General features: G+C 47.0%; 5 protein-coding genes across 8 annotated transcripts; 3 read left to right on the top strand and 2 right to left on the bottom strand.

The window, feature by feature from the left end:
- Window positions 1-8684: 8684 nt before the first annotated feature.
- Window positions 8685-27230, top strand: prickle1a (prickle homolog 1a). 2 transcript variants are annotated; one of them, XM_029153610.3, is made up of 8 exons: window positions 8685-8888; window positions 20965-21168; window positions 22674-22787; window positions 23656-23793; window positions 23962-24165; window positions 24489-24675; window positions 24761-25630; window positions 25742-27230. In XM_029153610.3, exons 2-8 carry the CDS (start codon window positions 20980-20982, stop codon window positions 26608-26610), a joined length of 2571 nt encoding a protein of 856 aa, XP_029009443.1. In that variant the 5' UTR covers window positions 8685-8888; window positions 20965-20979; the 3' UTR covers window positions 26611-27230. The 2 variants fall into 2 exon arrangements, with proteins under 2 accessions (XP_029009443.1, XP_029009444.1); XM_029153611.3 differs by lacking the exon at window positions 8685-8888 and adding an exon at window positions 16872-17144.
- A 43-nt stretch (window positions 27231-27273) lies between these two features.
- On the bottom strand, window positions 27274-37552 carry LOC114857272 (periphilin-1). Its single transcript, XM_029153612.2, has 10 exons — window positions 37398-37552; window positions 36947-36999; window positions 36526-36599; window positions 35981-36211; window positions 35755-35816; window positions 33971-34054; window positions 33586-33737; window positions 32334-32410; window positions 31884-32018; window positions 27274-28134 (listed from the first exon to the last, which is right to left on the bottom strand). Coding segments are annotated over exons 2-10 (1041 nt in total). The 5' UTR covers window positions 36948-36999; window positions 37398-37552; the 3' UTR covers window positions 27274-27909.
- Window positions 37553-38066: 514 nt separating this feature from the next.
- On the top strand, window positions 38067-40943 carry LOC114857349 (YY1-associated factor 2-like). Its single transcript, XM_029153737.3, has 4 exons — window positions 38067-38328; window positions 38605-38730; window positions 39758-39907; window positions 40016-40943. Exons 1-4 carry the CDS (start codon window positions 38303-38305, stop codon window positions 40254-40256), a joined length of 543 nt encoding a protein of 180 aa, XP_029009570.1. The 5' UTR covers window positions 38067-38302; the 3' UTR covers window positions 40257-40943.
- A 561-nt stretch (window positions 40944-41504) lies between these two features.
- LOC114857347 (glucoside xylosyltransferase 1-like) lies at window positions 41505-60543 on the top strand. Of its 3 annotated transcripts, none has more exons than XM_029153735.3 (9): window positions 41505-41852; window positions 42300-42386; window positions 43718-43901; window positions 44003-44134; window positions 44213-44464; window positions 44781-44904; window positions 45057-45229; window positions 47294-47459; window positions 60380-60543. In XM_029153735.3, exons 1-8 carry the CDS (start codon window positions 41638-41640, stop codon window positions 47453-47455), a joined length of 1329 nt encoding a protein of 442 aa, XP_029009568.1. In that variant the 5' UTR covers window positions 41505-41637; the 3' UTR covers window positions 47456-47459; window positions 60380-60543. The 3 variants fall into 3 exon arrangements, with proteins under 3 accessions (XP_029009568.1, XP_029009567.1, XP_029009569.1); XM_029153734.3 differs by lacking the exon at window positions 60380-60543 and adding an exon at window positions 58700-59269; XM_029153736.3 differs by lacking the exons at window positions 42300-42386; window positions 60380-60543 and having other exon boundaries at window positions 41508-41852; window positions 47294-48263.
- Window positions 60544-68732: 8189 nt separating this feature from the next.
- On the bottom strand, window positions 68733-101711 carry LOC114857291 (PDZ domain-containing RING finger protein 4-like). The gene is made up of 8 exons (XM_029153646.3): window positions 101333-101711; window positions 83157-83410; window positions 80766-80868; window positions 75879-75977; window positions 74421-74483; window positions 73252-73353; window positions 72348-72476; window positions 68733-71712 (listed from the first exon to the last, which is right to left on the bottom strand). Exons 1-8 carry the CDS (start codon window positions 101399-101401, stop codon window positions 70303-70305), a joined length of 2229 nt encoding a protein of 742 aa, XP_029009479.1. The 5' UTR covers window positions 101402-101711; the 3' UTR covers window positions 68733-70302.
- Between the last annotated feature and the right edge of the window lie 7821 nt (window positions 101712-109532).

The raw sequence follows: 109532 nt of genomic DNA, 5'->3' as shown, positions 1-109532 counted from the left end.
CGTATCTGTATCTCCTATGACATAATGATGTGAGTCACTGTTGCCTCTGCACGGCTGCAGTCAGATGGTGGAATTAAGTAAATACGGCTTAAGTTACGCTCTCGATAAGGAGCGATAGCATCTGTTTCCGCTGGGTAGAGTGAGGGGGAAGCGTGATGGTGCAGTAGCAGCCAGTTCAGGGGATTTCACGTCAAAGCCCCCCTTGTTTGCTTTGCTGCTGTTGGGATCGCTGCGCTGCTTCCCACCACAACAAAGCTCCCTGGAGCCTCCTGCTCAAAGGCACAAAGCGCAGCCAGCGCACATCCGCCGGAGACGGAGCCGCGGATCGTGTCAGGGTCCCGCAGGAAGCGAGTGCGTCCGGGCCTTCGGCGCTGGAAGAGTGGCCGGGCTGAGAAAGGCAGCAGGGTCCGTGGGAGGAGACGCACGTCATGTGATTCTTCAGTGGCACCCGTCGCTCCGTCACTGAGGAGGAGAGCTGCTGGAAGCGTCTCCAGAACAGCGCATCTCCGCGGCATGAGGTCGTCCAGGTGTCATAGGGGCAACAGGGCAGACGCCGTGCACGCTCCTGGCAGTCGCAGGCGGAGGCGTTTATGCAGAGAATAAACAAGCGAGCTCATGTGACGCGGCCACACTGTCCTGACATGCTCATCTGGCCCCTAATAGATACACAAACACACTTATCCTCCACTGTCCACGCTCACGGTTTTCTCTGTGGCTGCGCTGGCAATCGAACTTCAAATCAACGTTTATCTTATCTGATTCTATTGCATCACACTGAACTGACCCATGAATCACCCATCATGACTGTGATCTAAACCTTTAACAGCCCTGACAGACTTTCAGTCTCCTATTCGTGGACCTACTGACGACTCACCCGCATGTTCATCCAGCTCTTAGTTCCCAGTTACAGCATAAAGGCGGTTCGTGTGGTTCTAAGTCACTGACGGCCCTGAACGAGTTTTTCATTGACCTGATTAAACAGACCCAGATCTGCGATAGGCATCGCTGTAGACCGTTAATAAGCAAGGAAGGATCAGATTGAGGCTAAGTCCTAATGAAAAGCTAATAAACCATCACGTACGGGAGGAAGTCTCCGATCAGGAATGTGCGTTCCCGTCCTTACCTTTGGTATCTGACTGTAATTATGAGTGTGTGTGTGTGTGTGTGTGTGTGTGTGTGTGTGTGTGTGTGTGTGTGTGTGTGTGTGTGTGTGTGTGTGTGTGATCTGAGAAACTGACTTCACTGACTGTTTGTCTGCAGACGCGATTCAGTGCCAAACAGCAAACGATGCACATGTGCAACAGAACACCGTTGGCATCCAAATGAACAGCCACAATCCAGGTGTGCCACAGCCAAAGCTCAGGTTTTTCAGTTTTTTTCTTTTTTTTTTTGCTGGAATGCAGCGACTTGAGAAAACATTTCTTGTGCACCTCGCGAAGGTGGGGGAATAAAAACAACACGGCATGAATGCAGGGCCTCAGCGCTGACGAGAGCCAGAGACCGGACCTAATGCCCCCTCCGCTCAGACGAACGCCAGCACACGCACCAGCAAGAGACAGAGGAGCAGCTGATTACGCTGACACATCAGTACCTGAGCGCACAAACTACACTCCCACCAGTACAAGTCTCAATTAAAACGGGATCCTCTATTGACTGGTGACACCTGGTGACGGCTTTGGATGAAGTCGTGAAGCTCCCTCTGCTTCACCGAGCACCAGCACCACTTTCACCAACGCAGCCTGTCGTTAAGCGGCAGCGCTGGAGCCCTTTTGATAATAGCAGTCAGGCTGTGTGGAAAAAAGCTACAGGGCCGCGGTGCTTGACTCCAGAGCCGAGAGCACCAGAGGCCGTAAAGCATCCCCTCCATTCGTTACAGCAGGCCGTCCTGGGGTACGGGTGGGAGCTCCGGCTGCACTGGCCTTAACTCATGCGTCCTCCTCCCTCAACGTCCACTCGTGCATTTTCCTTTGCACAGTTGAAAATCGCTCCCCCCGCTTCGCTCCAGCGCCTCCCGTTCAGCAAATGAAGCGCTCACAGTCGCGCCTCGCTGTCAGAGCGAGCCGACCCAGCCCATTCCGATCACCGGGCAGTTCGTTACGAACCCTCCCTCGCACGGACACGCAGGGAATTCCTCTCCTGAGCTCCGTTGTGACCTAAATAGAAGACCACACCTACGAGGGTGGAAACAGGAGCCGTATGGAGCACGGAGGACAGTACGGGGGTCAAAGTGAAACCATATGACTCAATGCTCTACTGTGTTTTGAGCTTTTCGGGAGTGAAGGTGTTGAACCCTTTCCTAGTTTGGCTGGAGTTTTGTCCGTTGCTGCGTTTCCATAGTTACGACGACGCTGAAAGATTCCTGCTGAATGTGGTCGAGGGCCATTTTTCATTTTTCATTTAGGTTCATGAGTTTAGAAGCATCGTCAGCAGTAACAGCAGTTAAAGCAGGATACAGTACAGAACGTATTCTCCCCTCACGACTGAAACAACAGTAAATAAATGACAACATGGAAGGAATTCGGCGCTCAGCGTTTAAGAACATCCCTCCTCTATTATTGTGCAAATGCTCCAGTGCATTTGGAAACAATTGAGTCTATAGTTTCCTGTCACGGCCTCTCTCTCAGCGATTTTCTTGCCATTACTCATTGGTGGCATCCAATTTGTCAACCAAGCATTCGCAGTCATCTATTAATGTCTGGCTGCAGACGCGGCTGCGCGTCGTCTGTGCTCCGTCGCAGCTCACTGGGCTCGCGTCGATGATCTCTGCTTTGTGCTGAGAGGGAGTGGAGCTCTTTGTGAAACAGTGCTTTGAGAGACTCCACTGGTCAAAAGCAGACGCTGACCTCGTGCCTCTCACTGTAACAGCAGCTCAGCACAGAGAAACTGGGTTTGACGGTTCTGACTGTGTGTATCACGACTTTCTGGCACTTTTCCTCCATGAAGCATTTAAAGCAGCAGCTGAGGAGGATGTTCCATAAATTCACGCCGCCGTCTTGCATCCCTTGAGGTGGCACTAACCGCTCGAGGGTTTGGGCCATTTTGGGTTATTTCAGCTGCGGCTTGTGCTCAGGCAAAGGGTGTAAATCCTCAGAGCATGACGCTAACGTGATTCCGTGCAGGCGGCCCGAGCGGGTTCGGCCTCGTGACACCTTCCACTTTGTGTTTGGCGTTCGACTGTGCAGCTGGGCTCATTTTACATCGCACCAAAGCATAGACTGTGGCACAACACGTCATTAATGCAGAGTAATACAGACACACACAGGAATTTGGGGTGGTTTAACGGATGACAATGAACACTGCCGCATTCATTAACACACAATCACCTCTATTGTGTATGTGAACGGACACACACGCACACACACGCTTCTGTGCGACGCTCGACACCTCCTTCACAGGCATGAAGTCAGTCAGATGAGTGTGTGAAAGCACAGCGAGCCTCCAGTCTGCAGTGACTCACGTCTCTCAAACCGAGGGCACTCATGACAGCGCTTCGCTCCACTCATCGCCGCGTCTCAGTCCCAGTGGCTTCGCGCCATTGTTCTGTGGTCCCAGCATAATAACATGCTGGTGCGCGGCTCGTTTCCCTCCGATGCCGTATTGTAGAGTTCAGCAGCGCTTTGGGGGAGAAGCCGTGTTTCACAATAACTCACCTTCCTGCACTGTACGTTCGCTTTAGAGGAAGACATAGTTCTTTTCCATGCGTTTGATTGACCGCGTGTGATTATTGCTCCGCGCTGGCTGCGTTGGACGTGAACTCCTTCGCGTGAGGAAGCGTGCTTTCTGAGCCGCTGTCGTGCTGCGACGTGAGGCTGCTTGGCCTGCGCTCGCGCTCCGGGAGCAGCGATTGCCTAATGTAACCCAGAACAAAATGCAAACCCTGACAGTGAGTGATGATCCCAGTTTACCATCCATTCAAATCTTGGTGCCGGCCCGATCGGCTCCATTGTCTGCTCAACAACTCATCCGCTGCGTTGGTGATTGAGAGAGGATCATTTGTCTGCTGGGAAAGTGAGCACTTCATCGGGGCTTTTCCAATCCCATCCCATTATTACGGTGACAGACTATTTCCACAGTGATGGACGCAGCTCTGACGCGACGAGGGGCACCTCACTGACCCGAGTGTGTGTCTGAGCGGCTCCGACAGTGATGCACAGCCGGTGACACACCCCGATGGGCGCCCGCGTGTTGGTATCACTCCACGCCAGCGTGACGGCTGCAGAGACGGCCCGTCGGGTTAAATTGATGGATAAGCACCTCACAGAGAGAAGTAGAGCAGTTGACAGAGATGGATACGCAGACCGTGTGTTACCGCACCTGAGTAGCAACACCTTTTGTTCCCCTGAGAGCGTCTCAAAGCAAACTCCAAGTGGTTGCTGTCAAAGGAGGGTTTGAAGCGTGCACCTACAGCGAAGCAGGATTTGGCGCTGGCCGCTCCCTTGCAGACACAATATTGGCTGCAATGATCAGCGGAGCAACACACAGGCACACACGCAGTTGCAGAGTTAATGACTGCTTCTTTGGATCTGAGGTTCAAGTAATCCCCCGCCAGGCACAGGTGTTGGATCGCTCACCATATTTTCAAAGGGTCAAGTGTATGTTTTCAGGAGCCGGTCTCAGGAGAAAGCGCTCCCTTTGTCTAATTAGACAGATCCGTCCCCCGAAGGCCGCGGCTCGGCTCGTTCCAGGCGTGAGGAGGGAGTTCTCTCCTCGACCGCATCTAATGGGAGCCGCACAGAGCAAATGATAATGACGCGCGGCGACAGTAGTGATGGCGTGATCATTAAAAGCGGCGCGGAGGCCGTGCACATGCTGCCGCTTCCTGCCACCGTCCCCTTCCTCATTAAATCGGAACAAAGTGAGAGGTGCAGACGGTTTTGTAGGCAAAGCAGACGACATTCACAGAGACCGCGTGTCTAATTAGAGAAGAGCTGGTGGACAGTTGTTGTGAGGAGACGTTCATCCTCATCCATCGTGAGAGAGTCACAGAACAGACCATAGGAGACGGTCGCCCTGTGCGTTGCTGTCATCCACAGCCACATTAAAAGGTCCGGTCAGGACCGGGTTCATAGGTTCAGCCTGAGTGGAGAAGCAGGACGACAGCACCCACAAATCCCTCATCCTGGCTCAGCGCGTGCTCTGTGAAATAAAACAAAGGCCCACTGCGAGCCTGTGCAGGGATGTTTGTGCTGATAGAGATCTGTCTATGGCGCATTTCCACGGGACACGGGCTTGGAGGGAGAGAAGGGATTGGGGGGGGGGGAATTTGGGGAATGGGTCAGATTCCTGCGCGAGGCTGCTTTTTGAGAGACTACCTTTCCAAGACCCCCCCACCCCCCCACCCCACACACACAAAAAACACATTCCTCCATAAACCCGTCTCGTGGAGGTGCGGACAGAGTTGTACTGGCGCAGCCCCAGGTTGAGGATCCTCAGGATACTGATCTACAACAGCTCCAAAAAGCCCCGCGTGGAAAGGCACCTTTCAGCGGCGCGGATTCCACAATCACGGTGCCACAAGTTCAGGGAAAACGCACAACGCTGTGCCTGCGAGCGCCGATAGCACAGGCACGGCTGTAAATGTGCTTATCGGGGCCTTTTTCTGCCGCTAACAAGTCTGTAAAAAGTAATGTGTTACAGTTAAAGTGCAGTTCATAAGTGCGGCTGACCTCGTTTTCCTAATGTACTTTTTTGTGGTGGAACAAAGCTGTTGATGGTATTTTACTGGAAGCAATGTGACCCACTGCCGAATTCCACAGGCGCACATTAAATTACAGCCCTGCGCCGCTGGAACCTGCGCTGGGAGACGTTCGGCCGCTGTCCCGAGCGAAGCGGACGCGACGCGGAGGTCCAGCCCGTCGCGAATGGTTCCCACCGCCAAGTAAAGAGAGGATAATGCAGAAAGGGGATTATGTGCAGGCAGGGCAGGAATCTCCACAAACAGCTTCCAGGCAACATCTCCCCACCGCAGCGGCCCAGCCAGAAACATGGGGGGGGGGGGTCGCACACCATGAGCGTATCTGCACCGTCCTGCACAGAATCAGAATCGTACGTGGCAAATTATTGTAACGAGAAGAAGTCGGCGGCTGAGGGAGAAAAAGCCCGGAGGAGGAGGAGGAGGTCCGCAGAACCACCGGCAGTGATAGAGAAACCAAACACCGCAGCCAGCGCGGATGTTGGACCATCGGACACGGTCTGAAAGCTCAGACAGGGAGAAGCAGTGAAGTGGACCTGGTCCAGGAGACGTTACAGAGGCAAAAATAAAGCAGAGGTCCGCTTATCTGGGCAACGCGAGGGGTCTCTGTTGATGCAGGAAACTCACAGGCGACAGCATGCAGCATGTTTGAAGACGCCTCAACCCGCTGCTGAGGAGAGAATGGCAGAACGCCGGGGATGAGAGTGGAAGGAGGACGGCGGGAGAGGAAATCAACATGTGAGGCGGAGCATTAGGAAACTTATCAGCAGGTGAACGTGAGCAAAGACGCAGGAGGACGACTCAAAACGTGACCAATGACAGCAAGAAAACACGAGATTTAGGAGCTCATCCCTGAACTAAAGGCAAGAAGAAACCGCCTCAGTCTTCTATCCAATTAAGCTGTTAGTTTGAGCAACGAGACCCCATTCAGCGTCCCATCTGTGACGCGCTGTCCAGAAACACACCAACAGTGAGCAGAGTCCAGCCCTTTGGGGCTCCTGGCTGACCGGTGGCCTCTAATTGGTCACTGGTGTTTGAGGATTAACAGCAGCCGGGACGCTGCTCAAGAGGTCCAGCTGTTCCGCTGACTAGACCCCCCCCCCCCCCCCCACCCCCCTATGCCGTCCGCCACCGGCCTCGGCCCCAGCCACTTGTTTGTTTTCCTGCCTTTGTTTGGATGGGAGATTTCCTGTGTAAACAGAGACCCCCCCCCTTGAACGTATCCCAGTGTGGATTTATTGTAAAGGAAAACCACCAGCAATGAGCAGTCGCCTGACATCGAGATAAAGCGTGCACAGTGTCTCATTTGTTTCCCCCAAATCTTCCATCGGGCTCCAGAACATCGTGTCTTGCAAAATTAATGATGAGGACGGGCTAGTTCCTGTCATGAGACCGGTCCAGGGTTGAAACCCGAGACTGCAGCTGAAAACAGATCCATCTCCTCTGATTGACGCACGCGTATTTGCTGATGGGCTTCTGCTGCTTTCGGTGACGCGACCGACGCGTTCATCACTAATCTGTCAGACAGCAGGACAAATGTGAAGCAGCTGTGATGGAGGAGGTTTGGGTCTGTTCGTTGAGCAGCTGATCTCCTGGTTCTCGTCTGACCAGGATCCACCAGAATCCAGTGAACGCGAGGGAACAGATTCAAGCGCCGCCTGAGCAGCGGCTCGCTGGAAGCACGACGGCATCTTTACGGCTCACAGTCGTCCCGGAGATGCTGCTCTTTTACAGCACCGGCGTAAATCTTCCCTTAAATGAGCCGGGGGTCAACTCTGAGGAGAGATGAGCTAAATGGCTTCAGCTCCAGAGCTAAACATTCAGGTTCACCCAGTCCGACCTCCAAAAACAGCCGACTCGTCTCGTTTGTTTATGACTCTCATCCTCTCACACGTCCTGTTAACCTACGGCCCCTGAACTCCACATGAAGCTGCCGTCGTTTCATTGCATTCGTCCACGTCCTTTCTGTCTAATTTAGGCTTCTTTTCAGCATCTATTAAAATGCACCGGGTAAATATAGAACTGGGTCAGATCTCTCCACACACATCTAAACTCTGTCAAATGCTAAAATTAGAGCTGTGGCATTTACGAGACAAAGACGTTCAGGCTGGTTCACTGTCTGCACTGACAGACTGACAATCGGATGCTGCAACAGCCCACGATGAACCTGTTCTCCCTTCAGACGCATTCACACCTGATGTTTAACAACCTGGGTCGACTGGATGAGCAGCGTCTCCTGCAGTTAGTGATAAAAGTGGTTGTGTAGTTTGGGTTCATGTCACTCACGTGATTTAATGCAAAGGACTCATCGGGACCACGGCAGGACGGTGACGGTGCCTTCAGGGTCCGTCTGTACAAAGAAGTCGCACCTTTTGTCTGCAGCGATGCCATTAAATGAACACATTGTGCTGATTCAGCGCAATAATAGAGCATCTTCCACACAAACACCCCGAATGCAACGCAAACCGGAGTGGTGGCTGCATTATTGGCTTCAGAGCTTTGATCATCCCAGGACACTTTGTGCCGCTCCGGACAGCAGGGGAATAGCCTCTTTTCAGTGTTTGCATATAGGCTTACCGTTCCCGGCCCACTGTAAATAGGAGTAGTGTTACAAACTGGGGGACACAACAAAAAAGACCTTGTGAAAAAAAGATCACATTTCTTTACCTGGTGAAAAAAGGTGATGGTAAAGAGCCTTTCTTAGTTGTTTACAGAATATTTAGAGCCACTTTGGAATTTAAAGCCTCTAAACATTTTCCACTGGTTTATTTATAGAACCAGATCCAGGCAAACGTTCGTTTACAAAGACTGCCAGGTAGAATCACGTTAATAGCAGTCCAACGTTTAATTGGGCCACACACTTTCCCCTGAACGCCGCGTGGGTTCGGCCGCGGCGCTCCGGACCGGCCCGGCCCGGCCCGGCCCGGCCCGTCTCTCCAGGATTGGTGGGGGCTTCCTGCTCGAACCAATCGGCGCAGAGCAGCGCCGAGCGCAGCGCCGCGTGCGCCTCAGAGGCGACGGAGATGCGGTGACGGCGGGCGAAGTCAGACGAGCCGCGCAGCTCGAGGCTTTTCACTGCTCTGGGTTCAGCGTCGCATCTTCGCCTCACGCCAATGCGGCGCGGCGGGAGTCGCTTTGCTTTCATCGGGAATACCGCTTCTGGATACTCAATTCACCGCGACTCAACACTTTGGAGGTGAGTTCTTTTTAGTTGCCCTTGGAAACTTAGTGCTGTTTAAAAGATTTGAGGGAAATTTTACTTTACGCGGTGAAACTAAATCTGCTCTATTGATGTGATGCGGACAAAAAGTGTGACCTAGTTTTGTCATTAATTAAAATAAGAACCTGTGTCTTGAGCACAGTGGTAAAGTTTATGTCATCCATCAGTCGAACTGAAACCTTCACGCCTTAAACGCTTCTTGCGACGAATCTGGCTCCGTCGCTTTGCGCGTTTACGCAGCGACGTCTCCAAAGGGACACTTTTCACTTTCTGGAAGCTCGCCTCGCTCTCGCCCGGAGAACTCGGGCCGTGCGGACGCGTGGACCCCCGCGGGCCTCCAGATGCACGGACTCAGCTGTCGCCTGTCACGTCGGTGACAAGTGGTCCGCGCTCCCGGACGCCACCGCGGGTTCCGACGCTGTCAGAAGCGCACAGACTGCGGCTTATGATGAACGTAAATGCGTGTGAAGTAGAGGACGTGTTACGGATCTGACAGTCCGAACTGTGCTTCAGATTGACCCCATCAGCTTCCGAGGCTTCTTGAATTGCGCCTCTGCGTAATGTTGTGGTTGTGTGCGCTATTCTGACTCCATTAAGTCGCGAGCGTGCTTAAAAAGCAGTGACCGAGAAACAGACACTTTCCTACTTTTTTATAGACTTCTCGGAACCACACGTGCCATAAAGTGGTTCCGTTGGAGAACAATGACTCGCCCGAGCGTTGCAGGCATTTCCATCCTCAGCTTTCAGTGATAGAAAGTGTTAAACCTGCAAGACACATGAGAGCACTTCGTGTTATATTTAACCAAGGCCGTTTGACGCCGCGCCGTCAGCACCGCTCAGTAGACGTCACCATCAGCCATTACAATGACAGAGCCACTTGGACCGGACCGACCTGAAATCTGTCAGTGTGGCCGCAGCTGAGCCACGGGGCGCTCCTGATCCCAGGTCAGTTCAGACAAAGCACCCAGGGCGTGTCTCCGTCTGGTAAAAAGCACTGGATCAGTCTCACAGTTGTGTGAGAAGCGGCCGTGGACGGCAGCTTCTCCACCTGTGACTGCGACGCTTCCGAAGCGCGTCCACGGCCGTGCCCGTGTCAGCGTCGGCCACGGAGACGGAGACGGAGACGGAGAGGCCGAGCGCTCAGAGCCAGGGCGCTGGTGGCACCTAGTGGCCGGAGAAGAGGCTGACGACCGCACCGGAGACGCCGAAGCGCAGACGCAGCAAGTTCCGCGTGAAAAGCGCAACAAGAGCAGCTGTTTTATTCCCAGCGCGTCACAGACCCAGAATCAGATAACCCACAAAAGACGCAGGCGTGGACGGGAAGTTTATCATTTAATAAATGCGGATTATGGTTTATTTTGGTAGCAGAGCGTATTGGTACAAACTGGAGGATTTGGCTGCATTCTTCAGCTGAAGAGGAGGTTTTGTGTTCAAGCAGAAGGTGTGGAGGTGGAGACAAATCACAGACATGATCCAGCCTCAGACATAAATAGTGGTGCATGTTGTGGTGTTTGTGTGTGTGTGTGTGTGTGTGTGTGTTTGTCTGAGCTGAACAAAGACAAAGTGTGCGTGTGTGTGTGTGTGTGTGTGTGTGTGTGTGTGTGTGTGTGTGTGTGTGTGTGTGTGTGTGTGTGTGTGTGTGTGTGTGTGTGTGTGTGTGTGTGTGTGTGTGTGGCAGAATGCAGGTCCCAGTACCCGAGTGGACACGTCTCCCGGTGTTGATTTAAAAGCCCAGCACCAGTCAAGCGCACACAGAGGGCTGTTTGTGCGCAGCCAGAATGAATCACGCCTGCGTCCGTGTAAATCGCCTGCGAGCCAAACACTCTGGCAGCCTTTTATCCCCAGACGCGGTCCAGCTCACCACCGGGCACAGGGCCGCGTGTTGTGAAGGAGCTGTCAGGAGGCCGGTCCCGGCGCGGACGCAGAGCCGCAGACAAACTCCAGAGAGCGGAGCCCGCTCACTGTAAACTGTTAGTGGGAGGTTGGCAGGAGGCGGGTGAAATACGGCTTGTTTGAACGCCGGTGGTCCCTGAGCCTGTGGTCACTGGGCCCGGACCAGCGGACGGTGGCCCGGACGCTCGGATGTGCTCCCTGGAGCGTGGGTGCCGCTGTCTGCTAGCTCCCAAACAGCATCGGGCACGGGAGTGGGGGCCCGAAGCAGCGGCACACGCTGGATGCACGTGCCGAGCGCTGTTCAGAAGTGATTAAAGGTGATTTAGCGCTTCCAGGCACCGCTCCGTTCATTAGGAGCTGCAGGGGGACGTTGGAGGGAAACGGCTTTGGCTCCGGCTCGTCTCCGCTAACAGCACGGACCACCGCCGTGATGAAAGTCCTGCTCCACACGTGCCCCACTGTCGCCGCCGTGTGCAGGCGCGGCGCTTAATCGGCCGGTAATTATCCACATGTCTGCGATCTGGAAAGAGAATGCGTCAGCAGGTCGGAGCCGAGACGATCGCGGCGTCACATGACTGGAAGCGAAAGAGAACACGTGACCCCGAGACAGTCATTAAAACAAGCCCCGCTCGCTTCCCGCCGCACGACGGGGATTCGGTTAAAGCTTTCCGGACCCCCAGCTGGAAATATGCAAAACACCCCCTCCCCCCAGTTCCTGCTGCCGCCCTGCTGGCATCATCACAGAGTGTGGGTGACATGGAAAAGGTCACCAGCGTCGAGCATGGGGGGGGGGGTTTGAGAAAACCTCTCTCAGGACATTTACTCATTAATTGTTTTTTTAAGGCCTTTAATCAGATTTGGAAAATAAAGTTTGGCCCAATTACTAAATCAGCCGCAGTCATTATAATTAGTTTAAAAAAACTCCTGAAATTCATGATTAGAAAATGAACGGCAGCAAAAAGAAATACGTCAGTCCGTCGCTGGCTCGGGGGAAAATGCTGCTGTAAACTCGCCTATAATCTGAGTCAGCGCAGACTTTTAATGAGGCTCAGCTTTTCATACACATTTTAATTTGTGCTGGTAAACGTTCTACGGCGTCGCAGTGAAGTGACTGTTCTCCTGCTCACATTCTAACAACTGTCTCAGCAGGAGGCGCGCTTCGCCTTCGGTGCCACTTTAATCTATATTATTATGTTTCACAAAGAGGAAATCTATTATTACCTGTTGAAAGCACCCATGCATCACTGTGAATGTGGACATTGTCAGATAAGATGCACATGAGTCAATATTGACAAAGGCCGACTGAGGACGTGTCTTGTGGAGCCGCAGCCTGAGGCCCACAATGAGCTGACACAGGATCAGTTGGTTTGGCTCCCGGTGAGCGGCCGCTTCAAAGAGTCAGGCTTGTGTTCGCCGCGGCCCGCCAGATGTGCACATCTGCGCACATCTGCGCAGGCGTCACCTGTCCGCTGCCACGGACCGGCTCGCTCACGCTCGTCCTTCACGCAAATAGCGCGGTGCTGCTGACAGAAGGAGGCGCGCTCAAGGCGGAGCGGCTAAGAATAGGCCGCCCTGGGGAGCGGTATCGGAGCCGGGCGATAAGGCGACCAGTCCATTCCACGCAGGCCCTGCGCCAACGCACACACAGCGACACCCACAGCAGATCCAGGCCTCTGTGGAGGAAGCCACCTCCGGGCTTCACCTCCCTGCAGCCGCTGCTTTCACACCCTTCGAACCGTCTGCTAGTGATGCACAGCAAAGAAAATCTGCCCCGCAGACAATAGATCAGAAACGTCTGAACATCCACGTTGAAGCCACAACTGAGGCGACTCAATGTGGCGCGCAGATGAGCGGATAAAAGGTCGCCTCCTATGATGAGAGACCTCCAAATAGGACCGCACTGGAGATGCAGGTCGCCGGCACCGGAGCGGCCGACGGGAAGCGGCGCGTTTTAATCTGCTGGTTGAAGGAGTCACATGAGAGGGCGCCGGGGTCACAGGGCCTCGCAGGGACGGCGGCTGGGCCTCTCCCCGGCCGCTGCCGCTTTTACTGCCTCCCTAATGACTTAAGTTGCGTCCAATTAAGCGGAGCTGGGGAGACGCGTCCCGGCCCCTCGGCCCTGCGCCGCGGCGCTGGAGCATGGGTTTAATTAGACCAGGCTAAAAGCAGTGCAACGCAGTGTTTCTCCAGGAATGTTAATAATTAGTGGGATCCTGACTGCGCAGCTCGTAGCGTTTTAGTGTATTGTTGGATTCCACGGTTTGCCTTTTGAAGCCGCGCGCCTCAGGAAAAACGCTTCCACGTGTGGGAATTGCCTCCTTCTCCTTCCCTTTCAACTGCGTCCACCTCGGCTTCTTCTTCTTCTCCTCCTCCTCCTCCTCCTCGCGCCCGAGTGTCGGCTGTGTTGTCGCGGCGGCCTCATTCATGCGTCCGCTGCAGCCCCGGGGCTGGACGCACACAGGAAATGGCTCTGTTGCCGTACGCAACGGCTAATGTTTGAACTCGGAGCAAAAAGTCCACATGTGTGAGGCTGCAGCGGCGTGAGCGCAGGGAGGGAGGTCACGAACGGTGAACCTGGATGAGTTCTGGTTCAACAGGAGCGAGGCATGCGACGGCCAGAACTTGGAAATGATGGTGGAACCGCTCTCAGAGCTTTCGTTCACGCCCTCTGCTGACTTCGAGCTTTTGTCAGTGCGAGTGTGTAGCGTAATTCATCCTCAAACCGCTCTGTGTGTAGACGGCCACAGGCTTTTGTTGAATTATAGTGTCCTCAAATAAGAGGGCTTCCTCCCTTTAACAGCTCTGTCGCTCCACTTCCCATTGTCCCCAATGAGGTCCTGCTTTTACAACTAGGTGAGAGGGTGTCGGGTTGAGGGTGAAATACGACCCGGCCCGATTGTACACGGCTGCAATGTTTGGAAAAACAGTTAGACGGACGCGTATGTATGATAAAGTGAAGCAACAGCTGTTGTTTGTGCTACGTCATGAAAACTGGACATTCGTTGTATTACATCACCCACGATGCAAGAGAAATGAAACAAAGTAGAAATAAATGGGCAGGTCAGTGTTTCTTTCATTTCAATGAAATCAGGACCGTTCAAGCTGACATCATCTGTTTAACAAGTTGGGGTTTGTTTTATACAATAGCATTACACGCTGTAGTGTCATAATTAAACACAGCCGCCCCGTTGCTGTTAAACAGTCCAGAAGTTCAAAGTGTCGTCCGGGACGTTTCTCTGTTTTCCATTTAGCTTCAACGCGCGACCTTTAGTCAGGTCAAGTGTCAAGCGAGTCGATATTTCTCCTTAAGTTTTACAAATGTCTCATGTCAGAAACTAAGCTTAGATCTAAGCCTTGCCCTCAGCTGCCTCCAGTGTGTCGTGGAGGGACAGTAAAAGGGGTTATGTGAGGGTTATAGGGCTAACAAGCCCACAGTCTGACCTGGGTTTGTCAGCACCAATCTGGCTAAGTCAATATCAATGCGCTGCCTGCTCCACCGGTTGACCTTTTCCTCCTACTTTCGAGGCGTAAAAAGGATTGTTGTTACAGTAGAGTGATAGGCTTTTATTGGCCTGTATAACGGAGGCTTTTGTTGGGCCTGTGTCCTGCTAATACCCGTTGGAAAGTCATTGAAACCTTGAGAATGCCTGGTTTTTATAAGGTAGTCCCAACAATGACAGTAAGTTAGAGACTGACCTTCCCTTTGCCCCTTTTGAAGCCCGCTTTATGACGGGGCTGAAGTTATTGCTGCTTTTAGTTATTGCTAGTCCTCACAGCAGGGGAGGAGCGCGCGTGAAGTGACATAAAACAGCGTTCGGATCTGATTAGACGCTCCGCTTTACGGGCCGTTTCGCCTGGGACGTGTTCGGACCAGAGAAGAATGCAGCGTCAGCGCCGGGCGTGGGTTCTGACGGGATCTTCCCTGACCTCGTTGTCGGGACACGCTGGTCGTGGGCGACCTCGCCGCCAGCACTGGGTGTTTCTCCTGGTTTTTATAGCGGTGAGAAGGTGCGGACCAGGTGTGAGGTGCTGTTCAGGTCGTTGGAGCTATGACGGGGGATTGGCCGTAAAGGCCCCGGGGCCGTGGATTTATTGGGCCACTGGTGCTCTCTCAGGTCAAAGGTCAGGCATACGCAACTTGTCCGACTTTAGATTATTCAGCTATCTGAGGTGAACCTTGAACTGCGCTGCCGGCTAATTATAACTACAGTCGGTGAAGCGCTGTGACTTTCAGGAGAACTAAAAACAGTCACACATTAGCATTAGTTCACTGTCAAATGTCACTGCTTCTCACATTTGAACTTCAGAACCATTCATTAAAGCCTCAGACCGGTCACAGAGTTGAATCAGTGGACACTGTAGGTCTGTGTTGGACAAGCGCGTTACCTCGTGCTGGATCTGCAGGCACGTCGCTCCAACCTCTTCACAGCTCGGCTTTCCTTGAGAATCTCCCCGTCGTAGAACGCGACGCCCTCCCCTCTAAGACTTGCTAATGGAGCAGGGTGCTGAGCCTTTGGGTCGACACAAAGGCTCGAGGTCGGCTGTGAAAGGCTGCTTCTCCTCCCTGGCCTTGGCTGCAACAATGGCTTTGCCCATTCATCTTCACGTAGACGCTGTCAACAGGGAGAAGGAGCAAACAGGGTTTAATCAATTCATTCAGCAGTGTTTGTAGGTGTTTCGGATGAGACCTGACTGTCGGCACTGACAGGAACATCCACGCGCCCGGGCTGCGTTTGGAAAATGTAAATGGCAGTTAATGACATACACCACCCACACAGTGGGATCTTCACACATGCTGAAGTGCTGTGAATGGGATGGAAGAAGTGTAACTCTGTCACTGCCTGCTCTGCTGTCAGTCATGTGTTTGTGAGCTGGAATCAGAGGCTGATGTTCTGATGTAACAATGCATGTTAATCCGCTTTAATTACCAGTTTGTATGTAGAACAGTGTTCTACATATATATCAGGTTTCATGCTGTTACAGATGCATGTACATATATATACATACATGTGGTAAATATATACTGAATGTGCCGTTTCACAAATTCTTCCATGTGTTCAAGTTCACAGAATTGCATCCTGATGTCACCTCCTCAAAATTAAACAGCTGTAATTTTTATAAAGAAAGCGGCTCTCGCTGTTTAATAGATTTCCTGCATCCCAGTAAAACCTTCCTCTGCTTCGTTTCACAGTCTTAAAACGCGGTAACTTTCTGTAAACGCACACAGCAGAGAATAAACTTGTAGTTGCTCAAGTATATAATCAGACATTCCCATTTGAGCACAAGCAACACTGGGACAGTACAACACGGCCACGTCACTTTTGTTTTCTGAGGCAACAGCAAGACAATCGGGCCGTGGCCGTCCTGCAGGGGTGAAGGAGAGGCAGAGGTCAGCTGTGTCCTCCATTGGAAGCTTCACTGGACGGGCCCTCAGGTTTTATGGAGCACGTCCATAGTTTGTCCAGTACGTGACGTGACGTCAGTAACTGAAGCACAACACACATCCATATTCTCTTAATTCAAGCCAGAAAAGTAGAGTCCCATCAAAAAAAGCTGAGCTGTATATTTTGAACCTCACTCGGTCAGCGTTGAGCTGCTAACAACAGCTCGCTTTCTTTAGGACTATTGTCCTTCTTGTGTTGGAGCCTGATTTAGACTTGCTGACATCATGCTCACGTGGTGGGAAGGGTCGCGTGGAGCTGAGCCAGGAGGCTGCCGGATGTGCAGCAGTTTTTCATTGAGCGGGATAAATAAAGCATCTTTTGTTCACTCCAGCCATTAATCATTCTGTAATCACAAGTTGGCAAACGTTTTTTCTTGTGTCGCTTAGTGACATTCGCCACCTGCAGCGCATCTTTGAGCGCCTCTCGAGGAGCCGATGCCATAGTTGTTCTCCTTCTGAAACGTGTTTGAAGTGCAAGGGGAGGGTCAGCGGAGGACCGACGCCTCGCTCCTCCAGACCCCGGCCCTGACTGGCTCTGGGGTTAAGGGGCTGGGCTGAGGTTAAGAGGGCTGGGATGGGGGAAGGGGGAGGAGGAGGAGTGGGTGAGAGAGAGAGAGAGAGAGAGAGGGTGGGATGACCATCTGGTTGAGCTCCTCATGCATGCGCACACACCCCTCTCCAACACTCTCTCCCACTCACTCGGGCTCACGGTTTTACAGTCTCAGCTTTGATATGGGCTGTGACTGCGCCGACAGCTCGCCGCTTCTGTACTGGAATTAGAGCTCGGAGGATCCTGCAGAGACATGAAGGCCAGAGGCTGCTGAAGAATCTAGGACAGGACATAGCGGCGATAAGAACCTTGTTCCTCCACCTTGGGACGGCCGGGCTCCACTGAGGTAAGACTGGCAGGATGAAAGTGTGCGGAGAGTGCGTGACTTTCCATCTACTGGCTGAATGCGAACGCTTTCGGGGTCCCGGCTGTGGATTCTCACGTCTCCTGTTCCGCTGGAACGGCAGCGTGTTTGATGTCTGCTGTGTGACGGCAACATCTGTGCGTGAGGTCTCTATTCACCGCGGCCGGCGATCGCAGGTGGTCTCGCCAGCGCTGGGCTCTGTGGGGACGGCCCTCACGTCCATTTGGCCTCTGAAAACAGGGCCCCGGCCGTGACAGAGGCCTCCACAAGCTGAGCAAACGCCAGCCACGGGGCTTCAGGCGTCTCTGTGGTGAAGCGGGATGTTTTCAAATGGGTTGCATTCAAATCTTATGCAGAACGACGCTAGGAAGCTGTTGCTTTTATGATGCTCACTTCACTAAGAGTTTATTGCATCGGTTGATCACACCCTGTGAGAATCTTTCCTGCAGTTGTAGTTACAGCTTTTCTTCATTAGGGATCCAACATAGTAAGTGCTGTAAAATTCTGTAACTTGCTGCTGAGTTCAGTCTGAAGCGAGCAGGGAATCTGAACAGAACATCTTGTTTTCCTCTTGAACTCGCATCTATGCTGCAATGCTGCGTTCACGGGGGCCAAGCTAAACATGTCGGGCCAGTCCAGACCGACAGAGAGCAGCGTGTTGAGTTGTGTGCACGTCCATCATCCGCCTCCTGAAGGAGTATAGACAGTAATTCAGAGCTCAAACTGCTTATTTTTCCTACGCACCCTTTCGAGGGCTGTTGATCCACAGCTCCAGTGTCTGGATTCGGGTGACTTTGGTCAAAATGTTGAATACTTTTTAAATGGTCGCTGGCAGCTGCCTTAGCTGGTCAGTCTCAACATGCGGTGCAGTTTTAAGTTCGTGCTTGACTCTTTTGAGCAGAGCCAATAAAGAGGCGTGAGTGTTTTGTCTGCAATAAATCAAGCTTGCACCCCCTCGTGCATTGAGCTGCTGTCATAATGACCCCCGTGTCGTTGGGAACTTTTTTTTTTTTTACAACACAACGTCTCTTCACAGATTCTAAAAGACAAGTGGGACGTTTTCTTCGCTTCAAAGAACCGGCGTGTTTGAGCATCTCTCTAACTTCTCCCCCTTTTGTGAGACAAGACATTAATATTTTCATACATGTGGGTCCCAGTCTGGTGGCACCCACCACCACCACCCTCTGGCCTCTGTGGGCAGATCAGTCAGAAACGCAGGCCTGGAGCTCACCCATGTTAACAAGCACCTCTACAAAAGACTGAGTAGCTGTTAAACATTCTGGACTGCAGGGGTCTGGCAAGTGTGGGAGGAGGGCAGGGCAGAGGGGGCTGGGGGTTCAGGAACACTAACCATAGATCCCTTGTTAGGAAAAACGTTAAAGGCATAATAGTGAGTCAGTGAGCGGGCTCGTCAGCGTAAGCTTAGTTAGCTTAGTTGGCACAGCGCTTCCGTGGTTCACACAGGTTCAGGAGGCGTTCTGGGTAGAATCAGAGGAAATTAACTGCATGACTTCTAAGGGGGAAATTTGCATGCAAACAGATGTGGTCGTGTTAGGGACGCTGAGGCATATACATCCTGCATCGGGCTCCTCTGGCCTGGCCAACGTTCAAGCCTGACATTCCTGTGAGTCAGGTCTGCCTGTGTGAGACATCCCTTCAAAAACTTGGCCGGCACGTGAAAGCAAACATCTTTGGAGCAAATGTGAGGATGTAAAGGCTGAGTCTCCGGGCTCCTGACCCAACCTGCCTATAGTTAGCGATCTCCCCCGTGAAACCCAAGCTACGCTCAAACAAGGCCACATTTTTGCAGGTTATTTTGGTCTCATTTGCAATTCAATTGATGCAAACAGAACAAGAGTGTGTCTTATATCCTGCCGCGCTCTCGCGTCTGAGGACAGGTTATCTGGGTTTAAGGGCTTTAACTGTCACATACGTATGTGGGGAGAACACATCACATCTGTGAGATAAACAGAGTCGTGATGGAACAAGCCTTTGGTGAATTGTTTCACAAAGGCACCATTGTTCCGGACATTAAAGGTGCAATAATGGGACATGCCATTAGCAAATGTGCTTGGCTTGAAGCTTCAGTACAATGCAGTCACAAATTCACCCCAGGAAAGTCCACTATCAATCATTCAGAGTTCCTAATTGGCCTGGCTAGAGATGGACGTGTGTTTAATGCAGGGTGAAGACATGGAGGCTGACCTGTACTTGTGGAGGGTGACTAACAGCCTCCTGGGCTATGAGCATGCGGCTTATGGGCACTTAAGCAGCCAGAGAGTCTGCTTTGCTGCTATCAGAGAAAGAGTTGTCACTGAACAAGAACCAGTGTGGAGCACGCATTTGTACAATCTCAGCCCGTCTGCAAGGCTGCAGGCCGGCGTCCATGTTGGCTCAGGCGTGAGCTCCATTCTCGCAGGCCCAGGCAGGCACGTATTTCACTCTAGTAGAGAGCGCAGATTCTCAGGCCCCTTTGCTGTCGTGCCTGTGTTCAAAGGCTGTGTTCAAGTGTGTCTGGTTTTCTCAGCTGTTTATCCGCGGCCCCCGGTGCCCCTGCCAGCCATGGGGGGTGCAGACTCAGGGTGGGGGGGCTGGTGTAAGGGCCAGCCTGCTGAACGCTGGCCGGGCTCCCATTTGATCTCAGCTAGAGACCCCCGGCCGGTGAGCAATGACCACAACTGGACACACATTCATTATCTCCGTCCTGCTTGGTCCCTACTGCAGCTCCGGAATGAAACATAGGAGTAACTTGGCTGGTGACTAAACATTATTCATGATCAAACAGCGGAGTCATAACCATTTTCTAACTTACAGGGCTACAGTAAATGAGTTATGTATAACATTTGTGGCTAAGGCTTCCACACGCTGTGCCAGTCTTTGATCTCCTGGCAGAGTCCAACTGAAGAACACTCAAGCCCATTCGTCCATGTCTCCTCCTCATCCCGCTACATCACCTGTCTGGCATTGTTTTCTTCATCTAAAAGATGAAAGGCCGATCAACACTGCAGCAGGTTGGAAAACAAACAGTCCAAGGGAAGAAGGGGAGATGAATAGAGACGTTACCCACATGGTGGCCCTGTCTTAAGACCAGGTCTTTGTTTATACAGACCTCAGGCTCAACTGATCAAACCAGGATCAGGTCCCATGTGGTCAGAGTGTGAGGCAGCACATCAGGCTCAGATGATGACTCATTCAGTCCTAAGCTCTGCAGATAAGGTGAAATCTGTTCTTCTCTTGTGTTGATGGAAAACTGAATTACAGTACGGGAAAGGAATGCAGGTCTGTGCTTCACTGTCCAAGACCAACGCGTCCAAGCGTATCATCCATACAACTCCAATCTCACTGTGTGTTTGTGAATTGCTAACTGCTCGTTTGTGTCCCTGCAATAAGAGCGGACGTCACCTCACAAATCTTTGGGAATTTCCTAATGGTCGCTACATCCAGAAGCCACACGAGGAGGGCACATGTTTTACTGCAACCACAGTAGTAGCGAAAGGGCGCAGTTCTTTAGTGCCTTCATGATGGAGACTCATCACCAGAAGAAAAGCTTTCTCAAATACCATAATGGGGTTTTGAGGGAGACTATGGGCCTCATTAAAGACCCAGTCATGATGTGATTCAGCTGGTGGTTAGCATTAAGTGGAACAACACTGACATGAGAGAACCGGATTAGACGGAGTGAGGATAGCATGATGTGGGGATCGGATAAGTGATGGCTTGTTAACCAACCTTTTATTATTGTCTTTGTCTACTTCCTGGTCTCAACCTCCTCCCTCTCTTCCGCTTCTTGTTGCTTTTCTAGTACAAGCAGCGTTTGATGAGCCTGGCGGGTGCAGCATCGTCAGCGGCCGCCGTCCAGGGTGCGGCGCGCCACCGAGACCTGATGATGGAGCAGAAAGTCAGCAAGCTGACCTCCGGCTTCCAGCGCAGCTCCACCTCGGACGACGACTCGGGCTGTGCACTGGAGGAGTACGCCTGGGTCCCACCTGGCGTTAGGCCTGAGCAGGTGAGTACTGCCTCAACTGGATGTGCTCTGTCATAAAGGTGATCCAGTCTTAGCTTAAACAAGCCTGACTAGCTGGGACATGGGCTTTTTAACTATAAGAGCGACTGTCGTCTTTGGTTCATTGACTCACCACTATGAAAATAGTTTATCCTCTTGACAGAGAATAAAAACAGCTCTGACCTAATTCTAACTCCCTTCGAGCGCGTTTGCTTGGCCCAGATGGATGCTAATCAGCACATTACCCAATAACATACAGTATCAAATACAGCGTCTGGTTAATAGAACCCATGAGACTCACGGCATACTTCAATACATTTGTGCCTGGTCCTATTGTTGTCAGGCTCCACCAGGCAGCCATTTACCGCCAGGATGTGGGTCCAGGACTTTACAAACTGTGGCATAGAGTCTTGTAGTGATTATCAGAGTTTGGAGCAGGCCTCGGTGGGACGGGCCTGCTGCTTCTGGCAGGATCAGGAATCAAGGGGCCACTTTTTAACAAGCTTTCTCCACAAACAGGCAGCTGTAGCTGTATCCGCTGGGCAGCCAGCGTTGTCTGGCACCTATCCATTTGACTTCCCACGTCTCCCCTTACTCCTCTGTTTTCTTGCTGTGGCTCTCTTCCCCTCTCACTCCACTCCTTGTCTCAAACAATACACACAGAAGTATAAGGGGCGATAATATAAGGGGCCAGAGGAGATGGCTTTATAACAACAGTGACCCTTAAACCTCAAACATGCAGGGCCTTTTGTTTAAGAAATGCAACTGTAATGCCTTTACTGCAGCTATTGCCCTGAATAGGCCATGCATTATGGGTCATCATTACAGTGTAGACACACATAGGGCTGACCCTAAGGAGCTGGATGAGGGGTAATAGCAGGACCAAAACGTGCATAATTTATGGTGGGTGGCAAACGTTGGGTTGATTGTCAGGGTAAATTGTTGACCCCCCCCTCCCCTCCCCACCAGACAGTCAAAGCTGCAGGAAGTCCCCCAAAAAACACAGGACAAGCACATCCCATCTCTTTATCTGGCTGGCTGTAATGGCCCCCTTCCTCATAAACTTTAGTTTTCAGTGGTCAGGCCCAAGGGTCAAAATGCCACCGCAACAGGCTGCTTTGTCCTTGAAAAGCATATGACTGGGAGAATACAACCTTTTAATTGATCTGACCTCTTGACCTGTGCTGGCTTGGTTAGTATAGATTTATGGAGAAAATGATTCCTCCAGCGCCATCATCAAAGAGCATCGCTGCTCGGTGTCTGCTTGAAATAAGCCTAAACCAAAGCTTGGATCCCACAAAGTCAGGCTTCAATACCTGAGATGTCCCAGAATGTGGCCGATAGCCAACTAATGTGTTGTTTCTAGTTCCTTGAGAAGGAATTTGATAAATATGGGTTGTTCTATCCAAGATCATAACAATGACATAAGTAGGTTTTTAGCCTTCATTCTTCATAACTTTCCTTCTCAATGTGCCAGATCCCATTACTCATTGCCATGACATCCCCAGGTCCAGTTATACTTCTCCTGTCTGCCGGAGGATAAGATCCCCTACGTCAACAGTCCGGGAGAGAAGGTCAGAATCAAGCAGCTCCTCTACCAACTGCCGCCGCATGACAATGAGGTGAGAGGATCGTGCGCGAATTTGCTTAAATCTGGGTATTTTATTCCAGCGCAGGATTTTGGATTTATGCCACAGCTGCAGAAGGGGTTTCGTCTTCATTATCTCATAGTAGCTCTATGTGTTGCTGCTGCTGAGCCTCGTGTTAACAGCCGTAGCATCTCAGTGCCATGTGAGCCCTTGGCATTCACGTTGACATCGCACTGGGGTATTTTTGTTTGGGCCTGTAGACATGTAGTGTGGGCACAATGTGACTTTTGACTTGATGATTTTATAATGTTTGCTGGGAGCCCCCACCAGCAGGATTCCTGTCATAGCAACGGTTTTTACAAGGGCCGCTCGGCAGGAGAGTGGGATGCTGTTTGAAAGGGGCTTTATGTGATGCCACCACCACAGTGGCACCGCAGCTCGACTTGGCCGTCTCTCGTCCTTTGTTGCCCGTCCTCTTGATTTCACTCTAAACACAGGCCTTGTTTGTGTAAACGTCTGCTTTCCCTCTTGTTAAGGCTTTGGAAAACATCAAAAAGGCCGTTGTAAAAATGAGGTTCTCAATCAGGGCCTATGGGAGGAGAGACATAGGGGGTGTAGGAAGGGCAGACTGGGGTCAAGAGCCGCCTTTGTTCAGCAGGCTGTGGTATGCGCTCTGTCCCCTCAGCCTTACCTAGGTTTATAACCGTCATTAGTAAACAGGAGCCCTGCAACTGGATCTTTCAGGGGATTTATTGAGAAGGTGATGTATGTGTCTTGAGCAAACCTCATTACTCTGAGTCCACTTAGCAGGGTTGGGACTCGAGTTTGGACTATTGTTTGATGCAAAACTGTGCGATTGCATTTGTCCTTGAAAACCATAATTTATCACTTCTCTCACCAGGTGCGTTATTGCCAGTCCCTCAGCGAGGAGGAGAAGAAGGAGCTACACATGTTCAGCGTTCAGAGGAAGAAGGAATCGCTGGGGAGGGGCACAATCAAACTGCTGCCCCGCAACCCCCTTAACAATGTTTGTGAGCACGTAAGTTCTCTGTCTTGTGTATTAGTGTGAGGGCATCTTATCGTGTTTAGCACAAAACACTGGCAAACACGTACAATCCTATCACAGAACCATTTAGAACTACTGTGCTATATTGGATTATTTCAAAATGTTCTAATAACTGATGTAATGTGTGTGTGTACATTGCAGTGTGGTGAAAACATCAGCGGTGGAGAAATGGCAGTGTTTGCCTCGAGGGCAGGCCCCAGGCTGTGCTGGCACCCCGCATGCTTTGCCTGCTCCACATGTAATGAACTGCTGGTGGACTTGATCTACTTTTACCATGATGGAAAGATCCACTGTGGAAGGCACCATGCTGAGCTACTCAAACCTCGCTGCTCAGCCTGTGATGAGGTAAAACCACACATCTGAACTACTGCAAGAAAACATCCACATCCTGAGACTTAGGGCCTTTTAAAATTCCTTCATTGTAGAAATAACATTTATTTTAGATCTCTTCTGTGACATCAGTCACAGAGGAGGGTGGGGGGTTGATGGCCAATGATGGAAGGAATCTCCTGCAGGGGCTCAGAACACTTGACATTGGTCCGTGTAGTGTGTGGGAGGGATTGTCCAGGTTTGGGCAGAGAATCTGTCACTAAGCCACGTAGAGCGTTCAGTTCCAAACGCAGTGTTCACTTTCCTTGATCTCATCCAACGTTCACCTTCGTCTACAGATTATCTTTGCAGATGAGTGCACGGAGGCAGAAGGCCGCCATTGGCACATGAAGCACTTTGCCTGTTTTGAATGTGAGACCATTCTGGGAGGCCAGCGCTATATCATGAAGGACGGCAGACCATACTGTTGTGGCTGCTTTGAGTCTCTCTATGCAGAGTACTGCGAGGCCTGTGGAGAGCACATTGGTAAATGTATTACTTGTTATAGTAAACATGGTTATTTCTAGACTTTACAGCATTGCTGAACATCTCAACATCTCCGCCTCTTCAGGGGTTGATCACGCTCAGATGACATATGATGGGCTCCACTGGCATGCCACCGACAGCTGCTTCAGCTGTGCCCAGTGCAAGCGCCCCCTGCTGGGCTGCCCCTTCCTGCCCCACCACGGTCGTATCTACTGTTCCAAGGCCTGCAGCCTTGGGGAAGACGTGCATGCCTCTGACTCCTCAGACTCTGCCTTCCAGTCGGCCCGTTCACGAGAGTCCCGCCGCAGCGTGCGCATGGGCAAGAGCAGTCGCTCAGCCGACCAGTGTAGACAATCGCTCCTCTTCTCACCCTCCGTGAACTATAAGTTCCCCGGCTTCAGCGGAAACACGGAGGACACTCTGACCAACAAGCTGGCTCACATGAACTTATCAGATGAGCATTTCTGGCGAGGTCGAGGCGAGGAAACCGAGGCACCAGAGAACCAGGAGGAGGAGTGGGCTGAGCATGAAGATTACATGACTCAGCTGCTATTAAAGTTTGGAGAGCATGGTGTCTTCCAGCAAGCCAGCGACTCCAGACCAACAGATTTCTGGATCGCAGAACAGGATGTCAAGTTGAAGCAGGAGTCTTCTAAGGCTGTTAGTGGTAGTGGGGAAGTAAGGGGGAGTCTTGTCAGTAAAAAATACCAGGCTGACATGTACTGGACTCAGTCACAGGACGGTCTAGGGGACTCTGCCTATGGTAGCCACCCAGGACCAGCAAGTAGTAGAAAGATCCAGGAGCTGGAGCTGGATCATGGGGCTGGAGGAGGCTTCCAGGGAGAGGAGCCTCAGTGGTATAATGACTCTTTGGAGTGTATCACAGATGAGTTCAAGAAAACAGAACAGAATGTCAGAGACTCCATGGACTCACTGGCTCTGTCCAATATTACTGGTGAGTCAACATAACATGATACTTCATACCATATCGAATTGGTTAATTTATGCCTGTCTAGAGATTAGTGGTTTAAAATCTCACATTTGTTTCTCACATTTACTCTTCCAGGTGCCTCAGTAGATGGTGATAGCAAAGACAGACCCTTGATATATTCCCTGCAAGGTTTCCATGACCTGGAGACAGAAGACTGTGAGAAAACCAGTAATATGGGAACACTCAACTCCTCTCTGCTACACAGAAGTACAAACTCTCTGAAGAGTCTCGTATCTGAGCAGGAGGAAGAGGTAGAAGTGAATGTTCCAGTAGTGGAGCAGGTGGCTCTGCAGGAGGATGGGCCCAAAGCTCACGTCCCCGTCCTCAGAAGGACGCGGTCACAGTCCAGGCCTCAGCAAGTCAAATTCTCTGATGACGTGGTGGACAACGGCCATTATGGCAACCTGCCAGTGCGCCAGGCCCCTATGAGCGAAAGGACTCGTCGGAGAGTGTACCACTTTGAGGAAAAGGGTCAAGAACTGCACTCTGGTCACCGCCATCATCATCACAGGAGGCGTCGCAGTCGTATCTCACGCTCTGATAATGCTCTCAACCTTTTACCTAAGGAGAGGGCAAAAATGTCCTATAGAATGGACCAAAGAGGAAATGACCGCAACCCCAACGGGCACCAAGCCTTTCATGGACAACGCAGTCCCGCAGCTATGTCTGAGTATGGGCTACAGGGTGCAGCCATGGGGAGGTTCTTGGGGATATATGGGGATGAAGATGATGACTGGTGCTCTACATGCTCTTCTTCCTCCTCTGATTCTGAGGAAGAGGGCTTTTTCTTGGGTCAGCCCATTCCCCAGCCCAGGACCCACAGACACTTCTACACTGATGATCTGCCCAGCCCTGCAGCAGGCATGTCTTCTCCTCCTTATGGTCAAAGGACTAAGTCTAAAAAGAAGAAAGGGCACAAGGGGAAAAACTGTATAATTTCCTAGACCTAGACTTTCATTAACTGCTTATCTTTGGCTTTGGGTTATGCTTTATCACTGACTTCTGCCTTTTGTTCACCATTTAAAATGCAACACCAACTGCTTGCTATTGAATCCTTTACAGAACTCAATTTACTGAGGTATTTGTGTAAGACACAAGTCCATATTCCAATTAGTTGTAGATGCTGCACAGCAAACTACCATTTGGTAATAATGGTAGTTTCAAAAAAAAGTTTTTGAGTGATGCATATTTATAAAACACCACCTAAACTGTGCTTATTTAACGTTGCAGATATTAATGTATATATTGTAGAATTAAAAACAAAATGGCTATTTTTATACCCTTGAGTTGCTGATATACCGTGTACCACAACATTTAACTATTGGCATTTGGTACCAAACCATTTCTCTATTAGAGGTGAAATTTGTTGTGACCCAAGCTCTTCAACTGTGTTTCCTTTTTGGCTTGTGCACCTCACACACTAATTTTAAAAAACACATTGTGTATTACGATGTATTTATAGATTACTAAACTGTAAGCAAATCATTGTAACCTGTATAAATGTACAAACTGGTATATAAAGGTCGAAATAGATTACAAATGTAATAAAAATATCTATATATCATGATTTGTGTTTATTCACAAAATGATTTACAGTAATGCAGATATAAAGTTCAGGATAAATCACCTCAGTTTTTATTTACAGAAATACACCAGAATATATTTAGAAGCTATTTGGTTACAACGCTAAATAAGACAAAAGTGTGATACTTTATAGAGTAGTTCTGTACTGAAAAACTTTGAGAGTTATGCCCTTTGATACTGGTTGGTTTACACATAGTTTTTATAATAGTTGCACAATACATTAAATTAGTAAGACTACATGGTTGTGTCACAATGGATTTGTTATTGGGTTCAGTCACTTTCAACCAAACAAAATCCAACCTTGCTTTGAAATAGAAATAACTACATGTAATAATATTTAGATAATAAAAGCATGACTTACAAATTGGCTGCAGCTTTTCATAAAAATGGCATCATGGACGTTTCGTTCCACATGGTCCTCTATTATTATGGTTTTATTCATAATACTGAAGGTATTTTGTTATAATGAATCAATGATTGTGTCTTCAGTATTATTTATGCCCATGGCAGTGGAACTACGGCCAGGGCTGATAACCCGACTTTGCTTATAGAACATATAAATATCTTGTGACTGAGACAAGACACGACAAATTGAAACAGGTAAATAATTCGTCGTCACTTTTTCATTTTTCCGCCTTTAGAAGTAAAATAGAATAGAATCATGGCAGCACGTTGTGACCTGTGGCCTGCGTTGAGCTGCTGTCCGGCTGCTCTAACACTTCGTCGAGCTCCTTGACAAAATGCCTGAGGGAATCTAGGCAGCGCTCTTTGAGCTCCAGCAGGTTCTTATGCAACGGGGCCTGCAGCAGATCCTCCAAAGTGGGCTCCTTGACTACCAACATCTTCACCACTGTGCGAAATGTCTCACAGTCCTTCCTGTAATCCTGCACAGAAAAGAATCAAGTCAAGAGCTGACGTCCCTGAAAATGATGCAATAAAGTATACAGGGTGAAAGGTAAAAGGCATGTTAGTGGTGCAATGACATTCTTTCACACCACATTGTAACAAGCTCTCCCAACCTGCTAACATTTTACTACAGACCCAAAACTGCAGTTAAGTCTTTATTGGAGGCCCAGGTGCAAGAGCACATCTTTATCACCTGAAGAGAAATGCTCTCAGAGAGGTTTAGGGCCACAGTAGCTATCCAAGGAGTCTGGGACAAAGAGGTCCTCTAGGGTTAATCCAAGCTAATGCAGGAAAGATCACTTTTCAACAGAGTCATTAGTGTAAAAACAGTCGGGCGAGTAAGAGTAAGTATTAAAATCGGACGTGTCTACAAACGCATCTCATCTATTTAATATCTTTGTTTTGGATGAGCTAAAGGAATGTGGGCAGTAAAGGCCTAAATCAACAGCTCTTTATCTAATCTAGCATTAACTGTTTGATAAACACAATAAAACAAATTACAGCTTTGTTCATTTTTACAAGAAAAAAGCAGGCAGTCGTCTTAAATCAGGGTCGAGTCTATAGCAGAATGTGAAGTTGGCCGGTTAAACAGCCTTGTTCCAAGGTTGTGTCAGTTTTGGGAAAACTTGAAACACCAAGTGCTGTTTCTTCGCCTAGATACACATTATGTGATGTGTATCTAGGCAAACTCATGATCATGTATCCATCATCAGCACTGTAATAAATGTTGAGCATTGCTCTGTGTTTATTACAGAGCCCCACAATCACAGATTGACTTCAAAAAAGTCTGCTAAGCTTGCCTTTGTGATCAGAGGTCTTGTAAATTCACTTTGCCCAAACCTTGATTAGAATTTGTTGAAGGTTTTGAGAAAAAAGAAATCACAATATGGAACTACAGTAGATGGCCCAAAGGAGTACAGGATTACAGCAACAAAACATGTTGTAAAGTAAAATATTTAAAAAAATTTCCCACAGTTGGGATGAAGCTGGTCTTTACCATTGAAACATAGAGAAAAGGTTAAAGAAACAATAACATGACATTTAGTTTGGAACAATAGGATGGAAATGCTGACCGCATGGGAACCACTTTCTAAGGTGTTTAAAAGAAAGGCACTGTGTTTAAAAAGGAACAAGCTGGGGAGCATATTAAGAGACAGGTACACAACTGGTTGTTGCATTGACATGCATTCATTTAGATGCTGTTAAAAATTATACAGAAATACTGGTTATTATTGCTATATTACAATGTGTTTTGCACATACACATAGGAAAGGATTGAAACAGAAATATCCCAGACTGTGGGAGATGTTTGGACCTAGGCAGATGCTTTAATGTCTGCAGATCATGTCAAGAGAATTCGTGGTCCCACATAATGACAGTCCTCACCGCCAACCACAAAGAAGTGAGAGACTCACGACACGTGTGGTCAGGGTCAGCTTCGTTCAACAGCACAGGTTCCCTCTGTGTGCATTCAGTTTGGGCTCTCCCTTAATATGCTGTGTGGAACCTTTTCCATGAATCCTAACTAATGATTAACATCAGACCATCATTCAATACCTCATAAGTGAAATGTTCTCCTCAGTTAAACATTTTCAATAAATGAGCTTTATTTGGAAGGAGCAAGAATTGGTTCCTTGTTTGAAGATGTGAGGAAACAAAGGCTAAATGAGATACAAACATGTGGTCCATGTCCCACAAACCAGTCTTCCTCTAATCAATTAGGTATGATTATGTCTGCCATGTTCCAGAACAAAACCTTCCCAAGCTAGTCTTTGTTGACAGTGACTGCATTTAACTTTGTCCTGCGTTTATGTAAAGGCTTCGAAATCAGATGATTGGGAAAAAGTGGCCTCACAATGACCTGAAACGAAGAGAATGACTCATGCTGGAGCAAACGTGTATGTGACTTTGTGTGTAAATCCGCTTGAGATGAAGAGCATCACTCTGTGGTTATTACAGTACTGAACAATCACAGAGTGGCTTCAAACAAATTGCTATTTTAGTCAGAACTGCTCCCATATTACTTGAAGAAAACAGGAAGGGTGCGTTTGACCTGCTCACGCTCCTCATGTTGTGAGAAAAGGCTGCAGGGAGGTCCTGCCCGAGTTCCTTCCCTCTAGTGGGAGCCATGAGCTGATCTTCATGCCTGATACTAAGGGGCCACACAGAATGGTTTGAAGCCCCAAGAGGAATAAAACAATCAAGAGCCATGAGGAGGAGCCCTAAAAAGTGGGCATGTGACCATGTTGGATGTTTGTGGAGGTCCAAATTGTGAACATACTGACATGAGTATAAGCTGGGGTACCAGGTGGGGGTGGGGAAGTTAAGGGCTTCAGTAAGATTATATATACGGCACTCACATGGACATTTAGCGAGGCTCTGTTCAAATGAAAAGTGATGCAGGCAGGGGTCCTGCATAATAAGGGAAGTAGGGTAATGACTTGAGGCCTGGTACACATTAGGGGATATTAAAAGAGCCATTTTAATCACTCAAGCTGCAAACCGGACCTCTGGATGGAGGGGCTAATAGTTGAAATGGATATGTTTCATTTGCACTGATTGAGATGATGAATGGACTGCTCTGAAAATCACTCCCAGGCACTTTGCTACATCGCAAATAGATATTTTCCAAGTTCCTATGTAGTGTAATTTGACAAGCTCTGATCTGTCCTGTGGTCACTGCAACGAGTGATGCAATGCTTCATCTGTTCATCCAATAAGAGAAAGGCGCATTGTGATGAAAGCTGTGACACACTAGTCAAGTAGTTCCTGCAATGAACAAATGAATGATGAGATGTGCCAGGACAGAGTCATAGGAAGGATGCTTACTGTGGCAATGAGTCAATCCTAAAAGTTTTAGGTTTCTGATGTTCTTTATAACCCTAAAACACCCTCAAACGGAATGCATTACAACAACCTCTTGGTCAGAAAACAATAAGTTTTGCTGGTATGACAAATGCATCCTAAAATGAACCACCCTATGATAACAGGGCTGTTTACACCATATAGGGTTTGCTGAAATGAGCCCAAAAGTACAAGCAAAGGTAAAAAAGACTGAGTTGCTGGTGTATGTGACATGCTAGGCTAACGCTGCTGTTGATTGGAGTGGCCCATTCAAACCAGTTCAAGGACGTCTCACACTGGTGTATATTGGAGTGGCTGGTGCAAAACAGTTCAGGGTCTGAGGTCGGTTCTGCCCACTACCTCATCTGCTCGGTTTGAAAAACCACAGCCATGATGGATCAGTGTGTGTTTAACTAAGCCCAGGGCAGATGTTACAGTAAAGACACAGCAGAGGTTTCTGCCACTCACCACGTCTGCATTAGCAGTGGGAAATGGCAGGGTGAGCATGTGTGTGCACGCTAATGCCAAGAGACGTGCCACGCTGTGGGTGGGCCGCCTGCAACCTGCGGGGCAATTCCTGTCCTGCTTTAACGGGAACACATAAGTGGTACTGTAGTGGAGAGCGATGACGGGAGGGAGAGAGTGTAACTCCAAACCAGCCAACCAGAAAAGGCGTCACATCCTGAGGTGCTAAAACCTTTCTGCTGATTCAGCCCCTTTCCTTACACCAAAAAAAAATACAGCGTGTGACAAATACTACATGTGACAAATTAGAGTAAAGTAAGATAAGCAAGAAATGTGGTCCCCGTGGCTTCGAGAGATTTGGTATCTAGGAATCTCAGTATCTAAATCTTGAGCCTTTTCATAGAGAAAATCTTACTACCTTCTCAATTTCCAGAGCCTTCACCCTAATGGCCTCCGAGCGGCGAGCCTTGAAGACTTCATCTGGTGTCGGCTTTGGCTCCATGCTGGCAGTCACCACCTCCTCTGACGCCACTACAGATGCAGGAGGTTTTTCCTGGCGGGTCAAAGGTTAAGGGTTAGAGTCGAGGTCACCAGGTTTAGAAACAGCTTCTGATTTCAAAGTGTTTCAGATACAGACATCTCTGCACTCCTATGAGTGTTGAGCTCTTGTTTTCATAAACTACTCATTATGCATGCCACATGTCAACGGTGACAGGAATGTAGACAGTACAATCGGTCTGTACATTCTTCTTTAAAAAGGTTGTTTATAGATAATTAATGTAATGTGATACAACAGCAGCTGATATTATGTTACAGCATGTTTCACCCTAGAAGAGTCCATGAAACTGCACTCAGATGTGTATTTTACCTTTGAGGATGCTGAACTGTGAGGGGAAGCTTCCACAGAGCTGCTGGGAGTCTGGCTTGTCAACAGATTGGGCTTAACTGCAGGAAAATATCACGACACAAGGAAATTGAAGGAAACATGAGCAGATTGTTGTCCTTAGATAAAAATACTAAATAAAAAGCTATGGCAAAGAGCAGATGACTATAAAAAATGTTTCACATGCAACAATTTCACTGATGGGTCACTGGTCTGGGAAGCAGCGTATTTGCACCAAACTTTGCTGTATTTATTTACCTCTCTCTGATCACATTCCTTAGCTTTCACTGTGCTGTGTAATAACAAAAAAATCGCACAAGACATAAAAATAAACATCAGGGAACAATTCCTTCCTTCCTAATGCGAGACATCCGATTATTACTCTCTATCTTTGTACTATGAGCTGAAAAGTAAAATTTGTGGTTGTCCTTAATGCTCCCATGTTGGGGCCTCCCACGCGACTGCGGTTGAGAAGTTCAGCTGTGCCCAAAGTGAAATATTGTCTTCTGCTAGCTTACATGTGTGCAGAAGAAAACAAATAGAGCCATTCTGTTTGTTTTTACAAAAATGATGTACTGGTTCAAACGCTAAAACCTCAGTCCCGGTACAGACAGAAGAAACAGCTTCTGACAGTGTGCCAGGTTAATTAAACGACTGATGAAATTATATTGTGAGATAGTGACAACAATTGTGATGTTGAAAAGTATGTGAAAAAGCTCTGGATTTCATACCCTATTACTAAAACCCTTTTTTATGCCTCCCTAATTAGGATCCCAGATGGGAGGGGCGGCTGGAGGTACAACGGCTCTCTCACTGTTTTACGGCATCTTCAAAGGGTGGTACAACAGAAAGCCAAACTGGCTACACATTACATTTTTTATAAATGGAATAAACCACAACATGGCTTATACATAACTTACAAACTAACCTTTGTAAGCTGTGAAGCTACTGTATAAACGTCATTAGTGCAGAATTTTTAAACTCATAAAGCTTGTGAAGGCACAAGGACAAAGCCAAAGTGACTTTGAAGATGTCAAGCCAGCACATGGACTTATTTCTTGCAGAAGAGGAGGTCAAGCGCTCATTCCCCAGCTGCATTACCCTAATAAACCAAGGGTGTCCTTTTTCACATCCTCACAAACGTGTGCTGTTAGCCTCACTGATACGTTAACACCATGAGCCCTCACATCACACGTTTGTGACTGCTTACTATGCGATGCTGTGATATGAGACTTACTCTGTTGGGCCTGCTGATAAGTGACTTTGTCCCTGTTAGGAGAGAACTTGCTGTTGGTGTTCAACCCAGAGCAGCCAGAGGGCTGGGCTTCCCCTTTTACAGGAGAGTGATCCCGCTTGAATGTTACAGGCGCAGAGATCCTGTAGCCTTCTCTGCAAAAGAACAAATGTGGAAGTTCAGGAATCCACTGAAAATGAAACATTAAAATCTATAGCTTGTGCACTTCTGCATCTTTTAGGACTTTAAAATCTAAATCAATCAATAGGGACTCATTAGAAATAGAATGCTACTTCCAAACCACAAACTAGACAACTTTCAATCCATGCTTTTCTTATAGGACTGGTTGTTTTGTTAGTGTATAGAAATGAACACTGAGAACACTGACTTGAGTTTTCTATCTGATGTTGACTTCGAACCAGGGGCTTCTGCGCCTCTTTGACGGTAATAGGGACGAGTTCTGCGATTTTTCCTAGAAAAAAAAAAGTGCGGGCAAAACAGTCTTATATTCAAGCAATAAATACAAGATTAAATGATTAATTAAGTAATAATCATTTGAGCTTAAATCTAGTCTGGGTTTGCAGCAGTGACACTTGACTTGTGCATCTAGTATTTGCCAGATTCAAAGCTTCTGTCTGAACAGCCTTTGGGTCCAGTGGCATGAATGACCCAAAGGCACCTGGTTGTCATGGCCTCTGCCTGAACCCGAGCCACATGTCAAACAAAGAGCAGGTCTAACAAGCTCCCAAACTTTTACGACTTACCTTCTGTTTGAAGTAGCCATGACTCAGCCTGCCATTTGCCAAGCACTGTATTGCTATGCATTCAGTGCAAACATTAACGGGTGCAGCAGTCTGGTGTGAATCAGGCTTTTATCAAGGAGGCATGATACACATTTAATTGGCTTTGTGGTTTTGCTGTGACTAAACTACAGGACAAATGCAACAATTTGGTGAAGCCTAAAAATGACCTCTGAAGTAGAACAAACTAATGAGAAATGCGAAGAATATTTAAGCAGCTTTATTTTATTTGATTTCTTACTACACAAGACATGAAACACTCCGGCTTGTTTTTAACAGTGAGCAAAAAAAAAAAAAAAAGAGTGCTGTTCGTTATGTGAGTGACTCATGTCTTGAAGCAACACCAACTCATTTCATTATTTGTGAGCAAAAATCCCGCGAGTGTTTGGTTACTGCAGAACTGTATTACTTTAAAATGGGCTTCTTGGCTCTGTCCAATATCACCTCATCCTGATTTACACATGTAGTACTATAAGGTGTAATGGAGTAGTTATGGGTTTACAGAGGCTAAAAGCCTGGAGGCTTACGTTAAAATGTTTGCTGTTGTTATCACCTGACTCTTGATGGTTTTTAAACTTCTATTAGGGTGTAAAATAATTTAGCTAGAACCTTACTAAATAATTGTTTTAGACACTGCTCTTCATGAATGCATATTTGAAGTATGATAGTATCTAGTATCTATCTTCTCTTAAATTGTTTTTGTAACTACTGTTAAATTATGAACCTGAAATTATCTAATGTGAAGTTTGTTTTGATGCAGGGATATAATTAAGACAAAACACATGTTGCTGAGAATATGAGATGTGTGTGGGTGTTTGAGGAGGGAGCAGTCCAGCTGTTTTTCTTGCAGTGTAGGGCACAGGGTGGAGGTGGGGATTTTTGGCTGAGTGAATAGACACTAGTGCCCTTTGTCCCGTCTCTAGCCTAGAATGATTTCTGGAAAAGGGGACGCTGGCCTGTAAACTCTTGGTATGCCGAGTGGTCAACAGGAGTGTGATAAATTCAGACTGGTTCTGACTGGGCGTTAAACTCACCAGCTTACTTGAAGTATGCTCTTAAAGTTAATTAGTAAAAAAATAGTTTACTAAAGCTGCATTTTCTCAGACACTTAAAATGTAAAAGTTTTTAATGACAGATGTTATAGTTTTATTTGTTACATAATATTGAGTGTTTACTGTATTATCAAGACATAGAATGCAAACTATGTCATTAACCCAGAAGGTAAAAAAACCTATCGGGACATTTTCACAGACCTCTGTTTCCACCCAGAGGCTTTTTTATGCATTACACAGCAAATTCACTGACACAATTGACAAGCAACACTAATTAGGATGCCAGCAAAAAATCCATAAGTGGAATAAACTTTTATTACCTTGACGCTAGCTGATGACGCAAATCATCATTGCTATAGTATGGCTGGGAGTACTGGGCCTCCTGAAAACAAAATCACAATCATGACATATCTTTGTAGGAAAAGCAAAGAATCATGACATTGTTAAGGCCTGAAAAACGTTAATCGAATGCCATGTTGCGTTCTGGTCTTAACATTTTGCTGCTAATTCTAACACTTGATCATAAACTGGTTCATCATGTCTTACGTGTCGTGGAGGTGTGGGATTCCTGCAAAAATTCCCAAAGTTAGGGTTTTCCTCAAAAAATCGACAATGGGTCTGTGGGTAATTGCCATCTTGACGGAATTCTCTTTCATTCTGGAAATTTGGAGGACCACTGTACCACTGGTCATCATGAAAATCTCGGCCATAATCCAGCTCCTGCCGAGGCACAGTGCTCCTCTTGTCAACAATATTAACAACTCGACGAACTGTCACCTAGAATGACACATCATAGTTGTTAAATATTTCTAAATATATTTGCACATGTACTGTGTTACAAAGACACATTAGCCACTTCTGCCTACTCATTTACCCTGAAAAAAATCATAGTGACAAAGTAAAACCATGTTGTTTTTTTAAACACAAAAACCCCCTTTATTTTAGAGCTTTAGAAGTCTCCTGCAGAACCAGGCACTGGTCTGGTCTGAGTGTCCCAGTAGAACAGTAGAAGCCTCTTACCATCACCAGTTACTGTAACAAGTAAACTAGGGTAATTTGTCAGTCAAGGCATTCTTAGAAACACGCCTTACCTCTCTTCCATCTATTGGTGCAAAGTGATCTTCATAGACATCTCTAATTGATCTTCGACCATGACGATAAGCCACTGAAGAAAGAATAGAATTTTATGTGTCAAATATTTTTTTTTCTATTGAATCAGATCCGACAGAAACACAAAGGTTAGACAAAACAAAGGTTAGAGTTTATTTCCTTATTGAAGGACTTCTGCTCCACCTTTAGAGAATTCTGACCAGACAGAGATCAAGGCACCACAATCTTTAAACTAATATAACCTAAATACTAGTATTCAGCTTTGCTCTAGTTTGTGTCATGTTAAGGTGGAAATCTTGATTTGGTTGGTATGATATCTGAGTTTTTGGAGAGTAGATGATGGCTGACTGACGAAATAGATATTTAGTCCTAGTACAAGCAAATAATGGTACTTTCACTTACTGTCGAAAGAACGTCCTTGGTTCTGTCTCTGGTTCGCTCAGGAAACAACAAACCTGCAGCAATTAAATGGGTAAAGCGTTGTTGCCTGATATAAGATTTATGCTGAACAACTTGGACTCAAAATCCAGAAACACTTCGAACAAAGTCATAATAACAATACCAAACATATACATGTTTGTATAGTTTCCCATGTGGACCATTATTTGTGCCGATCAAAAAGACAACAAACGAACATTAAGCCGGCATTGAGCCTCTTCTTAACATCTTATAACCACCGCTGTCAAATAGCACAAACTGAGGCTTTAAATGGTTTGGTGATGTTATGTTCGTTGTTAGCAATTGAAGCTAGTCACGTTAGCATTAAAGAAAGCTACAAGCCTCCCGCCAACCTAGTTATAATAAAATCCGTTCCCACAAAATGCATTTTACAATTAGATTAAAGAACACTTACAGTGAGAGAAACCACAGTATTCTCATTGAGGGCATGCGTGGGTGAATCCAAAACAAGCATATAAACATACACCACACAATATTAAACACAAATTTCCTGTTTTCCTTCTTCTTCTGGTCTTCTGGTAGAGAGGGGGATGTTGTTGGAGCGCTACAACCCCTAGTGGTCGGAGTAAGAAATGACTAAACTTTATTTTGTTCGCATTTAAAATTCTAGTATTTTACCTAGGTAGAAAATATATACGCGGGCGTATTACTATATTATTACTTTATTACTATTACTACTATTACTTTTTTATTTTTTGACGTTTAATAAATCAATAATAGTATTCATATATCCATTATAATCCATTAACCGAAAACATCGTTAAATTGTAGATAATCAGTTTTGTCAGGGTAGCTCTTTAATTCTTAGGGAAACCCTTCAATAGACTGGACGGATTGATATTGATACATCGAACTGGACAGAACAAGATAAAATAGTAATTAAAACTGTTTATACTAACCCGTCTTGATAAAAAAAGAGCTGAATTGGCACATGTGGACCTGAACATTTTAACTTGACTAACGTTTAAGTTTTGTCGCTGTGCTGTGATTGGGTGAAATTGGCAAAGCTCGCGCACTGCACGCGCAGGATTTCGGAGTATTTGTTGCAGCACTTGTGCACACACCGCGTCCCCGCCTACGTGCAGCGCTACTTACTCAAACACTCGCTGGGCGCCTCGCGCCGTGCTTTCACGTTTCTAACTGCCCTCTGTTGTGATTACATCAAAGGTTATTGGACGAGCCCGCGTCACGTGCTCATCCTTCGACAGGAGTTTCCACGACAGCTGAGAAGCAGCTAAATGCGTTTTTTCACCTGTAACATTGAACATTTTAAAGTCCACCGAGTCGAAGCTTCGCAAAATGGGAGACAAGAAGAGCCCCACGAGGTAAAAGTGTCGCTAGGAGCTCCGGGGGAAGACTTTACTGGGCCATTCGCAAACAGAAAGCTCGGTCAATGGATGGAGCTGTTTAACCGGAGTGTTCATGGCGGCCGGCGGCTGCTTGTGCGCCTGAAAACTGAAAGCTGCCCCTCACTGGCTGACGTCTGAGCACAATTATCGCCGCTACTGACGTTTCTTCTCTGTTCTGGCATCAGTATCTAACAGGTTGTCTTCGGAAGCCTTGTCCTCACTCAAACTGTGCCATTTTGTTTTTGTCTGAAGGCCGAAGCGGCAACCCAAGCCCTCCTGCGACGATGGCTACTGGGACTGTAGCGTGTGCACGTTCAGGAACAGCGCTGAGGCGTTTAAGTGCATGATGTGTGATGTCAGGAAGGGGACGTCGACGCGGTAAGTGGCTCTAGCTGCTGACTTAACTATTACAGCACGGCTGGACAACGTAATTGGCGTCGTTAAGGGGTCGTGACTTCAACGTTAAGTGCACAAGCAAGAAAAGCACGCGCGCAGCGTGGGTTTGTTAGATACAGAACGTAACAAACTTTATGCCCTCATTGGGTTTGTCAAGTTTTGTTGTCGCTGCAGTTTATGGTCTGGCTCTGTGTATTTGACATCAAACCAATCTACAAAGTGGCTCATTAGTTGAATCAACGAGAGAAAAAGCACATAACGTTAAACTGAGAAGGTTGATTGTGTTATGCGATTCAAGTAAGGGTTCGGACACGGTCAGCACAGGTGCAGCAAAAGACTGGACGAGTTATGTAATGCTGAAAAACATATCTGACGGTTAATGAACTTGAGAACGTCACAAAGTAGGAAAAGTGGGATAAGGTTGATCATTTTGTGGATAATTGAATGTCGAATATCTTCAGGAAAATATGGTAAAACAATTTGGGTCTTTCTTCATCTACATCACATTAAATCCCTGTAGAAAAGGGGACATTGACTGTGTTGTATATTGATTTCTTTATTTATATCTGGAGCTGCATATGATGCAATGCACATTACATATATTTTAAATAAATCTAACAATGCCAAATCACATTCAGGTCTTACTGCAACAGCATACTGTAGTTGTGTAGTAAACTAGTACTAAACTGACCCCAACTGCAGTTCAGACCTGTCACTCACCAAAAAAAAAAAAAACATCTCCTGATAGGGCCCTGAACTACCCTGTTATCTTATTTTAAGCAGGACGCAAAACTATAACACAATACACACAGTTTCTCCAGAACTGCTGAGCCTGAGCTCCACAGGTTGCAGATATAAAACAACTTTTTCTATGTACCCAATATCGTCTCAGAACCAAGTTTAAGGCAATTTTTTGGCTTACAAAATGTGTTTATTAGTAAGGTACAGTTCAGCTCGTTCTCCCTACAAGTTCAGTGATAGCAGATCAATAACGTGTTGTCTCTTTCAGAAAACCTCGGCCTGTTTCACAACTGGTTGCGCAGCAAGTAAATCAGCAGTTTGCATCACCTACACACCCCAAAAAGAAGAAAGAAAAATCAGAGAAGGACAAAAGTGATAAGGAGACAGGACTGAAAAGAAAAAGTCATAAAAAGATGAGGTAAATAATTAATGATTTGAAAGAAAAAACAGAATATTACATCACTTTTGATCTTGTTGCTGGAATAGTGTCCTTCAGATCCTGTTTTTGTTTTTCTCTCTGCACCAGGCCCAGGTTAAAAAACATAGACCGGAGCAGTGCCCAGCATCTAGAGGTCACAGTTGGAGACTTGACTGTAATAATCACAGACTTTAAGGAGAAAGCCAAACCCACATCCACTTCAACAAGTGCTGCCTCAGCAGACCAACTCAGTCAAAGCGGCTCAAGTTCTGATAACACTGAAAGAGGGGTCTCCAGGTGCTCGTCGCCTCATGGGGAAGGCTCACCTGTCAATGGAGAGGCTCACTAACCTTTACACTCTGCCATCACATCTCACTTTCCTGCACTCTGCAAAGCCTCAACCAGAGATTAAACTTCAACATGCAAGGTTTTTTTACAAAAATAATAATAGAAATGCAAGCATTCACCTCCATTAGGGGTTGTACTTTTCACTGCCTTTGAATGATGTTAAAGAATTCATGAGTCAGGACATATTTCAACTCGATGGACTGCTGAAGCAAAATCTGTTATGAACTGAAAAGAGAGAAAGTAGCATTAAATAGTGGATGTTGGTGGAAGTGTGCTACAGTACATGTCGTGGTGACTTGTGTTTTGCACCTTAGTGTCACGTCAGCCTCACACTCAGGTGGCCGTTTCTGCACACAATTCACGAAAGGACACGTGAAGTCATCTCAGAATTGTAGTTTATCTTTCAATTTTGTTACTGTGATTTGCACTTACTGGCATCCTATTTTTCACGATAACAGGTTTAGCATTATTTCCACTTTGCTGTTATCAGTAAATCATAACACTGTTGCTAATTGGCCTTATCCAGCTCCCTTCTTTGTTCTGGGATGCAATAATAGTTATATTGTCTAACATTTGAGTAAATATTGTTATTCTATGTATGCTTGTCCTTCATTTGGTAGAGCTGAGCATGATTTATTCTATAGAATGGTTTATAAAGTAATTAAAGTTAAATAAAATAAGTTGTAGATCCCTGGCTTTGTTTATTATAATGAGGAACAGGTTGCAACACATGTTTCTTGAAAGTAAACAATTGTGTTCATAATTTGATTTAGCTTCTTTTATAGGGAAAGGTTTGTACATTTATTCTCATGCCAGTTTAATGGCTGCACCTTTTATTGTTCATGCATAATTTATCTTTTTAATTATTTTAATTAGTTATTTTTTTAAATTATGGACTATTTGCCTTGTTTTAGTTTGGCAGTAAATCTCTGCAAATTGGATTAAAGACAGTAAAAGAAGGGTCATAAAGCTACAAATACTTGTCTGTGTTTTCGCCTGTGACATAAAAGTGCTTCCTTTAAGTGTTACTTTCACAACCACAAACTTCCGATACTCAATTTTCAGTGTTGTTATAGGTTAAACAATCCACCAGTTACAATGTTGTTTACATATCACTATTTATAATAAGAAAACATTTTGGCTAGGTATTAAGAGGCACGCATGCACGATGACATGGCAAATCTGAGAAATCAGCTGTCACCTGAACACAGATTGCGAGTCACTGGCCAACGTGTGTGCGGCCGAACACGTGTGATAGAAGTGGGCGGGGCTGAGAACTGTAAACACCACCCATGTCACTGCACAACTTAGCGGCTACAAGTCAGATGGTAGCAAAAAGTCAATGAAAATGGCTCATTAGCGTCGAAAAGTTGAAACGCAAGATGCGATGCTATCTTCACGCATTTCTGCTGTGCGTGGTTTTGACCTTCGTTTCCCTGCTGTATGTGTTCAGCCAACTAACGTCCACCTTGGAGGACAGGGACGGGCGCAGCGTCAGCGAGCAGGACGTGCCCGACAGGCGCCGTCACGACACCGGGCACCTGCGAAGGAAAAGGCCAGGACTCGCAGGCCTTCGAGAACGCGAGCGGCTTGACAGGTAAGTTAGCTTGCTTCATCGCCTGGTGTCATTTCATTGGCGATAGTTGACTGTAGCAACGAGTGCAGTTGCTATTCAGTTAGCATGGTGGGACAACAGTTAGCTTTACAGGTGCCGTTGAAGCGTTGGCATTAGCCGCTTTGCTACGGTTACGCTAAACCCTTGCTCACAGTAACTAGCTTATGTTAGCCACCGGGCTGAGATACCTAAGATAACAGGATTTAGCATTTTATTTTGCTAGTTTCAACCACAGCGTATAATATTATGGGTATAGGTTTTCTATTGTCATCTTGTAGAAATCTAACACCACCCGAGTTTGTGGCTAATTAATTAACGTTTATTTGACCTTTTTGCCAGCTAACCAACAGATTTAACACCAGAGCAGATGATGTGCTACAGACTAATTTAACTTTGAGAACCGCAAAGCTCATGTTTTCATTCCGTCAGGTGTAAATCACAGTCAGTTTCTTACTGGAATCCCTTTTGGAGACTGCCTGCTGGTGTTTGTGGAGTGAACTGCTTGTTGGATTCTAGGTATGAATGATTTTGTGCATCTATATGAAATGTACCGATGACCCATAATCATCCTTAGACTTCAAACTACAACTCTCACCTACTTCACCGTTTCACGGTTCAAAGGAAAGCCTGATGCAATAGCTGCAGTCTCGGTGCGCCCTGTGATTACTGGTGAGATTTTAAAGCCATAAATCAAATATACTGACAAGTCTGTTGGTGATAACACGTTATGTGTTTAGGGTAAATCCATTTCATGGCCATGACTTCTTGTGCAGGCTAATCTGGGGGGAAAACTCCTTCTAGTTGACTCCATAATTGCAAGAAAAAGTAATAGCACTGGTTCTGGTTGCAGCATTCAGTTTTTTGTTTCTACATCACAAAATGTAATCTGATCAAAGAACACAAAACTTCTAAGATAACTGTCACGGTCATATCTGCATCAAACACACCCATTAAATATATCAACATAGGAATGTCATCAGTGGCATTGCTAGTTTTTTTAAAATCGCTAAACATCAGCCAGTCTATAATTAGTCCCAATAATTAAATAAAACCACATCCTGGATCAACCTACTTTGACTAATAGAAACGCCCACGTATTACGGACGTAACCAGACACACACAGATACTATGGAATAACCGTTCACACCTCACTTCCTTATGATAATGGCAGAAGTGAAGCACTACTGAAATGAAATAGCTCTTGCTTCAAGTTGTGGCTGCCAGTTATTGAAATACTGTCACAAGTTTTCCATCACTCTGTATAGATGTGTTTAGTAGACATGAAAGAACACAACTTTAGTTTTTTAGCAGCTTTAGAATTCTGTTTGGATAAGATAAAATCAGAATCATGAATATTCATGCATAAACAAAAGATAAAAAATGTTACATTATATATTGTTATAAAAAAGTACCATTAGTAGTTCTTGAAACTGTTATATGACAAACAATGGCATTTGTATATACTGTATGTATATAAGTACCTACAAGTACAACTATGTTCATCATTAATGGTTTTATAACCATTATGTTCAGCATTCAAAGTCTCTTTGCCAAACCTTGAACAACAGGTTGAGCAAAGACAAGATATAACACAGACTGTCAGACATGGTTTTTATGGTTACAAAATCTGACGTTATTAGTTTACAGGAGCACCTGGAGGCAGCAAATAGCATGCGTTATAATCTCATGCTTTTATCTGTATTTACTGCAGGGCTATGTATAAGACACCTGAACCTGCTGAGAACATCCTTATTTGTTCTCCCTTGCATTTTATTGCGTGTGTTTGTGGATATATAAAAGCCAAAGGTGAAGTACTGATTGTTATTTAATTTTGTTTTTGCTTGTAGGGAGAGAAAAAGCTCTGTTGGCAAAGGAATTAGAGATGAGAGGAGTCACCTGGCTGTGGTAGCCTGTGGCCCCAGGCTAGAGGAGACCCTCACCATGTTAAAGTCCAGCATTCTCTTCAGCAAAAAACCTCTGCACTTTTACATCTTTGCTGAGGATGACCTGCATGACAGCTTCAGAAATGTTGTATGTGTCATGTACTTGACTGTTCATTGATTGATTAATTAGTGTGTCAAGACTCTATTATCCCCTGATAATTATGTCTATGTGCTTATCTCTTCCCAAAGCTCGAGTCTTGGCCCACCACTGTGCAAGCCAAGTTTACCTTTGCTATATATCCCATCACTTTCCCCAAGGAAAATGTAAATGAGTGGAAGAAGCTCTTCAAACCCTGTGCTTCTCAGCGGCTCTTTCTGCCGGTAAGCATACATACAAAAAAAACCCACAAACAGTTGGGATCATTTGCTTACAATATATATTTCTTTGTTTTTCTTCAGCTGATCCTGAAGGAGGTGGATTCATTGCTTTACGTGGACACAGACATCCTTTTTCTGCAGCCAGTAGAACACATCTGGTCACTTCTTTCTCAGTTCAACACGACCCATTTAGCTGCCATGGCTCCAGAGCACGAGGAGCCAAGGATCGGCTGGTACAACCGTTTTGCCCGTCACCCTTATTATGGCAAAACTGGGATTAACTCGGGTGTCATGCTAATGAACATGACACGACTCAGGGAGAAATCTTTCAAGGTAAAGTACTGGTGGAGTTTTGTAAAAGCGAAATGTAGCAATAACTAAGCAGGTGTTAAAAATAAATGTCATTTTTTCATGTGAGATTTTTTTTCTTCATTTTATTATGTTTTAGTTGTTTTAATTCAGTTTGTTTGCTCAATAGTTGTGGTTCCAAGTTTTAACCAGTTGAGGTCACTGTTGTAATTCTTTCTGAACGAGCACATTTCTTTTTCAGTTGGCATGAAGTTTTGACAATAGAATTATTTTCTGGAATCATTGTTTCCTGATGCAAAATGTTATGGATTCCTTTTGAATTCTGTATTGATCTTTTTAGAATGATATGACGGCAGTTGCACTGCGGTGGGAGGAGATTCTAATGCCTCTTCTTCAGAAGTATAAGCTGAATATCACTTGGGGAGACCAGGATCTTCTTAATATAATATTTCACCATAACCCAGGTTTATTTAATTATTCATGTATTACAATTTTAAAAAACCTGTCTTCCAGTTTGACATGACTACATTTAACTTTGCTGAGATTGGTTCATATTGAATAAACCCCCATCACATACAATTCTCGTCATCTTAGCTTGTGTCTTGGTGTGTTACAGAAAGCTTATATGTCTTCCCCTGCCAGTGGAACTACCGTCCAGACCACTGTATATATGGCAGCAACTGTCAACCGGCTGAACAGCAAGGTGTCTTCATTCTCCATGGTAACAGAGGAGTGTACCATGATGACAAGCAGCCAGCGTTTCGAGCTGTTTATCAGGCCATCCAAAAGGTACACACAGAGAAATCTATGGTGTTTTCAACAGCTTTGAGGATATTTATTCTTATACCTAATAATAACAACAGTTTGAAAGCCCTTTTTTTTTTAATTAGGAGTGATCATTCTTTCTGGTGCCTCTGTGTCTTTAGAGGGCAGCTGTGTAGACAAGACAGACTATTTGGAGAAACATTGACTAGTCATTATATTATCAATCAGATACTCCAAGCCTTTCTCTTATGGATGCCTCTGTCTACTAGTGTTTAATCAATACCCTGTTAAACATTTCCGTCATCCTGTGGTCGCGCTCTTAAACCAGGAAAATCACAAATCTCCGCAAAGCTTCGACCAGTAAAATTGTTACTTGTGATGGCTAATATTGATGGGTTTTGTGGAGCAGTCGATGTGCCCTTTAGTATATTTATTTTATTATATTTATGCATTATTCTTTTTTTCATATATATATATATATATATATATATATATATATATATATATATTAGTACTTTATACATCGGACACCTATATATAAATATAGTTTGGTGTTGGCACCTGTTTGTGTTGGCACCTTTTATAAAAACACGCATTTTTTCAGAATCCTTGAATGGCTGGCTAAAATCTGACTGATTCTGGATTAAAAAAAACTGACATCTGGCTGCTTAACTTTAAATGATTTTCAGCTTTTAGGGCTTAAATGTCCACCAACCATCCATCATCGGTGGGCTCTCACTGCTGTGCTGGCAGCTCGCCTTCGATCTGCTCTTGTTGATTTCAGCACGCTGGTCAACATGCAGGCAGCAATTGAGGGAGCAAGAGAAGCTTCATTAGCTGGTCTCCATCCATTACCACCACAGGGCCGACCCTGGCCACTATCAGTGCAGGCAGTGTTCTCAGCCATTAAGTAAACGAGCAGGCTTCATTATGGGGCACTCTGCCTTCATGCTTCCATCAGTCTCCCGACAGCACAAATGCACACTTTATTTTAGAAGGTGGAGCAGTGCTGAAGCTTTTTAGAAGTAAGCATAAAATGTTGGGTAGATGGCTGTAAGATATATATATATATAAAACAAAGTCAAATTCTAGTGGTAATTGACGAGGGTCTTAGTCTTTGTTGTTATATTCTGAAACTTGAGTTGCTTCAGTTCCACAGTTTTCCCCATCCACTTTGTTCTTTGTGTTACATAGTCTTTTGAAAACTTCATTAAGCCCAGAGCAGCCACTTTTGGAAGAAACTCTCATTTCTATCCCACCAAGAGGTTTTAAGTAAGCCCGCCTCCCAAGGCAGGCTCTTCCCAGCCAGCTAAGGAGCTTGCAATAAAAGGGCAGTACCATTACGCAGCCAAGCCCACAGAAGAGTTGTAAAAATTTTAGTGCTGATGCTAGTTTGAGATCTCATGATGGCCGTGTGGACAACACACCAGCAGCAGCCACATAAAAATCGATAGAAGGCCGTTAATGGTGCTTTATTGTCTGCTGCAGTATATGAAAGATCATAAAAAAGCACACTTTGAGTAACCAAAGTGGAGTCAAATGACATGTGAAATACATATTTTATATATGCTAGAGTGGTAAAAGAGTGGCTTACCTTGCAGGTAAAACAAAAGCTCAGTAGGTGGGAAATTCTGTGCTTGTCTTTTCTTTACTTTCTTCTTGGCAACACAAAACCATGCAATAATGAAACATATCTGGAACGCTACTGCTAAAGCTTTCACCAATGGTTTCACGCCTCACCGAGCTCAGGCTTGTGTAGTTGTGGTAACAGATATTCATCATCCTAACACCCTCTGAATTGACACGTATGAATCAAATGCAGAATATTATAGTCTTGAACTGACGGTGATAGATGTGGCATTTAATTCATGCAGTAGGAATGCAGTCCCATCATGCCTGTTACTGGAGCAAACAGGTGCTGGAACACCCACTTCTGCTTGATCTCTAAAAAGCACGTCTTGAGTTTTCTTGAGTAATGACATGAGGTAGAGAACAGATGGAAATTAAATGGATGAAGCAAACAGTGTCACACAGTGATTTTTTTAATATCTCTGAAATATAATAGATGCACATATTTGTCATCCTCAGTACTCGTTTGGTGAAGGCATGGAGACCTCTCTGCTTCAGCCACTCGAAGCATCACTGCAGGCCACCACACATACCTACTGTGGACGAACCAGCCACCTGTTCACCAAAAGGTTAAAACAGAGCATCATGTCTGTTGAGCAGGACATCACACAGAGGAAATAACCAGGTCAGCACTGCAGTGCCTTCTAACACTGTGTCTCAGTGTTTCAAACACCTCTGGACATGGCAAACAAACTCAGGTCCTTACTGAACCACAATCTGTTTAGAAGCAACATATCAAGGACGTGGAAATGGACAAAGATAATCCGTTGAACAGCTGTGATGCCATTTTTGGCACAATCAGTCCAGTGAACATAGCTGTAACCAGGTCACACATGCTATCTCACCTTGGTTGGAACAGCACTGAATCTATCATAGCTGATTAGAAAGACGTTTTCTATATTTTAGACAATCAGGTTATGTTTTATCAGAAAAATCTTACTATTATTAAGTACTGTTAAGACTATTGTAAAACATACACAGCTGGGTACCTCAACAGGCTTTTAAGAGTTTTTTTATGGAATTATTTTTGTGACTTTGCATATGGGCAATTGCTATTAATATCCTTGTCACTGCAGTACGGAATGTAAGCAGTTGTGAATGTGAGGTGCTTTCCACCTATACTGTTTTTACTAAAACAAGCTCTGTAGGAATATTTCAAACCTGTATACTCTGATCAGTATTTATTATGGTCTGGCGTCCATAACAGGAAGCACCATTTCAAAAGTCCTGCTGTAAGACCATAAGTCTTATAATGAAAAAGTTGCACTATTAATGTTAAATGATTGTAACAGAAAATCTGTGGTGGCAGTGCTGTACTGAAATGAACATTGAATTCATTGTTAAAAAAGAAAAAAGTTTTCAAATGTTGTCTATGTATTATCACAAATAGTTGCAATGCATTAAATGTGTCATTTGAGACCTATTACAATATGTCTTATAATATCATAATTATGTGATGCAATGAAATAATTTTCATGCCAAGCTGAATTTCTGCAAGGTTTAATTTGGAACTTTAGGAGCATTTGCAGGTTCTTGTGTTTTATTTAGATGCCTCAAGTCTTTGCATCAGCTAAAATTACCAATTTGCATAAACTGTACTTGTTGGTTCCTCGTTCAGAAACTCAAAGACTACGAGCGGTTCGGGTCCTAGAAGGCAGAAACAAGATTAATATAAGAAATTAATGTGAGTGTGAAGACTTCAGAAAGTGTTGTTACATGACCAAAAAGGAAGTGATGCGTCTGGGTCAGTAGCCTCTGGCTCATCATTTCACAGCCAGATTGACAGACGTGCCTGGAATAGACTGCAGCTCTGCATGATGAATTTTAAACGGTTTCACTACTAAAAAGCTGGTTGATATATTCACTTTCCTGTCAAGGAATTGCAACATGTGCAGTGAGAATGAAAAATACTGGATTTCATTTAGTAATGGTTGGATGGATTTGTAAGTTACTGGGCAAAAGCAGAGTTTCGGGTCTTGTTTATTTCTTTAGGAACAGTTGTGGTCAAATGGTGGATTCTTCCAGTCAGAGAAGAGAGAGACTTTTACAGAAACTCTTAAGATGAGTCATGATAGTACTACTTTTCCTCCCACTTACACCAACATCGTTAAAAGGGACAGAGGCATGTATCCAATACACAATGAAATACAAGGTTAATGTATTTCTCCTAGAAAGCCATTCTACATTTGTAGAGAAATCCTTTAGTGATTTAATTTCAGGCATAAGTCTTTGAGATAGAGGTTTACACTTTTAGGGGGAAAGGCTAATGTTGCTCCTGCCTGGTTTTGCTCCCCGAGTTTAATAGTTATTGAGGCCCATTCTCTTTCAGTCTAACAGGAACTACCAATGGATTATTCATGTTATTGCTTACAACGCTTGACCTCCGTGATGTTCAATAGCTATTGTAGTCCAGGCATAAATTGAAACAGTCTGAGGCGAATGGTCAAACGCAGAGTGAACATTGGACCATCAAAAGTCTTCAACCCCCTCTTGTCTAAAGGAGTGAAGGGCTGACATTAACAACAGTTACTGAAAGTGCAAAGGACCGTTAAAGTTATGAAATGACAGGATATGTTTGTCACTGTGGCGTTCATTACTTTATTGCAGAAATGATGCATAGTCACAAAAACTGTGCACACAGTTTTCCACTAAGCTTGAATTTATAATGAAACAGATGTTCTTTTTTGGGGGATACAGTGTATCTGGCATGATTCGAGGACACCAGAAAGACAATTAAGAAGACATTTTAGGACTGTTGAAGCTTTCATAGATCAAAGAATTCACTCAGCACTTGACGTAACACGCAAGGCGTTTTTGATCAATCGTGAGGTACTTGTAAGGCATGTCTGCTCTTCAGTCTGCTCATTTTGCAAAAAAGCACTTCTCAGCGAGGTTCAGACTCCAGTTAGTCAAGACAGGAACCTGACAGTGAGCCGTGTATCTTGTCAGTTTGATAAAATGATTGAGGAGACAAACCAGAACCAGGGAGGAAAATAAGAGGTTCTTTGCATCTGAACAGGGCTCAGTAGAACATTGTTGTCTTCCCTGTGCACCCCCCCCCCCCCCCCCGCTCCGACCTCTCTAACCACAGACAGTTATCATTTAACTATTGTACGTTTTGATCAATAACACATTTGCCTACACTGCTGAGACAGGTATAATTGTGCTGATATGTCAGGGTTTAAAACAATTAATGTAATTTGCTGTTGAGCATTAGCTGTGCATGGATCATTTGGTTGAGAGGTGAATCTGCTACTATAAGCGGGACAAGATGAGAAATATGCATATGGAAATCACATTACATCACTTGTTCAATGTTTGTAGTATATGAATATCACCTTTTTCAATGCTTTATCGACAAAAAGTCGTGTCTTTAGTACAGCAATCACTACAGCGATTGGACGGAGAATTGATAATCTGTCTAATTTCACTTAAGATGTTTGTTGGAATTACATGTAGGACCTTTCTCTGTAAGATTGCTTGGTCAGGTCTCTCCAGCTGCTGTCTTACTCCCGCAGTGCAAAGACGTGCAGTCAGGTTCATTGGAGATGCTATATAGCCTGTCTGTCTGACTATATGTGGTTCTGTGATGGAGTTTTATGGTTGATACAAATTTGTCCTCACCAAATGTCCTGGCCATCTACCTAATGTACACATCTTACTCATGAAGAAGTCAGATTGTCACCCAGAGTTGTGACTGAACTGACCACCGATTCTGGCTTCACTGAAGAAATGCAAAGTCATCTACTGCCCTTACATTTCAACTTCTCCTACTTTCAGTTCTAATCATATTCCAGCAAATTCATTAAATTTATTCGCCGAAACAACAAAATGTGACCTAAATTAATGACACATGCTTCCCACGGCTACACTACTGTATGGATCGATGTCTCACCAATCCATGCTGCATGGTGGCAGCCCGGCGTCTCACACTCAGCAGCCATAAACCACCGCTCAAAGAGCATCCACATTGACCCCAAGGGCTCGCACCTCCACTGCTTCCACTGCTAGAGGATGGCGTGGCATGTTTATGGATACACAACATTCAAACACGCAAAAATAAGAATGTTATTACTCACTCTCACTCTTATATTGGCTTTTTATGACCCAGCTGCAGCAAATGTCATTGAGATTGAGCATTCAGAATGTACAAGTAATATAATCTGTATTACCACTCATAAAAGTGGATATCACTCACTTCAACTGACCTTTTTTTCCTCCGATAAAATCTCTCATCAACGAGCCACATCCCCATGCTTGAGGCCTGAAGACTGTTGGCTGAAATCAATGCCATGCCAAGTATTGTTAGTGAACAACATGCCCCGTGATTCAATGCTCTGCACTTTCTTGATTGCACTGTAGACACTACTGACAAGCAGCATTAATGGACTGTGCATGTGATTCATGGTAACGGATGGTCTGCACAGACTGTTATAGGCATCCACGACCCTGACAGCAGCATCAGTAGCGATAAACTGTCTGGAATTTGGCCGAATGCCCAAAATGTTTATGTTGTCTGCAAAATAACGTGGTTACATGTGTGACTTGATTTTTGGGCGACGTGTCAAAGATAGGCTGTTTGATTCTCTCACCACAGTGACACAAGTTGCTTTAATTGCTGAATAATTAGTGGGAAAACTTGGTCCTGTGCTGTTTTTCCCTTCTTTTCTCTTACTCCCGAGTCCTCAACCTCATTTGCTGCAGGTCATTTAATTGTCTTCCCCATTCTTTCCTCTTTCACTGACATTTTCTAATGAATGTTTCCTCGGCCCAAACACAGTGGTTACATTATTGACTATTGGAGCAGCTCGACCTGTGTGTGGAACCTTTAATTGTTTTCCTGCAGTCTGACAGCCACCAGCACATGATGGATCTACCAGAACACTTATCTCTGACATGGAAAAGGACAATCTGAGTACATCTTCACGGTTAAATGAAACATTTTGAAAAATGCAGGAAAGTCAGTGCAAACAGTTTAATGACCGGATCTTCAAGCTTGGGATTCAGACCAGAGAAGTGTCTAATTTGGAGTTGAAAGAACATTTAAAAGAAATCCCCCATAGACTGCTCAACAAAGCCCACAATTTACCACAAATCTCTCTCCACCCAATGAACTACTGGTTGTGATGGAAGTGTTAAATGAGCTGGGGTCTGTGGAAGAGTGTAGACATGCCCCTCATGTGAAACCTATTATAAAAATCTAATCTCAGACTAATTTATCTTTCTATTTCTTGCACTCTGAGGCATTTGTAACACTGAAATACATTAATCAGACACATTACAGCAACAATGCAATTCAGGGTTACCTAGCTGAAAAGTGTATAATGAGCTGTTTGAGTTCAACTACGGAATAGAGCACAAATTGCTCCAAGAAAGCCATTTTTCACTTCGCCTTATTACTTTCAAGGGCACTTTGACCACCAGAACACAGGGAGGGTTCCTCATCAAAGCTCTTACAAGTCATTATCATTATTTATGCACGTCTGGAGCATTAACAGGCCTGATGTTTCAGTGATATGAGCAATAGTCGTTGAATTTAAGCTACACTATGCTTAGAGACAATACGTCTCAAGAAAATCTCCTTCTGACTGAAGCAGGAGCCATTTTGTAGTGTAAATTACACCAAACTCAAAGGGCATCTTTTGCCTCCTCCAAAAAGAGGTTTTGTTGGAAGCTTTGCATACGTTTTACATATGCAAGGCTTCAGCAACTTCTCTGAGGAAGTAGTCAATGGGATCATCTTCAAAGACTTATGAATGCTGGGAAAAACCTTTTAATGCAAAATAACATCTAGTCACAGATCACCATCAAGTCTGTAATCCAGTGTGGAAGAGGCATTAAAATCATTGACTGTAATGTAGTTTGGGAAAGTATTCAAAGACCTACAGTTTTAGAAATATGATTAACTAAATGGATTCTGATGTCACTCAGACTTACATGTTTTCTTATAACTGACATGATGACATTTTTTGGTACATTGGGTATAAATTTTGGAAAAAATTGAAGCAAATTGATTTAAAGCTTAATGCCACCAATAGTCAGTTCATCGTATCAGAAGAGTCAAAATATTATTACTTATATAATAAAAAACAATACTTTATCACTCAGATTTCAGTGCCTGTCCAGGGACAAGGAACAGGGAGTGGAAGCATCCATCCTGTTCGACCCAGCCAAACTATGATCGTTCTAAAATGTCGTTTGTATCATCTTTAATATTAAGAGCTCAACTTCACAGACATGAACTCCGAGGACTTTAACATCAAGCTGTCATTACTGTGAGAGGAATGAACATAAAGAAAGGAGACACTGCTTTTATTTAAAACTTGTCCATCAGGACTAGAGAATAATCAGATTTCAATTAAAGGGGACAATCTTTATTGTCATGGGACCCAGAGCAAGTCACTGGAATGTGCTTTAAGGCTCTGACTTCACTGTTTCATTATCTGTCTCCTGCATGCATGGATTTCCTTTTCCTCTCACCCTCGAGCCATTCAAGCTTTCACTCACTCAATATTTTACCTTTAGTGAGGAGAAATCCATCAGATGCTGTGATGTGGAGTGACTTTTAAACAAAGTGAAATGCTTTCACCATTTTGTTGGCTGCAGCTTTGTGCTGTTATTCCTTAAAATTGAAATATCAACAAATGAAATGTTTAACCCTAAGCCCATAAGAAAATGAATTCATTACACTTTTATACAAAATCAATTTGTGGCAGTTTTCATTTTCATGTAGAATGCAGTTGACATTTGACATTTCAAATAAAGATTTCATTTATTTTGCTGAATATCTGGGAGTCTATATAAAGATGTGAATGACAATTTAATAAGAAGATTAAGTTCTAATCCTGTTTGCAGATCACCCAGGTCTAACGCATGACACTGGAGAATAATCTGCCTGGCTTCTCAAATCATTATCATGACAGAAAACAAATGCTGGTGTAATAATCTAGTTGATTTTTTATTAAAGGTGTTTAAATGCAAAGTTATACTAACAGAATATCTCACACAGGCTAAAAGATTATAGTTTGTGTATGAATGGAAGAGAACAGGAAGTTTCTGTGGGTTGAAGTTCTAAGACACCAGGAGCTTTTGAGAAACTGTTGTATTTTAAACCCAGTGAATGTGAAAAGATTTTGTTTTAGCAGCTTACGATTACACTCTAAAGCAGAACAGCAGAAGTTTCACAGGTTCACACCAGAGGAGGAAAAGTTACCAACATAAATAAAGAACCTCTCTACCGCTGCTTTAAGCTTTCGCATTTGTGATATTCACCTCTGGACGACCTGAGGGCACCAGAATGTGTCCAAAAGACTGGGATGTTCAGGTCAGAGCAGACGCTGATCTCTGGTCAAAAGTTTTGTTTTCAGCCAAGCAGAAATATTGTTTCTACTGTATATTTCTACTGCATTCATGTTGGATTATTTCCTACACATTGCATGAAAGATAATTATTATAAACGCAGTCCAATCTGAATACCAATGAATAATCAGTGAGGACATCCAATCACAAAGTCAGGATGGTGAATCAAAAAAACTCAAAATTGACAGAGCTACAAGAGATAAAAGTGGATTAGTTTTTATATAGAAAATCAAAGTGGTAGGGTAATTGTAGGAGTCTGAATAAAAATGAGGAGGTACCTGTTGACAGCCGCTTTCTTAAAGCTTTGACACTGATGGCTTTGTGGCAGGAAAGAAATTCTATTGCCAAGACCTTTCTTATTCGGTTCTTCTCATCTAATTATGCCCCGGAGCAGGCTGCAGATGGGCTCAAATTGCAGTGTGACCTTAGTTTCCCTGATTTGGGATGAAAACCCCATAATAGCTTTACTTTCCTTTATTTGGGTACAACTTATAATAGGTTTCATTTCATTATTACATTACACATCCTGGTGTTATTTTGTGAAACCCTGTTCATAAAAGGATAGATTCTTTTATTTGGGTGCTACAATACCAGCATGTTCACTTTTTGTGTGAGTTAAGAAAATTGTCAGTGTCAGTGTGTTCAGCACAGCAGTTTTATTATGTGCTGGTTCGTTTGTGTAAAGCTGATTAGTCTGAACATGAGAATTTTTCAAACAAAAGTCTGAAATGCAAATTCATTATTATGAGCAAATATTATTTAAAAACCTGCAGCGGATTCTTGGTGGGTGTGTTGGCATCAGATTATACTCCTAACAAAGCAGAAATGGATATAATCAGGCTTACAGGTGAGAAACAGCTCGCAATTAAAAGAGGAAACCTGACAGAAGCTTTGTACATTAAATACACATGAACTAAAATTTAGATTAAAGATGCAGTCACCATCCAGATGCCCACATAGATGAGCTCATCATGCGTTATGAAATGGTGGCATGATCACTGATGATATATAATAATAATAAAGCACTTTGTCTGTAATGATTTGTACTGCAGTCTCTCTTGTTCTGCTTTCTAATGAGAAACGCCAGAGCTGAAAGTCATGAAAGCATAATTTGGCCTCATGCTAACAGCCCTTTATGCTACAGCACTTACTGTTAATTTGATTACAAAGTCTGTAAATGCAAAGAAATGGGAGTATTTCATAATTAAATTAATCATAATTAAATGCTCTGGGATTTAAATGTCTTGTCTGCAATGAGCACCGTTTCTTTTATCTTTCACTGCATCATCATCCTGATGGTTCCCTGACTACAAGCAATAGCTGTAACAACAGTGTGAAAGGCATACAATACATACAGTGCATGTAACAGAAGATAAACCAGCTTTGTGATCGTCTATGAACACAGTCAAATAGAAGAGGAAAACTGTGAGTAAGTGAGCAATTTTTTTTTGTTTTATTTTTCATTGTTGCTGAAATCTCCCGTTATTGTAGAGCATCTTTATCTTGGCTAACACAGCAAATCTTTTTTGGTGCATTGTTGTGGTCACAGTACAAATCATTACATAGAAGGAAAGTACAGAGTATTCTAATGCTCCATCTGTCCTGAAGGATTTTGTAGTATGACATAAAATGCTAACTACAACTTGCACGAGTCATAAGAATCCCAACAGTCTGTCAGTCCCTACGTAGTAACTTAAAACTGTGCATATTGTTCAATTCAGTTTTATGTCATTTGCATTGACTTAAATACACCACATTCCTAAACTCATCTAAGATTTACACTACACACCATACATTTTGCTGCAAAAAAACTATTTGCTCTACTGTTAATCAATAACAAACTGCCCTGCAGCAAAAAGCAAAGTCAAACTCTAAACTTGTGACTTTTTCAACAAAAACACATTTTTCTTTCAGATACACTCAGCAAGTGCTACTAGCATTCAAGGCAGAGATAGAAAGTAGTTATTGCTGAACAAATGCCTCCAAGCCAGAAAACCTTTTGTACTTCCAGTTGCTCGTCCTCAGTCAAGCTCCAATGGGGATAAAAGTGTGGTGAATGAATTTTAGAAGAAAATCTCAGCTTCAGCCAAAGCTGACATATTAAAAGACAGAACAATTTAATCTATGTGCAGAATATATATGAAATGTGCATAAACCATCAAATAAACCATAAATCAAGAAGAGTACATATATTATCTATATACTCCTCTTGTTAAAGCAAAGCTGTCCATCACAATATGGCATTCAGCGTAAGATATGCAGCTTGCTAAACTGCTGGACAGAACAAAAAAAATAAAATAAAAATTGGTAGTTGTGATGTAATTTGTGCATGTTGTACTGCCATCTGTTGGATCTCAATAAGTTTCTGTTCATTTGTATGAAATGCTAGTCATTTCTAGTCTTCTTTGTCACCAATTATCTCCTTTCCACAGCTTGGAGTATGATCATGTGCTTTCTAGTGTAATGACATGGAGTCAGACTAAAAGTAATAATTCAATTTTTTTAATGATGGGGGATTATCAGCAGCTCTCTGATCTGAGCTTAATCGGAGATGCTGTCGACCTGATGACGTGAGCCACTTCTCGAAAAGTTAACATCATTTCACCTGTGGGGATTAACTGGGATCAATATTAATTTGCACTTGAAAATTGGAAATTTCAGTATGTTTACTGAGCCTCTGAGAAAGTGTCAAGTGAAAATGGTTCTTTAGAGGCACGGTTATTGTTAGACTACAATTATTGTTGAATATTTAGCCTTTGGCCGATGCTGTAGTTTAATTAGGCAAAACATTTAACTGGCAGAGAAAATCAATTTCTCTACATATAGTGAACAGTAATTACCCTTTGCTTAGATATGTTTATATTAGCAGAACTGGGATCACAACAACAGAGAGGTCACAAAAGGTTAAAGCCTCTTATTGACTGGCAGGGTAATTAACTTGAATGGGTTTGGATGAGTACCTTAACCAACTGCAGACGTGGCCAAATGAGAGAGAAAACTCATTTCAATGGCCAGACGTGAATATCCAGTAATTACAAAGCAGCTTTTAACAAATGAGGCTCCAAGTCGCACTCCAGCCTTCTCCTGGAGCCATTGCTCTCAGCAGCGAGGCTGCTTGTTCCATTCAGCTGTAACACTTATCCAGGAGTTTCATCTCACTAGGTGGTAAAATGAACAGCTTGTATAACAATCAACAGATTATTATGGTAAAACTATACTGTGGCATAAGGACAGGTGTTTCTTGTTCATGTTACAGTATAGCTATGTATTATTAATAGTTCTGGCATTTTTCATGTATGATTTCAAAATGATGCAGTTTCTAAGTTTGAAGTAAGATTTAATGGTATATTTTTTATTGCTATAACTGAATTCAAGAATAATGATGTGAACTTCACCTCTTGACATTATTTCCACACAGTTACCTGGTTACTGAGTTGGTTTGGGTCGAAAAAGAAGATGCTGTCCTGACAGCTTGACAATTTTGTCAGTGTTTAGCGTAATGAGGGCCTGTATATCATTAGTGAAATAAGCACTGCTGGAATGGAGGTTTTATGTCCATTTGAAGCCTGTCATGCTACAATTATGCCCTAACAGACTGCCATATAGCCAAAATGTGATGGTTAACTTACACACTGACACTCAGCTGGCATAATGTGACATAGCTACAGTAGCTTGTGCGTTTATAAAATTTTTTAAACACGTCCGTGCATTACAGAACCTGTGGTTTGCTTATACTGTTGGGTTGCAATAATGGTTACCTAGACCATGGGAGACCCATGATCATTTAGTCTGTCTTGATGCTGTTATCTCAACAACACGAAGGACTCCAATTACTCTCCTGTGCAATAACCCTTTTCACCTACTACATTCCCCTCAAAACCCCCACGGCCAGAATTACAACAAAATCAGACAGTGATTTGCATTTAGATTGTACGTCCACAATAAAGCATGTGAATATGCTTCTATGGAAAGACTGTAGTCCTCTTCTCACCTCCAATGAGGTGTGTGGGTACTATTGAGTTGTAAACATTCAAGGGAATGTTCAACTGATCCAAGGCCTTAATAAATTGAAAGATTTTGCCTGCGGGGTAGTAGACAAGGTTAATTTTCTTAAAATAATTGAATGAATATTTTATTATGAATTATTTGCCACTGGGTAAAAATTGAACAAGTAGTTGCTATTTTTCTTGCTGTAGTTGAGAAATTAATTTTGGTAAGGCATAAAGTCTCTCTTTATAAAGTCCACTCTTTACTGTACTTGTCATGTGACTCAGTGATGCATCTAGATAACCTGCGTCATAATATCTCAAAAGTGTTAAAAAGTATTGTGCTGCAAATGGGTAAGAATGGAGGGAAGAGCCTTCATTGTTACTGTAGAACAGGTCTATTCTGTCCCACTTGGAGGTGTGACTGTTTTATCAGATGTATTGATGAAAGCAGCTGCTGTGGCAATCGAGCTGACTGGGCCTGGCCATTTATTTTCATTAACCTTTCGTATTTCTTTAGGCTTCACAAGGATGATGGCGAGGAGCAGATCACCTGTGAGGCTCACAGCGGATGAGGAGTGCTGCCTTTCGAAGGATTACTATTCAGTTTACAGGCCAACCCTCGGCTCTGCTCATTTTATCTGATGCATGTTTTTTGCAATACACACTGCTATCAACGCAGCAAGAGTTTGTTGTTCTGCAAGTCTCAGACTATCAATGTTTTCATATTACCATATTGACTCAGGCGAACCTACCTGGGTGTCAGATGTGACTTGTTTGTTGTCCGAGCTTTAATGCAATGCCTATCTGTTTCATTGCATTCTGATATCAGAGTAATTTGGCAGAAAATGCATTTGAAAAAGATAAGCTTCTTGCAGACAATGATGCTCCTGAATATTATACTTAATACACGTGTTCCCTGGTCTTTTCGCCTGCTGGGTCTTATGAATATGAATAGACAGGTTGAATGAAATGATGATATCTCTGAATGCTGCCCGAGTCTAAGGGCTACAGCTGACAACAAATGATAGCGTACGCCTGCATCAAAGGACTCATTATCGCGGACAATTTCAGTACCTTTATTATTTGCAGCGTTTCTTCATTCTCTCGCTTATTCCTCATGTAAAGGATGCCGTTCGGATGTCTTGCAGGTAAAATAGTAGCAGATCTATTCATGAGGGTCTTAATATTTCTCTTTCAACAACAGTCAACAAACCCAGCAGAGCCGCTTGCTAATGGTGACTAGTACTGCTGTTGTAACTAGGCTCACCCACAGGGTAGTGTCTGTGTATTATTCTGACGGAGATTGAATAACAACATGGGAAGAGGATCTACATGAACTACAGTAGAAATGCTCCACGTGAAACCTTATTAAACAACACGTGCATGTAAATAAAGCAGGAAAGAGTTTGCATAGTTCAAGGTTGGAGTCACAGTATGTTACAAATGTAACTGCCAGACACATCAACAATGTTCAGATAAAGTACTGATGGCAAAATTTGAAAAATCTAGTTTAAACTGTAAAATGCTAAAATAACCACATTTGGTCACATATGGTACAGAGAGATCTAAACTGTGTAACATCACGCAGGTCGCTGATTATCCTTGTCCTAATAACTCAACCCATCAGCTTTTTCACCGCTTGATCAATTAAATCACTTAAAGCTTGATTAAATCATGTACTTTTTCGGGTAAATAGCAAGGTAATTATAAACAAACTCAGTGGCGGGTCGCCTTCAGGGACGTCTCACGTTAGTATTCACCATTGGTTGAATTGTAACGAAGCAAAATGGTAAAAATGTTCATAAACATTGCTTAAACTTACCGACACAGATCTCATCCACAGCTGTTTATTGAAAAGCACAGCGGCTAGCTTCTCACAAGATACAGCTTTTCGTGAAAGCTTCGCCTTAAAAACTGTTGTGTTGCACCGCAGCAATACCCATTGTTACAAAAAAAAATGCGTCTCGTGCTTCAGCCACGTTAAAATATAGCGATGGCTTTTGGATGCTAACGAATCTCCGTGTTTAGTGGGTTTAGTTCAGACATTTTGTAAAGTCCCGCCTTACAGGCTCGCGCGAGTGCTTATCCAATCTCAGGACACGCACATGTCACATTGACCTCTCAGCGGCCTTGGTGACGCAGACTCGAAGTCTGATTGGCTACTACCAACTGATTGACTGTTTCCATTCACTTACAGGGAACCGAGCCGGCTCTGTTGATTCTGAAGCCTCAGGCAGATTCCGTGGGACCTGATAAACTGACAGCACAACAAACACCATTAATATGAAACGAAGGGAAGAGTAGGACAGGTGATGACTGGAGGTTGGCCAAAGAATAAATAAATAGATTTTTTCTGTTTAATGTTCACCAGGTGTGATTTACAATAACTAAGCATGGTTCAGAGTACATGAAACATGGACTTATTCTGCCTACAGGCAAATGATTTTTGTTGGACATGGTAATGCCAGTATGGTCTGCATGCTGTTCCTGAATATCAACAAGGATTTATACCAGGTGTGTGTAAAAACAGATGAACTATAAAGACCCTCCTCGTGCCCATGATCACTTTGACCCACCGTACAAACTTCATCTCGGAGATCCATGCGGCACGCAGTAATGCTGTGTGTTGTGGTGTTTCCAGCAGTCTCCATCTGCTGCGAGGTTGTTTGTGGAGCTGCTGAAGCTGCATGTATAATTCTGACAGGTGCCTTTCCTCATCCCACATGCAGCTGCCAATGAGTCTGTCAGCAAACAAAGGAGGAGCTGGCATATAATAAAGAACAGCTGGTGAGTGCTAATATACAGGCTCGCAGAAGTGCCAAGGCCTCTGTGGTGCACACATGGACTCAGGCATGCTCGGATTCCGCTCCTTTTAGGACCTCCACACTGCCTAATCCTCAATCTGGGTTCATATCACCACCACCTGCACTGTCTTCCGAAGGCCGATTTAGGCAAAACATACAGTGACAGAAATATGGTTTGTGTTCTAATGGGCTGCGTGTGCGGCAGTAGTGTCTCCAGCCAAGTTTGGAAATGATTAAATGGGGCGAGCGTGGTCAGGGTGAGCTAATGTTTCCCTGGGATTAGTAAAACAAACGCGATAGCTGTGAATAATTTCTCTGTTGGATAGTTATTATCTGCTCCCATAGAGAAGTGGATGGAATAAATGGATTTGTTTTAAGACCTATTCCATCTTATTTTGGGGAATGAAAAGGATAATTATAAGTCTCTCCAACTTTAGCCTTAATGGAAGAGACTGTGAATTATTGGAGCTGTGCAGGTTAGTATATTCTGCAGTGTGTAAAGAGCAAAGTGCTCAATAAAGGAATGAATGAGAACAAGCAGTGAGGCTTTAAACATGATTGTACACAGCATCCTAAAGTGGAGAATATTAGAATTTTCTTTCTAAATAAACCTTTCAAAAAGCCAAGCAACACAACAACATTCAAACAACTGCCTGTTTGAACATTGTGTATCTACCTCCTCCCTCCTCCCCTTCTGGTTTTCTCAGCCTCAACCAGTGATTACCAGATAAATTGCACAAAAAAAACAGGCAAACTGTCAGGATCCATCTGTATTCATTCCAGTTGGGGGGGGGGGGGGGGGGGGGGGGGGGGGGGGGGGGCGTCCAGGTACACAAGCCTGTGATGTCACATTAAAGCTGGCAGAGTCTGGGGATCTGGGAAAAAAGATGAGGAGGGGGTTGTAGGAAGTAGGACATATAACAAGAGGGTAAAATCAGCTTAGAACATTTCCTCTAGGGGCTCTGAAGGTACCTTCACACAAGCCCCCCCACACACACACAGACACACATACGTAGATACAAGGCACAATGGCTGTTGTGAACCATTAGAGGAACGATAAGACGGGGCGTGTGTCAGAGGCAAGACTGTAGATCTCAATGCAAATTCTCCGTCTCCTGACAGAATGAAAAGACTATTCTTCAGGGGGACGTGTGGCGCGGCGGCGGCGCCGGGCTGCGAGAGGAAGACTGGTAAACAAGCATTAAACGATGCCGAGTGTGCACAGAGGCTGCCGCCATGACATTTCTGCTCTGTGAGATTAATAATGAAAGAGATTACAGGCCCCCCGATTGGGGACACACAAATGAGACAAAACCCGGGAAGATTATTGGAAGGTTGACGGCTCTCGTCAAATAGCCCCAGACAGCTGTTGTAAAATTAATATTTCATGGCCTTCCATCAAAGCTCGCTGGGAGAGATCTTGCTGCTCATGATGTGGTTGACTTAATATGGACAAAACTGGGGTGTCCATGTAGTGAAAGAATGTCACTGCTACTGTATAACTAAGGACACTGTGACTATAGAGGGGTGGAATAATGAGCGCAAGAATCAGAGGTTGTATTGATTTTGCAAACCTCACTGCTTACACTTATTGGTGTGGGGGTCAAACAGGACACGCAACACAACAGCAGGCATGTAGAGCCCAGAAGACGTTACACATAGAGCTTGTTTTCCAAGGCGGTTACGTCGCCACGTGCCTTTTACAGTCTATCTAGATGTGGCCTGACAGTAAGACAGGATCAGACAGATGCAGAGATTGACAGGTGAATTTAATTTGCAAGTTTTAGCTCTGAGTGCCGAGTTTGATTTGACAGACTCGGCAGCAGTCGCTCGCTACTCCCCCCCCCCCGTTCCAAAGAGGGTGGGGTGGTCGCGGTGAAAGATGTCTGATAGACTTGTTTTATCTCAGGCAACGCGTGTGTTTAAAGTCCAGAACTAGTCGTGATAGAGCAGGAGAACGTGTTTGTTTTTCCTCAGGGGCTGAAATGTGCGTTAGACGCAGAGCAGGGTCCCCCCTTAACTAAACAGTCACCTCAGGAAATTAATTGCCTCCATTGCAGACTTAGTGAATGTGGGTGACAGGGCCTGGTGATATATAAGCCATTACAGTATAACATCCTGGCATTTGAGCGTGAGGACAAATGTAAATATCCAGTGATGAGTGGCGGTGCGCAGTCACGTGGGTCCTGAAGGTCATTCAGCTTTGGAGGAGCTGTTCATCATCGGCTCTGTTCACATTGGAGCAGTGCAATGAATGCAGTGCTTTTATTTGCCAAATGAGTTTTATTTTGAAACCAGAGGATTAGTGTAGATGTTCTAATCGCAGTGTGGATTTACGCAAATATTTTAGTGCAAAAGGTTTAAATTTAATGAATAAACATAAACAACCTGTGTTTGTGTATAGTTTGCTGACTCGGTTTAGGTTGAATAGTGTGTGTCACTTGTCCCACGATCCTCTTGTGTCCAGAGACACAGACATAAGCATGACGAATGTGAGCATCATGTCATATGACAAGTCCTCATGAAGATGGAAAAGAATCATTGATTCAGAGGCGCAGTTAGAAAAGAAGGATTTGAGAAGATGATGTTCAAGACAAGATGCTTAGAACCAGACACACAGACAAATGGTTTGTTATATCACAGAAGTAAATAGTCTCCAAACCACCAGTGCATTGCTTTCTTACCTTATCCACAATAGTGAATGACCAACTTCTTAACATTAACAGAATTTCTGGTGCTATGGACAGAAAAATCAATAAATCAATAAAAACAACTGTATTGCCCCCAAGGGGGCGGTTGTTTATGTAGCAGTAGCGTAAGACACAGTCAACATGAAGGAGACATGCTAACACTTTCATCAGTGGATTCGCTTTAAGGATGTAGGATTTAAAGCACAGTTGGATCATGGGTAGAATTATTATAATCTATTCGGCCAACAATATGATGAGACATAAATGGCTGTCAAGTGCTTTGCTTCTCTCATAATAATGTGGATTATTAGCCAAACTACTCAGCTTCCACTCAGTGGCCAAAATGCCTTGTGTAGTAATATGAGGTGGTCGTGTGTGTGAGGCAGAGCTGGGTGTGTGCAAGGTGAATCAAAGGAAATATTAGAGAGCACCTCCATTCATATGCAGAAAATAATACGATGCCAGGGAGTGAAAAAGCAATCTGTGCCGTAAAGCCGGCTATAGCACACCCACGTCTCTTTGTCTAGAAGCACTGAATTGTGCCTGACAATAACACATAGCGGCTACTTTTGAGCGTTCCAGTTTAGTATTCAGCAGAGAGCAGGCAGCCATTGTCTGGACAGGGGAGCGAATGGCCAAAATCAATACAAACGCTCGCGTTTTCACCGGGAGAGAAAGTTCATTGCTCTTTGCGCTTTGATTTCACTTCATCAGATGTTCCATGCAGACGCGCATCATTTATGGATGATCGGCGGCAGAGGTTGACCTTGCGGCGAGAAACCCTCACCTCCGCTCAACGCTCTTGAATAAAACACAAAGGCAAACCTCGGTGGTGATCTTTAAATTAGGCAACAGCGTGAAATCTGCCGTATCAATGCGCGAGCGGTGTCGAGTCATCGATAACCGCTCATGTTTTAGTGTTATTACTGGATACGTAACAGCTGTTCAAATGGCAGCACCACAAATGTGCGAATCTAGCAAGTCTCCTCCCGCTACGAGCAGAGCTGCAGCGCATGTATTTGTGTTTGTACTGTGGCCGGGCCTTATTGTTTCATCATTCCTCTCTATGCTCAGACACTTTTACGACGAGCAGACTCCGCATGCGGAGCGTGAAGCCTCAGCCGCGCCTCGTCCCGACAGCGCGCTGGCTAACGCAGCATCTGAGTTGACTGAAATCTCCACCGCAGCAGATGGACGCGTCAGCGCAAATAAAATCCTCATCTCCTTGAAAGCAGCTAACAGAAGGCGGTGTCGGACTGAATAATGCGCTGGTAATGAAAGCGACTCTCGGTCTAAATATTAGGCCCGCGCTGTACGTAGTCAACGGACAACAGATTGTTTATACGCTGACATCCTTGTGTGGGGAGGAAACCGGGCTTTTAGAGACCAGTCCAGCAGCCAGAGATGCTCAGTCTGACTCATCTTTGTAGATGCTCTTATTAGCAGAGTGGATTTCACTTCTTTGGAAGATGCCAAGCTGCACTACTACTACTACTACTACTAAAATTAGAACAGAGAAAAGTTTCATACACTTATTATGGACTATTAACTGAAACAATCACTGTACCGTAGCTGCTGGAATCCTGAGTTCTATACAGTAGTTACCCTGGGACAATGAAGCAATCCACAGGAGACACATTCTTTCATTCATTCGCCGTGCAGATAGGATATTCAAAGCAGGAGGCTGGCTTTGACACTGATGTATGGCCTGTTTGCTGTGGGGAGCGTTGGTACATTCTGTGGGATGCACGTTTCCAAATGAGAATCCTCCCGCACCACGGTGGAATCTGGACTATATGTGTTTGAGCAGGAGCCTGACTGAGATGTGGATATACGGCCCAACAAAAGCGAAGGAAATGGTGTAAAAGCAATTTAATACAAAAACAATTATCCCAGTGGCTGCTGGTTTACCGGTTCTAAACATCAAACCCGATGCTGCCTGAAAGTCTGCGAAGCCGCAGAAATCCACCAATCAGGACGCCTGCGCGGACTTCTGCAACCTGCTGTAATAGCGTGTAATGATGCTCTCCTGCATTAAGGTCGGGCACTGGGAGACACTCTGCTGTGCATGAACTACATCAGCCCTTTTGTATTCATCCAGTCCCTCTGTTGTTCAGCGTCGCTACGGGAGCTGAAGCCAACGCCTCCCTCTGTGGTCAATGATGGTGCAATGGTGGCTTTAAAGCTAGCAAACTTCCAAAATGGATGCTGGTGAACCATATTCACCAAATCTCAGTGGAGCTTTAAAATCACGTCATACCTTCCTCATACATTGACTCTGGGAGCATTACGTCCCTATGAACAAGTCCTGTTAAGATGTGTATATATTATTTATATTATATATATATAATATATATATTATTAATATTTATATATTATTATTATGTATTATATTATGTAATAATGTGAACCAGACCCCACGCACTCACTGGCAGAACCTATTTATTAATTCTCAGGCTCAATGACGGATTGGACTCTGCTTCAGCTGGATCCGGGCTGTGACCCACAGCTCATGAATAAGAAAGAGAGAAACTTTACAGGAATGTTAATAGGCTCCATCCTGTAGAGATGAATGAACAAAAGGCCAAGTGGTGCACTTGTATACGCCGTAGCGTTTGCAGGGTTCACCATACATGTCAGTCACTTCTCACGCTGGAGCAAAACTTCACTTTGTCCGTTGAGGCTTCGGTGGAACAATGTGATTCAGGCAGGATTTAAGACCCATGAAAGGTTCTCTGCATGTGGGCTGAGTTTCAGGGCGATTTCATTTAATACCTGAAGCCTTTAAAGCCCAGTAAAAGTAGCCTGGCAATGAATAATATAATGTACAGCCTATTTCTGTTTATGGCTAAGAGCATTACAGGCTATTTAAGGAGTATTATACATAGTATTATACACAGTCAGTTGCAATCCAAACATTACATGTATGAGAGTTTGCAGTATGTAGTTTGGTGAAGTCATTTTATGAATAATGAATTGTAATTAGGCCTCTAATTATGTTCTGAAATATTCACAGGTTTTTGCTTAATAGGTCCCTTAATGCATTTGGTTTGGGGGAGATCAAAACAACAAATGACACATAAAACAGGGGGTGGAAAGAAAAAAATGTCCAAATGGTCCACAGAAGCAACAAAAGACCTGTGCCAATAAACAAGCACACATCCAACAGAGAGTTTTATTACACAGAGCTGTGCTGAAGCAAATGGTGAGACAACAGAAGATCAGACGCTTCATCTAATCCTTAAAACTATTAACTTGTGTAGCGTTTCCATTGTATTCACAGTTGGCTGCGAACACTTGGCCATCGACCAGCGTTTCTGCACCGTGTTGCGACGCTCATTGTAAAAGAACAAAGCACTGGAACAGCTTTGTGTCGAGAGGCTGTTCAGTTGTGGGGAGAAGTAAGTTTAGCTCATGGTTAATGTTTAAGAATTCCAGAGGAGATGTTCAGTGATTTCATGCGCCATAACCTCCCATCAACAGACTCACGATGGTCTTCTGCTTGATTAAGGCATATAAATTCACAACAGCTGGCTCAGCAGTAGCAGCGCTCCTGCATATACAGAGCCACATCTGGCACCATAGGACCAATTACCATTACGCAGCAGCCATGATATCAAGGATCAAAGCGGCCGTTAATTTCCAAAGTGACATTGAGCAAAGAGTGATCTGAGTCAATTAGCGGTTTGTTACAGTACACACCTTCAGATTAGGTTGGAGTGGGAGCATCCTGAAGTAGGCTGCGTCGAGTGGATCTGCGTGTCAATAAATATGTGACTCCTCGGATGAATGAGAGATAATTTGTAGTTTTCTCAGTGCAGGGATTCCTAAAGGTTATCGGCAAACATTCATAACGCCGGGAGAGTGAGTGCTGAAGAGGAGCTGAGCCGCCGCTATCTGTCTGACATTTCTGGCAGTACTGGTATTTGAACTGCTGGCGAGCGCTGACAAATGCCATGCTGTCACAGGCTCCACTTTAATTATACCTGACTGGGTCCTTCAGGGGCTCACAGATGAACTTAATTAGCTCCAAGCAGCTCCTTTTACTTCTGTTGTTGTTTGGCTCAACTCGCAGCCTCTTATTCTGTGGTCTGTCATGGTGTTTGGGCCGGAGGGACAAGAGACCACTTTAAAATCGACCTAGTTGTTAACGTTCAGACGCTGCATCCAGTGAATGAAGGCGCCACGGACTGCGATGATAAAGTAAGATGCTGAACATGAAGCACAAAGTCAGAATCGCACCCGTCAGACTATGAAAATGTGCTGTATGGACATAAAGCAGGGAGCAGCATCGACCAGCACTGGTGATGACAGTCTGGACAGTGGCGCTGTAAATTCTAAAGTAACCCAATGACAACCATTAATAAAGAACTCTCCTCAAACACTTTCTCCTACGATTACGTCAAATGGGAAAAACTAGCTCGTCCTCAATTAACACAATATCAGACATTTTAATTTCAGTTTTAGCAAACTGACAACTTAAGATAATCCAGGGAGCAGAGGATCCACCTTGCACATGACAAGGCCATAGAGATGATTAAGTGCAGTTTAATGAACATAAAGTCATTCAAGTGGAATATGACTTAATTGAAATCTCCTTCTGTTTGATCATTTAACATTCTCAGAGGACGGAATAAGTGACTGACTCTTAAAGAGTGAGTGTGTTCATTGAACAAGTAAATCTGTTTCACTTCACAAGACTAATCTTTAGCCAGAAGTGACTTTTGTTCCTTTTTGCTGTAGACAGACAACATTTGGGTGTGATATCAAAGCGTGAGTCCAGGGATCAACATTTCAGCTTCACTGTTTACTTTCCAGGGGAAACCACTCTGGTGTTTATTCAGCTGTTCAAATCCAAATCATTTCCAATTTTCTCGCGTTTATGACTTTGCTGCAGTTTTTCTTGCATCTGGTAGAAAGTCGTTGAGTCACGTGTTTATTTCATCACGTGTGACTTTCAACTTTACACGTTTACATTTTAATTTAAACGTAAGAGATGTTCATTATTTCAAAAAAAGTCTATAATAAAGATGATTTAAAAAGACACAATCCAGTGTGATGTTATACCAAAACAATTTATTATCTTTTCTTTTGCAAAGGTCAACATTATCACACATTTTACCTGGCTACAAATGGGCCAACTATGCATTACTGGAAATTATACTATCAGACATCGACTCAAAACAAATACAGGAGTGAGTTTAAAATTTCAGATTTACAATATTTCAGTTACAAATGAGGCATTTTTAATAAGTATGCTGTACAAGTAAGGTATTTATAAAGTCTGATAAATGGAAAACCAGTTTAGAATTTTAATAATGCACAAATAAGCTGTGTTCTGAGTCCCGCTCAGCGGCAATCATCCCAACACTGTGACTGCGACAACTATACAATGAGTCTCTCCAAGGTTAACACAAACTTAAATTATAAGGTATAAATAAGGCGGATTCTTACAGCTGTGTTGCACAGTTTATTGGTGTATAAAGCCAGGCCGTTGATTAGGCTGTCGTAAGGCTCTGCTGAGTAAAGGTGTATGTGGTGAATAAAGGTTATGTAAAAATACTGGTAAGTAAAGGCTATGAGCAGGTCCGTCACTCATGTAGAAAAAATATGTCATAAAAGACACAACAACATATTTTCCACCCAGAGCTGCAGCATTGACTTGAACCAGGACTTAGTCGAACGTAACGCAAGATGATTTCAATGAAACCAGGATATTCCTTCTATTATTGGTAGCTTTGTAAGCGATGATCCCGTGTAATCCCATAACTGTTTAGATACTTAACAGACATTTAAGCTTAAAGAGGCCTTTTCCTTCGAGTTCAGTGGAAAATAGAAAATCGTGTCTTTGCTTCATGAGCTGCAATACATTCATTGATGCTAAAGATGCTTTTAACAGCAGTAACAACCGGGTAAAAAGTGAGTTGTTACAGCACATAAACATTTTAGAAATGCAATTCCCTAAATTTGTTTGCATAAAAACATTTGTTCTACGAAACCTCAGTCAAAATGACAATGTCACTCGTTACATTGAGGGAATTTACACATTCTTACCATACTTCAATGTGTCTTTGTATCAGGGGGAGCTGTACAGTACTGTGATTTGTGCCCTTAAAGCTGCTCGTTTAAAACCAAAACAATCATGTATTTATATATATTTTCATGATGTGAAGTTCATTGCCACTCATTTGACCACGCTACATCAAGAACGCATGTGAACGTTGATATGCTGGTGCACACGTAGCCACTCATTCGTTGGTTTCCAAACTGGAGGAGGTGCATACTGGTTTACGCTATCGGAGATGCTCATACGACTATCTGGAATTGTGGTTACAACAGAAATATGAAAATATAGAATAAAAAAGTTTGAAAGGATAAACATATTCAAAGAGAAGTAATAAAATAATGATTTCCTACAGTAACTTCATAGAAAAATGTTTTTTCCTGCGGAGTGGCGTGAAGACTGGAAAACATGAAGGAAATGCTGTGACACCACTGATAAAATTTTTTACAAAATGCTTTTTCTGGTTACAAAGTGTGAAAAATATTCCTTTTGTCCTCATAAAAATGCCACATTGAACGAGGCAAGTAGATTATACCACATGGGGTAGAATGCGCTTGTGTTCTCATACCGTCGTCACTGACAGGAAGGCGTTGTGCACCTCGGATCCCTCGGGGGCCTTGGCGCCGTGAGTCATCAGCTCCTGGATGGTCATCCAGTTGTCCAGGATCTTCTTGTTGCGCTTCTTCATCATCTTCTTGTGGCTCAGCTCTATGATGCTCACTTCCTTCCGACCCTCGCTGCTGCTCTGGGGATTCTCCCGCAGGCTCTCCAGCCGACTGCGCTGCATGAACTCCCGTCGCTTCCTCTGCTCCTTCGCCCGAACCAGGTGCTGCTTCCTCTCCTCCTTGCTCCAGTACCTCCCCATCTTCATTTCGCTCATCGCGTCGTCGTCTGTAGTCATGCCCCCGCTGCGCTCCTCTTTAATCTTCAGGGCCCGCTCCCTCAGGATCTTGTCCCTCACAGGCCTCTTGGTGATGTAGCGGGTGCCGTCGCTGCGGATCTTGACCTTCCACTCCATCTTGGGCTCATTAATGGGCCTCTGGGGCTCTTTGCACACGCTCAGCAGGCTGAGCTGGCTCTGGGCGTACTCCACAGCGGAGCGCTGCTGGATCAGCTGCATGTAGCTCTGGTAGTGGCGAGCGTGCGCTGGGATGCTGGCCTGCCGTTGCTGGGAACTGTGGGACGGGGAGAAGTAAGGAATCTGCGACGCGCGAGGCCTCACTTTCCTCCCGCTCTCCTCCTCAGCCTGAGGCGTCTGGTCGGACTCCGAGGGGTTGCTGTGGTCCGGGCTGCTGCTCCTGGCCGGGGCCGGGACGCGGCAAGCCAGGATGGGGCTGGAGCCAAGGGAGTGGCCGGTAGCCAGGCCGCTGCAGAGGTTCCTCTGGTTGGTGAGGCTCACCATCCGCTGCAGCGAGTGCTCCGGCGAGCGGTCCATGGCCAGAGGCGTGCTCCGCGAGCTCTCCGCCGTGTTGTAGGCGCTGGAGCTGTCCTTGTCCGACTTCTCCAGCCGCTCCGTGGTCTCGGCCAGCGCCGGGCGCTCCCGGGCCGCGGGCGGCGGGCCCCTGCGCAGCTTGTGGGCCTGCATGATGTTCTGGCACTCGAGCTCGATGCTGCGCAGCTCCTCGTTGAGCAGGCGCAGCTCGCGCTGCACGCCGCTCTGCTCCGCCGCGCTGCACTCGATGGTGCTGCGGCGGCTGTAGAACAGGTCGTACTCGCCGCTGTTGCGGATCTGACACTTGAGCTCCAGGAGCTGCTGGAAGCGGTCGCCGTCGGCCTCGCCGGCGTCCTCGCCGTGCCTGTCGTCCGGCCGCGCGCAGCGTGGCGGCTGGCTGTCTCTCAGGCACTGGGACAAGCGCCTCTGGATGTGGGCCAGGACGTGGTGCTCCGAGCTCTCCATCCGCTCCTTCATGCTCCGAACGCTGTCCTTATAAAGGGGCAGCGTGGAGCAGGTGGGTTTGTCATCATCAGCTCTCTGAAACAAAGACAAGCACTGAAATGCACCACGCTAACTCAACATTCTACTGTATGTTTCTGCAGTGTGTTATGCTAATAGACCTAAACGCACTCTAGTTCTTCTAATGTGTTCCTGGTTTACTTTGCTCTTTTGCTAATGAGCACAAAGGCAGCAGAAGTCACTGGAAGCTTTTAAGAGCTGATCAAGTGCAGGTCTTCTCCTCGTTCTCCTGCAGGAGCGTGTGCTGCTACGTTCTGTGTGTAACTCTGTTATACAGCTCTGTTACTTCAGGGATTGTTTGCTCGCTGCTCTGCCCTTTGAAGTTCTATTTATATGGATTTTTGTGTTATGTTATCCTAAAACAGAATTTTAAATGATGATTATTAATATTTAGAATTTAAATGGCCCAATGCCTCCGCTTCATAAATATTCATAGTCGTTTTATGATATTCGTATTTCAAAAGGCACAGCTTGTTTTCCGAGTTGAGAGTTATGTCAAGAAAATTAGATTCCGTCCTTTTCTTGTATTCATTGCACTTATTGCTCTAATACTGTCAAAACTGTCTTTGTGATGATGTCACGCTGTGAGTCCAGGGATCACTGGCTTTTTGGAGGCTCTAACCCTAAAAAGCTAAACTTGGCTGATGTCTGACCTGCTCATTCTCCTGCTCCTCCTGAAGGGCAGCTAATTCCATCTCCTCCCGCTGCTGCTCCTCCAGCATTTCCATCTTCAGCTGCTCCAGGAACTCGCTGTGCTCATCATCCAGCCAGGCTTCCTCCAGCTAAGTGTGAAAAAGCAGCATATGGAGAAAAGCCTGAGTGATATCTGTGACGGTGTCTCGGGACAGTTAGTCATCTCAAGGAGGAAAACCGCTCAGCCTGGTCTGGTTAATGTACAGTATCACAGTTATAGTAGGTCAACCAGCAGCCTGATCTGCTGCAGCGCCTGTTGACCTCTGCTAAACCTACAGTATCTATGAGCAAAGCCTCGCTTCCAGCTTCACCACAAACCGCCCTCGTCTCTAAAAGCGACTTCCAAAAATCAAGCCAATGAAATTTAATGGACATAAGGCTGCTGACTTTGACCTATTTGCTCCATATCATCCATCATATGTTTGTGTATTTGATGTGAACTAAATGGGATCCACGTCTGGAGACTGGAGATTTACTGCTGCCAGATACCTCTTTAATTACGAGGAGTCTCCTCTTGCTCCAGACTCATCTGCACTGCGGCAGAGTCCTTCCACGTACTCGCCACTGGCCTTGAGCCTGAACTCACTCTGCATTAGCATGCCATTAGCTTTTATGGCCTACTGTTGGAAGTCAATTACAGTGGTGCTACATAAAAATAAAACATGATGAGGTGTATCAGTGGTGGCTTCCACAAGCAGCGGTTGTGATGGTGTCGGGCCGGTCACCCCACACTGCTCCAGTTTACACTCACAAAACACACAGTAAATGGGACCCATGAATTCCCAGCGTGCTGCAGCCACGCTAGCCCCCGTAGCGTCATGCACGCAGCGCTGTACTGTGCGTGTGCGTGGACTCTTCCCTGACCTGCAGCTCGGGTCGGGCCACCAGCAGCACCACCCTCCTGCACTCGTCGCTGGAGAGCGCCGCCATGGCTTCCTCCCGGTCCTGTACGTCTTGGCCATTGATCTGGAGATGACCCGCAAGCACAATTACACAATTAAAACCGGTGCAGGCAGGTAGTAGATCACAGGCACGTCGCACACATACTGTCTGCAGGACAGGAAACCGTTAAAGGAACACAAGGTATTACAATGAAAATGCTGCTGTTCTACTCGGCGTCTTTTCCTAGAGGAAATTGTAAACAGTGTGCTGCCTTTTAATGTGAAGCCGGACCCAGCAGTTATTATGAATGGGACCGCGGCCATGGGCTGACGGAGCTGTTGTGTTCCAAGTATCCGGCAGCGTACATACATCTAGCCATACAATTAACTGGCCGCTGACAGGGGGCGTCCATCTTTTTGCTGCTAGAGTAATGGTCCTGTCACCGGTGGATAATAGTGCCAGTACCAGTCTAGCTCACATTCTGCCTCACACACGGACACACACGCCAGCGCACCTGCCTCCAGTCCGTCACACGACGCATGATTAATCGGCAAACAATTAGAATAACATTACTTATGCATCCAACACCTTGAATAATTAAATCAAGAGTTTGAGTAGCAGGGAGTTTCTCTGCTCTCTGTGTGCACCATCACACGGTACGTTTTATGTGAATTCTATAAACTGCACGGCTTAAAATTACTTAAAGTTGTTTAAAGGCAGCGACTTTATTCCCCAAATCCACTGATGCAGCAATAGTGTTGAACAAACCAACCCACAGTCACCGTTCTCCCCTCGGCCCTAATAGGTGCTGCTGCCTGTCACTGCAGGATACTGCAGCTCCCCGGCCTGAAGACGAGGCCAGGGGCTAATAGCGGGCGCAGCCTCTGAGGTGCAGCGCCGGAGAGAGACGCCTGCAGCACAGAGTCCTCCTGAAGCAGCGCTCTCCACGCCCCCCGTCGGTGCTGAGTCTGTAACTAACACAGCCAGGGGGGCACTCCTCCGTGTCTAAGAGTCACAGTGGGGGCGAGTTTCCCCTTTAATGTGCTGCTATTAAAAATGAATGGGCTCTCGTGCTGGGAGTCGGCGGCTGAGGGCGACAAAACAACAGTGGATTTCCCGCTGAATGGAATGGGAGCGAGTGGCCTGTGTACCTGCAAAATGCGGTCCCCCTCGCGGATGCGTCCGTCTCTGGCGGCGATGCTGTTCGGACTGATCTGCGGAAGGAAGAGGGAGCAGAAGAACGCGTCCTTAAACAAAACGGTCCAACTCATCACTCTAGACGCGCCGGTGCCGGTGCCGCCGCTAACGGTCTGCACAGAGTGAGGCGCTAAACGTGCTGCCACGGGAAGAACAGATGTCCAATGGCTTCCCTGCGCTTCCAGGCCTTCAGCGGTGCTAAGTTATCGCCTCCCCCCTCCATTGTACCAGCCTGGAGTTATCTTCAGACAGGCTGATGGGGCGCGTCTCTGCGTAGATCACCCACAGCCCGCAACGACAGTACGAGACTCCGTCCGTAACTGATGGCGGCGACGACGGGGGCAGGACTTGTTGTCACTGGCCAGTCAATTGGTGGCTGGGGCCATTTGTTTCACTCTCCCCCATCAGATCTCTGGAGATGCTGAGGGTGGGGTGGCATTCATCTTCATGAGAGTCCACTCCTACACAGAGGAGCGCTCATTAAAGCAGCAGGCAGGTTACTGGGGGGGGTCGGAGCGTCCTGAATAATCTGCAGCTAAAGCGTAGGAAAACAGGCAGCGTTTGCATGAAGCGTCTTATGTGGGTAACGGTAGCGGCAGCAGCAGAGGGAGCGATGGGGCTGCATCTCCATCGCATCCCGTTTCCAAATAACCTTGCGTTGTTCTTGATCATTTCTTCTGGCTTCCTGTTTAACACTGGCAGCGCGCGGTGACATTCAGCCACCTCGTGCAAACGCCGCGCGTTTCTCCTCTGCTACACGTGAGGATGCTGCCGGGAGCCGCGGAGCGCCGTGATTTATATTCCGCTCGGCTCTCAGAGCAAACACCTTGCGGGGTCAGAGTCGACTTCAAACGAATGGGAGAAAGTTGAGCTGAGCCGAGAACGGCGTTTTCTCTGCTTCCAGCGCGGGGCACGAGTCTTTCTGCTAACACGCGTCTCGCAATGTGCTTGTTGATGTCAGTTCAACTAAAACTCCTTATGAATCTGATGAATTGGACCGAAAGGCATTTGTTTCTCATTATGTTGTGATGCATTTAGGCCAAAATGTCATATGTAGTTTGCACACGAGTTTAATTGAATAATTAACATTATTCTGTATTCTGTATGTATAACTGTATAATCAACATTCTTGTTTACTTTAAACTACCAGTAATGATTGTGGGTTACAACAGTGAATCAAGGGCAAATATGGAATTTCAAAGATCTGAAGCGTATGAATCTATACAGTAGACGTGTTGTGTATTATTCCTCACCAGCTGGTACGTTTGATGCCGTTTTTAATGAAGCGAGGCAGCGGCACGAGATGAAAGGAAGAGGATTCTGTTTCGAGTCGTGAATGAATGAATGACACTGAAAAGTTCTGCCGTGAGACGGAGCGTGCGATCTTCCAAACCTTTGGCTGAGCTTCTCACCTCGCTGACGTAAATGGCCACGTCCTCCTCTTCGTCCCTTCTGTAGCACAGAGTCAGTCCCAACTTCTCCTGGCTGTTGAGTCGACACAGTTCCACCTCCTGCGCAGACGCAATGAGGTGAAATACATAAAAATGCAAATACTCCACGTGCAGCGCGACTGTGCTGATGTTCAGTTCAACATTTTAGCTTTGACCTTGACTTCGTCGCTCCATAAACTCGGAGCCTCCAAATACCTCCTGTCCAGCGGTGGAGCTGAGATTGTGATGTAACCCGCTGCACGAGCGCACCAGTTCTGTTCCATGAAGATCAAATAACAATGTCCTTCAAGTTTCTTTATAACAATTGTACTCTTCTCAGATGCTTATTGGAGTTTGAATTGCCAGCTCGCGTCTGAGGTTTTGAGTCAGAAACGTTTGATCATGAAAGGCATTCTCTGCTCAGAGTCTGATCGGAGGCGCTTTGATAAATGTCAGGGGACCTTGAGTGTTGTTCTTTCAAGCCGTCGCCAAGTTATGGAATATTAGACTATAAATAAACTATAATTATGCTAATACTACCAGATATGAATATTTGCTACAGTACTAAAATATTCCTGGTCTTCCTGCAGAGAGTAATCAACAAAGTATTGACTCACAAATCAGAGGTTTTTAGATTTCCTCGTGGAACATACTTCTGCACCCTGGTGGTTCTATGGATTCCACATTTAGGATCATAAATACAAACACGCAGACAGTGGGATTTGATTAACCCGCCGAAGTTGAGCGAGTGCCACACTCGAATATCAAAACACGTGTCTCTGTGTGAATAGTCAAACACTCTTCTAATTTCGCCGTTTTCCCAGCCTTCGCACAAACATCACAGCAGAGGTGCAGCCGAACGGCAAACAGCAGCAGCCCCCGCTCCGTCTCCAAACAGTGAAGCCCATCAGGAGGGTTGGGGGGGAATCAAGTGTGAAATGGCCTCTCCTCCCAAGGTCTTCATTAGAGCAGAAACACACCACCCCTGGGCAGCAGTCGCAAGCTGGTTGAGTGGAGGCGAGGATGGAGGGGGCAGAGACGAGGGGTCTCAGGGAAACAAAGAGATTCATTTCCTCTGTGACAAGAGCGGCTTGGCTGGTTACACCTGTCCAACATGAACGAGGGCGGAAAATCTGCCTAAGGAGACGCTGGAAGGAGGCCGACCACCTGCTCCCTCTGACCCCCGGCCTTAAGCTGGTGGTTCACGGGTCCCGTAAACACACACACACACACACACACACACACACACACACACACACACACACACACACACACACACACACACACACACACACACACACACACACACACACACACACGCACGCGCTCTGACAGGCTGCTCAGGAGCGGTGAAACCTGCGGCTGATGGACGAGGCCACGGCGCGAGGCGGTAAAGTATCTCTAATGTCGACTGTCGGAGCACGGGGAGCCGCAAAAATCAGCCATTAGCGAAATTAGAAACGCTACTAATGAGCTATCGCAGTGGTGGGAGAGGAGCCGGTGCTTCCACGCTGCGGTGATGAGGCCCCGCGTAGGGAAACTTCGTCCTGCATTGCAAACTTTCCGTAAGAGTACAATAGAATGAATAATTAATGTACACATGAGAGGTGCACGCGATGAAGCGTAAGTGGCTGCAGTTTTACCATGAGTGTGTCATTACACAGAAGCTTTTACCACATTACAACATTCTGCCGCATACTTTTAACGACAACATGCTACAATGCTTTTTATACGAAGCTGCTAATGCCTATTAATGCAGAATTGATGCTTTGTAATTATTCCTCTGTTTACTTACATGCTTAGCTAATAGCCTGCCCTTAAGTGCTGCCAAAAACGATCGCCACCAGGTTCCTGCACTGACTCATGATTATTCACGTTACCATCTAGTTGATTGTGTATTTCGTTACCGTCTGTACCGTAATGTAAAGACACTGAACCCAGTTACTTCTCGCTACTTGTCCCTGTTATTGTTCAGAGTGATTATTAAAATCTCCTGATGCAACGGAGCAGTCATGGAGGTAATGGGAACGGCGCAGGCGGCGCGCGGCCTGCATGCTAATGCCCCGCGAGGGGATGTGGGGTATCTGTGGGAAACACTGAAAGCACCGGCAACGTCTCAGAGACATCGTCTAAAAATAACCCATGCAAATTAATTGCCGGGACTGAGGCAGAGGTGTGATCTGGTACTACATTACATCCCTGCCTGGCCCTGCAAAGAAGGCTCAGCGTTATTTCTGACTAATTAATGGCAGTTGGTGCTGGAGACTACAGCCCGGATGGATCTGTTGTGTTTTGAAAATTAGAATATATTTTTTTAAATCACCAGATGTTATTTTGCTTTTCTTTCTTCTTACAAGATCGTTGCATGAAGTGAAACACTCACTCGCGCTCAGCGGCGTTGCCAGATAAAAGTCCTCACCCGCGCCTCCTCTTATCTCGCCTGTTGCTTTCTTTCTCTCTGCTCCTGTTGTCTCTCAGGCGGGAGGCTGCCGCGTGGCACAGGGGCGAGGGCTGACAGTAAATTAATGACCGCCATGGCGTGATTAGGGGGGAGATTGCCACCCACCACCAGAGCGCACTGGATGCTGTCATAAGAATCGGGCCTTTGATTACCAGTAATTGAAAAATCAGTCACAAATGCCTGAATGGCCGGCGATGGTGGCGGGAGAGGAAGGAGCGTCTGAGCCCGGAGCACTTCACAAACCAATCGCAGGGGCCGCACGGGTCCGAGGAAATGTGCAGTATGTTTCTGTGTGGAATTCTGGCCATTAGGCGTTTTCCGCGTACTAAACACATAATGAATGCACCTTTCCTCGCCTCGGAATTTCAATCAACATTGTAGATAAAGCAGGAGGAGGTTACGATCAGCGCCTACAGGTCCAGAGTTAATACGTTAGTGGGGAATGAGTTTACGGGACGTAAAACTATCCAATCACTGTAAAACAGAAGGGAATTGGATTTTCTTACCTACATTTACCTCTGAAACGTCATCTCAGTTTATTATTAGTGAGACCGACCTTTGCCGCAGATGAAGCTACTGCAGTTTTCTGTAGTATTCAGTATTTTGCCATGTTTGTGTTCTTATAGACTCCAATTAGCCCATTTATACATTAATATAACTGAAGACTCCTTTTTCAGTCTTACCTCTCATTTACATGATGCTTAAGAACTTATTTTACCATAGAAACCAACTTCTATTTATCTGGCCCATTAGAGCCGATTAATTGCTAAACGCTCCACTGTCCACTGCCAAATACAGCAGCAGAAGACTCGTTTATCAGGAGGAACAACGCACACACTGTGTTTTGGCATACATATAAGTGATTCTCATGTTTCTATGGTTCTGTTGGCGCCATCAGAGCAGCTTCACTGAAAGCACGGCCCTCCGTCTGGGGCTGAGCTGCCTCTCAGGTGAAGGAGGCTCAGGTACTGGGCTGACAGGTGCAGAGTCAGCGGTAATGGAGTCATAGCAATTGTAGAAGGTTGATTACCCAACAAATAGACAAGTAGCCCAAGAAAAGTAAATTAGATTCAATTTTTTTTCTTTGCGCCGTTTCATTTCACCAAGGTAATTTAAAGAAATGACTTTGCCTCATTTTCATGTCATCCTTCAGCGGGGAGTGAGAACCGGGCTCAGTCGCAGAGTGGCTTTTCAGCTTCTGTCCCTGTCCCCCTCACAACAGTCAGTGGTACAATAAGAGGGGGCTGCATTACCATGGCATCCAGCTCCTTGGGCATGAAATCCAAAACAGTGCCGCATACAAAGCACACACAGAATAATAGGATTTGTTAATGGCAATGAGGCATAAAGGGAGGATTTAATATATCATATTTGTTCCAATTTGACACCGCAGCCTCTGCGATGCGAGTGGGTGCACAAATCTCTTTAGGATGTAAAGAAAAAGCTCGAGCTCAGTGGGTGGAAGCATTCACAACAAATTCAAATGAAAACACCAAGAGGAGGAGGAGGAGGAGGAGGGGGGGGGGGGGGGGGGGGGGGGGGGGATCATCATCATACATCAGACCAGCCAGGCACTCGCCGGCAATATGCTTGCACCTCAATGACTTGGAAATAAAGAATATGGGACCGGAGCGGAGACGGAGTCTGTTTATCTCCTCCCAGCACTTGAATCGCTGCATCTGTGCGTGCATCCGTACGTGTCAGAGATCATCGGCTTCAGAAGCGGGACTCATCCAGCGGCGCCCGTCTCTCACGCCTCAGCGAAGGAGGTGTTTTGATCTCTGCGCCCCTCTCACCGGCGCCTGCCGCGCATCCTTCAGGCTTTAATTGCTCCGGATTGAGCTCGGCGTCAAACAGAACGCCGCTTCTTTTTCCTCCAGACTCGCGAGAACAATTAACAAATCTCAGGTAACGCCGCCGCTCTTGTGAGACTTTCTGCTTCCGCTCCTCTTCCCGTCATCATCGCCCATGGAAGCGAGGGGCTTGTTCAAGCTGTCTGCAGTGTGGCTGATCATCTGTCATGGCCGTCCCACTGGGATCTGCCTGTAGAGTCTATTAGCGCTCGCTCCCTCCCACCAATTGGTAAATCATCATTAAATGCGGTGTCGAGGGACCGCGTGTCCACGTGTTGAGAGCTCCGGCGTGTTTCAACGCGTGGGTTCGTCTCCCTAAATGCAGCTTTCGTCCAAACTCATTTATTTCTCAACCAGTGCCCAAACACACAATAACCATGAGCGCACACACAAATCTGTGCTCCCCGGCGCACAGGCGAGGTTAAAGGCTGTTATCTGCATATGCAGCAACGCTATTACGCAATCGTGTGCTGTTTCATGCAATGCAGCGGACCATTTCTCACCTTTATGACAGTTTTAGCTCAAAAAAAGCCTCTGCCTTAGTGCGTTTCTTACCTCGTATTCAAACTCCTCTGTCCTGTCTCCATCGCCTGGAACAGGGGAGAGGTAGTCCGTCCCTTCATAGTAATCTTGGTCCATTGTGTGAAGGGAGTGACAGCTGTCGGGGGAGACAGGGAGAGAGTAAGACCGGGGGGGGGGGGGGGGACAGACAGACAGAGAGATCCTTTTCCTAATTTCCTCTCAACCCTCGAAGTGACAGGGTTTCCTTCCGCCGTCTCTGTCGAGGTCTGAAGAATAAAGGAGGCGCTTCCACTGGAGAAGCGCAGCCCCTCGCTAATAACAATGCATCCACATAATTTGCTTCCCTCTCTTGACAGTCAAACCCCCCACATTGTCCGGTGTAATTCCATTATGCTCCCCTCAGTCAGTGAACAAAACAGCATTGTGAGTCACTAACGAGTTGAGCAGCGTCGGTGCCACCTAAGATAATCGCAGGCGGCCACAACTTCACAAAGACACTCTGCTGAGCATTTTGAGTGATGTGTTCACGGACCGTCTGACTCTCCGATTACCAAGCTTTGTAAACTGTCTCCAAACCACATCTTTGCGCGTTTATTCTTCAGAACTACACAGAACATGGCAACGAGTGCAAAGAAAACAATCACTCATTTCACAATACAGGCCACAAAAACAGGAGACCAACATTTGGTGAATCTACAAAATCTGCCGTACATTGGATTGTGCACCTGCTCTCACATGGAGAGAAGTGTTTTATGGGACACACTGATTACATTTGGGCTCAGCTTGAGGCTATAACTAGCCTGTGAGCACATGTTGCACTGTGCTGCCTACTTTTTATTAGCCCATTCGCTTTAATCACCTTGTAAACCTTCCCAGAGCCAAATGGATGCGGCGAGTAGTTCCCTATTATGTCAGAAAGGCCGAGTGGAGACTTGTCTGCTCATAATCAGTGAGATATATCTGTACATATGTGCCAATAATGCTGCTCAGGTCGTGTGAGGCTGGATGATGTTTGTGATAATGAATGGAGCAGGTGGAACAGCTACAAGTTTGGAAATCTGAACAATCTCTAATGACAATAACTCTGGACTAGTTTTTTATGTCCTTCCATATATCACCATTAAATTATCTACAGCAGCAAACACACTTCGCTCACCTAGACGGTGCCGACATCCCGGTCTGTGCTTTAAAGCGCCTGCACTGCTGCGGTTTCATTCCCAGGAGGTGAAACCCAGATATTCCTTTATGCTAAACTTCTCTTGTTCACGCTTTACTCCCCCTTTGAGATCAACAGAATATAAACTAAGACGCCAGACGAGGAAATAATGAACCTTGTTCCTTTTGTTGTTTTCCAAGAAAACCTCCTGTTGATACTTTAAACTCTCAATATTTTTTCGGGTAAATATTTTTACGCCTTCTCCTCCCATAAACAATAAAACACGTCAACCCGGCATCCGCGAGGCGCGAGCAGACTTTTAGAGAATGCACCACAAGTGTGTTTGAGCTCAGAGTTGCTTCTTTCCTCCTCATCCAAATTTACCAAGACACACGAGCCTGACGTTCACATTTAATATTTACCAGCCGATTTATGAGTCTGTGCACAGCGATCTAAGCAGCCAAGCTACTTATGAGACGCAGAACAGTTAACGCAGCGAGCGTGGGACCAGCGTCAGCGGTCGGACTGTGAATGCTGATTCATCTCTACATGCCTTGCTCATGGGCCGGCTGCCCCCCGCGCGTCCGTGTGCTGTAAACAAGACATACAGAAGCAGAGGGTTGTTCAAAGTCCACGGAGGGCAGGCGTTATGATTCCAAGCACCCACAGGATTCTGAACTGATACTGACTCGTGGCCACTTCCTCCTCTTTTTTTAGTGTCCTAATTCTTGAGGAGAAACATGAAGGACGTTGAGAGCCTCATTTTTCAAACGGGTCTTCTCTGCTTCACCCTTTGCGCTACTTTCCATTTACTTGCCCACGCTCAGTCATCAGCGGCAGCGTAACCCACACAGCGAACCGGGAATCAAACTAGCAACTGCGCCCACTGGCTTCCGTCTCCTGATCACCATTGTGTCTGAGCAGCTTCGTTTATATTCAGCCGCCGCTTTGGCGACGCTGATGTTTCTGCTTCATAGTTCACCAACACATATTTTTTCCTCATTAACTCCCATCAGTCACAGAACAAGGATACAAGCGTCTCGCTCCTCGCGGCACCAAAATAATCTGTAATCGTATCTAATTAAATTTAAAAATATCAAATCAATGACCTGCTTCATATCATTTCTCCTCTGAACCAGCATAATTGCTAATTTCTTGTTATTATTTGTCTCTTCATGAAGAACTGCAGAGGAAGCCAATTGGAATCCAGATGCACACAGGCGTGAACCACCCCCCGGCGCCGGGAGCTGGACAGACACTGAACGTACCTGTCGGAGAGCAGGAAGGGACACACGTCGGGCACTGGGGGGGTCGAAGGCCGAAGCTTCGCCAGCGCCATGATGTGTTCAAAGGTGATGTCAGTCTGAGTGCACACATCCACCACGTGGATTTCCTGAGGGGGGCCATGGGGGCGGCCGCTGGGGGTCCGCCTGATGACCTGCACCACCACGGGGTCCTTGGCAGCACGGAAGGCCTCCACTGTCTCCTCATGGCTGGACTTTGATAGCTCTCGACCATTTACCTGAGGGAAACAGGGAAATATTTTATTTGCATGAATGCTGGTTTGCACTGAAATCCCACGTAAACATCAAATATAAAGAGGAGATTTGCAGCTGTGCAGCTGGGATCAGACTGGAAGCATAAAGACTTTGAATTGAAGCTTTTTCCTCAGTGCAAATGCTCCTTCCTCACATGGTCCATCTTCACAAAATGAACTAGATGTTCTGGCACATTAAAAACCATTTGCTCTACAGCTGGTACATATAAAGAAAGCCTTTGCTTCATTTAGCACCAGTAATTTCTCTGGAGGAGAAACGACGTCTGAATTCCTCCAAGAATATATATTTATTTTTTGGAGTAAACGCCGGAACCGAAGATTCTAATTTAGATCTCGGAGTCAAACATGTAAGAAAAAAAAACTGCGGACGCAGCACAAGCGTGCGCTCAGTTATTTCACACTGGTTCACACGGTGGAGAATTTTTCTCACGTCGCAAAATGCAAAACAAAACAACACAGCTGCGTAGAATCACAACAGGTCAGGGAAACGGAGCGTTCCAGGGTTGGAATTGCGTCCTGTTTGAAATGCATCTGAGCGAAGGCTCCAGGTTAAATCCCCTCCACGCGTTCAAATGCAACAGCCAAAACGCAATACCTGATAAAAATCAGAAGGTTAGAATAAAGAGGGGACATTATTCCTGGTGCACGTCTCATCCTTTTCCACCAGTGATGCCCTACAAAAGTACAAACGGCTTATTTTCCAGCCCCCTGAGCTCCTGTTTTGCTTCGACCTGCTCCCCTGCCTCCTGATGTGACCTTTGTTTGTAGCGATGTTGCATTAATCACCTAAGTGGGAGATAAACTGGGTCAACACCACTCCTGTGGAACTGTGGAGCAATTTAAAGGGGTGGGCTGTGCAGCCTTCCCCATCCCTCTCCCCCCTCACACTTCAGACCTTCTCTAATTCATTTTCTGTCCATTCAGCAGATATCATATACTGCAGCCCATACATTAGTTGTGCATTAAAGCAACATGGCACACGAGAATAATTAGCTTAAACCGCTGCTCCTCCGAGTGCATCCCTTTCCGTCTCCTCTTCCTGCTCGTGTCTGGCTCCGCAGCCTGACCCTGCAACGAGGAGTCTGCTGGAAACAAAAGAGTTGGAGCAGACAAATGAGGCGGCCGATGGCGTGTGACAGTCCAGGAGAAAAATGATCCCATTTCCCAGCTCCCCCTCCGGTGCAGCCCGCCGGCTGCAGGCTCCTCCCCCTCCTCAACGCCGCGCTCGCCAGTCGTACGTAGGACCAAATCAGAAGGAGCAGACGTCAGGGGAGACGAGCGGAGGCTTGTTTTTCTATGCTCTTCATTGATTTCCATGAGAGCCAGATGGAACAATCAATCCCCGACCAACAGAGGAATATTAAGCAGCCTTAAGTCCTGCGTGAGGGAGCTTCTCCGTTTCTCCTTGGCAGGTGTGAGGCTCCTCTCCTCCGTCTGACAGATGGACCTGGCTGCAGCTTCTCCTGCACGTTCAGCACCGACCTCCGCCTCATAATGAAACACTGCTCCTTAATGACACACATTTAGTGACCGCCCTCGGGTTCAAGCTGCAGCCGCCGAGATGTTTCATCACGCACACGCTGAATACGCTGTAGTTACACTGGCACAAGGCGTCCTCCTCAAGTTTGCACGCAAAGTATGCAAATACGCACTCGGTCACGAACACATGCTGGTAAACAAGATCTGTTTGCAGCTAATTATTTAGCAGCTATACTGTTTATCATATCCGATGCCGCACTTCATGGCCAAAACGGCTCCATATGCACGGAGTCAACACGCGTTATCCCATTAGTCTGAAACAAAGCAGTGGTGATTATTCACCACAGATCGTCCATAAGACAGGAGGCGATCAGGTAGATGAGCTGGCGCTGGGACGGAACCGGACCCACACACGTCTGCTGGCTGTTTGCACACGGATGTGCAGCAGCTGTAGCCGGAGGAGAAATGTGTTTTCATTCAAAGCCGCTGAGACGACCACCGGTTCCCCCCCACACAACAAATGCATCAAAGCGGCTTACTGGAGTAAAACGAATGGACGAACCCCCCCCCCCCCCCCCTTCATTTTCTGTGTGGCTGAGACCCTGCATTGACAGAGACACATTCTAAAATGTGTAGCGGTGACGCAGCCGCTTCAGTAAATACCTCCCGTCACCGCCGAGCAAACAAACAGCCTGCTTTAAATAAAAAAACTTCAGCACAAGTCACTCTGAGCTGCTGAAGGTGCTTTCATTCGTCGTGCGCTGTCGTTCATCCGTCGGCGACCAGGAAAGGCCAGAGCACGAACACGCGGCCGCTGAGCTCGGTCCTCGGGCTTCTCCTCTGTCAGCGCTGTCGTCTCATCGACCGCCGCCTCCATCAATACCTCCCAACACTGAGGGCAGCATGTAGTGACAGAGGCCGTAAAGAGAGGCCAGTTTATCCACTGAGGTGTCGGCCGCCGCTGCAGCTGCTAAAAGGCCGTTTCTCTGCGCAGACGCAGCTGCCAAAAGGCCGTTTCTCTGCGCAGACGCAGCTGCCAAAAGGCCGTTTCTCTGCGCAGACGCAGCTGCCAAAAGGCCGTTTCTCTGCGCAGACGCAGCTGCCAAAAGGCCGTTTCTCTGCGCAGACGCAGCTGCCAAAAGGCCGTTTCTCTGCGCAGACGCAGCTGCCAAAAGGCCGTTTCTCTGCGCAGACGCAGCTGCCAAAAGGCCATTTCTTTGTGCAGACGCTGCTGCAGCTTGCAGGGAGTTTACTGATGCAACTGATTGATGCGCTCCTTCTACAAGGAGAAAGGGCCTCGGGCTGCGCGCTCTAATAGTCCATTAGCGTTTTATGCTTTCAAATTAACTGCATACATCGCTTTATGTCCTGCACGTAGCACTTTGAATCTTAATGAAATGTTGTTGTTTTCCGTTTTATCGGGTTTACGCGCTGCATCTGAGGAGGAAACGCTCCGTCAGGCCGTCGTTTCGTGCTCCGAGGAAGGAGCCTCGGCCGCATTTAACCGCCTCGGCTGCTGTGCTCAACATCTGGACATGAGCAGGGACTCGGCCGCTGTGTTTCACGTCCTCCCGTGCGCCGCCGCCCGCCGCTTTGAGTGGCAGCCTGCCGCGCGTTGAGTGTATGCGGGCAAATGGAGTGGATGTAACATGTGGGTCACGCAGCCTCTGGAGTGGAGCGCTCCCCGCCGTCGAGTGCACGCCCGCTCCATCTCCTCATCTTTGGGGAGGGGACAGCGCGACCCCCCCCTCGGCGCCGGGAGCCCTCGGATGAAGACTCAGTGAAGAGAGATGAGGAGCGTGGCCACTAGAGCTGGAGAGAGGCAGCGCTGCACCGCATTAGCGCTAATGAACTACAAGCCAGCTTCCGAGCACTCATGGGAGTGGGTCAACCCACGGTGAAGCCTTCTCATGTGCTGCGGTTGGGACGTTTAAAGCGGCGGCAACAGGAACACTTTGGCTCTAAAACGGCACCTGACTAAAGGTTTGCTGATGAATGAAACAAAGCCCGGAGGCCAAATGCTACACGTACGGGGATGGGATTGGACGTGGGCACGGCGGCTGCAGCACAGCCCCACGTCCCCCTGGTGCGAGAAAAGACCGCGGCTCCTCTTTTCACGCCCAAATGTCTCATTTCAATAATAAGTGTCAGGATAAAATAAGGGCCAAGGTCCGCCACAGCGCTGCTCTTATGACTGCATAAATCACTGGCAGACATGTGGCGCTTCAGTGACATGAAGCTGAGAGAGCGAGCGAGCGGGAGAGAGCGAGGCCGCCGACGCCACAGGGGAAATCTGACAATCCCCTCTACACCCTTACATGAACCAGTGGACAGGCTACTTTAACCCCTGCAACCACATAAAACACCCTGAGCAAGACCCTGCGGCTATTTTTCACAATAAAAGGCCCATACACTGCTGCTGAGAGCTTGTGCCTGTAGCACCTTTGATGAATTCTGCCAATTTTCCTCCCCGGACTCCAGTCTGGAGAGAAGTCCTCCATTTAATGCACAAGTCATTCAAAGCCCATCAGCACCACCTTATGCGTGCGCGTGCTTCGTATCCGGTTCTGCGTCATCCCACTAATACTGGCACCTTTGCACCGTTCATGCTCAGTACAAGTCAAGTAGCCAGCGTAATTACATCATATGTACTGTAATCATATCGGAATGTTACGAGTCACTAAACGTGCGTAAAAGTCATAAAACAAATGCTCCTCCTGAAATCTGCCACAGCTTTTTAGGTTCAACGATGGAAAAACAGAGTGAAGACGCGCATGGACACTCGTCACACAGACAAAGAGAAAGAGAGTCACAAACACAAAGCCGAGCTCGCGATGCGGCAGACGAGAGACTGTTGAGTAAATATATCACCTAATTTCCTACGCTATGTATTTGTCAGATGCGCTGGGTAATAACATCCATGACATCCACTTGTTCTGCTTATGATCACTTTTCCATGAAATTAGATCAATATGGCTCCATCTTTAGCACCAGCAGATTACGGCGGGATGCGGGCTGATTTTACTGTCCTGTTTTGAATGAATTTTAAATGAGGTTTAGAGCTGGCGAGGGAAACAGAGTGTTAAGGTAATCAGCTTGTCCAAGGTTAATGGTACATGCAGGCTATATTTGTTAAAGAGATTTAGAGATCTACAGTTAATGCCTGTGCTTAACTTTTAAGATCTTGCCATCTTGGAGAGAGTTTTAATATAAAATGGAGGGAGAAATCAAATTAGAGTAAAAGCAGCACTTGGGTGAGTGAATAACTAATGGATGAGCAGCCTCCTCATTGGTGATAACTCGTAATTGGTTTTGGGGGGGGGTGCAGCTAAATGATGCTATGTGCTGTGGGGATCAGCAAAACGGCTCGGCTGCAGGACGTAAAGGAGTAATGGTGCCGTCCATATGCTGACTGCAGAGAATCGAGTGCTGTCATGGAACAGCTCCGTGTGCTGAGAGGGGACAAACGGCGCTAAAACCACCGGCACACGACAAACGCGCCCGTGCGTCGTCTTCTTATGCGCAAACGCTTCCCCTCGCAGAAGATGACCAGAAAACACTTAGTCTGTGTTCTAGATTCACATCACTGTAAATGATTAATTATTCAAATGTGATCACGGCCGCACACCTAAACAAATGGCCCGCCGGATCCCGTCGTCCATGGTGGTCTGTGTTACTACAGTCGCTCCTCCTGGCAGCAGGGCAATTAACACTGGATAAGCACTATTTACACAAAGACAGACACACTCGTGATCACAACAAAGGCGTCTTGTCAGACTTCCTCCAACTGGCTCTTTGTCTGCGGCTCAGAGACTGGACTCCAGGAGCTCTGGCAGAGAGAATACTAAACCGGGGGTTTAAAAGGTCAATCAAGACCCCCCCGGCGAGACACTGATCTGCCTGTTAGCCCGTTCAGAGGGAGGGGCGAGAAGAGAGAACTGGTCCCATTACTTCCGAATACAACGTATGTGATACCACGCAGGCATTTTGTATTTGACAAAGCTATTTTCAACACTTTGCTTAGAAGGTCGCAGTAATTGGTGACTCGTCACAGATGACAACCACCAGAAAGGCCCCCGTGAGGTGAAGTCAAAGCGGCCCCAGCAGCAGGTTTGCTCCCTCACACCCCACGAAGGAGAAGGAATGAGGTCACGAGCGTTCTTTCTTCATACCTCCATTCCGGCGCTGGGGTTTTTAAAGAATGCAAAGCTGAGGGGATGTGTTGGTAATGACTCGATGTCCGTTTTACAGAGCTGCTGGAGTGTCGACCAGCGAGTAAATACAAGGTTATTGACTTCACACTGCAGGGATACTGCTAGCCTGCTGCCAGCGCATCGATTTTACAAAGAGCCCAGAGCAAAAGTCCCAGGAAGTTTTTGCAGAGTAATTACATTCACCTGGTAATGAACAATCAACACGCCAGAAGCAGGAACCTGTAAAATTAAGCACTTGAGAATGAAAGACAACATCTGAGCGTGTGTGTGTGTGTGTGTGTGTGTGTGTGTGTGTGTGTGTGTGTGTGTGTGTGTGTCTGTGGCCAGAGGAGAACACGATGAGAGACAAATCACCATCCATCCAGACTCGGTCCCGGCTGAAGGACGCAGCAGTAAATACCATCAAAAGTCGAAACCAAAAGCAGAGCTGTCCAATTAGGACGGAATTCACAATGAGACAGTGATGAAGTTGCGGATGATAATCTTTTCCTTGTAAAGAGCAGCGGCACAACGCGTGATTAAAAGGCAGGACATTATCGCACAAGAGTGATCACACGTGTAATCAATCTACTTCAGCGCGGGTTCGGGAGGATGACGTCGGCGGTTTCCTCTTGTCCCACTCGGGTCCCGCTTATTGTCCGGCCTGAGTCAATAAACACGCGAAGGGAGCGTGAAGTGGATGCAATCTGCTGCTTCCCACTGTGTCCTGACTGCACGGCTGCAATCAGTGGAGTCGGAGGACAAAAGAGCGGCGGCGCTGTCTGCTTCACCCAAAGCACGGCATTTATTTCATCAATAAAGCAATGAAGATGGATGGGGCCTTGAGTCGCTCATATTCCTCTCATGAATATGGAGGAGTTCAGTAAAACACGTCCTGCGACGTCAACAGGTATTAACCGACACCAACAACGTCAGCGGATCTGTTGTGAACGCAATCAAACACCTGTCAAAGCATGTTTGCGTGACCCGAAGCGCCGCGCGGGAAATGAGCCGTGACGTCGCTGACGGAGGACGCGTTAATGGAGGGAGGAAGAGTCCACCTGGACGTTTAATATGTGCGTCTTGATTGGGAACAGCTGGCGGCGCCGAACGGGGACGTTCACACGTCAATGCGTACGATCGATGCCCCCGCTGCCGCTGGACGTCTCTCCAGAAGAGGAAAAGGGACAGTCGAGGCTCGTGAGGACGTTGCTGCAGCCGTTCGTGTGCTAGAAGCATGAGCGCCGTGGGGGCGGAGCCGTGAAATGTGGGGGCGGAGCCGTGACGTGTGGGGGCGGAGCCGTGACGTGTGGGGGCGGAGCAGTGACATGTGGGGGCGGGGCCTCACAGGGTCCCGGGAGCCGTAAAAGGCCTCGCATGCGACGCCTTCAGGCGCTGCGTTCACTGTCCCCGGTTTCATGAGACTCCGGCTCCTGTGGCTGATGGAGGTAATAAAGTTCTGTTCACACCGGCGTCCGCTCATTTGTTCTCATTCCTGGGAGTGTGAGGGACCGTTACAATCAGCCGCACACGCATGCACACGCGCTCACACACGCCTCCACCGACGTCACAGCCTTGTGGTCTGAGGGCTTCGTCCCTACAGACGGGAGAGCGAGGATGAAGTCCGGAGGACGTAAACAGTGGAGGAGGAGAAGAAGAAACGCACAAGGCTTTTTTCCACATAACGCGTCTTTGCGCGTTCTGCCTTTTCTTATTACTCTGTTGTTCACTTTGGCAACAATGTTCCTGGAAGTCGATTCTGGCTCCGATACTTCACACCGGGTCCAAGTCGCAGGTTCATTAGCGCGGTGCCATGATAAGCATTTGGGAAAAAGCTGGAATCAGATATGAAAATTTCCTGGGTGTTTATTTTAGTGTTTGAAGCCGCGCGTCAAATAGATTGATAACATTTAATTCAAGCTTATTGAATTCGCAGCCTGTGCGGCAGAACAAACTGGGTTATCAGATGTTCTGGAAGTGCTGCCGTTTCCCCCGCGTCCTCTCTTAGCGGCGGGTCGACCCAGTCCCGGCCCGTCCGGACCCGGCCCCTCTCCGTTCCACCAACAGACGCAGGCTGTGGCGCGGCCGGACCCGACCGGCCCCGCGGACGCTGCAGCGGCAGGACCGCGTCCTTTCACACAGGCCTCCATCGGAGGAACCACCGACAGGGTCCACTTCCACACGAGTGGAAGTTCTTTTGTTCTTGCTCGGCCGGACGGGTGCCGAGTTGGCAGGCAATTAGGTTCATTTATACCCCAGCAGCCGCTTGGCAGCGAGCGCCGCTCCATGCGGAGCCAATGTAACACTAGAACGGGACCAAATGGCTCTGAGAGTTGGAAAAGCGGGAGGAGGGGTGCTGGTGGAGGGCATCTGCTCAACGTTTACCTAGTGTTTTATAATTAGACCAGCGCCACTACTCGGGAGCAAAGGCGGCTGCTCGTCGGCGACTTTCCGATGACAATCGCAGACTTGGACGCAGCAGAGGAGCACGCGAGACGGAGACAGTTAGCGAGCTATCAAAACATGAACCATATTGCATGTGAGGCGAAGTCTGTGTGAAATGCATAGGAGCTGGCGCCGGGCGGGAGTGGGTCATAACGAACGCTAATTGGCCTCTAACAGCAGTGGAGCGACTTGTTAAGGCCCGCTCACATCTGGCACTTCGGGCTCAGGCTGCAGCGTTTAGCGCCGGAGGAGCAGCAGCTCTGAAGCGCTGAAGCCAGCGGGTCGCTGGAGCAGAACCCGCCTCGGGTTCAGGACCGGCGCATTGTCGCACGAAGCTTCAGGTGACAACATTAATCGTAAATAGCGGTTGGGAACACCAATCAGCGTCACGGTGTGAGATCAGTTTCAAGTCAGCGAGAACTAAGGGTCAATTCTCCAAAAGCTGCGTGTGATAACATGCGGTTCTGCATAGATCCAATGTCAAAAATGAGACGGACCCACGTGTTCACGACGCAGCACATGCACTGTCTTCTCTCCCATCAACAGTTCATGGGTTAAGAATCAGATCAGTTCAACTTCTCCTCTCCTGCCTTTGGTTCAAAGCCAGGGGGCCTCCGTACATGCAGCCCCCCCCCCCCGTGCTGTAATATTAAACCTTTACACGGCCCACTCATGCTACAAACACGTGTTTGTGGTTTTGGAGTCATTTAAAGGTGTTTTGTGTTCAGGACGGAAGGACGGACGTCTCCATCGTCGCAGGTTTGAGCTCTAAGTGGCTGTTGTCTGCGACGGGAAACCTACAGCTACAGTCCTACATTCACCCGGGGCCGTGATGGAGCTGTGGGCTGCAGTCACGACAGTCAGACAAAGACCGGGGAAAACGCACGTCTCCGCCGCATCTGCCGTCATCCAGTCATTCCGGCATAAACAACCCGCGAGTCTGATTTTTCCCCGAGCAACCAGGACACTTCCAGACAGTCTCCTGAAAAACAGCTCTGCCTCCTGAGAGATGCCTGGATATGATGACGGTGGGTTTAGCGGCGGCGCAAACCCCCAGACACACGAACGGAGTCATGCGGGAACGCGGCGCTCGCTCCTCAGCTCTGCTTTGTTTTTACGTTGCGTCAGCTTCCTGATGGATGGCGGCCCCTGCGGTGCAGGATGCGCCCCCCTATTGATTCATTCACAACCAGCTTAAAATGAACTTAGTGTCTAAAAGCAGACGTTCCGTTATCGATGGCCTCGGCGCTCGGGCCACGGGGGAAAACGCTGCTTTGCTGTGGAATTCATTTGCCATCACTTAATGGTGCCGGTCTCACACACCTGAGAGGACGCGGCGGAGGTTTTCCCGCAGCGTCGTCGGCTGCTGAGCGACAGCCGAGGGTCTGATCAGTCACTGTCTGCTATTTTTACCAGGTCTGTGAAGGCAGCAGCCACTCCAGCTTCACGTTTGACAAGTGCTGGGAAGAGACTGACGTGGAGCGAAGAGTGAGCGAGTTGGTGACGCAGCAGTGACACTAATGGACAGGCACCGCTCTCTCTCTCTCCTCCTCTGTCTCTCGCCCTCTCAGGCAGCACATCCAACCCGACTGCCTGCCACTGAGCCTTTCCTTGGACCCATGCATGCAGGAAGCTCTCTGTGGGGGGTCCTCAGGGCATCATGACAGTGGACAGTAATGCCTCCATGTTCTCCGCTGATGCTCCATCCAGATGTGGAGACATGGACGTGGGCATACAACCAGCAGAGCTGCGGCCCGATCAGACGCGTGAAACTCCTCAAATCCCGTTTTAGAAATCAAAGATCCTGGTCCCACAGGTCCAGACCAACGCACGCAGCGGAATCTCATTCTATGTTGTTTAAAACCCTTCAGCCACTAATGCAGAGCTTAGAGCCGAACTGTAGCTGCGGATCTGAACGAAAACTCACTGATAAATTCAGAGCTTCGCCTGCAGGCCCAGCTTACGCTTCGCCTCAAAAATCCCATGCGTGACAGCTGTTACACCAAATTGCCTGTCAGTCTCGGCCCACGTGCGCTTGAGAAAAGACCCGGCAACAGCCAGACTCCTCCACCCGGGGAAGAAGGTGAGATATGACGCGCTGCACGGGATCTGGGTCATCTCACCACCTCTGCTCCGGTCCTGCAGCGTCCGCAGAGCCGAGTCGATGCTGCTGCAGGTGTGGAGGGACCGGACTGCAAATTCACCCGAAGCGCTGATAAAATGTGACCAAAGTGCCGTTTAAAGAGGTCTTTAGAGCTGAATCTGTGAATGCGGCAGGTGGCTGCCTCTCCGGCGCGTTAGCCTGCGTGCTAGCGCGAGGCTGCGAGGAAGGAGGCCCGGCGGAGAGGATCTGTGCTGTGTGGGAGGTGCTGGGTTGACTGCGGAGCTGCGGGGGAGAGAGCGCGGTCGCCAAGATCCACACTCCCACTGTGAACTTCTGCTGTTTCACAACAATGCGCTGCGCCGTAAAAATAGCTCCGCTTCTCATGGCGCGCTCATATTGACACGCAAAGCATTATGCGCGCCTCAGTTTTAGAAAGGGACTCTTCACGATTCACCATATGGGCCAACGCTTCCACGCACGCCTCACCTCAAGCCGGACTCCAGCTGGAGCTTCAATGCATTTTGCAGGCGCTTTAATTGTATTTACACTTTGGCACCGGCTCAAACTTTGGTTTCATTCAGGAAAGGCTGCAGCCTGTGAGAAGCCATTGCAAATGCAGCTCATTAGGAGCGAGGCCTCTGGAAGTGTGTCAGTGTGTCAGCGTGACAGAGGCGGCATCAATAAAGCCGTGTCAGCGCCCTTTTGTTTTAAGAGCTAGCTAAAAGGCTCATTGTCTTCCACGTCCGGCTCCTTGCGTTCATGGCGACTGTTCTCCTTTTCCCCGGAGCCTCACGGCGCCGTGCGGCGGGGGGGGGGGTGCTCCCTGCCACGCGTCTGACAGGCTCAGGGCTTATCGCGGGGGCTGCAGGAGGCGCCCGCCGACCCGGCGGGGGCCTCGCCCGCCGATGCCCCGACCCGCAGCGCCGTCAGCCTTCCCCGTCCTCCATTTACATACGGCGCCCACAGACGGGTGAGTCAGAGCGACGGAAGGAGAGCGGGAGCGGGAGGGGAAGGCGGCGCGGGGAGGGGTCATCGCTGAAAGCATCTGTTGCGAGAACTCCAGGCTTTGTCTCCTGGTTTTTATCAAGCGCGGATCACGGAGGCAGCCTCCGACCCGACATCATCCCATTTCTCCAAATGTCAGTGGCGATGCCGGAGCCGATAGCTCGCGGCCCGAGGGGGGCGAGGGGGGGGGGGGGGGGTCGCGGTGTGGCGGACGCTGAACACATTGCACGGTGCAGATAAGAGTCAGCCTGTGTATTCTGTCAGCCTCGCTCTCATTCCACCGCCAGCGACAATGGGATCTTGTTTGAGTCACTATCTGCCGCTGCAGCACAGCAAATAGCCACAATAACACGGCTCCTGCTGCACATGACGACAAAGAGGGAAAGGTGACATTTTACAACGTCTCTCAAGTTTGTTTGATGAAGCCGAGTGGGATTTTCGTACAATACAGTGGTTCAATATTTGACTTTCAGCGATAGCATATTGTCTGGTGTGAGGATATGTTTTCATTTTGCACAGCGCTGTTGTAAATAAATAAAGCAGATTAAAAACTAACAGAAAGTGTGAGTGTTTTACACAGTTATCGTTGTCTTGTCTGATGAAAAACATTATGTACAGAAACCGTTTGAAGCAAGAAAACTGTTCAAACTATTTATCCTACAAGATATTAGGGCCGTGCTGTCAGTCATACTGTATGTTGAGCTTTAAGCCAGTTGTAGCTCACAAACAGGAAAGTTAGACTTCAAGTTCATCACGAATGGAAAACTTTAATCCTCACATTAAAAAAAGTCTTGAAAAACAAAGATCAACTCTACAACTGTCAGAAAGTTGCATTAATTTATCGCGGTTTGTCCTACTTGGCTTCTCCCAGAGGAGCAGAAATATTCTGTTTGACTCAACCACAGCACTTTAAACCTAGTGAGGAGCCGTGTTTAGAACCACGCTGCTTGTAAACAAGGGCCGACTGAGAAAAAGTGTCTCCCAGAACAAGTTCCTACCACAGATCTGCCTTCTCGGAACACAATCCCCACTAATTGGGAGGAGACGGGAAGAAGCGCTTTCGTGAATGGCAATAAATTAACGAGGGCCCTTCTGTCGGCTTAAACACAGATAATCAGCTAAGAGGCGGCCTGCATGCAGATGCACGGCCCCCCGCAGCGCTTTGGGTTTTCATCAGGGTTCTACGTGAAAAGCACGAGCTGTCAGGTCTGCTCCAACTGAAGACAGACAGACAGACAGACAGACAGACAGACAGACAGACAGACAGACAGACAGACAGACAGACAGACAGACAGACAGACAGACAGACAGACAGGCAGGCAGGCAGACAGACAGACAGACAGACACAGACAGACTGACAGACAGACACAGACAGACAGGCAGACACAGACAGACAGACAGACAGACAGACAGGCAGACACAGACAGGCAGACGCAAACATCTGCACGACCTATAACTCTGTTTCTGTAAGAACACGCTTCATTTGTTTACAGGCAGAGAAACGCAGACCAAAGCAGACGGACGCTATTTTACCTCCACTAAACGCGCTGCTTCCCAGCTCCACACGCCGACTCATAGAAAAGTGTGTTCAATTCATTAAACAGACCATCTGGGGATTGTGGGAATTGCAGTTCATTTTCGGATTGAGGTCGACAGCCTTTGATCTTAGCGCGTGAGCGTGAAGCCCACAGTGAGACGAGGCGCGGTCGTACTCAGATGACGCCACGCTGATGTCATCCACATAGTGAGAATTAAGGAGATTACGCCGATCCCAATCAATTAATGGGCATGAGGACGCTCCACTTCTTTGCTTCTATGGTTCCTGCCTCGTAGATTCTAGCGCTGCCGCTGCGGCATCCAGAAAAGCATCCTCTGATAAACAACGCTCGCGTCCCTGAGGGAAACGGTCCGTCACGGTTTGTTTGTGCAGCTCTTTCTCGGCGATAGCTACTAGTGAGATGAAAGAAACACACACACACTGAAGACAGAGGCAGAAGGAGAGGCCCGTCCTCTCCTTCCAGTCCAGGGACTTGATATGTGGCTGGAAAGGCCAGCAGGGTTCTCGAGATTGAGATAAGAAAAAGGTGAAAAGGAAAAGGCCAATTTATCAATTTCCCCTTCAATAGCTCTCCAGCACAGTCAGATTTAGTGGCCGACTGATAAAATCCACTGACCTTCACGTCTGTGGCAAATGTGGCATCATCCCCATCCGTGGAGATGAGAGTACATGTCTGGGCCAAGGTTTTTATTCTCTCTTCATTTGAAACACGTTTAAAAACTATTTATTGCCATCTGCTCCAGAAGCAGACATGAGTCGATGTGTGATTCACGCTGAATTACGCTATGAAATCTCTCGGTTCTACTGTAAGTCAGTGTGAGGCTGTGGTTACGCAACGCTCTGCAGCACATCAGACCTGATATGTATGGAAATAGCTTCCGACTCCAGAGCTGCGGAGCAGGTGGTGAATGCAGCTTCACTGTAAACTCCCTAAGTGGGGAAAAACATCACTGAGACGGGAGTTTCGTGTGCTGGAGACGGTCCACGGCGCAGCTTCGCCGTGTTAGTGCTGTAAACGCCGAGCCGCCTCATCTGCCTGCGCTTCGAAGGGTGAGGGGCAGAACCGGCACCGGGCGCATTTGAGACGCGGAGCCGACGCCGGAGCGTTTCGTCTGATTCTGTCTGAACCTCGACTAATAATGAAGAAGTGCGAGAGCTCAGAGTACCTGTCAGGTCAATCTTTTCGGGGCGAAGCCAAATCAATCAAGCGGCACAGTTTCTCCTCTCCTCCCCCCTCGTTCACTCCTATCAATTTTAATAGTTGAGAGACATCCTTCAGAAACATAACTGCTGAGAAGATGGATGCAGCCGATCCTCTGGAGGCGCTGCGTGATGGGATGTGATGGTGCTGAGGTTAAACAGCCCTAATGTACTGTATAAAACAACACTGTCCAACTTTACAGGTAGTAACACCAACAAAATCAGTCCTGAACAGTAAATATTACCGTCTGGCAGCATCGAGTGACTGCAGTGACATCACAGAACTGCCGACTGATTAACAGGTCCTAATCGGGCCTAAACCCGATCCTGACCCAAACCTCCATGCTTCCCCTTCACTCCCACCAGAGCAAACCCGGACAGACCTTGTCTCCAGCGATGGCTGCTCTGCATCTTATTGAACGCATACTCATTACACGCACAGCCGGTTCTGTCACACAAGCAGCATAAGTCGGTTCTACCCCGACCTCCTCCGGCCCAGGTCCACAGGGAAAGGCCACTTAGTTCAGCGCAGGGCCAAACTCCGGGAATCCCTGCAGGAACCGTGGGGAGCGTCTGAATCCCAGCTCTCCCTCATTTCACGTCTGCGCGTCCGCTCCCGTCAACCGGGCGGCATCGTTCAGAGCGACACTAAAGCCTGACGTTTCATTACAGCTCTTCTGATGAGCGTCGTCACATTCTGAAATTCATGAACGTGACTTCCAGGATTTATAGTGAGAAAATTCAGTGACTGTGTTTTTGTTTCCTTAGTGTGTGTGTGTGTGTGTGTGTGTGTGTGTGTGTGTGTGTGTGTGTGTGTGTGTGTGTGTGTGTGTGTGTGTGTGTGTGTGTGCATACACTGTGAGTGCCTCACTCTCATTCATATGCATCAGCAGGTTATCAGGAACTGTTGTGCCTCATTGAGCTGTGGAGCTGCTTTACATTTATTCCTGAAATGCAGCAGAGAATGATTTTGCTCCTGTCTAATAAGACTTACTTATAAAAGTGACTATGCTGCTTTAAAAACTTCTAGCAACCAAAAAAAAGGCCTGGCTTGTTGGAAAATTAGAATACAGGATAATGAAATACGACGGGTCTGGACTCCGTGATATGAAGGATGAAATTCATTAGAAGCAGCTGCTGGTGTAGCCTGGTGGCGCCTCCACGTCCACGTGATGGTTGTTACGGTCCCTTCGGATCCCTCGGCCTCGACCACAGGAGACGGAGCAGAACATGGAGGCATCGACACACATAAACCGCAGCCACATTCTGTATCTGAGTTGCGCTGTGTCGCGCCTCTCACCAACATCTGCCATCCTGCTAATTAGGCCCAAAATCCACACCTCGCTGGGTTTCAGGCAGCACGTGACGATCACGAGGGAAGCTCACAATGAGAAGCTCAGAACCAGGAAGCGTTACTGCCTGGAAGAACGGCCTAATCACCAGCACGGAGAGGACGGAAGCGCTAGGAAGCAGCTTCAACTCATGAACTTCAGGTCAGAAGAGGCTCAACGCGCCTTCGTTTGTTGGCCAAACGTAAAAACAGAATTAAACATCACTGCTGCTTCACAGTCAACATCCAGCAAAGAGACTGAATCATCCAACATCTCAAATGCCAAACTTCACCAGCCTCAGCAGGCAATAAATGTAATCGTAAGACAAAGGCAGGCACATAAAGACTAACAGCAAGTGAGTAAAAGAGCAGGATTCCTGCGTCCCCTCGTCCAGGAGAGAAACTGATTCAATAAATAAAAAAGTTAGCAGTGTGAGATGGGCTCACAGGGCGGCGGAGGAAAGCCAGCACATTTCCATTCAGAACAGAACAGGGAGCCAGCGAGTCATAAATATCCCACAGCCAGCGGGTCAGGCAGACGGGGAGGGTGTCAAAATTGCTTCTGGGTGTGAAGAGAAAGGGGAGGAAGGCGGGTACGCAACCACTGTGACCGGCTCCGAGACTCAACCTACGAGACGGGGCCGCTCAGTCACGGCGTGACAGAAGCCCATTTACATGCACACATGCATGCATGCACACGCACACACAAACGCATGCATGCACGCACACACATACACGCACGCACACACACACACACACACACACACACACACACACACACACACACACACACACACAGACACACACAAACGCATGCATGCACGCGCACACATGCATGCACACGCACACACACACACACACCCACACACACATACACGCACACACGCACACACACACAAACGCATGCACACACACACACACACACACACACACACACACACACACACACACACACACACACACACACCCACACACACATAGGAGCAGGAGTGAGGATGACGGGGAGGAGAACAAACCCTGTGACGCTCAGGTGAGAGCTGAGAAAGGCAGACAGGCGATGTGTAAGGAAGAGGATTAGGTTCCAGTGCGCAGAGCAGGTTTACGCTGTCATAACACTACCCTGACCACAGACGGCTGCAGGCAGTCGTGCTGCTGGGAGACGCTGTCCCGCCTCCTCCTCCTCATCCCTGTACCTGCTGTGTCGCTCTTCTCCTGTGTTAACATTGGATCTGGTCTGAGACGAGGGCTCGTGGGTTTTCCCACCGTCCGTCCCTGCGTTCCGGCACCTTTGCTCATCAGCCCGCTCCCGCTCCCCTCGCCGTCTCCACGCCTCCCGCCTCGTCTCCCACGGCGGTGATCAGAGAGTCGGTGCTGATGCTGCAGCCTCAACCAGCTCAGTGCATCAGTGGGTGGACAGACGCGCAGAGAGCCCCTGTCGACGGTGAGTGCGCCCTGGAGACAGGCCCACTTGGCGGATCCTGATCCTCCACTAAAGCGCCAGAAGAGACTCCAGGCCGTAGCTTTGCCGTTGTGGCAGGGAGACGCTGGACGACCGAGGTGAGCGCTAAGACAGAAGTATGTTTATGGTGCTTCTGAGGAGAGGCGGCCGCTGCGGTGCTGCCTGCTCATCCTCCAGCTCCCTGACAGCTCCCCGAGCGCCGACAGTGACGGCGGCCTCGTCCTGCAGACCCGCGCCCTCCCAGAGCCCACCTGACGTCCATCAGCGGGCTCTGTCGGGGTCCGGGGTCGCAAAGCTACTGGCGGCGCTTGACCCGGGCGCATTTAACTCCCACACTTGTCTTCAGCCGCCGCCTCAAAGGGTAAAGAGAGGCATTTCACGTCTAATTAATGCACGGGACGGTTGTATAAAACGGCTAATGAGGCTGTGATCACAGCGGCGTGAAGGCGGGTACTGCTCGGGGGGGCTGAGGTGGGGAGGGTCCCCTTCTGCCTCCACACACACCACTGACACATTGGTTATGTGGCCACTAAACCTCTAAATGCTCAGAATTATTCAAACTGAATTCATCAAAACAAAGCTAAATTATGTTGAACTGCATCAACGTGAGATACGTCACATTTTAGAGTCTTGCTCAAGGACGCACCTGGTGGGATGAACTGGGTCGGACCTTCCGCTTCCCAGTCCAACACTTCCACTGGGCCGGCGGGCCACTACATAGAGTCTGGTGCTGAGATCCCAGCGCCACCACGCTGCAGAAAACTTTTCATGAAGGAGCTCGTCCACGCGCTGAACATCAACCAACGCGTCACAAACCGCACGTGCACCGCTCCTTCATACACTTGGGTGCTAATACCCAATAAAAAAACTTGCTCCCTCAGCACAGCCCTTCAGCAGGATGAATGGGCTGCGCACAGGCTGCTCTCTAAGCAACTGCTCATTACTCAAAAACACATCTGCTGGAAAGTAAGAATCCTCTCTCTCTCTCTCTCTCTCTCTCTCTCTCTCTCTCTCTCTCTCTCTCTCTCCATTATGCCGCCTCAGCTTCATTTCATCTATATTATTCTGTCACACTCACAGGTTCCTGTTTGGATCTTCCAGAGCCGCGCTCACCTGTGCGATCTCGTACAGCAGCTTGTAGTGTTCCTCTCGCTTCTGTAGAGTGCACAGATTGCAGCCCATTATAGTCGTCGGGGAGGCGCCAGGCGTCCGAGGGTCCCCGAGCAGCGGTGCTGATGCTGGTATGGACACAGGGGGGTCACGCTCCACACCGGAGCGCCGCTTCTCATCAGTCACTCCTCAGCGAGCATCCCGTCCACGCGTTGGGCTCAGCGGCGGCGCTCCAGGCGGCGGTCGGGGCGCGAGCGGTCGTACGAGCATCCACCAGTGCGCCTCCTCTCTCCTCTCCCTCTATTTCACACACTGCACATGCACACACTCGCACGCCGCGCTTGCGACTCTCGCTCGCCGAGACACTCCCCCCTCTTTTTATTTTTTCCCCCCTCCTCCCCGGCGCACATGACTCCGCTGACGGCGGCTCATTAATAATGAGGGGCAGCGCGGCGATATTCATGAGGGAGGCGGGAGCGGAGGAGGAGACGGGGGAGGAGGGCGGAGCGTGGAGCAGGAGCAGCGCTTCATTACAGCCACAATGAGCTCCTTTGTGTGAGCAGCGTGGGCAGCACTGACACCAGCGAGAGGCCGGCGGCCGCCTGCATCCTTTTACCTTCCTCACGTTGGCTGGAACAGGAGGAGCAGCTGAAGGCATTAGCTGCTGAACAATGCAGGGCTGATAAGTATCAGTTATTGGTCCCTGAAAATGTAAGGAAACAGTCTGAGGCTGAAAAGTAGAATGAAGTTGTTGTGATATTAACACAGTTAGAGCTGAAACGATTTGTCGGTCGATTCTATTTGATCAGCATTAGGAGAAGCACACTGTTTTGTTTTAGAAAAACTAACAGCATCTGTACGTGTGCGGGTCAGACGTCCGGCCTTTGGTGTCTCATTGAAGCCGATATGAACATGACACAAACCGCTACATGTGAGAAGGGGCCTCAGACGAGATGGAGCCGTTGCACTGCATATTTATAACTGCGCTACAGGTGCCACTGATAATGGGGCTCCTCAAAACAAATTGGCAATCAGCAACCAACCCAGAGACGACGCATCAGCCACCTTCAGTCACACTGCGATAATTGCGAGACAATAGACCTTCTCCATTGTATCTGCCGTCACAAACAGGAAGCCCCGCTAATAAGCGATAATTGATAACAAATAGGCCTCTCAGCCAACTGCTAAGAGTAGTAGCGCCCATCGGCCGACTGAAGGGCCTCCCCACCCCCGGGTGAGCCCCATCCCATTTTTTGGGCTTTAATTTAATTTAAACGCCCGTCAGGCAAGAAAAACAAACGCGCGTTAACGCCATCCTCCCTCTCAGCCCTGTGCTTTTTACACTCCCATCACCGGTCCAGATAAGCCGCATCCTCTGCAGTTGCCAGGCGATGTCAGATCCACGGAGTGCCGTTGAGCTAAAGTGTCAATTTGACATCAAAGGGACTTGACGGGAGACTGAGCGGTGGAGATATTAGACTGCGTTCGCCTGCAGCGGCACAAACTGGAAAGGAGGCCGGTCCGTTTCGCACAAACGGAGCCCTGAAGAGGACGCGCGTCTCACTGTGTGCCGTCGCACGCCGTCGACCGTCGCGCGGTCAAGCAGAACCTCCTGACGGGACACGCGGGGTGAACGATGCTCTGTGAGGAGCGCATGAGGCCTGATGAAAGCGCTCCCGGGAGCTGTACGACCGCCGCCTTCACGCAGCGACGGGGGGTTTTACCAACGCTGCCACATTACACTCATGTTTAGTCAAACCATTTACTCTGAGACAAGGCGAAGCTGCACGGGTGCACTTCGTCTTGCAGCACGTCGCTGCTGGACTCCTTAGGTAGAAGTTACGAGCGGCCTTAACAGTGTCCCACAGTGAGTCACACTCCGTAACACTGATATGGACAATGAAAGCGTCCTTGCATCCTTTCCACTGCCCACGGCCCATTTATCATCCGGCTGCCCTTTGCCTGCTCGGGTAGAAATGGGCTTTCAATCGTGTTCATTCTCTCGGTTAATGGGTCTCACATCGCGGGGCATACACAGGCGATTTGTCCTTACGGTGACAGCTGTATTTTCAGGTTTCTTCAATTGCATTTCTGATAAACTGATATTTGAGCTGACCTTAAACCCGGAGGTATAACCTTCATCCAAGTGTGTAATGCAGGTACAGGTGGAGCCGCACATTCCCGCCCAACGCTTCAACACCTGCAGGGAGTTAAGGCTGTTTGTCTAAGGCTGTCTCACAAACACACACTCACGCGAAATGAGCAGCATAAACACAACTGATCAGAACACTGTCAGTGAGGAATATGAATTAACAATGCGTATCAACAAAGCGCATTTGTATTGATTTGGTGTCTAGGGATAAATACAGCCGACCGTCACCGCACAAAAGCTGGATCAATTCAATATTCTAGCGCATCTGGTTCAAAAGCCTCACACACACACACACACACAGGTGGAGCTTTCATTTCCGTTCCGGTAGAAAGTACTCACACAATCACAGCTATATGCAGGAAAAAGGTGACGCTCATCTTCTGGAGAATATGAGCTAGGAATTACACAAAGCCTCATCCGGCTGGGACACGACAGTGTTGATGCAGGATGGTGAAGGAGACGTCTGTATTCCAACACTCGTATAAGCCCACGGTAGCCTTGACAACAAAGCGGAGAGCATCTTAAAAGCGCTGGAGACTTAATAAGAAGCCGTTATTGCTGTGATTACTTGTCTACAGGCGCGTCTGTCAGGAATATCAAGTGTCCCAACAGTGTTTAATGCATAAACAGGTTTATTAGACGAGCTCAGACGCACCAGGTGGGCAGAAACCTCTTTGGTGCGAGCGCCGAAGATTGAAAATCCCGTGGTGCGAACGCGGCGCCGTGGGGATCTGAGAGTGGTTGTGATGTGGCGCGTGGCTCAGATCCGATCGCCCACTGCCGCTGCGAGGCGGCCGGGCCTCCCGGGCCGCCACGTGACCCGGCTGGGAGTAATTAAAAGAGGCAGTTCTGTGAATGAATCATGGCCGCGGCCGCTCCCCTCGCGGCGCAGCGTGCACAGGTGGGCTTCAAAGCCGGCGCGGCCAGACTGAGGGAAGCCGACCAAAAAGCTTCTCAATGACAGTGAATTATTAAAAAGCCCTGAATCTTTAACTCATGTGGGAACATGACTGGGGATGGAAACAGCACCGGACTGGATGCAGTGGCCACTTCAGAGGCTCGAGAGCTGTTTCAATTCACATTAGGTGATGAAAACATCATCAGAAGATTAGTTGACAAATGTGAATATTTTAGTCTAGTTTCATTTTTCCCAACAGCAGCAAAGTGCTTCCATATTAGACCCAATGCAGCTGATTTAAGCTAAAAGACATTAAACTGAAAATAATTCACATATTGACAGGATGTATAATTAAAAATGCAGCGTTGAGATGGTGTCTGGTTTGATGTATGTTAATTTAAGCAATAAATGAAACATGCAATAGTGTGGGAAGAGTAGACAGCGCCACTTTAGCAGAATTATTCAGAATCAATCTGCTACTAAAAAAACCTGATGCGACGTTCAGTTACATTACGGAGAAAACAGAAGGTACCAGAGGATCAGAGCTGCTGATGTTGGACCTGAGTCGTCTCCACTTCAAAGAGACACACGCATAAACTACTGTACATAAAGATCCATTATTGCGGCCGGTGCCGGTTCCAGCTCCAGTGAAGGAATCTGGTTCCAGAAAAAGGCCGTTCGTTCCACACCTCCTTGGTAACACTGGTTGACTGTTACTGAATATTTTTTATTCTCCAAGACAAGACAAGCTTCTTTTTTCACACTTTGCCTCCTACAGAGGATATTATGCAACATCCTCATCTTCTCATGCCCAGTGGTGGATGCGAGGCTGGAATCGCTAGGACCGTCATCATCACCGACTGGATCGACTCTCCCCACCTCAGCTGTGCAGCCGTAACCTCAGAATGCTCATTTTGACCAGACAAACAAGCAGATCAACAGATGTGTGACCTTTGGGGAAGGAAACGCAGTTTGATGCCGTAGGCTACAGGAGGAGGCGGGTGAAAGGTGAGGCTCCTGCCTGCTTTCGTACCCCTTCAGCCCCAGCACCACCACGTGAGGCTGACCCCGACAGCACCCGCTTAGCGCGGCGCCTTCGGGGCATCCTGCCCAACGCTGCAGCGGCTTCTCTGGGAGGCGGAGGTGGGAAGGTTGGCTTATGATGGGCCTCGGAGGTTCCCCCTCCACCCTGCGGTGAACAGTGCTTGTTTCAGATGCTCATGAGTGCAGAACCAGTCAGTTTATTTACGTAGGAGACAGGAAGCGCTGAGAAAGAATATTAACCCCCCACTAATAATTTGGATCATTAAATAACACGATATAACCAAAGAAAATGCCTGAAATAATGATTCTTTCCAGAGGTCAGTGACCTTAGCACGTTGAACATGGGACGCTTGTGATCTTCGTTCATCTGCAAACTTCTGACAGCCGCTGCACGATGAAAGCAGCTGATAGGAGCCAATCAATTCGTCGGAGAAGCTCAAGGTGGCGATTCTCGGCGACGAGCGTGTACAACAGACACAGCATCGATTCCACGCTGGCGCCCGCCGCCGCCGGAGCACCTGTCAATACGCACTCAATACACCTTTGATTGTGGATGAGAGCTTTGTGCTCCTAAAGAGAGGAAGCGGATCTATAGAGGCAATCACCTCAGAGGGCGCGCGGGTTAGAGCCCACGGCCGCTCTGCTCCGTCCAGTCAAACAATGAGGAGCTGCCGTCTCTCACTGTGTCCTACGATTCACCAACAGGTCATCTCACCGCAGGGACGCAATAACAATGGCCTCAAGCTCTTCTCAATGTCAGACTATCTGTTTAATTAATCTGCTTAGCATCAGTATAGTTTGTGTTTTAAAGCAAAACCAACTCATATTCATGAATAACAGAGCCGCTGGAACCTCCACCTGACTCCGCAGCCCCGAGAACCCGTCTCGTTTTCCAGATCACGGCCCATCATAAACCTTTGCTTCTAGCTATGGAGCTGTTTCCATTGGAGCAGTTATGCTACAGTAAATCTGTACACAACATCAAAAGCCAGGCAGAAAAAGCAATTAGGAAGCTACAGCTACAGCCAGTGGTTCTTGGAAGGGAGAGCAAAAAGCGCAAGCAGCAAGACTGGCCTCATTCTGGAGAACTGATGGTGGCTCACAATGCTTTGGCTCTACGGTTTTACAATGAAGTAACACAGACATATGACAATTTATAAAACGTTGGAAAACAGACTATAACTTTTGCAGCAGCACAATGATTTTTGCTGGTCTACGTCAACGCAGACCTAAAACACACCTCTACTCTAGCTTCATGCTCTCTCCGAGGGGGAAGGGCTCTGATTCCTGCCTCTGTTCCTCGCTGTGAAAGTCACCCGCGTGCCCGCGGACCAGATTAAAGCCGCCACTTAAACAGCGACGCTCCACAATGAACACGGCTCCAGATCTGCTGCTAATAACGCACCTGCGGATGCATCACGGGCTTGTTTTCCCGCACGCAGTTTAGTCTGGAATTATGATGATGCCCGGGGGGCGGGAATCTTATTTCCCGTCCTCCCGATAAGGAAAACGAGCAGACGGCAGCCGAACGAAGGGGAGCGAGGGCTGCTGGTGCGCTGGCACTCCAATTCAGCAGACGGGATCAGATAGCGTCCGACGGGAAACGTTTCGGTGTTGGCGGTGACAAACACAACTTCATGTCCTGTCGCTCGGCAGCGCCTGCTGCGCCCGCACCCTTTTGGCTCTTCATAAAGCCGAAGTTAATTACACGTTTTGTTATCGCAGCTCTTTTTCGGAAACAACACATCTGGATAATGTGAGTTGGGCGTTTGCAGGAGCGAGACAGATCCACCATAACGAACACGCTGATGCTGAAATGTGCCAATTACCAGTAAACACCGCGCTGTTGTTCCTTTCCAGGTATTTGGTCGTAAAAACAAAATAGGACAAATTAAATTTTTGATGTCATGTGAAGTTCTGGGAGTGTGCGCAGGTTGGAGCGACGCTTCCCGAGGGGACGAACGCCTGCTGCAAAACGCCTCATCCTTCTTCTGCTGCCGAGACTCAAAGACGCACGCCTCACTTCGGTGCTGCAGGACGTTTGCCATCACTGGGACCCATCATCTGGAAACCGTGATTATCTGCACCAAATCTTGTGCCAGCGCTTCTAGTGGATGTTGACACGTCTCCCAGGATAAATAAGAAGCACAGCTCTGCACGACCGAATCCCAGCTCCAGTCCTTGTGATTAGAACGGATGGTGGTTGACAATTGGATCAACAGTGACTTAATGCATTTTTCTCAAGACTGTGTCCACAACCAGAAGAACCGTTGCACAAACCATTAAAATGTCCCAGTGTTTCTCTCTCTGTCATCTCTGATAGAACAAAGAGAAAAGCCCCCAAATCAGAGTGTGGGAGGATTTGATCTTGATCAAAGAAAACCAAATGAGGTAAAGATGCCGTTGGAAGATTCACAATCAGAACATCAAATGCAGCCCTGGAACGGACACGTACGTCTCGCGCTCCATTATTTTGACTGTATCAGAAACCCAACATCGCCAGTGGCCACCTTCAACAGTCCACAACCAATATATACGTCCTTGTCAATTTTCACTCTTGAGGACAGCAACAAATAAACACAGCTGACCCCTCGCTGCCGCTCGTCCATCGCTCCGGTTCTTTATATCCCAAAGGACGGCCATTGATTTTCCAGTTATAAGACCAAATTATTGAATGTCAGGTGATAAAGTGTTTGGATCCACGGTATTTCTCCACAGTGGGCCCTCGGAGGGAGGCCGGCCACGTCACCATGGCAACCCCAGGTGTTTGACAGCACTCGTGACAAAAAGCCCATCTTCCGAGATTCATCATAAAAACCAGGTCCTTTCTGCTGGAGCAGGCGACTCTCAGCCCGTGACTGCACTGAATCTTTGGGAGAAGATTTGCAGTTACACGTACTGTACAAGAGCTAAAGCTGCAGAACATTTTACAGACGCAAAGCCATTGATTAGAACAAACAAACCATGGTCAGGAAGCAATAAAATGGGAGTTTTAAATCTAAGCTGCAGACGAAAACCACCACATAATCATACGAGGCTGTATTTCTTTGTAGCGGCCTTCTAATGAGATTATGGTGTCTTATTGATTGGCCTGTTGTTATGCTTGATGGACCCGGAGGAGCTGCAAGGCACTCTCACTTTTCATGTGGGACAACAATCTGCCCCGACCCTGAACTGAGGCAGCACGGGACTTTCCGCCCTCATACAAATACATCTTTTGTCCCGTGGCGTGGCCTCAAGAAATCAGCCCAGCATGTTGTTGATCAGATATGGCCGTGTGCGTGACCCCATCGAGCCAACACAAGGGGAAGCGTGTGTGGGGGCTGGGTGAAGACGAACCCAAAGGCCTTCACATCATCCAGGCTTGTAGCTTAAAGGAATCTATTTTAAGGTCTTGGGGCAGCACGGGTCAACAATTCCCCCGTTGACTTTGGCGAAGAAACGGGTTCGAGGTGCACTCGCAGGCCGAGACACATACAGAGATGGATTAACAACCCATCCTGGAAACCTTCTGGGAACGGGTTTCGCCTCACAGCACATGGGAGATTAAACCAAAGGAGAACAATATTCACAAATCAGCCAGTGGTTATGAGGAAACCATCCATCAGTGAGCTCTATGCAACCCAGCAAACCCTCTGGTCCTCAGAAAGCATCATTATCTAGATGGAAGGACCCGATTCATCCTCCTCTGCCGAGATCCCATTTCTATTCCTGCACATGGCCACTAAAGTAAAGTACAGCTGCTACACAAGCAGCACAATGAGCACCATTTTAACGATGTGTCTCATTAGGCTGATGTTGTATTGGACCGATCTGCATCTTCTTCAGCTTCCGGGTTTACGCGATGCTTCGCTTAAAGTTGGAGCATGGAAATAGCAACGCGGTACGAGCAGCTCTCTACCCACGTACTGTAGCATGAGTGTCAGGTGCAGCATCCACATGAGACACGAGCAGACTGACAGAAGCTCAGCTCTCAGGAGGCGCGAGTCATGTTAGAAGGTGCCGAGCCCAAAAAGACAGTGTGGAGAAACAGAAGCTCCCCAGAGACGGACGAGACCGATTCATACTGCATGTGTGTGTGTGTGTGTGTGCGTGCGTGCGTGCGTGCG

Source organism: Betta splendens, chromosome 6 (genome assembly GCF_900634795.4).
Source record: "Betta splendens chromosome 6, fBetSpl5.4, whole genome shotgun sequence".
Lineage (NCBI taxonomy): Eukaryota > Metazoa > Chordata > Actinopteri > Anabantiformes > Osphronemidae > Betta > Betta splendens.
This window is presented reverse-complemented; position numbering and strand designations above follow the sequence as displayed.

What these genes read in the sequence shown, in the direction of transcription:
- prickle1a (XM_029153610.3), top strand. Translation starts at nt 20,980, where the DNA reads ATGAGCCTGGCGGGTGCAGCATCGTCAGCGGCCGCCGTCCAGGGTGCG. An exon ending in GCTGCTCAGCCTGTGATGAG is followed by an intron (nt 24,166 to 24,488) that starts GTAAAACCACAC and finishes CTTCGTCTACAG; the next exon opens with ATTATCTTTGCAGATGAGTG. An exon ending in GGCTCTGTCCAATATTACTG is followed by an intron (nt 25,631 to 25,741) that starts GTGAGTCAACAT and finishes TTACTCTTCCAG; the next exon opens with GTGCCTCAGTAGATGGTGAT.
- LOC114857347 (XM_029153735.3), top strand. Translation starts at nt 41,638, where the DNA reads ATGCGATGCTATCTTCACGCATTTCTGCTGTGCGTGGTTTTGACCTTC. An exon ending in TCAGGGAGAAATCTTTCAAG is followed by an intron (nt 44,465 to 44,780) that starts GTAAAGTACTGG and finishes TGATCTTTTTAG; the next exon opens with AATGATATGACGGCAGTTGC. An exon ending in TTTATCAGGCCATCCAAAAG is followed by an intron (nt 45,230 to 47,293) that starts GTACACACAGAG and finishes TGTCATCCTCAG; the next exon opens with TACTCGTTTGGTGAAGGCAT.
- LOC114857291 (XM_029153646.3), bottom strand. Translation starts at nt 101,401, where the DNA reads ATGGGCTGCAATCTGTGCACTCTACAGAAGCGAGAGGAACACTACAAG. An exon ending in CCCTTCCTGCTCTCCGACAG is followed by an intron (nt 80,869 to 83,156) that starts GTACGTTCAGTG and finishes CTCCCCCGACAG; the next exon opens with CTGTCACTCCCTTCACACAA. An exon ending in CAGAGGAGTTTGAATACGAG is followed by an intron (nt 75,978 to 80,765) that starts GTAAGAAACGCA and finishes GCGTCTGCGCAG; the next exon opens with GAGGTGGAACTGTGTCGACT.
- LOC114857349 (XM_029153737.3), top strand. Translation starts at nt 38,303, where the DNA reads ATGGGAGACAAGAAGAGCCCCACGAG. An exon ending in GACAAGAAGAGCCCCACGAG is followed by an intron (nt 38,329 to 38,604) that starts GTAAAAGTGTCG and finishes TTTTGTCTGAAG; the next exon opens with GCCGAAGCGGCAACCCAAGC. An exon ending in AGGAAGGGGACGTCGACGCG is followed by an intron (nt 38,731 to 39,757) that starts GTAAGTGGCTCT and finishes TGTCTCTTTCAG; the next exon opens with AAAACCTCGGCCTGTTTCAC.
- LOC114857272 (XM_029153612.2), bottom strand. An exon ending in ACATCAGATAGAAAACTCAA is followed by an intron (nt 33,738 to 33,970) that starts GTCAGTGTTCTC and finishes GTTCTTTTGCAG; the next exon opens with AGAAGGCTACAGGATCTCTG. An exon ending in AGGCTCTGGAAATTGAGAAG is followed by an intron (nt 28,135 to 31,883) that starts GTAGTAAGATTT and finishes TTTTCTGTGCAG; the next exon opens with GATTACAGGAAGGACTGTGA.